The 110,995-nt window shown below is 38.2% G+C and overlaps 2 protein-coding genes across 2 annotated transcripts; one reads left to right on the plus strand and one right to left on the minus strand.

Moving 5' to 3' along the window:
* The first annotated feature begins 2,096 nt into the window (after nt 1–2,096).
* RAD52-2 (cobalt ion-binding protein) lies at nt 2,097–27,577 on the plus strand. Its single transcript, XM_090001680.1, has 4 exons — nt 2,097–2,491; nt 3,530–3,567; nt 24,060–24,151; nt 27,191–27,577. The coding sequence occupies exons 1-4, from the start codon at nt 2,151–2,153 to the stop codon at nt 27,332–27,334; spliced, it is 615 nt and encodes a 204-aa protein (XP_089857806.1). The 5' UTR covers nt 2,097–2,150; the 3' UTR covers nt 27,335–27,577.
* Nucleotides 27,578–29,005: 1,428 nt separating this feature from the next.
* On the minus strand, nt 29,006–73,693 carry LOC149851611 (uncharacterized). The gene is made up of 5 exons (XM_090008873.1): nt 73,453–73,693; nt 72,736–72,823; nt 62,599–62,761; nt 30,632–30,999; nt 29,006–29,349 (listed from the first exon to the last, which is right to left on the minus strand). The coding sequence occupies exons 1-5, from the start codon at nt 73,691–73,693 to the stop codon at nt 29,025–29,027; spliced, it is 1,185 nt and encodes a 394-aa protein (XP_089864999.1). The 3' UTR covers nt 29,006–29,024.
* Nucleotides 73,694–110,995: the final 37,302 nt, after the last annotated feature.

Consider the following 110,995-nt stretch of genomic DNA (forward strand, 5'->3'; position numbering starts at 1 on the left):
CCCATTTCTCCCAATATATATATACTCAGTTTCAATGGAGATTTCTTTGTGTCATAAATAAAAAAACAAAATGTTCTTATCTTTCTATAAAAATATCAAATTATATTAAAAAACTCATAAATATCTACCTTATTCTACAATCTAATGGTATATAAAATCTTCGGTAAATAAAGAAAAACACGTGCATATGAGAAAACATGAGAAACATGTACGGGAGAGGTAAAGAGCCAAGACTTAAAAGGCATGTTTGGAAGCGAGAAAGATATATAAAAAGTGATGCAAAATAAAAATCCCTAAGAATTTGTTGACCCTTCCATATGAGAGAGACTTGTTAGCTGAAAGAGTTTTTTTAAAAAATACACTTTTTGATAGAAGATATTAGGGGTGGAGGAATGTTTAATACCAAGGAAATTTATTTTTACACTCCCCACCACCCATCTCACCGTCACTACCCACCATCACCATCACCCTCCTCCTCCTCTCTCATTTTTTTCACTCTGTTTTTTCGCAATGCTATACAAACAAAGAAAACTAGGCAAAACTTTTTTTTCCTATGAGAGCTTTTCTATCTTTCAAACGTATCCAAAGAATTCAACTCTTTTTCTTTAAACTTGCTTGGGGTATTTTATATATGAAAACCCCTTTTGTGACTTTCCTTTTTATTTTAGAATTGGTTTTTTTTTTTGATATTTCAAGTTGGGGGCATTTAGCTAATCCTAAGCCAATAATTTTTTTCCAGAGGGCAGGGCAGATAAGTTGCAATCGTATTCCATGCTTTTAGGGGTGGCAATTTCTGACACGACCCGCCAACCCAACCCGCCTCTTAGGCGGGTTCGGGTTGGGCTTAAGCCAACCCGTTTAATAAACGGGTCGACCCGCGTAACCCGTTTATTAAACAGGTCGGGTTCGGGTTGGGGGTATGCCAACCCGCCTGACCCGTTTAATAAACGGGTTAGGCGGGTGGGTCAACCTGCCAACCCGACCCACCGACCCGTCTGCCCGACCCGCCAACCCAACCCGACCCGCCAACCCGACCCGCGAACCTGAAAACCCGTTTACCTGACCCAACCCATTTATTAAATGGGTTGGCGGGTCGTGTCGGGTTCGTGTTTGCCACAGCCGACCCGTTTAATAAACGGGTCGGGTTCGGGTTGAGGTATGCTGACACGCCAACCCGCCAACCAGACCCGATTGCCACCTCTACATGCTTTAGTGTGCCGTTGCAGCTGATCGACTCTCCATCTTCTGTTAGGCCCCACTGCTGAGAGGCTGTATGCTGAAGATGGAGAGCGATAAGTGCAGCGGCACATTCAAAGCGTCCAATGTGATTGCACCTGATTCGCCCTAGTTTTTTCCTTATAACTTTTTCTCAAATGACATCTTCGTTTAATCTTTTTGGAATGGATTATAAATATTTGTTGACATTTGTAAATTTCTGTTTTCAGTAAACCACGGCATTGGCTACGTATTTTTAGTACACAATGAACTATGATGAATGCGATTAACCAATGTTGAAAATGCTACTCTCGTACATATTTAGTGTTTACTCAATACATTAATTTGGCAGCCTGTTCATATGGTTCGGTCCCAGCAAATGAATTGATTAGTATTAAAATTTATGTGATCATAACAAATAAATTAATTTAAAAACGATCATACAAATAAATAGCCTTTTTTATCAATGTCACTTGGATGAAGAAAACCATTTAACACCACTTTCTTCAAATTTCATCTATTCTCAAAGAGAGAGAAAAGGATTTTATGCGATGTGATTGCACCTCATCCGATCAATTCCTGAATTCATGCTCTGAATAAACGGCATATTGGAGGTGGAGCACCTTGAATAGATGGCCCAGAACAATTAAAAAAAAAAAAACCCCTATGGTGGTGGTTTGTTGGTTGCCGTTTATCTCATGGATCAACCTGGTCCCCTCTCTCTCGATCGAGAGAGATGGTGGGTGGGGGAGGGGCAGCTCGGTAGGTTGGTTTGATGCGTCAATGTCGAGTATTTTGAACGCTCACCTACCTAACCCCGTCCAAAAATGCCCACGCCGCGCGACACCACGCCAACCCAACGACTTCAAATTTGACACGCCCTCGCCCTTTCTCTTTCCCGAACCGATCCTGATCGACTGGGGAGTGGGGAGGTCATGGAGGCTGCACGAGTCGCTACAGTGAACATGAACATGATGGTGGAGAGTCCGGCGTTCCCGACGATGAGATGGCGTGGTTCAGGCCCAGCCTGCGTCAGCCTCAAGGGGAGGAGGAGGGGAGTGGGTGGTCTCTGGGTGAGCGCTGCGGACGCCAGCAACAAGAGCGGCATGAAGAAGGCCGGTGTTCCCAATTCCAACTACGTGGTTCCGCTCGACAATCCTCCCAATTCCTCATGCATAACTCGCCCCTTGGTTGAGATCCTCAGGGACCTTAACAAGAGGGTCCCCGATAAAATCATCAAGACTGACGCCCTCAAGGGTCAGAACTACATCCCCTGGTAACTAAAACTAACCCCCCTTCTTTCTCTCCCTTCACTTATGTGCTAGATTCAGTTGTATAGCCATGCTAGGTTCGATGGGCCTCGCTGTGCGTGTGTTGGATCTGAAATCTTCTTTCGATTAGCCATCGGGGAAAGCCATCTTTAAGAACGTTGTTTCATTCCAATCACGATGACGCTGCTGCTGGTGCTGCTGCTGCCGCTAATGATGATAAAAACCTGGATTAGTTTCGCCTGACGTCTTCACTGGCTAGCTCACTTTTATCCAGTCCTCCCACCGAAGCCACAATAATGGAAAAGATCATGCAATGAAAACAAAAAACTACACATCTTATTTGGTGTACGGCTCACATATTACTTCTTTTCCTTTATCTGCCGGAGGAGAAATTCAAGGATGTAATTGCCAGGGTTTGATCGGTTCTATCCATCTGTTTTTTCCTTTTCTCCTAAAGACATGGAAGCCAAGCAAAACCACCTATGCATTGTCTGCTGTACCATTCAGTCCCCTAAAATGCCAAAACATGGTTGTTATTCGTCTTGAAGATGACAAGTCCATTGCAAGTTCGCTCAGGCGGGCCAATCCGATCAGCTATCTTTCAATGGGTGTTTTTTACTTCGAATTCAAACATGTGGACGCAAAATGCAGGCAGATAGTCGGAAGCTATACATGTGAAGGAGTTGGGACGGATACAAATAAGTGGATGGATCAAAAGTTCATTTTGATGTTTACTGCGGATGACAAGGACTGCATATGGCATTACTGCATATGTTGTCTTGCAAATAGTTTATGTTTGCTGTTACCAACACGTCAAACACTTTGTAGTTGTTCATAGATCTTGTTTTGCATCTGGTAGAGGTGGATTATACATCATTGTTTGCCTTTTTCTCCATAGGCTGGTTTGATGATGAATTATTTTTGTTCCATTACCACGATTTCTCCTCCCCTCCATTCCTTTCTGCTCCTCCTCCTTTTTCCACAATATGTTGGCTGATAGAATTGATTTTGCCTTTTACAAAATTTGGTTTCTGGTTTTGTAGGTATCATGCGAACCGAATGCTGAGCTTCTTTGCCCCAGGTTATACCATTCCACCTATGCTTCCTAATATTATTTTGTTCCTATTCTAGCTGCTTTCTCATCTAATTGTTTCTATATCTGGATTTCACTTGTTTATGAATCCTATTTACCTAAGCCCATCTAATACAATATCTGGACTCTGGGCATGTCTTGGGCTTTTGGGTTGCCAAATACTTCTGGAATCAGGTTTCTTCTAAGTGAAATAAGTGTTTGAGAAGTTAATTTGACTGGTGAAGAGTTACATCCCAAATGTATGGTGAATGGATGAGCAAAGGCTTGTGTTTTATGTTATATAGGTTTATCTAACATTGAACCTTTTATGTTGACTTAGTAGTGTTCAATTGATTGAAATGACCAAAACACCCTTAGAAACAGTAACATTTTTAAATCACATGATTATTTTTTGGGGGTAAAGTGGGCCTTTTGTGTTATAGAGAAACAAAAAGTCAACATACACAAAGTATGCTTTTTGCTATTTTAAATTTAAAAAAATGAAAGTTGTTTTTTGGCCCTAAAAATTAACTGAACATTTTTAAAACATTTCTTTAAAGGGTGTTTTGGTCATTTTAATTAGCTTATATATATATATATATATATATATATATATATATAGAGAGAGAGAGAGAGAGAGAGAGAGAGAGAGAGAGAGAGAGAGAGAGAGAGAGAGAGAGACCTGTAACTTCAAACAGCTAAAGTGTCCAAAAAATTCAGACACTTGTGCACTGCTGATCTTGCGCACGATCAGCGGCACACCTTTTTTTTAACGCGCCTAGGACATTTAGCGGTGGTCTTGACCGCCGCTAAAGCCCTGGGCGGAAACCCGGGCTTTAGCGGTTTGAACCGCCGCTAAATGTCCTCTTTTCAATTTTTTTGGATGCGCAGCCGCGCGTTCGAACCGCCTTTGAAGAGAAACCCGTTTGAAGATATGGGTTACTCTCTCTCTCTCTCTCTTTATATATATATAGGAAAACTAGAATATGTTTACTAACCAAATATGTTTGTTGGTATGAATCAAGATTTTCCTAGTTTTTTTTACAAATATAACCCTGCAGATGCATTCAACATGGTCCATTTGCCAAGAATCGACTCTTGGATCATTGTAATTGGATCAAGAAATGCGATTTTTTATGCTTGAATATTTATGAAAATTCTAAGCCATTGATTTTCAACCCTTAAAAGATCCTTCTTATACATCGTAATTGGATGATCCAAGAGTCTATTTCTATAAAACCAAGCGTCTAGATCACATCCGTATGGTGAAATTTAAAAAAAAAAATAGTAAAAGAATTTATAAAAATCTTGGTTCATACCAGTCAAGGTTGTATGTATCATATCGTAACCCGTATTGATCGGGCCCATAGTTACCCTGTATCATATCATATTGTAAATTTTAATAAAAATTTTCAAAAAAATAAAAAAAAATAAAAAATAGCAAAAGTTATAAAAAAATCATAACACATGAAACAATGATGAATTTCACAAAATACAACCATAAAATCACGTATGAACCATTTATGTCTTGGTATGAATGACATGCATAAGACCTTGAACCTTAAAAAATCAAAATAATATGCCATAAATGACAATCTCACAAGAAAAATGCAAACTATGAAATAATATGCATCTTAAATAACGAATCTAAGCTAATAAGTTACAAGATTCATAATAATGTGTGTTTACATAAAAAAAAACACATTATTTTTTTAATGCTTAAAAATTTTACATAAATATTTTTTTAAAAAATAAAAAAAATGAATTAGATAACACCAATCATTGAGTTTCATCCTTAGTTGTCATAGGCGCTAGGCGTTGAGCCCCTAAAAAGGCCTAGGCGGTACCCCAAATAAAAAAAATTAAAAAACATACAAAATATGTAAACAAAAAAACATGTATACAACATAAAATCAATCAACAATAAGCAATAGACAAATAATAACATGTCGTCGAACACTGTAAAGCAATTATATTACATAATCTGCTCAAACAAATTAAGAATAAATTAACAATTGAATAAACAAACCATACAACTAACAATGTGAATGAACAATAAAAAAAAATCATGTATACAAAAAAATTAATTAGTAAAAGTCTATGACTTATAAAGAAGTCTGTAATGATGAAACTTTGATCCATAAAGAATCAGAAGATGGTAGGCGCTCTCCCATGATCTACACCAAAAGAATTGAGAATGTGCTTGCTGTAATGAAGTATGCAGAAGAATCAAGAATGCAAATGCATTCACAATGTCCAACAATGGACTTAGCACAAAGGCACACAAAGATGCAATCCACTAAGGGATAATACGAAGAGGCCTTACAAGAAGGCTACACATAAAAAGATACTCTTTTTATTAAAGGAGGAGCTCTCAAGAACATTACAAAACACAAGGGGGAGTACCCCTTTTTATACACACAAGGGACCACAAGGGGGCTCCCAATAGAATCGTTGGTCGCCCCCAACGGTCACATTTGTGACCGTTGGGGGCCCCAATGACTCTATGGTGGCCCCCCCTATGTGGCTTAAAATAAATAAATTTTAAAAAAATACAAAAGAAAAGAAAAGAAGAAAATACATACCCCTATCGGGTATTATGTAAAAAGACCATAATACCCCTATCGGGTGTTATGGTGTACAAGAAGAAATACATATATATCGATACATATGTTAACACCCCCCTCAAACTTTACAGGGAGATTACGAAAAGTTTGCCAAGGAGAAACAAGAAGCGGGGAGCAAGAAGCGCTTTAGTAAAAAAGTCAGCAAGCTAATATTCGGATGTGACATATGACAATGTAACTGTCTCACGAAGATACTCATCACGAACATAGTGACATTCCATTTCTATATGTTTGGTCCGCTCATGGAAGGTGTGATTGCTGACAATATAGATGACACTTTTGTTATCACAACAAAGCTTCGAAGCGCCAAAAATTTCAACTCCTATATCTTGAAGAAGACTTCAAAGCCACACAAGTTCCATTGTAGTAGTTGTCATAGCCCGATACTAAGTCTTAGTAGAAGATAACGAGATTTTCTGTTGTTTCTTGCATCTCCAAGCAATTATAGAATCTTCTAAAAAAAACACAAAAACCAGTAGTTGAGATTTTGTCATTTGGGTTTCAACATAAAGTAAGAGAATTACAATACTATTACTTGCACTTTTAACAAAAAAAGCAGTGTCAATATAACATGAATGAAATCCCAACTTAATCATGATAGCACTAAATCTATCATACCAAGCCTTAGGGGCTTGTTTAAGACCATATAAAGCTTTTAATAGTTTAAGAGTTTGACCTTGTTCAACAGTAATTCCCGATGGAGGATCCATATAAACTTTTTCATTTAATTGGGCATTAAGAAAGACATTTTTGACATCTAATTGGAATATAGGCCATTTTTTAGATGTTGCTACAACAATTAGGGTTCTGACACTAATCATTCGAGCCACTGGGGCAAAAGTCTTCTCATAGTCAATGACATATTCTTTTGAGTATCCCTTAGCTACTAATCTTGCTTTATAGCGTTCTAAGAAACCATCACTTTTTTGTTTTAATTTTGTAAACCCAACGACATCCAATAACTTTTTTATTTGGAGGAAGTTGAACTATTTCTAAAGTTTCAGCCTTTTTTAAAGCATCTAGTTCTACCCTCGTTGCTTCAATCCAATGTGATATATTCTTTGCTTGATTGTAATGCGATGACTCATAGTAAGAATGTAAGGCTATTAGACAAGCTCTATAATTAGGTGAGAGAGATTCATATGAGACAAACCTATTAGGTGGAATCAGTGTTATCAAAAACGCGCCTTGAGGCACACCTCGCCTTGAGGCGCAAGCCTGAGGCACACTTTTTTTTTTAAAACAAGACTTCTGAGACATAATCAAAAATATTTTTGTAGGTTAATCTCATATATTTTTTAGTTATTTCAGTTATGTAATAAGTTTCTTAGTATATTACTATATTTTAACTTTTGTTGGTTAATCTCATATATTTTTTAGTTATTTCAGTCATGTAATTAGTTGCTTAATATATTTTAACTTTTGTTGGTTAATCTCATATATTTTCCAGTTATGTAATCAGTTTTTTAGTTACTTTTATATGTTAATCTCATATTTTTTAGAATAATCTTATATATTTTAACTTTTATAGGTTAATCTCATATATTTTTCAGTTATTTCAGTTATGTAACCAGTTTTTTAGTATATTTTAACTTTTGTTGGTTAATCTCATATATTTTCCAATTATGTAATCAGTTTTTTAGTTACTTTTATATGTTAATCTCATATTTTTAGATTAATCTCATATATTTTAACTCTTGTTGGTTAATCTCATATATTTTCCAGTTATGTAAACGGTTTCTTAGTATATTTTTTCTTTTATTGGTTAATCTCATATATTTTCTAGTTATGTAATCATTTTTTTAGTTACTTTTATATGTTAATCTCATATTTTTTAGAATAATCTCATATATTTTAACTTTTGTAGGTTAATCTCATATATTTTCCAGTTATTTCAGTTATGTAATAAGTTTCTTAGTATATTTTAACTTCTTTTGGTTAATCTCATATATTTTTCAATTATATAATCAGTTTTAGTTACTTTTATATATTAATCTCATATTTTTAGTACTTATTTGAGATTTTCTATTTCTTATTGGTTGTTATTTCATCAATAAAGCATTTCTTTCTTTATTTGTATTTTTAGATATTTTAATAAATATTTTAAAGTTTTCAATTTTTTTGAGGCTTACGCTTTACGCCTCACCTCGGTTTTTGGTGGAGCACCTTGCTACACCTCAATGCTTTTCACAACACTGAGTGGAATTGATTCTCTAGAAGATCGCCTAAGGGAAGTTTCTTCTAGAGGTTCGTTAAGTTGCGAGACTTTTTCTAAAGCACTAATAGGTTTCTCTTGCTCACTTCGGGTGTAAACATGAAGATTGTCACTATGAGTTGGTGGTACTTCAATATTATGTGTATCTTCTAATATTTTTGAATGACTTAAGGAGTCATTATTTATATCTTCTAAAAGTTCATTTAGAAACATATATTCAATTTCATTTTGTTTGTCTAATACTTTAAATCCATTCTCATCTTCTAAAAAGGTCAATCTTTTCAAACATATAACTAATTGTTTTTATAGTCAAAGCATCTATAGCCCTTTTGATTTTCACCATATCCTAAAAATACACATTCAATTGCCTTTGGTGATAATTTATCTCTTTTATGTAAGAGAACAAAGCATTTACATCAAAAAATACGAAGACGATTGAAATCGGGTGTTATTTTAAAAAGTTTTTTATAAAAAGAGATGTTATTTAATTTTGAGGACGACATTCGATTGATTAAGTAAGTGAAAGTTAACACGACTTCGGCCTAAAAATTTTTAGGAATATTTTTAAAAATAAGTAATGATCTAGTGGTTTCTAAAATATGCCTATGTTTTCTTTCCGCTAGACCATTTTGTTGAGGAGTTCTTGGGCTTGATCTTTGATGACAAATGCCATATTGTTTTAAATATGTTTGAAATTCATTTGACAAATATTCTCCACCGGAGTCGAATCTAAGAATGGATATGTGACTTTGAAATTGGTTTTGAATTTTTGCACAAAATTCTTTAAAATAGTTAGACTTCCAATTTAAGATTAAGAAAATAGATCCATACATATCTAGTATAATCATCAATAAACGTCACATAGTATGAATAACCACCTTTAGATAGAACCGAAGATGGTCCCCACACATCCGAATGCACCAATTCAAAAGGTCTTGTTGAAATAAAGGTTCTCGTAGGAAATGGAATAGACTTCATTTTTCCAAAAAAGTAATCTTTGTAATTGATATCTTTTTCTTTACAAAATTTGTTTCTAAAAGGAAAAAGATACATTTTAGAATAATTTAGATGTTCAAGTCTTTTATGCCATGTTTCAATACTTTTATCTTGGACATAAGTACAAAAAAAGTTTGTAGAGAGCGTCAAGTGATTCATATAGTAAAGATATCTCTTTTTATGGCCTTGCCCAATCCGCTTCTCGGACTAGAGATCCTGCACAAAGCACCCTAGATGAGAAAAATATTTCACATCCATGGTCGGCAATTTGGGAAACAGAAAAAAGGTTGAGATTTAGTTTATGAACTATTCTTACTTTTGAAACAAAAAAATTTTGAATTTTTTTAGGATTTAAAGTTCCAATGCCATTTATTTTGAGAAAAGTTTCATCGGCCGTAGAGACACAAGATATTTTTGAATTGATGCATACATTGGTTAACACACTTTTATGGGGAGTCATGTGAAAAGAGGCTTCGGAATCTAAAATCCAAGAATACGTACCGGGAGGTGACAAAGAAGCAATGGCGGCACCAGAGGTAGAGAAAGTAGCCTTTAAGATTTGTTGGAGAGCTATGAATATTTGACCAAGTGTGTCCTTGAGATCCACGCTTTTGCTTTCATCTTCTTTAGTGGAGGATTCCTCAACGAAAACCACCTTAGGCTTGAAAGTCCCATTCAATTTTGGGCATGCGGGTTTGATATGTCTCAGCTCATAACAATGATGACATATAATCATCTTCCTTCCACCATTCCGTTGCTTTCCAAAATGGGAAGGTTTGTAGTTTTTAACATGATTGTTGGGTTTAGATACAACAAAAACTTCATCCGCACTTTTACTCATGCCATGCTGAGTCTCTTCTTGAGTAATTTTGGCAATGACATCCTCTAATGGAGGAAGTATATCTATGAAGGATTGAGGATCTTACTTGTTCAAATTTGGGACAAAGCCCAAATAAAAATTGAAACAATCTATCTTGTTTCATTTGTTTTTGTCTAAGCTCCACATTCTTCATAGCCACCCATTTAGGCTCTAAAAGAGCCAATTCATCCCATAAAGGGTTTAGAGTACTATAGTAATCTTGGATGCTCATATCACCTTGTTTCATAGTTCTAACTTTCTCTTGCAAAAAATAGGCCTTTGCAAGATCTTTTTGGGTATATATACCCTTCATAAAAAACCAAGCTTTATTGGCTCGGTGAAATTTTTCAATATTTGCACATACCTTGAGTTCAACGTTGTTTATAAACTATGTTAGGATTTTTGCATGGTTGCTTTCCCAATCTTCTATTTGTCGTTGATGGTCTTCAATTGCTTTGAGGGGCACATCTCCCTCAAATGCTTTTTCTTGACCTCCTTCATTCTTAGTGAGCTCAAGTTGAGGTTCCGGAGCGGACCCCATTACATAACCCCAAAGTTTTTTTCCTTTGAGGTTATTCTCCATTGCGGATGCCCACATCATGTAATTTTTGCCATTTAGCTTGAATGATTGGTCGATCTTGACCTTTATTGCTTCAATAAGGAAGTATGAGAATAAAGAAGAGAGAGAGTCATGACTTCACCTTACAAGGGTCGAGTGACTCTGATACCATGTAATGAAGTATGCGGAAGAATCAAGAATGCAAATGCATTCACAATGTCCAACAATGGACTTAACACAAAGGCACACAAAGAGGCAATCCACTAAGGGATAATACGAAGAGGCCTTACAGGCTACAAATAAAAAGATACACTCTTTTTATTAAAAGAGGAGCTCTCAAGAACATTACAAAACGCAGGGGGGAATACCCCTTTTTATACACACAAGGGATCACAAGGGGGCTCCCAATAGAGTCGTTGGCCCCCCAACTCTATGGTGCCCCCCCCCTCCTATGTGGCTTAAAATAAATAAATTAAAAAAGAAAAAGAAAAGAAAATACATACCCCTATCGGGTATTATGTGAAAAGACCATAAAACCCCTATCGGGTATTATGGTGTACAAGAAGATATATATATATATATATATATATATATATATATATATACACACACACACACACACGTTATCACTTGCATTATTATGACTTTATCCCCAACAATAGCAGTTTCACCAATGACGACACCTGTTGAATGGTCTAACAAGACTCCTTTCCCAATTTTTGCAGCTGCAAGAATAATTAGGATGAATTTAAAGTAACAAAAAATATTTAATAAAACATGGTTCTTTTAACAAATGAATTAAAGAAAATTGTTCAGCTTCCCAACTCCCCAAGCATGTAAAACATCAGCATGGCCAACGATAAAAGTTAGGTCCAATTTTCCATCAAGTCATGATGATCAAAATAATTCACACACAATCACCAGGTTATGTTGTCATGGTGAAAACTAACATTCATAGCATTAATTTATAGTCTTCATAAAAAACTTGCTTATGTAAGTGATAGGAAGCCAATCAAATGTAGAAACTATTAAAAATTGTAATCTCATATGTAAATATTCCATAATATGTAATCTTTTTTTTCAGTTTAGTTACAATAGCATAGGTTAGTTAGGTTTTTACTATTTAGTTTATTTTTCATTTTTGGACATAATATAGACCTTTTGCTTTTTTACTAAGTCAAAAAGCAAAAGCTGGACATAATATAAACCTTTTGGTTCCTCAGAGAGTTTTTTCGTGAGAAAACATTTGAAGTTTGTTTGAGGATTCCATTTTCTTACATGGTATCAGAGCTTGGTTGAAGCAATCAAGATAAGTTCTTTCGGTGCATTGGAAAATATGTCACAAGTTTCTTGCAAGAAAGTGATCCTTTTTAAAGTGGTGATCGTGTGAAGGCGTAAAAAGTTTGAAGGATATTCGTATTCATCATTTGTGATAGAGTATTCTTCCATTTAGTTTTTTTCTTTCTTCTCTTATCTCTTTTCCTAAATATTGTAAAATGGATGACAATGATAATGTCACCGTTAAGCCCATTAAACTAAATCATTTCAACTATGTCACATGGGCTTCAATTATGAAGCATCTTATATGGGGAAGCATTTATGAGGATTAGTAGATGAAACCGATGAGGAACCTACTCTAATTCTTACGAAGGATGGGACATGCCAAGATCATGTCTTGGCTTATTTCAAGTGTTGATATAAAAAAATGCTCAAGTTTAGCAAACTTTAAGCATGCAAATGAAGCTTAGGACTATCTTAAGAGAATGTATTCTCTTAAAGATATTGCACATGTGTGCAATCTTCAAATTAAAGTAAGAAATATGGTTCAAGGAGACAAGAGCATTAGGGAGTATTATAATGGCTTGTCGGAATTGTGGAAAAAATTAACTCTTCTTGAATAAAAGTGGCATTGTCCATAATATATTAAAATCTGCCAAAACCAAATCAATGCGAAGTACTTTTTTCATTTTATTAGTGGATTAAGATCGGAATTTGAATCCACTTCACTAAGTCTATCCTCCTTCATTGTGGAAAAGTGCCTTCAATAGAAGACACAATAGATGAGTTAAGTATGGAAAAAAATAGACTCAAAAGTAGAATCTCTAAGAATGATGACTCAGTTCTAGTTGTCTCGAAACCCGAAAACTGTCAGAACTTACAAACCTCCTAACTATGGAAGGGGAAATAATGAAAAACAAGGAAATGATTTTGAGAGAAGAAAAATCATTTGCTACTATTGTCGTGAACCGGGACATGTAAAAACCCATTGCCTAAAATTGAAAAGGCCCTATGAGAAAAAGGCCGCCGCCGTCAGACCACCACAAGAATCAAACGAATCTTCCATTGAAAGCATGTCATTGGCACAATTGGTGAAAGCTCTTGGACCTCTACTCAAGGGAGCATCTTCATCTACGGGAGCTGCAGTCTCTTTAGTTAGCACTTCCGATCCTGGTAAAACTCTATGGCTTCTTGACTCAGGTGCTTCTTTCCATATGACTCCGAATATTGAAATACTATCCGAATGTCGTAACTCAAATGGGTCCAATGTTTTTACTGCTAATGGAACATCACTAGAAATTAAAGCAATAAGGAATTTTGAAAAAACTTCTCAAAACTTAAAAGGATTTCATATTCCATAAATTAGATATATTCCAAAATTGAACCTCAATCTCTTATCCGTTTCTCAATTATCTGACCATGGATATAACGTTTCCTTCTCTTCTTATGGCTGCCAAGTGCAGGATCACCACTGTAACGCTCCAAAATTTCAAACTTGCGAACCTTTCAGAAAACAGACAAGAGACTAGAAAAAATCTCTTTCCTTCCGAGTTTGTTTATGAAATCAGCGGAAGATTATTCTTTTGTTAAATTCAGAAAGGCAAGTTGACAACTTTGGGCACGTTAGCTGAAAGAACCAAAACACACAATCCATGTTACTTGCAAAGCACTTGGAAAAGCCATTTTCATTTAAGAAGTTCCCCAAATAGCATAAAATTCAGATATCCAAGGGAAAATCCGTTATAAAACCCAAAATGTCCCGGACGCGAGCTATGAGCAGGAAGAGGAAATCTTGAAGTCATCTTGCCATCGCGCCATCGCCCGTGGTGTACCTAATCATCACCTGTACCCATGGAATGAGTTAGTTTCGCGAAAAACTAGTAGGTGCACAAGAGAAGGTACAAAAAACTGAATTAAGAGTATTTAATTCAATATGCTAAGCAGTTTAAAGCAGATATGCAGTTAAACAGGTAAGCAGTTTAAAGCAGGTAAACATTGCAACTGTCAAAACACAACGTGACGATTCATTTGATCGTAAGCTATGAACTACCACGCAACAAGAAAGTCTCATGATCCATCAACCAGTGTGAACAAACTTTATATTTCGATAATTTCTGGCCTGCGGGTACGCGTAGACAAATTGTAATAACAAATGAGACTAGTTCGAGCGTCTGTTATTCTATATATTTTCAATAACCCGAATAGCTAGTTGAGTCCGCTCCTAAGGGGACGACTTTAGCCGATAGAAGATTCCCCAAAGGCAGATACTTGACAACGGATGCATCCAACTTTTGCAGAAGTCCATGAGATCTACCACATAGGATAATGTCTGGTAGTCCCTTCCCCTAACTCCAATGACTGGGGAGGCCGGATCTTTGCCCGTGGGGTGGTTGTTAACAACCTGTCCATTGAAGTTTTGTACCGATCCATCATCTCCCTTGACAGAAATACAAGGGCGAATGAGTGCGTCAGGGTTAAATTAACTGACGACTCATTCTATATGCTCTGGTCTTTTGACCAAATGAGCATCTTGTTTATGAAGGCGATCCCATTTTTATGTGTTTACAACATTGTGCATTTAACACTGTTCGAGGTCGCATGACCGTCTCATCCGATCATCGCAGTATTAGTGTGTACTGCACGACTACAAGTACTCTATGATGAAAGGGGATAGCTCCTCAATAGGAGCCTCAACAGAAGTGTTTCACAAAGATTTAATGTTTCTCAAACTTTACTTTTGACATTCTTTATCTTTTGAAACAACTAACAACTCGTGCCAACATTTGACATGCGATTTTCAAGAATCTCATCCGCTATTGTGGTATCTACATGCCTTGCATGACCCGATAGACGAGATACAGGTTTCTCAACAGAGCCTTCCGCTAAGAAGTTCGCTCAAGCCCCAATTTAGGGTTACCTGAGATATGTCGGATAGACGAACAAAACCAACCAATCACATCCTTCCAAATACTTCGATTTGGGCAGTCTTTGATGCTTTTGCGCACCTCCCTAAATTCTCTCTACTTTGCAGGATTGCTCACTTGAAAAGCCAGGATCCCTGCTAGGGATCCCTCTCCTTAGACGAGGATGTATCGCTAGCTCCCGACTCAACTCTTGTCGCAAGAGGGAGAGCGGTAAATGCCTTTTGCATCCTCCACAAGGATGCCTTTATAGCACATGCAATGAGCGAAAACTTGAGCGTCATCTGCAATGACAAGGCAATAACGAAACATTTGCAAAAGCATGAGTCTGGGCACAAAGCGCGACGACAAAGTAAAGACTGACAGAAAGTAAAGGACAAGGATCGCGAAATCGCGTCATTGAGTTAAAAAAACGTACTTGTATAAATATATATATGCATATATATTTATTTAATTGTCATTTTTAGTTAATTGAACTTAATTCAATTGTCCAAGTCATCCGTGCAATCTTCCTCTACCTTGAGGAGTTGCAAGCTTGCTGGCGCCTACGGGTGTAAACGATTGACGGCTCGGGTAGCTGAGCACGAGCGAGATCCGTCGTATAAGTTGCAAAAGCGACAGTCTTAGCAAGCTAACACCAAAAACAGAAGGTCGGGGGCACTACCGCTGACCTAACATGAAGGAAGCAGAGGCAGTGCATCGTGCCCTTGCGCACCTGCTATCAGCATAAGAAGCAGGGGCAGGGGCTGCGAGCCCCTACTGACCTACTGTCAACAAACTACGAGGAGGCAAGGGGTTGCACCCCTGCCCTCAGAAAGCGAGAGCAGGCAGGGCTGCACCCCTGCCTGACAAAGTAGAAGAGAGGCAGGGGCTTTGCCCCTGCCTATCAACAACGAAGGGGAGGCAAGGGACTTCACCCCTGTCTGTCAAGCATGCAAGGAGGTAGGGACTTGTCCCGTGCCTGGAGATTATGCGAACAGGCAGGAGCGAAGGATTCCGGGGGGAGAGGAAGGGGGCTTTGCCCCTACCAGCCGAAAAGCAAAGAGGCAGGCCCGTTAGCCACAAAGGGGGAGGCAAGGGGCTTCGCCCCCTGCCTGCCGAAATTAGCGGAGGCAGGGGCGACGCCCTTGCCTACTAGAAGGAGAAGGCGCAGGGAGGGGCTTGGCCCCTCCCCCACCAAACTGAGGGTGCAAGGAGAGGCTCGGTCCCTCCCTTGTAAAACGAGTGCACAGGGAGGGGCTTGGCCCCATCCCTGCCAAAGGGTACGTAGTCGCTGGAAGGTGCAGGGAGGATCACAACCCCTCCCTTGAACAACGAGGGTGTAGGGAGGGGGCTCGACCCCTCCCCTGTCGGAAAAAAGGGAGCAGGGAGGGGCTCTACTCCTCCCCTGCCGTAACAAGGAGCGGGGAGGGGCTCGACCCCCTCCCCTACATATAAGGGTGCAAGGAGGGGCTCGACCCCTCCCCTGCAACCAGAGGGCACAGGGAGGGGGCTCGGCCCCTCCCTTACCAAACACGGTGTAGGGAGGGGCTCAACCCCTCCCTCGCTAAAAGGAGTCACAGGGAGGGGGGCTTTGCCCCTCCCCTGCGATTTAGGGCAGCAGGGAGGCAGCTCGCCCCCCTCCCTGCGCAACCAAAAGGTGAGGGAGAAAGAGAGATGGAAGGAAAAGGAGAAAAATAGGGGAGAAGAGGCGTACCTGGGGGTTGCCTGAGGAGCTTGTCGGAGGGGGTCGCGGGTGGCAGCTACTCGGCAGACGCAAGGAGAGTGGGAGAGGTGGTCGGGGGAGAGAGAGACGAGCGAGCGAGGGGGGAAAGGGGGTTTCAAGAGACCTCCCCCCTTTGCCTTGCTGTCTTTAAAAGGCACGAGAGACAGTGCCTCCATTGAGTCCGGGTCGGGTCCGGATTCGACCCGAATTAAAGTTAAATTTTTTTTTTCGTGTTTTACAACCTGTCAGGGAAGCTGATTGGGGAAGGCCATAGAGAAGGAGGCCTATACTACATGGATTTTTTGGAAATTCTCAAGAATACGTTTTGTTGTAATGTTCAGAAAATGAACTTGATTTATGGCACAGAAGACTTAGTCATCCTAACATATCCAAAATTCATTTTTTTTTTCAAATAAGGAAAACTTTTATAATTCTGAGACATTTAAATGTGAAAAATGTATTCTTGGAAAAATGAAGAAATTATCTTTTCAAGAAAGAAATTTTATCTCATCTCAAGCTCTTGAGTTAGTACATTCGGATGTATGGGGTCTTGCACCTGTCATATCAGAAGGAGGGTTTTCATACTGTCATTTTTGTAGATGATTTTACAAGAAATACCTGGATTTATTTTCTCAAACATAAATCCGAAGTATTTTTACATTTTCAAATATTTCATAAACTGGTTAAGAACCAATTTAAGAATGATGTCTCTATATTTTGCACTGATTCAGGGGGAGAGTATTTATCTAAAGAATTTAGCGATTACTTAAATGTACATGGTATTTTACATCAAAAGTCATGCCCATATGCCCCACAACAAAATGGTTTAGCAGAACGAAAACATAGACACATTATAAAAACAACAAGAACTTTGCTCATTACTTATCAAGTTCCAAATATTTTTGGGGCCGAAGCAACTCTAACCGCCGTATATCTCATTAATAGAATGCCATCATCTTTGTTAAAAAATGTATCATCTATTGAAAACTTTTCAAACAAATTCCAGATTATTCGCGATTAAGAGTATTTTGTTGCAAATGTTTGTTTTCTCCAACAAAAATGACAAGCTTTTCCTTCGGGCCATTCCTTGGTTATGCAAGCAATAAAAAATGCTATAGATGCCTTGATCTCAGAACTAGGAAGTTATGTGTCACGAAATGTATCTTTTTTAGAAAATGATTTTTTTTTTTAAAACTAAAAACCCTAGAGAGGTTGATGAATACTCCTTGTTGGACTTAGTTCCAAAAATTAATGAAGAAGAAGTTGATCTAGAAGATCAAAATAGTATAATCAATGTTCAAACATCTCATCCAGACTACATTCAATACTTCAGGCGAGGAAATCTAGTGCAACCTTGTGCTCTAGAAAAATATATTAAAGCACAGGATCAAATAGAAACCAGAAAATCATCTAGGGTGTCAAAGGTGCCTGAAAAAATTGTATCCTATGAATCTTTTTCACCAAAACATCAAGCATATATTGCCCTATTACACTCCCATATAGAACCTTCAAACTATAATACAACAAAAAACATTCAGAATGGGTCGAAGCTATGACAACTGAGTTAAATGCCTTGGAAAAGGCAAACACATGGACTATTCAAGACATTCCACCTGGGAAAAAGCCCATAGGATGTCGATGGGTATACAAAGTTAAAACTAAGAGCGATGACACTCTTGAACGATTTAAAGCTCGACTAGTTGCCAAAGGCTATTCCCAAGAATATGACATAGAGTACGAAGAAACCTTTGCACCAGTCGCTAGAATGACCATCGTAAGAACTCTAATAGCCCTTGCCTCTATAAAAAAATTGCATATCTTTCAAATGGATGTCAGGAATGCATTTCTCAATGGAAGTCTAGCTGAAGAAGTCTATATGGAACTACCTCCTAGCATTGAAGTTTCTCAAGGAAAAGCTCTTCGGTTACATAAGGCCTTATATGGTTTTAAGCAAGCCCCAAAGGCTTGGTATGATAAATTCAATAACGTTATGCTTGATTTTGGCTTTCAATTTTGTCTTACTAATACAACTTTGTTTATTAAGAAATCTAATGCAGGGATCATCATTCTTCTTCTCTACGTGGACGACATGATCATCACAGGAAGTGATAAACAGAGAGTTGACAATATAAAAAAAAATTCAAAACCAACTTTAAAATGAGTGATTTAGGTTTTTTAAAAAAAATTCTTGGTATTGAAGTAGCTTATTCTCCTTAAGGTTACTTACTAACTCAATCTAAATTTGCTCTTGATATTATTGACAGGTCATGAATCACAAATGACAAACATGTTGATACCCCTGATGTTGTGAACATCAAAATGAAAATTGACGATGGAGAACCTCTTGAGAACCCAACACCTTATAGATAACTTGTTGGGGCGTTGTCTTATCTCTCCATCATAAGACTTGACATTGCACATGCTGTTCACACAACAAGTCAATTTCAGCATGCCCCCACCTCTGTTCATATGGGAGTTGTGTTACGCATTATTAGATATATTAAAACTTTCATTTTTAGAGGACTGTTTTTGTCAGCTTCTTCCACACTAGAATTAACTGCTTATACTGATGCAAATTGAGGAGGTGATTCAAATGATCGATACTCAACTACTGGACTGTGTGTGTTCCTTGGAGAGTCATTGATCTCGTGGAGGTATAAGAAGTAGTGTTGTGAAAAGCGTTGAGGCGTAGCGAGGCACACCACCAAAATCCGAGGCGAGGCATAAGCCTCAATTTTTTTTTAAACTTAAAAAAACTTTAAAAAATATCTAAAATTATAAATAAATAAAAATGCTTTATTGATGAAGCAACAACCAACAAGAAATAAAAAATCTCAAATAAATACTGAAAAAATATGAGATTAACATGTAACAAAATACATATAACAAAATATATATTAACACAAAAAAATAGATTCATATTCAATAAGAATCAACATATATAAATTGAAAACTAATGGAAACACAAACACATGAAGTCAGTGAGAACGAACATGTCTTCACCCTCATAATAACCTATAATGATGCATTAAGAACGTCATGTCATAATTAGAAAATGCATCTTAGCTTTCTTTCTTTCTTTTTTTAAGTGAGTCAACTGAAAAAGTAAAGAAACCATACAATGTCCCAATGTCCCAACATTCAACCGATATGCATGCTTTAATTATTTACTTGAATGTATTTTAGTTTGTTTCCAAATTTAATTTATTATGTATGAGGTGGGCCAACCTTTTTTTTCTTCTTTTTGACAGAAACATATATGTACTGAACATAAAGACGAATGTTACAAAGGTGTGAGTGTGATGAGCTATTGCACTCTAGATCAAAAGTAGAGAAAAACAGAGTGTATTAACAATATTTGCATCCTATGTCACGTAAAGAGAAAACAAGCATAGCCTGTCTATATTCTTGGCAAAAGGATATGAATATCCTTAAATAGATCAACAACTACAACTATAACCAAAACAATAGAGAGCTTAACTATAGCAAACAAATAAATTCTACAAACACTTGACTAAAACTAGATTGCTAAATGGAAAAGAGACACCTTTAATTTTGTCGCTACCTGCAAAAAGTAATCGTTTCCAAATAAGAGACAAACATTGTTATAAAAAGAGAAACTATAATAACTATGATTAAGTAAACAATTTTTTTTACTATTCCTCACCCAAGAGAATAATGCTGACAGTGCTACACCAACTCCAACCCAAACGAGGACTGCGAGAGAGAGAGGTGGGAGAGATCGAGACGAGAGAGAGAGAGAGAGAGAGAGAGAGAGAGAGAGAGAGAGAGATTGCGAGATAAGATAGAAAAATTAGGGCCCCCAACCCTCATTAGGGTCGGGGGCCCTGATTTTATAAAATTTTAGTTTTGGTCAAATGAGGGCTTTGACCCTCAGTTGACCAAACAAATGAGGCGTGAACGCCTCACCTCGAGGCACGCCTTGCCTCGAGGCGTACGCCTCGAGGCTTTATGCTTTATGCCTGCGCTTCAAGACACAAAGGCCCTCACCTTGAGGCGAGGTGCACTTTTTGCACCTTGAGGCGCGTTTTTAATAACACTGGTAAGAAGTAACAGAAGGTTTCTCTTTTTTCTACTGAAGCCGAGTATAGAGCCATGGCTACCACCACCATGGAAGTGGTCTGGTTGAGACGACTACTTCATGATATGGGTGTTACAAGTACAAGTGCATCACGACTATGTTGTAACAATAAAAGTTTCATTTACATTGCCAACAATCGGACATTCCATGAACAAACCATGCATATCGAAATGGACTGCCACTATGTACGTGAGGAATTTTTACAAGGCACCTTTGATTTTACCTATGTCTCCTCAAAACTTCAACTGACAAATTTCTTTACTAAACCGCTTGCTACTTCTCGATTTCACTTTTTCTTGGACAAACTTTCGATTGTTCAACTGCAAGTTTGAAGGGGAGCGTTAAAAATTGTAATCTCATATGTAAATATCCCATAATATGTAAATTTTTTTTTCAGTTTAGTTACAATAGCATAGGTTAGTTAGGTTTTTACTTTTTATTTTATTTTTCATTTTTTGACATAATATAGACCTTTTGCTTTTTTAGTAAGTCAAAAAGCAAAAGCTGTGAGAGTCGTTGTCCAAGAACTCTCCCTTGCCCTCTCTTTTTGTGTATATATATGGGGAGTTACCCCATTGTATTTTATCTTGTGTATGTGGGTTTTGTCCCACTTAATGAAATCAATTCTTCACTTTTTCATTTGGAATCCCTCTTTTGAGTATTCTGTGTGTGAACCCTAGTGGTTCTTAAGTGTTTGCCTTGTGTGTGAACCTTTATGGTTCTTGAGAGAGTTTATTAGTGAGAAAGCATTTGAAGTTTGTTGAAGGATTCCATTTTCTTACATAAACAACTTAACTGATCCAAGAAAATAAAAATACCTGGGTGTATATCCACTGCAAAAACCTGCAATACATTATGAACCGGTGCAACAAAAGTTAAAGGAGAAGCAGATTACTGATCATAGACAATCAAATATTAAATTCTCACTCGCATACATGTCACATGCAAAATATATATATATATATATATATATATATATATATATATATATCGATAGAGAGAGAGAGAGAGAGAGAGAGAGAGAGAGAGAGAGAGAGAGAGAGAGAGAGAGAGAGAGAGAGAGAGGTTCTTCTTCTTTTGCCCTAGCGAGAGAACCGAGCGAGAGGGGTGAAAAAGTGGGAAAAGGTTCCTTTTCCCCCTTTTATAAGCTGAAAAACAGGTCAACGAAAAAAAACAAAGCGGACCGGCCTAGGCTCAAGCCTAGGTTGTAATATAAGGCCCCACCGCCCAAACTTAGTCACCCAGGCGGTGGGGCAGCGTCTAGGTCGCCTAGGCAGCACCTAGGTGCCGCCTTTGACAACTAAGGTATCATCAACATCATCTTTTTGTTTTGTTTTGAAAAAAATCTCTCTAAATCACTCTTAAGCTCTTTAGGGATGAATATGAACTAGCCACAAGGGGCCTTATATATTTTCGATTTTTTTTTTAAATAAGTGCATTTATAGCGTATCTTAAGATATGCCCTGTATCGTTAGTGTATCGTAAGATACAGGGGCATATCATAAGTTACAGGTGTGTATCGTATCATAACACCCTATGGAAACGATACATATTGTGCCAAATTGTACAATACGGTACAATACGGACAACCTTGATACCAGTAAACATATTTCAGTTACCCTATATATATATATAAGTCGTAAACAATCTTATCTCCTAAACCATCTAAATGGTTTAAAAGGCATATGCATAGGTGTTTGCTTAATTTCAACTTACATATGTATTCTATGTAATTTACTTTTAGAAAACATGATTTACATGATGCACTTTTCATGTTTAGAAACATTTTTAGAGCGTTAAAAAATCAACAAGCCATATCACGTTAAAACTTGCTGATAAAAAAAATCAAAATTTCTGATTAAATTGATTTAATCTAAAGCATGGTATTTAGTTAATAAACAATGATGAACACATTTGCAAATTTAAATTAAGCAAAAAATAATTGCATGTTTGGGTGGTTAGAAGATAAAATTGTTTAGGAGCTAAATGCCTCTCTCTCTCTCTCTCTCTCTCTATATATATATATATATATAGAGAGAGAGAGAGAGAGAGAGAGAGAGAGAGAGAGAGAGAGAGAGAGCTATGTGTGTGTGTATAGCATGTAAAGTAAAACATGAAGCACAAAAATTCAATCTAAGGAGAATTGCTTCTTCCACAATGTCCCTATACCTTCTGCAAGGAGTCTGGCAAGCTCTTTCTCTTGCTCTTATCTATGTGTGTGTGTGCCTGTGCATGTGCCCAATGTATGTACTTTGTGTGTGTGTGTGTGTGTCCACGTGCAATGTATATGTATAAAATTTTTAGGAGTTGAACAAAAGTAAATACTGAATTGAAGTGTCAAGACCAGGCTCCTGACCATTTTGGCCAAGGAACTGTTATGGAAGTTGTAACATGGAAAACTATAAGAAAAGAACTTGGCCACTAAACAGATATTTGTAGAAAAAGGTTGTGATCTCCTATATTTAAATATTTGATAAATGTCTTCTGCTTCTTTGATAAAAATTTGAAGTACAAGCATGCATTTATTATGTTTATGTTGATTGTTGTAATGCATAGTAGTTTTTTTCTGGAAGAAACTGCTATCATAACAGAGGAAACTTGCTTTGATACTATAAGTTCCAGAAAATTTGAGATTTATTCCAGCGAATGATGTCATTGACTAAAGGCATATTATGGATTATGTATCGAACGAAGAAGAAGATGGATATACCTGAACAAACAGATGTTAATCACAAATACTTACCCTAAGAACTCAGTTTCCCCTCCCTGTTCCAATACACACAAGAAAAGTATTTGTGTCTGTGTATGTTTTTTTATATTTTAAGTGGGCAGATTCTCCACCAAACACATGCAAATGGTTCAACCACTGATTTGATAAGGGTGCACTTGAATGCACCTGGATTTAAGATCCTAGCATCTGGACCGTAGATTCCTGGTCAAAACCTGACCCTTCCCCAATCAGACTAGATATCCAAGGATTTCCTTTATATTTTGTGGATCTCAGATCTGAGCATCTGAGTAACTCTTGTTTGGGGTAAGGTTGGATCTGACGTGAGGCCCATGCTAAATCTGACTTTGATCTGCATGTTGGCTGATCTCTGGGTGCATCTAACACACCCTTAAAATTCTGCATTTGTTCAAAGCAGGGTGTGTTCTGCGTATTTTTGTCTATATGGAAGTTCATTAACAACATTATCTTCTGGGTGTGTATTTGCATAATTGATTGAGGTTGTTTGCAGGGTGGTGTGGAGAAATACGAAACATTTTATTCTCCGATGATGGGAATGTTACTGTTGTTTACCGGTTGACAATTCGTGGATCTGATGGAGAGGTATTGTTTGAACTCACTTTCTTTTTGGTTACTTCAATAAAAGTGGAAACAATGGGGCATGTCACCTCGCAGCTTTAATCATAAATGATACTGCTGTGGGTATGGTTCTTGTTGTGATGTAGACCATATATGAAATGCCATAATATCAGTTATGCCTATTTTTTCCCCCTCCCAACAAGCTCTTGAGCTCTCAGCCCAAGCTCAGGCCTGAGCTCAACTTGTTTAACTATATTTACTATAAATTGAGGTTGTTGTTGCCTACTCATACTTGACAGACTACCCCCTTATTTTGATGAGTTGAGACTTCAGAACAAGAAAAGAGTCTTTTGTTGCTTATTTTATGTTATAGTTATTTATGTAGGTTTTTCATTTATATTATGCATAAGGCTAATATTATAATGAGACAAGGAGCCTAGTGGCAAATGTTCTCGTTGAATAGGGTGTCTCTTCACCATCATCTTCTTCTTGTCCCAATTTGTCATGATGTTCTGGCCATTCTAGTCCACAATGAACCTGAGTAGTACTCTCAAGTGAAGATAGACACACAATCACTATTATACTCCATGAACCATTGTGCTTTACTTGTTTGAAAATATAGGCGATGGATCCTTTACAGAATCATCGATATGACAATCTCAAGTGCCTTATATGGAGATCAGAACTCCCATGTGAAATAATTCTCATACTTTAATTCAATGTTGACTTTAAGAAAAGTCGGTTGTCCTGCAGGAGGAATAGGTATTAATGGGTGTTTCTTAGTCAGCATGTGAATATTAGGTTGATTGGAGGCATAAAAGGGACTCCCCTTTGAATATATATATATATATATATATATATATATATATATATATATATATATATATATATATATAGCGCGCGAGAGAGAGAGAGTAATGTGTATCTTTGAGACCATTTATCTCCCATATTATCCCAAGACCTCTTTAAAAAACATATTTGTGCAAGTTGTTTTTGTGTAATCCAAACCTGTAGATGTGTTTATCATTACTTATTTCCTAAAAACTATGCTTTAGATTGAATCAATTTAACAAGAATTCTTCATTTGTAGTGAATCAAGTTTTTGATGCAATATATACCGTTGATTTTTTCATTGAGCTAAAAACACATCTAAATATACAAAATGCTTAAACTAGTACATGTTTTCTGCTAAATAAAGCATGGAGATCACATCTATGAGTTTAGATTAAACAAAAAACACATGCAAGTATGTTTTTTAAGGGGGTCTGGTAGATAAATGTCATAAAAATGAATATCCAGCATAAGGAAAACTAGAATATGTAAACTGGTATGAACCGAGATTTTCGTAGTTTTTTTTGTAAATCTAACCCTGAGATGCATTTGGCGCGATCAATTTGCTTGGAATCAACTATTGGATCATCGTAATCAGATCAAGAAATGTGATTTTTTATGCTTGCATATTTACGAAAATTCTGATCCGTTGATTTCAAGCCTTAAAAGATCCTTCTTATACATTGATTCAGATGATCCAAGAGTCTGTTTCTATAAAACCATGCATCTAGATCGCATCCGTATGGTGACATTTTAGAAAAAAAAACTATAAAAATCTCGGTGCATACCAGTTTACATATTTTAGTTACCGTATTCATCAATATCATTATCTAATATGGCACAAGGAGATGGGGAAAAACTTGACATACCTTTGCATTTGACAACAATCATTTGTTGGTAATTTTTCTTCACTTAATTCTTTAGCAACTGATTTGATGATTTTTACTTGATGGGATATTTTTATCTATTTTTCTTAAATAAGAAGATTGCTTCAGTGTTGGGAATAAATTAATTCATTGTATGTAAAGAGGATCCAATGCATATGCTGAAATGTCATTAAGAAATAACAATACCTCATGCTTTCCTAACCAAATGATCATTGTGTATTCACTGGCTCATTTCTCCATTTAGAATTTTAGATATCTTTTTAAAGTAAATTTCCTTTTGCTTTTCTTACTTATGCTTTGGGTTTGGTATGTCCTTAAAATGCAATTAAGTTTTGAAATGTGGAACTCATGGATGGTAAAGTGAAATATTTATTCTTAGGAAACATTTTTCCATTATTCCTTTAGAGGATGTCGCACTTATTGCCTTAGCGTTGTCAGGTAGTTTTCTTTTTCATTGGTAAAGAAATTGTTTAAAATACTGGAATATTATAATGCAACTAGAGCATGCAATACCTTTGTTTTGTTTTTTTATGACAAGGAACCCTCACTGAGAAACGGGTCACTTAATGGGCCTGCCTTCCTGCAAGGTAAACCCCAGGTGAGGTCGCTGACACCCAAGCCCTTACGGAACCCACCAGTTAAAGGCACCTGCACACCCGGTGGGAGTCGAACCTGGGAGGAAGAGGTCAACACCTTCTCCCCAGGTCTGCTGCCACTTGGGCTACCTGGGAGGGTGCGCAATTTCATTGTAATTTTAGAACAGTTGGTGGTGAACATTGTTAAACATGTCTTTCATTGTTAAACCTGTTAACTGCTATGTTTGTTTTTAATTATAATATGCATTTTCAAAATGAAACAAACACAAAATGATCAAAATTATGAAATATTGTTATCTAAAAAGGATATCGATATTTAGCAGGGAAGATCTGGTATGTGGTAACAGCTTTTTCCTTGTTAAATATTTGGTGCTTGCGTTAATTTTTTACAGTTAATTAATGAAAAGGAAAAGTAGTTTTGGCAGGAACCTTTGCAATGAAAAAAGGGGCCTGTGGTAGGCTCAATGTTTTTGAACGTTGAACGTGATATATGGATACTGAATGTTTCATATGATCCAACAACTGGAACTAGCATGGTTCAATCTAATGACAACTATTTCTTTTGGGGCCAAAAGAGAAAGCTGGATGTCTAGAATCCCACTGTCGTATGGCCATCAGAAGGGAAAATTTATTTTTGATTAAGATGTTGAAAATTGCATGTAAAACGTGTAGTTCAGTTGTGAGTCGCGTATGCTCGATGTCCCACTGCTTATGAAACTGATAATGTCCTTGTGGGTTTGGTGAGCCAGGCATTCCGTGAATCTTGTGGCACAGCGTCGACTAATGGTCAGGTGGAGGATGCAGTTGCTGAAGCGGAATCTCTCGCTTTCTGCATGGCATGTGCCCGTTTTGGGCTAGGGTTGTATCTGTATCATGAAGATGAATCCCTATAGGAGCTGAACTTTCGTCTCACATGAGTCCTACGCTTTTGTTGTCACTGGAAAAATGACATTTGGAACGTTGTTGCTTGTCAGAAGGACTTCTCGCATGTATGTTTTTTGTTTTTCTTGTTTCGTTTGCTATAATGGACAGATAATCATGCCTCTTCTTGTTAATGTAAATAGAGCGTCTGGTCTCTTGATGGGATATAAGTTTGTGGATTATTCACCAGAAGAAGATTCACTCAATCGTGACAATTGTTGACTTACCACATTCCGTATGTTGGCCGCTGGAATTTCTGGACGTAACAGAATTAAGCTCGTTTTCTGGATTCAGTAAATGTGATGTGATAAATCCTACTGGTTCATTTGCCACTGTCTATTTATGTGGGGCGGGTAACATCGATTGGTGGAGGGGGCCTTGGCCACAAGACGGGTGGTCAGGGTTATATTTCTATGAGCGTCAGCCCCTTGAATGAGTCCTAGGACCACTATCATCAAAGGAGAGATTGCATTTGCTTACTTGTGAGAGAAGCACCATCATCGTCCATTTAGGGACAATACCTTGAAGCAGCTATAAAGATCTATGCCCGCTGGAGAGGAATTCTCAGATGGTGGAATGATCCATACCTAAGGGAATCAATAAAACTCAACTACTATGATCGGGAAGAAGACCTAAACAAAGCATATTGGTTAAAACCCATTGATAATTGTTGGAAATTCCATATGTGGAAAACACTCTACTGATTGGATACCGATAAAAAAACTTGCAGAGCATGTCATAGCCTTAATAACACCAATAATAGAACCACCTATATCTTGGCTTTACCTGCCTGCATGGGAGCCTCTCAGATCAGACGATGAGCCATGTTTCGCAGACCTCATTGTACCAATCCCTGAACCATTCATACTAATAAGCTCTGAAGGAACAAATGAAGCCAGACCCAGCGTTCGGCTATAACTCAGAATTTTTGCTGCCAACCTGGGTATCACTTAGTGGGAAGATGATCCGGAACAAGAACAAAGGGTCAATCATGACTACGATGAATGGGAGTCCCAGCTAAGAGCACATTGGGTCCTAGGTTGAAAACAAAAAGGATGGCCAGAGTTCTTAGATCAGGCTCTCGCCGATCTCTGCCAAGAAATGCAATGATACAGATCACTAAGATTGTTTCGTCAGGATTTCTATGCCCAGAGAAAATGGATCAGATGTGGCAAAATTTAGGATGATATAGATGACCTCTTCCCTGAAGAACCGTACTCTTGGAGTACAGGTCTATCTAAAGAATATGATGACTGAGATTTTGAAGAGGAAGAAGAGAGCGATGACAAATTTCAAGGGCTTCCCTTTGAGCCTCATCCATTATCCCATGAAGCTAGTATATGGGGGCATCAATCGATATCAATTCTATGGACTCCCTACCTGGATATCCCATGAAGCTTGAGTCACTCGTGGCTCTTTTGCCACGAGTGACTCAAGACTAATCACTTACCACATTTTACAACCAAAACGCCGTCCAACCGATAACCAATTACAGTCCCAACCCTAAGCCCCCTACATTTCTTTTCATGCATTACATGCACCGCATGGACAAAAACCCAAAAGCCGGATGTGACTTTAATATTTAGCAAAAAAACAAACAAACAGGAGCTTATATTCCAATCATGGATGAAATGAGCACAAAATGGCAACCATACGGGATCGCTATGGATGATTGATCTTGTGTAAACCAATGTTAAGATCAGAGGATATGGAAATCAAAATCGGGAAACTCTGGTGCCAGACAGCTTTGAAAACACGTTTCTGATGAGCCTTCACAGATTGAGAAGGGGTACGTGCATTATACCGTATATCAAATAAGTGTATCATGGGGTCTGCAGAACCAGATGTGATGTACAAACCATCAGGAGACCATGCCTGGCCTATTAATGCTGATTGTGAGTCACTGCTTTCTTGTTTCCACCCAAATGAGTGGATCTCCATCTGCCTTACTCTTATGTCAAACAGCCTAAGCTGCTTCTCCGGTGTCCTGCGAACATGTAAAGCTTTATCAGCACATTGATCAACGTGAACGATAGGTTACAACTCCTCTATGCTCTTGAAATGGTTGAAGAAGAAATACATGGCAGTAAAAGGACAGTAAATCCGTAAGGTCTCAAAGCATACCAGTAACCAGTTGACCTAATCCAAACTTAAATATACTTTTGTTTGAGTCAAATGTGAACCCATAAAAATTTTTGAAAACTTCAAAAGCTAAGATTTTTGAAGTACATTCCAGCTACAGCTATGAAGATCCAAAGTCCTGTTTTTCTGGAACAAGCATCTGGTAGATCCAGTCTGCATGAGACAAATTGTATCGATATCCTCATAAAAGAGTAGGGTTATAACTTATAAGATTGCAGTAGTTTTAAGTACTAGATTGATATGAAACCCTAGTTCGCTTTTATAGTGGTAAAAAGAATCACATTCTTGCATTTATAGACTTTCCAGTTAATTCATGATTATTTCATAACTTGATACTATATAAATAAGAATATTAGGAATAGCTCAATGAGATCTAGATTGACACGAAACCCCAGTTTTTGTTTTTATTGTTTTGCTAATTTTTTGTTTACTTTCTTGATTTTTCTAGATTTTAAGTTAATTTATACTTATTCCATGACTTCAGTTTGCATGGTAGAAGAAGGCAACAGGAAGGAAATAAAAAAGAAGTCACAATGGCCTGAGCATACTTGAAAATCACGACATTTAGGGGTTCATGCTATCTCTCCATCAGATGAAGACGGACCAAAAGAGTGATAAGCAGAAGTCTCTAGCAAACAGACACTAAGGAAACATTACAGTGCAATACAACAATAATTTCTGCATCCACTTCAGAAATGGAGTTTGGAGAAAATGTTACCCTAAGGATCTAAGGCTCATCACCTTTTAAATTGAATTAGCACCGCAAGGTCAAAGGATATCTTCATTGCTCATCATCCACAGGCAGGACTGCTTTGATATCCCGTCCTATAGGATACAATCTCTAGTTTACAGACTATATAACTGCAAAGAATCTATACCTGATGGACATGGCCCAAGGGACATTGGATATGGCATTCTTATAAGTTCCTCGATAAGAATCAAATAACATAGCATAGGATACAGTCTCTTAAACCACACTGGATCATAAACATAAGGCATGACATGCATTCAGACTGCATGTCTTTACCATGTTTATTCATAAGACCACAAAACATATTAGAGGAATATTCATGATAGCGTTTAAATAAATATTAGCACTATCCTGATGAACTTATAAGAAGACTCACCCGGTTTGCACCATGAATAGGTTGAAATCAGATGGATTTGGCAATACTCCCATGCATTTGCTGTCAATTTGATGCTTGAAATCAGCTTTTCCTCCCTCCACATCAAATCCAATAATTCGTTTGTCAACGCCAAAAGATATTACCATGCGCTTTTGAGGCAATCCAGCAACTCCCATAACTGCTGAAGAATGAAGAAATCTGTGCAATAAGTTTGGTTTCCAAATATTTCCTCCATCTTTCTCATTCCAGAGAATAACAGCATGGTCACTTCCACCAGTGACAAAACATACAGTACTCCATGGCATGAATGTGATACCATTAATGACACCCTTAAGATGAGGCTTTTCCTCTAAAAATGTGACCCTTGCCTGCAGACAAAAAAACATGGTAAAATCTATTCTTACATTAAACAGGAAAAAAATCCACAGAAGCACTTCCACCTGTCAGAGAATATGAGATTCTCGTAGGGGCACAAGACTGATTAAGATGGACAAACATCAAGTTCAGTGACATCATTTAATTTTAAAATTTCTCTCAAATCAAGATTTAGCATGTGGAGAACACAAATTAACACACCACAATGGCTACTGAACTCTCTTCTATTTAAGGATTAGTAACATTACTAACATATGATAGTAAGGGAAGCAACATAACAATTTTAATAAAGAAAGAAGCTAATAAGGATGCAGAATAGTTCCTGTTTAGTAAAAAATGATGCATATTGTACTACACAGGGAACAATTAGGAGCATAGCGACAGATTCAACAAGGAAAGTTATGAAGGCCAGTGTTATGAATGGCAATAGATGCTGCTTTCTATTAAGTATTGTACTGTTATGCTATAGCTGCTAATCCTTATTGAATACTTACTGCACGTGTTTTCAGTCTATTTTTTTTCATTTGCATCATCATTATTGTCATGCCCAGAGTTACCGGAAGCTTCTTAAATAGGTGGGAAGCCCACTTTCTGGAAACTCGCTTCGGAAGCGCGATGCTCCTCGCTTCCGAAACTTAATGGAAATCTCGATTCTCCCACGCTTCTCCTATGCTTTCTACATGCTTCATCTATTCTTCTTATATGTTTTCTCGTTCTACTTTTCATGTAAAAATTCAATTCTTATACTAAAAAATCATGAAATTTAAAATAGTCACATTTTATTTTAGTTTTTATTTGCATTCCATTTCGATTCTCATTTAATTCTTATATTGTTTTTTTTATTCCTCGTTTTCCGCTTCCTATACATTTTAAAATGCATCGCTTCCGCTTCACGTATCATTTCCCGCATCATAGTCTGGCAACCTTGGTTATGCCTTACCCCATCTAAATGGGTTTGGCCTTATGAGTCCTAGTTCTCCATGTTTTCCTATTCATAGCTAAAGGAGTGATGCCTTCATTTTTCATGTCCCGATTTAATACATACCATAATATTTGTATTGATCTATCCCTTACGTAGTTCCACAAACATGTATTTTGTCATTCCTTTGAATAGGCTCAGTCTCTTCCTAACATGACCACATCATTTCTGCACTAAAGAGGGAACCAAAATAGAAGATAGGGGTAATATCTCTAGGGAGAGGATATAGGACAGAGACTCATATTGAATGAAACTCCTAAACCTTAAGCTGAGGAGACCTTTTTGAGTGGAAAATCCAAAAAAGGCAGACACAAGGACAAGTATATTAGAACAGTCATCTATGACCATAGATTGATTTACCTCACATCCTAGTTTTTGTATAACAGTGCCATCTGTGAAAGATTTGACTGATTGCTACCACAAAAGTTTCAATATCACCATCATTATTATTATTATTGTTATTATTTTTTTCCAGTAAAAGAAGAGGGAGTTGGATTTAAACCAGCAAATGTATATGCAATAATACCCTTGGTGGGTACTCTAAGTACAATTGAGTGCTCCTTAACATGCCCCTGCAAAATTGTATTGTAACGCCCCTAAAATCCCGGACTTGTGTTTTTTACGAAAAGTTTGAAAGCTTTGTAATTGATCATTTTTCAGAGTTTAAAATAGCAGTTCATCGGAAAATAGCATTTGAAATACAAGTCAACGGACCTTAGGCGCATTACAGCGCGAACCTTCCTTTACACAATAGATTTGTAACTCCTTCCATTCATTGAAACCAAATAAATTAAAAAATGTGCAGTTTTAATAATTTATAATTTATACAAAAGAAGAATTTTCAAGGAAACCCTTATGCAAAATTGAAAAAATGTCTTTAAGAGCAAAACGTCAGGAAAAAGGTCTCATCTTGATACCATCATGTTATTGTGTCATCGCTTGTTGTACCGACCTAATCATCACTATACCCATAAGATGGGTCAGTTTCATAAAAAATTGGTAGGTGCACAAGTATAACAATTTAGAAAAAAACTAATACATGCGTAGTTTCATTCGTGATATGCAGTTTAACATAAGTAAAATGAGCATGATAATCTTATTTCTGTATCATTCCAATTTTATCAGATGTCTTCGAAGAGACAGCAAAATGAGCATGCTAACAAAATTTAGAACCCAACTATAACATATATGTTGGTTCTTTTGCAGTGTGCAAGTCAAAATAAGTAAAATAAACATGATTGTTTCGATATTAGTTGTCCTGAAGGTATGCGCATGAGCAAAACATAGAAACAATTGAGACTGTTCAGGGGTTTGTTATGCTATGTATTTTTTATACTCGAAACAATTAGCTGAGTTCGTTTCTAAGGAGATGATCGGTGATCGAGAGAGGATTCTCCAAAGGCATTCGTGGCAAATGATGCATCCAACTTTTGCAGAAGTCCATGGGGTTTAACACCTAAGATAATTTTCGGTAGTCTCGTCCCCTAACTCCGATGACTGAAAACACCGAGTCATTTTCTCGAGGTGGTTGTTAACAACCTGCCCATCAGAGATTTTGTACCATCCCATCCTCTAGCTACATGCTCTGGTCTTTCAAACCAGCTCGAGCATCTTGCATGTGAAGACGATCATCACTATATGTTATTTCAACAATGTACTTTTTGCATGCTTCGAGGTTACTATAAACCTCTCATCTAATCACTGTAGTACTAACATGTCGTGCATGTCTGACAGTACCACTACGATGAAAGGGGTATCGGTTTCTCAAAAGAAACTCCAACTCCAATGTTTCGTGAAAGAAACGATATAACCATTTTAGTTTAATTTGACATGATTTGGTCTTTCTAACAACCTTTATATCATTGTGCAATTTGCACAATATGAGATCGCCACGAATCTCTCATCCAGTTATCATAGTATCAACATACTGTGCATGTCTCGCGATACTGCTTACGATAAAAGTAGGGTATAGGTTTCTCAGAAGAAACCCCAACCAAAAAACATTCTCATGCTCCCAACCGGGGATATCTGGGTCATATTGGATATTAAACCGAAGTTAAAACATTTTCTCCTATCATGCCAGTTTGGGGTTGGGCTGCCAAGAGACATCATATTCAAAAAATGAGTGTAGTTGAGATGCGTATGCTTAGATGGATGTGTGGAAATACAATAAAAGATAAGATTCAAAATGAGGAGATACGTAAGAAGGTAGGCGTTGCACCCATTGAAAATAAGATGAGAGAGAATCGTTTACGGTGGTTTGGACATATTCGGCGAAGGCCTAATGATGCTCCAGTTAGAAGGATGGAGAAATGGGAAAATATATTAGTTAAAAGAGGTCGGGGTAGGCCTAGGAAGACTTGGATGGAAATGATAGGAAAGGATATGAATGGTTTGAACCTCACCGAGGACATGGCATTAAATAGAAATGATTGGAGGAGAAGGATTCATGTGGAAGACCCAGAATGATTTTCTTTGTTGGTTCATATCGCCGACCCCAATTGTTTTGGGACGAAGGCGTAGTTGTTGTTGTTGTATGCCGGTTTGGGAAAAACTTGGTTGCAAGGAGTCAACCTTCAAGTGCTCAAATTTGCTTTTCAAACCAAGCATATTTGAATGCTGGATTCTTGCAAGAAAATCTTTTTATTTAAAGTTTTAGTGCCCATGCGAAAATTCGTGTTTTTTGTAAAAGCACAAGCATGCTACAGGGTAGGAAGGAATACACGATTGCGTATCTTACGAGGTTGCATATAGGTACGAAGAATAAATATATTACATAATGCAGACTTGTGCACATTATAGCGCTATGACAATGCATAAATCAAGACTCGATGTGAGAAACCACACATCGAGCTAAATAAACACGTAAGTAGTGCACGAGGTACAAAACTGTACCTTGGTTAAATAAATGCATAAGCAGTGCATGAGGTACGAAACCATACCTCGGCTAAATAAATGTGTAAGCAGTAGCCTGTGCACGATAGCGCGATGACAAAGTAAATGACATATAACAGTACTTGATGTGCGAAACCGCACATCAAGTTAAATAAATTGCGTAAGAAGTAGCCTGTGCACGTGATTGTGCGCCGGCATAGTAAATGATATAAAGGAAAGAGGACAAGGATCGCAAAACTGTGACGTTGAATTAAATGCGTAATGTATATATATATTTAATTCACAAGTTTTAAGATTTGTCCATCCATTATCTTTTGTGCAACTTTTTCCTACCTCGGGGATTGACGAACTTGCGGACGATTATGAGTGTAGGTCTTTAAAGGTTTATGCCTTGCTGCACGTGCTGCGTTTGTTGCATCAATGGGGTCCGCTAAGAGATATATTATTGCGTTGCGTAAAAGAACAATGCAACAACTCAAAATAATAAAATTGCATCGCAGGGATCAAACCCAACCCCTCGTTCGAGCCAACTGACTAAGCCAGATCCAAAATCGGGGCGAACTGCGTTGGGACCCGGGGTTAGCCGTGCTCGGTTGAGCCCGACTGGCAACAAGCGAGGAGGGGTCAAGTTGGGCTCGGTAAGGGCCGAGCTCAACTCAGTTGAGTGGGCTGGTTAGGCCCCAACAGAGCCGGACTCGGTTGCACCCCCAACCGAGCCGGGCTCGATTCTGACCAAAACAGGAAACAAAGGAAGGGGTGGGCTCGGCTGCCAGGCCTAGCCTGGCCCCATCCTTGGACAGGAACGAGCTTGGGCTCGGTAAGGCTGCTAAGCTAAAGGAGGCAGGGGCATCGCCCCTGCCTGGTGACCAGAAGCAGAGGAGGTAGGGGGTGGCGCCCCTGCCTGCTAGCCGAAAAGGGAGGTAGGGGGCGTCGCCCCCTGCCTGTTGGCCGAAAAAGGGAGAGAGCAGGGAGGGGCAGCGTCCCTCCTCTGCTAAAAGAGGAAAGAGAGAGGGCAGGGAGGGGGCAATGCCCCTCCTCTGCTGAAACGAGGAAGCAAGGAGGGATGGCGCCCCTCCTCTGCTGAAACGAGAAAGGAGAGAGAGGGCAAGGAGGAGGCGGTGCCCCTCCCTTGCAAAACGAGGACAATTTAAGAGACAGGGAGAAGAGGGAGGGTGAGGTCCTCACAGGGAGAACCAAGATAGGGTGAGAGAAGAGAGTGGGGTGCATACCTTAAGGGCACGCGTCTCCGGCGAGGGGTTGCCGACGCGGGGAAGCCCAGACAAGAGGTGAAGGGGGAAAATGTCAGGGAAGAGGGGGAATCAGGAGGTCGTCGGCGCAGAGAGGGCTCCGACGAGGGGCTCCAGTTCCGGTGGGTCGAGGTCGAGAGAGGGGGAGGGAAGAGAGAGATATTGGGTAGAGAGAACGAGAGACAGGGCTCCTGAGCGTAAAAGGGGAACTCCCGCCGCCCACCCCCTGCATGCTTAAATAGAAGCACGGGGGCATTTTGGGTATGGATCTGGGTTGGATCCAGATCCAAACTAGATCCAATTTGTTTTTTTCTGAAAAAGCGAGTGTTACATGTACATCATGTAAGATGTACAAAATTGTCTTTAAGATGGTCTTGCCTTTGATAAACCTTTATGAATATCTCGGTTGTTTGATTCTTTGACCCAAAATTTAACTTCTGTTTTTTCCAATTGGATTCTTTTTCTTATGAAATGAAAGTTGATCTGAAAACATTTTCTCATTAGGAAATACAGGATTAAGAGCCAACATGAAAGCACTTGGACAAACACACTTTCATGCCCAATACATTTATCAAACCTTGTTTCCTATGCTTCTGAGGTAATACCAGCAAGAGCCCTATATGCAGCTGTAGTGTTTGATCTTGCCACACTTTTCTACTTCTGGAAAGGAAATTAAGTTTTTGTTTAAGAATATACAATATCTTGAGATTTAATTTTTCTGATGGTTGGATCTCTAACCCCATCTGCATCACTGCAGCCAATGACTAATTGTATTTTATTTCCTTCCAAATCATTCTTGTTAACACTATCATGTCTAATGATGCCTTTAATATATCACATGCTTTTCTTTATTGCTGCCATGTAAACTGAAGCAGGAAAATGCATAAATTGGCATACTTGATTGACCACATTTGATATATTTAGTCATGTAATGGTAAGATATTGAAAAGTTTAAATCATGTATTTCTAGTTCTCCACACCTCAACAATATTTTATCCATTACGACAGGCAGGTAATTAGGTTGCAGTTCAAAATATTGTCCTCCTGCGCAATAAATGGTTGTGCTTTGTCGTAGTCAATCTGGTCACTCGAATGTTTCGGCCCATGCAGGCATCCCAAGGGGAATTCACCTACTCATGGGAAAACCCTATGCACACCAAATGCTTAGGGGGGTGTCAATGGGTCGGGTTTGACCCATATCAAACCCTATAGGGTCAGGGTTTAGTGATGATTAGAATCCGGGTCTTACCCAAAGGATCCGATTAGTATATGGAGCTGGGTATGGTTTGTGAATTCCATACCAGACTAGGGTCCGACCCGAGTTCCAATTAAGATCTGCAATTAAAAAATTATTATTTTACCAAGTATGGTCCAGGTCTGGTTCATGTAATCCTTATAAAACCTGGGTATAATTTTTCTCATGGTGGGTCTGATTGGACCTGGATCCAGACCTAGTACCAGCACCTCATCAAGGTTTGGACCCACCTAAGTCTGAACTAGATCTGACCCATTGACACCCCTACAAGTGCTACTCATAAGCAGTGTTTTTAAAGGTGTTTAAAGGGGCATTAAAGTCATATACCTAACACCCCTCTAGACATTAGGCCTCAAGGCTTAAGTCTTTTTGCTGAGAATGAGGCCCATGCCTCCTCGGCAAAGAGGCCTTTCATTTTCCTTGAGAAGTGGCCTTCTCAGACTCCCATGCTCTTTTACCTTTTAAAGTGGGTACTTGCCTTAACCCCTACAGTGACTACTTACCTTAAATTCTTAGGTACATCTTTTACTTTTTAGGGTCGTAGGTACTAAAAGAAATACCTTAAATAGTCATAGATTCCTGTTTAAGCCTAGCTACTTTTTTCTTTTGGATATCCAAGGGAAATCCCCCCACCATCACCGGCCGCACATTGGCTGGCCTCCAATTGGTGAAACCCTTGAGGTCCCCCCTGCCGAGTACACCTAGCTTCTATCTTGCGGCAAGGGATGCCACCTGTGGGTTTCAAACTTGTGACACCCCTTCAACTTGGTAACATTCACAAGTCGCCCCAACTAGATGAACATAGTCCTTGTGGGCTAAGCTTAGTTACTTTTTTTATCTTAACCATTTGTTATTTTTCTCAAATAAGCCCATTTTCCAACTCTTTTGGCTATTTTTGAGTCAAATTCAGCTAGCAAATAGTTATTTGTTTGTTGCATAGAAGAGGACCTCTACGCCAAAATATTTTAATTTTTAACCAATAAAACTATTTTTAAATACTTTAACATTAAAAATGTTTTTATTGAAATAATATTAAAAATAATAAAAAATATTCAAATAAGAGCCATACGTATTAGTGTCCGAATCCATGTGTCCGCGAATGTAACCAGTGACATGAAGCCAAAATGACATGTCTTTGCGACATAGCCTCTACATTTCTTAGAAAGAGCAAAAGGGACATGAAAAATTAGTTACAGGTATTTAAGCTTTATTTTTATTTTTGTTTTTGCATAATTGGTGAAAAAAATTCTACTCGACATTATTAGTAGAATTTTTGCATAATGATGTCCCATATTAGTAGATACTTATCTACTCGACATTATTAAAAACTTTTGATTGCTTCTTTAACATGATTTAAGCCTTCATACAAGTAACCTATGGTAGAACCATCCCCATCTACCATCCTCAAAAGTTTTATAAGTAGTTCTGTTGTTGCTACTATTTCTCTTTTGTTTTCTCAAAACTCCGCTTCTTGTATAACATCAATCACATATTTTTTTTCTCCTCTTTTCTTAACCTTTTCAAAATTCCTCCATTCACAAGAAGCAATCAAAAACCTTAACTTATCTTCTATTTTCAATATAAATTACAGACATAAAAAATTAGTAAAACGAGTAGCCCCAGGCCTAGAATGGTTGGCAAGATTTGGCAGACAAATAAGATGCCTAATGAGTGGAGGAAGAGTACTTTGGTGCCTCTATATAAGAATAAGGGTGATATACAAGATTGCACAAACTATCGTGGTATAAAACTCATGAGTCATACTATGAAACTTTGGGAGAGGGTGATTGAGTCTAGGTTGAGGAAAGTTGTCATGATATCGAAGAACCAATTTGGTTTTATGCCTGAAAGATCAACTATGGAAGCTATACATCTTCTTAGACAACTTATTGAGAGAAATAGAGAGAGGAACAAAGATTTGCATATGGTTTTTATTGATTTGGAGAAGGCATACGATAGAGTACCCATGGACGTTCTCTGGTGGACAATGATGAATAAACGTGTTTCTCTCTAAGTACATTAGTATAATTAAGGATATGTATGAAGGAGTAGTAACCAATGTCCGCACTTGTGGAGGGGTGACAACCAATTTTCCTATAACGGTTGAGTTACATCAAGGATTTGCATTAAGCCCTTTCCTATTTGCTATAGTGATGGATGAGCTTACGAGATCAATTCAACAAAATGTGCCGTGGTGTATGTTGTTTGTTGATGATATTGTTTTGATTGATGAGTCTTAGAGCTGGGGTTAATGCTAAGTTAGAATTATGGAGACAAACATTCGAATCAAGAGGTTTTAAGTTGAGTAAGAGTAAGACAAAATATATGAAATGTCGGTTTAGTAAGCAACAAAGTAATGATGGGAGTGTATTGAAGCTTGGTGAGCAAGAAATACCGGTGGATGATTGTTTCAAATATTTGGCATCTATCATTCAAAAGTATGGAGAAATTGATGGAGATATAAATCATAGAATAAAGGTTGGGTGGATGAAATGAAAAAGTACAACTGGAGTGTTGTGCGATCGTAGAATGCCATTGCGGTTGAAGGGAAAGTTTTATAGGACGACTATTAGGCCCGCTTTACTATATGGTACAAAATGTTGGGCTGCCAAGAGCAGAGTTACCAGTCAAGGAAGCGAGAACGGGAAGCAGGAGCGGGAAGCGAGGCACTTTCAAAATTTTAGGAAGCGGGGAAGCGTGGGACCACTTAGAAGAAAATTACGAACCGTCTCGGAAGCGACCTAGGAAGTGAACCAGAAGCGAGGGAGAAGCGAAAAAAATGGAAAAAATGGTGAAGCATGGGGAAGCGCGCTTTCCAATAAATGGGAAGCGCGTTTCCCATAAAAGGAAAGCACACTTCCCATAAAAGGGAAGCGTGCTTCCCCAAAAAGAGGGACGCTTCCCCATGCGTTTCGGAAGCGCGACGTTTCGCGCTTCCGGAGCGCGCTTCCCCTTTTACCTAGGCGCTTCGGATAACTCTGACCAAGAGACATCATATTCAAAAAATGAGTGTAGCTGAGATGCGTATGCTTAGATGGATGTGTAGAAATACAATAAAAGATAAGATTCAGAACGAGGAGATACGTAAGAAGGTAGGTGTTGCACCAATTGAAAATAAGATGAGAGAGAATCGTTTACGGTGGTTTGGACATATCCGACGAAGGCCTAATGATGCTCTAGTTAGAAGGATGGAGAAATGGGAAAATATATTAGTTAAAAGAGGTCGGGGTAGGCCTAGGAAGACTTGGATGGAGATGATAGGAAAGGATATGAATGCTTTGAACCTCACCGAGGACATGGCATTGGATAAAAATGATTGGAGGAGAAGGATTCATGTGGAAGACCCAGAATGATTTTCTTTGTTGGTTCATATCGCCGACCCCAATTGTTGTGGGATGAAGGTGTAGTTGTTGTTGTTGTTGTTGTTGAGTAGCCCCAGGCCTTTGTATCTCTCTACCATTTGTATAATTTATCATAAGTTGCAAAATTGATTGTGATTTGTACATGAAGCTTGTAATCCTTTTTTCATTCAATAATGTACGAGAGAAATTAAGCAATCTATCACAATCTTCAAGCATTAAATCAATAAAGTATGCATCACAAGATGATGTAAAAATCTGAGGGTATCTGACCTCAACTATAGCCATTGCTTTCAAGTAATTTGAGTCATTATCTGTTATAAATTGAACCACTTTGTTTGATGTAATTTCTTCAATAGTAACTGATAGATACTCCTCAATATATTCACCAGTTTTTGACCCTTTCGCACATTTAGATTTAAAAAATATTGTACCTTTAAGGCATGAGGCCAAAATATTTGTGTGAATGATTTTTCTTATATGTCCATATATCAAACATTAAAGTGCATCCTGACTTTTTCACCTCATCAACAAATGTCACAACTTATCCTTTTAGGTTTCGAAGCCATTTTATTCCAATTGTTTCACTACTAGGCTATTCTAATTGTTACACTAGTAAGAGAGGTATAACCAAGTCCACAATTTGCAATGGCATTAACAATCTTCTTAAATATATCATTTCTAGCTAACCCAAATGGCAAATTGTTCATGACAATACATTTCACTACACGCATATCTGCATGTTCTTTCTCCTTTTTTGTAAAAGCATTTATGGTGTTTCGTTGATCTAATGAACTAAAACTTGACATATGAGACATACCTACAATTGAAGAAGTAAAAGAAATGCCTATAGAAGTAGAATCTGAGCCGCTTCTAGTAGGAGACAAATAACTTGTGAGTTTGATTTTTTACCTGATGGCTTGGACTCCAATTCATGAATTGAAGCTAATGCTAGATGTTTCACATCTGACGTTACGTGCCCACATGTAACATCTCTATTTGGTATGCTCGCAAGATGATACTTAAATCGTGTTATTCCACAATTAAATTCTATTTTACAATAGCTGCAACGTAATCAAGATGATACTTAAATCGTGTTATTCCACCATTAAATTCTATTTTACAATAGCTGCAACGTAATCGACCATCTGTTAGTAGTGTAGCATGGTTCCATAATGCATATTTAGGTTTCCCCATCTTTTTTCTTACATATAATGGTAAAAGTAAAATAAATGATATGAATAAATATACAACTAACTAAAGGCTGAATTTAGGAAGGACACCCAAACGACTTGAAATTAAGAGTCTAATGATGGATTAAATAATATTAAATTAAAATAACAATGCTGCAGAAAATTCACTATATTAAAACAACCCTTGTTCACAATCGACCTATCCTAAACATTTAACATCAAATAAAAATGGGGTTTTCTCAATGAACCCTTTTAAAGTTTTTTCCAAACGGTCCTAAACGTTAAACATTTAAAGTTTTATTACAATGAATAACCACGAATAAGGTTCACATTTAACATCAAATAAAAATGGGTTTTTCTCAACAAGTGAAGCTCATAGATGCTTATCATTTAAAAGAATTCAGGTGATACTTATCATTTTCACCTTAATTGTCTGACATAGAAATGGAAACGAAGAGAGCATTCAGCACAGCCCCCTAAAAATTTAAATTGTTGTACCATTGAAACACCTGAAAGAATAGGATTCCAATGTCCAAACTACACCTAGATATCATTTTCAGTAACAACATTTTCACAGTCAGACACCAAAGAATTACATAGTCCTTCATCGTAGCCTGATTATACAAGCATTTTCATAGTCAGACACCAAAGCATACACATCTTCATCGTAAGCCTGATTATACAAAAGAACATGGGAAGCCTGATTTTTTTAGTTTTTTTTTTAAATCATCATAAGCCTGATTATACAAGCATCAAACGAGCCTACTACAACAAATATCAAACACGAATATCAAACATGAATTACATCGAACAGGACATACAAACATCAAACAAAGTCACACATCGAACATCAAACGAGTCACACATTGAACATCAAACAAAACATACAAATATCAAACACGAATTACATTTTGCATGCTTTAAATACCGGAAAAAATGCTAAATGCATCGCCGGAACCCCAAAATCATTGATGCCAGTGGCTAAAACCCCTCTCTGTAAAACTCCTTTTTGCAACATGTGGCAAACAAAAAAAATGGGTAACTAAGTGAGTCATGGAAGAGAGAGAGAGAGAGAGAGAGAGAGAGAGAGAGAGAGAGAGAGAGAGAGAGAGACGAAAATGAGAAGGGAAGCAGGAGAGAGAGAGATGAAAATGAGAAGGGAAGCAGGAGAGAGAGACAAAAATAAGAAGGGAAGAGAGAGAGAGGGACGCACCAGTCCAGTTGGTGGAGTCCGCTCGCTGCTCTCTGAAGAGCACAGTAGGGTTTCGGTAAGGCAAAATGAGTAATACTCGTTTTTTGTTTTTTGAAAGAATCGTGGAAAAAAAAAGACATGAAAAGATATCCAAAAATAACAGCGCTATATCACAAGATTTACTAAATCTCATAGTATTTTCGTGAGATTTTGTCATACATAAAAATCTCGCAAGGATTAGCCATTTTAAACTTTTAAAGTTTTTCTCGCATTTTTTTCACGAGATTTTTGTAAATCCCGCGATATTTTCACCATGGTTGTGGAGTGTAAGGACCAAGGTTGTAAGTAGAGTATTGTTACCCATATCGGTTGGGCCAATAGTAACACTGTATCGTAGTGTATCATATTATAAACGTATCATAAATTTTTAATTAAAATTTTCAAAAAGCTCCAAAAAAATCAAGAAAAACCACAAAAGATAAGTAAAATTTAAAAAAAATATATATCACATGAAATAATAATGAATTGCACAAAATACAACCATAAAGTCACATATAAAGCATTTATGTCTCTATAAGCTGCATAAGACATCATCAAACATCAAATATCTCAAAAGAACAATGCAAAATATTAAATATCTTGCAATTAAGAACATGCCACAAGACTCATAATTTCATACTGCATAAACAAAAATATTATGGCAATAGTTGCACTCAATTTTCAATCGGTTTTCACTCAATACTTGAGTGCCCCATTGCCATGTCAGATCATCTGATGCATTCTTTGTTGGAGGAGTGTGTAGCCTGATTTCTACCTTGATAAATCTTTAATTTTCATGGATGTCGGATCATCTAATGCCATATTTGTTGGAGACAATTTTTTTTTTGGAGAGTACGACAATAAAGAATTTTTACCTTAACCCACTTCTTTGGGTGAAAAAATAGTAGAAATGCACTTCTAATGGCCTCTAGACAAATGGAGAAGTTGGCCCTCAAAAGGTATTCAAAACCCAAAATGAAAAAAAATATTTTAAAGCTTTTTTTAAAATGCACCAAAGGTGTATCGTATGATACGCCCTTTACCGTACGATAAGGCATGATATAGGGGTGTATCATATGATACACTTGATATGGGTACGATACACACTTGTATTGCGATACGAGTGTGTATCATACCCATATCGAGTGTATCATATGATACACTGTTGTATCATACAATACGATACGAGTGTGTATCGTATCGTAAACCCCAAAAGTAACGACATGTATCGTACGACACGATACAGACAACCTTGGTAAGGATAAGATTTTTGATGTGTAATATGATTTAAATATAGGAAGTCTTTAAATTCTTTTGATACAAATTCTCCCCCTGAATTAGTGTGAAAGATAGAAATATCAGTTATGAATTTATTTTTGACCAAATTGTGAAATATTTGAAAATGTAAGAAAAATTCAGATTTGTGTTTAAGGAAATACATCCAAGTATGTTTAGTAAAATCATCAACAAAAATTACATAATACACAAATCCACCCTTAGATATAACAGGTGTTGGGACCCAAAAATCCGAATGTATTAACTTAAGGTAGACATAACAGTCGTTGGGCCGCAAACTTTACAATCTTCACATGTAAAGTTTTCAGAGTTACAAAAGTTTTCCATCATTGGAAAAAACTAAAATTTGGATACATTAGAATGGCCAAGCCTTTTATAACATAAATCCAAATCTAATTTTTGAACATTACACCAAAATGTATTCTTGGGTATTTCTAAAAAATACATATAGTATAAGCTTCTTTCTCTATGAACTTCCCCAACCAGCTTTCCTTATCAACGATCTTGCACCCAACAACTATTTGAGGAGAAGCAAACATTACATCCATGGTCAGATAATTGAGAAACAGACAAAATATTTAAATTTAATTTAAGAATATATCTAATTTTTGAAATATTTTTTTAAAATTTTGAGAAATATTTTTGAAATTCCCTATTCTTTTTATGTTAAGAGATGTCCCATCAACAGTAAACACATTTGACTCGCTTGAGTTACGACATTCGAATAAAATATTACCATTTGGTGTTATATAAAATGAGGCACTTGAGTCAAGAAGCCAAAGAGATTTACCGGGATCAGAGAAGACAAATCAAGAAACGCGGTTGCAGTTGATGAGGATTCTCCTTTGAGTAAAGGTTGAAGAGCGTCTACTAGTTGTGTCAAGGACACATTCCCAATAGATCAATTTTGAGTCGTTTTGACATCACTTGCCTCTTGTGGAGGGTCGTATTGTGCGATACACTTATAATGGCTTCTAGACAAATGGAGAAGTTGGCCCTTAAAAGATATTTAAAACCCAAAATGAAAAAAATAAATTTTGGCCTTTTCAAAATGCTCTGAAGGTGTATTGTATGATACACCCGTATCGTACGATATGATATAGGGGTGTATCGTATGATATACCCTATACGGGTACGATACACACTTGTATCGTGATACGAGTGTGTATCGTATCGCAAACCCCAAAAGTAATGATATGTATCGTACAATATTGTACGATACGATACGATAGAGGCAACCTTGGCAAGGACAAGATTTTTGATGTGTAATATCATTTAAACATAGGTAGTCGTAAAATTCTTTTGATACAAATTCTTCACTTGAATCAGTGCGAAAGATAAAAATATCAGTTTTGACAACAACAACAACAACAACAACTACGCCTTCATCCCAAAACAATTGGGGTCGGCGATATGAACCAAAAAAGAAAATCATTTTGGGTCTTCCACATAAATCCTTCTCCTCCAATCATTTCTATCCAATGCCATGTCCTCGGTGAGGTTCAAAGCATTCATATCCTTTCCTATCATCTCCATCCAAGTCTTCCTAGGCCTACCCCGACCTCTTTTAACTAATATATTTTTCCATTTCTCCATCCTTCTAACTGGAGCATCATTAGGCCTTCGCCGAATATGTCCAAACCACCGTAAATGATTCTCTCACATCTTATTTTCAATGGGTGCAACGCCTACCTTCTTACGTATCTCCTCGTTCCAAATCTTATCTTTTATTGTATTTTCACACATCCATCTAAGCATACGCATCTCAGCTACACTCATTTTTTGAATATGATGTCTCTTGGCAGCCCAACATTCCGTACCATATAGTAAAGCGGGCCTCATTGTCGTCCAATAAAACTTTCCCTTCAACCGCAATGGCATTCTACGATTGCACAACACTCCAGTTGCACTTTTCCATTTCATCCACCTATCCTTCATCCTATGATTTACATCTCCATCAATTTCTCCATACTTTTGAATGATAGATCCCAAATATTTGAAACAATCATCCACCAATATTTCTTGCTCACCAAGCTTCACTACACTCCCACATCACTACTTCGTTGCTTACTGAACCAACATTCCATATATTCTGTCTTACTCTTACTCAACTTAAAACCTCTTACTTCCAATGTCTGTCTCCAGAATTCTAACTTAGCATTAACCCAAGCTCTAGACTCATCAATCAAAACAATATCATCAACAAACAACATATACCACGACACATTTTCTTGAATTGATCTCGTAAGCTCATCCATCACTATAGCAAATAGGAAAAGGCTTAATGCAAACCCTTGATGTAACCCAACCGTTATAGGAAAATTGGTTGTCATCCCTCCACAAGTGCGGACATTGGTTACTACTCCGTACATATCTTTAATTATACTAATGTACTTGAGAGAAATACCTTTCTTCATCATTGTCCACCAGAGAACATCCCTAGGTACTCTATCGTATGCCTTCTCCAAATCAATAAAAATCATATGCAAATCTTTGTTCCTCTCTCTATATCTCTCAATAAGTTGTCTAAGAAGATGTATAGCACCAAAGTACTCTTCCTCCACTCATTAGGCATCTTATTTGTCCGCCAAATCTTGTTAAAAAGATTTGTCAACTATTCTAAACATTTTTCTCCCAAGCATTTCCAAGCCTCGATAGGTATACCATCTGGGCCAACTGCCCTTCTTGATTTCATTTTCTTCAAAGCCTCTGTAATTTTTTCCTTTTGAATCTCGCGCATGAAGTCACGATTCATTTCATGAAAAGGAATGGAGATGTCTCCAAGATCCTGAGCATGACTTCCATTAAATAGCTTATCAAAATAATCTTTCCATCTCTCCTTAATCTCCTCATCTTTGACTAAAACCCTTTGTGTTTCATCTTTGATACATCTAACCATACCCAGATCCCTCGATTTCCTATCTCTCATCTTTGCAAGCCTATAAATATTCTTCTCGCCCTCTTTGGTATCCAACTTGTGATAAACCTCCTTATATACCTTATCCCTCACGTTTCGAATTACTTTTTTAGCTTCCTTCTTTGCTATCATATACTTCTCAAAATTCTCATTATCACGACTCTTAGATTTCTATAACACTCTCTTTTAACCTTAATAGCTAATTTGACATCATCGTTCCACCATGATGTATCCTTACTTAGCGGCGCACCGCCTTTAGACTCACCCAATACCTCCTTAGCCACCCGCTATCTTATTCCACATTGATTCTGAATCATCCTCGAGACACCAATCAGCTTCCTTAACTGCCTGCCCTACAAACATTCCTTGTTTAGCTCCTTTCAATGCCCACCACTTAAGTCTAGGATCTATCCTATGTCTATCCCTTTTGCGGCATTGTCTAATTCTAAGATTTAAAATTAAGACTCTATGTTGTGTAGCTACACTTTCTCCCAGTATAACCTTACAATTGATGCAACAACCCCTATCTTTCTTTCTAAGTAGGAAAAAATCTATCTGACTCGTATTAACCCCACTTTTAAATATTACTAGGTGAGACTCCCTCTTCCTAAACCACGTATTTGCTAAGATCATATCATAGGACAAACCAAAATCTAAAATCCTTTCTCCACTTTCGTTTCTTTCTCCTATACCACAACCTCCATGGATACTCTCAAATCCATCCCTACTAATGCCTACGTGTCCATTAAGGTCGCCGCCGATGAAAAGCTTTTCTCCATAAGATATCCCTTGTACTACTCCATCTAAATCTTCCCAAAATTGATGCTTAATGAAATCATTTAAACCTACTTAAGGTGCATAAACACTAATAATATTAATAATATCCGTACCTAATACTAATTTAATAAGTAAAATCCTATCACCCTTCTTACGGACCCCTCAACTATATTATCTATAAACTCACGACTTATAACAATCCCTACTCCATTCCTATTCTTATTTATTCCTGTATACCAAATCTTATATCCCTAAGGTTCTATCACTTTTGCTTTCTCACCTACCCATTTGGTCTCTTGTAGACATAAAATATCAATCTTTCTCCTACACATAACATCTACTAACTCTACCAACTTACCAGTTAAAGACCCTATGTTCCAAGTGGCTAACCTAATTTTATGGTCTTGGACTAACTTCTTTACCCCCACCCGTCCAACAAAGTGAGGGAACCCTTGCCTATTTGACACCACACCCGGGCGCCGGTGTGACGCGTCGCTTCTGGGCGACGACCTAGCAACCCTTGCCCATTTATCACTGCCTCCGAGCCTATAGAGTACAGTGCGTCGCTCAGTAGGGAACGCCCCAACGAAATTCTCATATTGGTTCATATTCATAGGGTATGACTAAGTTTTTATGCTGGCTATCACTGGCCTACTGCAACCCTCCTCCTTTATCCGGGCTTGGGACCAACAGTGTATAACTAAACAGTTATACACAGGCGGAGTTCAATTTTGACCAAATTGTGAAAATATTTGAAAATGTAAGAAAAATTCAAATTTGTGTTTAAAGAAATAAATCCAAGTATGTCTAGAAAAATCATCAACAAAAATTACATAATACACAAATCCACCCTTAGATATAACGTGTTGGGACCCAAAAATCCAAATGTATTAACTCAAGGTAGACATAACATTCGTTGGGCCACAAACTGTACAATCTTCACATATAAAGTCTTCATAGTTACAAAAGTTTTCTATCGTTGGAAAAAACTGAATTTCGGATACATTAGAATGGCCAAGCCTTTTATAACATAAATCCAAATCTAATTTTTGAACATTACAACAAAAGGTATTCTTGGGTATTTCTAAAAAATACATATACATCAACTTCTCTTACCGACAATCCTGCACCCAACAACCATTTGAGGAGAAGGAAACATTACATCCATGGTCGAGAAACAAACAAAATATTTAAATTTAATTTAAGAATATATCTACTTTTTGAAATATTTTTTTTTTTGAATTTTGAGAAATATTTTTGAAATTCCCTATTCCTTTTATCTTAAGAGATGTCCCATCAACAGTAAACACATTTGACCCGCTTGAGTTACGACCAGTGTTGTTAAAAGCGCGCCTCAAGGCGCAAAAAGCGGAGGTGAAAAGGGGAATGCTGGAGAGTTAGGGGAAAAGGAAAGGTGGGCGACAAATGCTGAATCTCTGCTACAGCTGAAGGATGATGGGCTGAAAGAGATGCGGACGTTGGCTGGGCTGAAAGAAAGTGCATGAATGGACGTCTTGCTGAATGATGTTTCCTTTTGCAGGTGGGCTGGAGAAGATGAAGACTTGGCTGGGCTGCGGCTGAGGATGGACTGAAGGAAAAACCACCAAAACCTGCTGCTTCCTCTGCTGCTGGGAAGAAGCCTCCTGCGAAAACCCAAAAAGACAAGAAAATCACGATTTTTCCTCTCCCTTCAATCGGCCCAGGCCCCCTTTTTAAAGATTTTTCTTCTCTTTCAAAAGATCCAGCTTCCTTTCCCTTTTGAAAATCCGTTACCTTCGTTGAATTTTTTTTTTAAAACCGTAGCATTAAAGGTAGCCGTTTTCAAAAGGGCGCCTCCTGCCTTTTTTTTCAAAAAAATGTGTTTCATTTACCTAAGTTTTGGGTTAAATGATTTTTTTTTTTTTGAAAATATGGCTGTGGCGCCGTTTGGGCCATTTCCTTTTACAATTTTAAGTAAGCAAATTAATAAAAGAAATAAAAAAAATGAATAATGAAATAAATGAGAGGCTTTTATGGAAATGCCACCTCAATCCACTTTTAAAATCCTTTTGAAAATAAAGTTTGGTTTTGTTTTTGCAAGTCTTTTATTTTCAATTGGGGTGCCACATGTGTGTGGGCCCACTAACTAAGATAAATAAATATTGAGGAATTAAAAAGAAAAATTTGCAAATTGGTGCGATCTCCGGGTGGGTCCCGCTTGAGAATAAGAAACTTACCTGGGAGTCTGAGTATGATGCTAGTTCAAAGGCGGGTCCCGCTCCATTTATTTGAAAATAAAAACAGGAGAAATAGCTTCTTTTTTGGAATTTTTATAATACGAAATAAAACTTTGTTTGTTTTCAAAAATTTGGAAAAATTGGTTTTTCAGGGCAGGGATATGGATAAAATAAATGTAAAAAATTTTGTAAAGAGATTTAAAATCTTTTTGCAAAAAGTTTTGAGATAAAATCTTTAAAATCAATATCCAAATATCCAGATTGTTTTTCTTGAGAAAAACTTTTGTAATTCAAAGTCCTGGGGGTAAAATGGGAAAATTGGTAATTTTGAATACCCAGGTTTTTGAAATCAATTTTGAAAAGTTTAAAAATCAAATCTAGATTGACAATTTTGAAAATCAGGAGTGCTGGATCTCAAACTGACATGCTATACAGTGAAATGATGCAATGTTGTGCAAAGACATGTTCTATGAAATGTCACTCTAAGCTCGGACTTGGAAATTCTAGCTTTTTGTCCAGACAAAGGATTTTGAAATTTTGCAATTTGAAGATGTCTCTGAACCTAAATATAGAAATTTTAGGGCTCAAGAATGAAATTTAGGACTTTCTGCAAGGTTCAATCTTGAAAAATGACTATTTTGCCCTTCATTACATCTGAAGAATTGAAATATGATGATTGAGGGCGATGTCAAGAAGGTGAGTGAAAATTTGGGGTGTTTACAGGCTCAGGTTTGTACCCTTAACCTGATCGGGCAGAAAATGGAATACCTCTTCAAAGGAGACTCAGGTTTGTGCCCTTATCCTGATCGAGCGGAAAATGGATGGTATGAAGGAACCTTCAGATTTTGCCTCGACTTGAGGGCCTTTTCGCCTTGAGGCGCACTTAAAAAGCGCAAAACCATAAAAGCGTACACCTCATGCGCCTAAAGGCATATGCCTTGAGGCGAGGCGCACCTCAACGTGAGGCGCGCATTAAAAAATCGGATGGACCAGACCCGAGTTCGACCCGGATCTGGGCCCATATTCTAGAAAGATCGAGAACCTGTGTCTTTAAAAAAGACAGGCGCTTCGGGGCGAGGGAAAGCCCTCGCCCTTTCTCTCTCTACTTTGTCCCCTCTCGTCCCCCGCCACTACTGTCGTCGGCCACCACTCGCCGCTGGCCACCACCCGTCGTCGGTCATCGCCTCTTCCACCTTCTTCTTTCCTCTGCTGAGAAGGCATCGGCGACCCGCCGGCCACCACCGTCTTCTTTTCTTTGTTACGAGGGCGCCAACGACTCACCACCACCGCCGTCCATTCCGACGACCTCTGCGTTTTCAGGTGACAGGTAAACTTCTTTGCTTCTTCTCCGTGATGGGTCGATCGACAGGGGGGCAAAGCCCTCTGTCGTCGCCTCTCTTCGGCAGGGGGTTACCCCCTGCCATACTTTTGGGGTCGACCGACAGGGGGCGGTGCCCCCTGTCGTCGCCTTTCGTGGGCAGCCCCCCCCCCCTAATCTGCTTTTTTCTCTTGGTCGTTGCCTCTCTTGGTCGACCGATAGGGGGCGGAGCCCCTGTCGTCACCTTTGGTGGGCAGGGGGTTCCCCCCCTCTGCTTTTCTCTCTTGGTCGACCGACAAGGGGGCGAAGCCCCCTGTCTCTTTCTTTTTCGGTAGGAGGCTCCGCCCCCTGTCGCTCACCATGTCGTCAGGCAGGGGTTTACCCCCTGCCTTTCTTTTGAGGGGTCGACCGACAGAGAGGCAGAGCCCCCTGTTGCTCACCTTGTCATCAGGCAGGGGGTTACCCCCTGCCTTTCTTTTGAGGGGTCGACCGACAGGGGGGCGGAGCCCCTGTCGTCGCCTTTGGTGGGCAAGGGGTTCCCCCCCTCTACTATTCTCTCTTGGTCGACTGACAAGGGGGCGAAGCCCCCTGTCTCTTTCTTTTTCAGTAGGGCCCCCTGTCGCTCACCTTGTCGTCAGGCAGGGGGTTTACCCCCTGCCTTTCTTTTGAGGGGTCGACCGACAGAGGGGCAAAGTCCCTTGTCGCTCACCTTGTCACCAGGCAGGAGGTTACCCCTTGCGTTTCTTTTGGGGTCGACCGACAAGGGGGCGGTGGCCCCTGTCGTCGCCTTTCGGGGGCAGGGGGTTCCCCCCCTCTGCTTTTCTCTCTTGGTCGACCAACAGGGGGGCGAAGCCCCCTGTCTCTTTCTTTTTCTGTGAAAAAATTTATGCAAATATTTGAATTGATTTGGATTGTAATACATTCCTGTGGATTGTTGAACTTGTATCTTTAGTTTTAGTTGCTAATCTGTGTTTGCATCACTACTAATAGTTCTCTGCATCGGGTGTCTTATTGTTTTGCTTGCATTTACCATCATTTTCTTGTTATATTTTCTTGTTAAGTTTATTTTCAATCTCGGAAATTTTATTTCCTGTATTTAGATTAGAATTTATTTGTTAATTTATTAATTATCGTTTTTAGATACATTAATACTAGTGAAACTAGTTAAAAAAATTACAGTACATTAATACTTATGTTGAAGTTTTAGTGTAATACAGTATGCTGATTTTTAGATTTCTTTAAAAATCTGACTAAACATGATAAGTTTTGAATGTGGTATGTGTTTTCAACTAAAAAAACTAAAGAGATCACAATCATGGGTTTGGTTTACAAAACCTGCAACAGACATGTTGTATATTAGTCTGTTACATTACAGAAGAGTTATGTATACCTATTTGGGATATCATTGATAGACGATGGGACTTGCAACTTCATAAGCCTTTGCATGCAGCTGCCTATTATTTAAATCCACATTTTCATTATGCTGACAACTTCAACCCTGATGGAGAAGTTATGAGTGACTTTTATGATTGTGTTGAAAAATTAGTTTCTGATGCAAATATTCGGTTGAAAATTACAACACAAATCGATGCATTTAAAAAGGCAAAGGGCTTGTTTGGCAAAGAGGCAGCTGTTACAACAAGAAAATTAAAAAGTCCTGGTAAGTTTGCAATTATGTTGTTATTTGTCAATATTTTTTTATGTTTTTGTTAATTACGACATTCTTAATGTTTTTATCAATTTTTTATTATTTTATTTGAATGCAGCTAATTAGTGGAGTTCATTTGGGCACGACAATCCTGAGTTGATGAATTTTGCAATTCGAATTTTAAGTTTGACATGCAGTGCATCGAGCTGTGAGAGGAATTGAAGTACTTTCTCATTAGTTTGTGACTTTGTATTTTATTTTTGAAATACATTTTTATATGTTTAATTATCTTATATTTGATTATCAATGATTTGAAATTATAGGTCCATAGAAAACGAAGGAATAAACTTGAACAAAAGAAGATGAATGCATTGGTTTTTGTAATGTACAATATGAAATTAAGATAGAGAAATATGAAAAGGAGGGCTACCAAAGACCCTATATGTCTAGATCATATAGACTCAGACGATGAGTGGATTGTGGAGAAGGAAGATCCAGTGTTGCCAAGTGATCCCAATTGGTTGGAGGATTCATGGTTGGATCCGAACTTCGACATAAATGCCATTGAGCATGTGCCTATTGAAAAAGTCATTTCACCTCATGTTTCACAAAGTGGTTCTAGGCAAGTCTTCAAGAGATCGAGGTAAAGTTATATTCCTTTTACCTAGCTATGAATATAAATGTATTTTTTAATTACATAACATAAATATTTAATACATGATTTTTTATTGAAGGAAAAAGAAAAGCAAAAGTAATTGAGGACGTGGATGAAGAAAGTGTAGATGATGAAGAGTAAGAGAATGAAGATGAAGAAGAACCTATTTATATGGATTCTTCAGATGATGATATTGAAGACTTAAATATTGATGATGACGAGACACAACAAGAGCTTAGGCCCTAATTCATATCATAGAGCTATTGGTCATTTATATGTTTTTTTGGACTTTCAGTTGTAATTGTGAATGTTAACACTCTCATTTTGAAGAATTCTGGACAAATACATTAACATTTGGTTGTTAATGTTAACATGCATTTTTTAATTATGACATGATGTTGTTAGTGCTAATATGCATTTTGTTGTTAATGTTAGTTTTTTATTGAATGAATGCTCATATTTATGCAATTAGATACTTATATAGATCAAGTTGCTGCATTAGTGTTACTTTTACGTGTTAATCTCATTTTTTTTGTATTTATTAGAGATTTTTTATTTCGTGTTGGTTGGCGCTTCATCAATAAAGCATTTCTTATTTATTTATAATTTTAGATAATTTTTATAGTTTTTTTTAAGTTTAATTATTTTTTTGAGGCTTACGCTTTGCGCCTCGCCTCAGATTTTGGTGGAGCGCCTCGCTACGCCTCAACGCTTTTCACAACACTGGTTACGACATTCAGATAAAATATTACCATTTGGTGTTATATAAAATGAGGCACTTGAGTCAAGAAGCCAAATGAAAAAACGTGGTTCCAGTTAATGAGGATTCTCCTTTGAGTAAAGGTTGAAGAGCCTCCACTAGTTGTGTCAAGGACATGTTCCCAATAAATCAATCTTGAGTCGTTTTGACATCACTTGACTCTTGTGGAGGGCCGTATCGTGCGATACACTTATAATGGCCTCTAGACAAATGGAGAAGTTGGCCCTCAAAAGATATTTAAAACCCAAAATGAAAAAAATAAATTTTGGCCTTTTCAAAATGCTTCGAAGGTGTATTGTATGATACACCCATATCATACGATACAATATAGAGGTGTATCGTACGATACACCCCATACGAGTACGATACACACTTGTATCGCAATATGAGTGTGTAGCATATCATAAACCCCAAAAGTAATTATATGTATCGTACGACACGATACATACAACCTTGGTAAGGACAAGATTTTTGATGTATAATATCATTTAAATATAGGTAGTCTTTAAATTCTTTTGATACAAATTCTCTCCCTGAATCAGTGTGAAAGATAGAAATATCATTTTGAATTTATTTTTGATCAAATTGTGAAATATTTGAAAATGTAAGAAAAAATCAAATTTGTGTTTAAGAAAATAAATCCAAGTACGTCTAGTAAAATAATCAACAAAAATTACATAATACACAAATCCACCCTTAGATATAACAAGTGTGGGGCCCCAAACATCTGGATGTATTAACTCAAGGTAGATATAACAGTCGTTGGGCTGCAAAGTGTAATATCGTATGTTTTCTATAATATTAAATTTCGGAACTTCATAAAATTTGGCTAAGTGTTTCGTAAAGTCTATAGAAATCCTGGATTTTAGGTGGAGTCAGTTGAGTCTGGGCTTGGCCCAGGACCCATTGACAAGACCTAAACGAGCCAATTAAGATTTGGTAAAACATTTTATTTTTTACCTTTAAAATCGAGCAAAATTGGAGTGAAATTCAGGTAATATATCATTAGAGATGTGTCTCAAATTTCTAAAAATAATGATATTTTGTTTTTCTAAATTTGGGCTATAGTTGGCCCGAAAATCATATTTTTTTCAAAAATGACCCAATTCGATGTGGCTGGTTCTAGATTGAATTGGATCGGATCAGATCCAATCTGTTTGACCCAAGTTAATATGGATCTAGACCCAGACCAAGACCCATATTAATTAGGATCTGGGCATGTTTGAGATTCATTTGGATATTGGATTTGGATCTTGGATCCGGATCCAAAATCTAGGTCCAACGAATTTAAAGTTTTAAATTCAATATAAAGGTTAAATTGAATAAAATTCAAAGTTAAAAAGACACCCAGAGGGTTGAGATACCCTCTGAAACTTTTTGAAAATTTATTATTTATAAATAATAATTAATTAATTATTAAAAATAATTAATTCTGAAATTTCTTTTGGACATGACAGCTACCTAATATGTAGGGATTCTAGAAGAGCTCAAATGAAGTTAAAGTAAAATAGTAAAACAAAATAAATACCAAATGGATAAAAAAAAGTAGTTAAAAAGGAAAGAGGCGGTTAGAGATTGAATTCTATATTACAAGAACTCTATCTCATAGCCAAATGGTTGAGAAACTCGAGAAGGTACGTCACCCCTCTCTCTAGAAGACCAAAAAAACAAATAATTTTTTTTTTATAAAAGGGTCTAACTCGCCCCTCTTTAGATTTCGTTATTTAGAGAGAGAGAAGGAAGGAAAAAAAAGAAAAAAAAAGAGAGGAAAATAAAAGGAAAGAAGGAGCGGATCTCCTTCCGTTTAGATCATCAGACGTTTATTTTCAGTCTTTTTCCGTTTTCAAACAAAGGTATAGGTTCTTCTACCAAATCGGGGAGAAATAACCTAAACTAAGTTTATGTAATATTTTTGGTGGAAAAGAAAAAGAAAGAAAAGGGAAAAATCTGATTTAGAATATAAGAATATGTATATATATACATAACATTATGTTGATTATTTATATATATCTATATACATATATATGAGATGATTTCTTTCTTTTTAAGTCGATATATATATACATGTAATCCTAAATCAGCCATTTATTTCCGTCATGGCATGTATTCGATTTTCTGACTCCGTGCTTATAGCTAAACCTATTCTATAGTCCATATGGACAGATCTGTCACACTTTGTGTGTGGATAGATCTGGACAGACCTGTCCATGTGGACAGATCTATTCCACCGCGCGTGTGGACAGATCTGTCACACCGTGTGTATGGACAGATCTAGATAGATCTGCAGATTTTTTTTTTGGGTATGCAGACCTGGTCTAGATCTACCGATTTAGTTTTGTGTGCACGCAAGTAAGCTAGGCCTGCCACGATGCCTTTATATATATATATATTTATATATATATATATAGATAGATAGATAAAGAGAGAGAGAGAGAGAGAGAGAGAGAGAGAGAGAGATGCATGTGAAAAAACGGACAGGGATGTATTCATCATTGTTGTCAAATGTTTATATGACCAAATGCATATACATATATATATCACCCATCGAGGTCTGGTTTGGGATCAAACATGATACAAACCAGCCCCGTCTCATGTCCCAGTATGCTGATTTACTGTGTTTTAAATTTGCCATTAAGGCCTATGTGCATACGCTAAAACCCTTGACTGTTAAAAGAAAGGAAAACCCGATTTTCTGTTAGGATGAATAACAAATTTTTTCAGCATTTTTAACATGTTATATTAAAGTTATTTGAAGGTTGTCATGATTGCTTTTGTATCAGATTTGTATTTGATGTCATTAGGTTAGTTAAAATTGCTTTTAATGCTGCCTTATGACCTGCAGAAATTCGGATTTGTTTAAGCAACTGTCTATATGAATCAAATGAGTTATTCTAATACTGAAAGTGTATTTTCCTTTATGCTGTCATGGCTTGGCTCAATTTTTATTATTTCTTAATGCTGCTAAATGAGTTATTCTAATGTTGTGAGAGGTGTTCTATTTATGATTTTGGTGGGTTGTTATGTGCGGAACATTGTCCGCTGTCCAACACCATTGGTTGCATGTTTATTCAAAAGAAACATGCTACCAATAGCATGCTAGTGTTGTCCTGTATATCGGGGCAACATAGCTTGGGCTCGGTAGTTATGTTCTGTATTCCGAGCATGCCCAAATTGGCAACGGTGTTTATTGGTTATGTATGTTCATGAAATTAAATATCATGTTGGCATAGATGTGCATATCATGAATACGTAAATTCTGAAGTTATTTTAATGTTTCATTAACATGATCATGTATATGTTTGGATGTTATGCATGAGATGAATTATGAAAGCAAAATACATGTTGCAAGCAAATGTTCATACGAATATGCAAATTGTTTTATATGTACATTCTTGTTATGTATGAATGAATGTGTATATGTTCACTGAGAATTTTTACATAAAATGCATCAGTGGTCAGATGTGAACCACTGTGAGCCATGTGGGCCCTCTAAGATATGTGTATGCATTGAAAAATCCATTTTAAAATTATTGGCTTTCTGAATTAATTGCACTGTTAAATATTGTAACGAGCCAAGGTCCCACATTGTGTTTTGCAAAATGATTCTTTTGGTGAAAGAATTTGATTATTGTTAAGAAGATAAAAAAGATAAACAATATAATTAATGTTTTTCTTCTTGGATGTTCCTTCCACAGTGTGGAAATCCTGGATAGCGGTTTTGGAGAAACCGTGAGGATACTAAAACTCTGTGTGCGATTGTACCCCTAAACCCGATATAGTGGTTCACCTCCCGACCACGGTTTTAGGGAGATTCTATCACTTTGCATGTGGGTGATGTGTAGGCACAACTGTTGTTATTGGTATACAAAAAAAGTGACATCAGTGGATGTTGATTTTCCTAGTGTCTCGACATTAGATATTGAATTCTAATGTTCTGATGGATGATGTTGATTTCTGATATCGATCGAGAACCAAGTATGGAACCTAGTAATAAAATACAAATTATGTGTTAAGCTACAACTGAGAACCTAACTTGAACTTCAAAAATTTGTTGTACCCGTTTTGAGTATCCGTGGGTTTTAATAAAAAAATGAAACTAAACTTTGTGTGCATTTAATAAGGACATGTATGCAAAAGAGAACTATGATAATAACTTAATAAATTGTTTATGCATGTGCATTGAGATCATGCATATTTATTGTTCTGCATTAGTTAATGCATTCTTACTTGTTCTGTATCATGTGAGATATTGTTATTGCATGATAATTGCTTTTAAATGCTTCAATGATAATTGAAGTATATGATTGTTGTAGTTATGTTCTTCTGAAAACTTATATGAATTTGATTTATGTTTTTTTTTTCTATTCGGATTTTTAGAGGAATTCGTATAAAGAATCTTTGATTCTTACCCAGTACTCCCTATGTTTTTCACAAGACCTGAAGCTCAGTGATGAAAACGACTGCCACAAGGAGTCTACGAGACTGCGTGACTTACTTCTGTTATTTTTAGACAGTGTAGCTCTATGATTTTAAACTTTAATTTACTTTTGTTCTCAAACTTCTATTATTGATTAATAAAGCTAGTTATTTTAATTAGATGGTTCAACGTAAAGATCCCTTGTGGTTTGGAAGTTAAGTCTGTGAAGCCCCAGATCCTTGGGTTTTAGTTTCTGCAATTGTTTAAAAAAAAATCTATTCAACGGTGATGAGTTGGGGTTGTTACACAAACTTTACAATCTCCACATGTAAAGTTTTCAAAATTAAAAAAGTTTTTCATCTTTGGAAAAAACTGAATTTTGGATATATTAGAATGGCCAAGCCTTTTATGCCATAAATTAAAACCTATTTTTTGAACATTACAACAAAAGGTATTCTTGGGTATTTCCAAAAAATCCATATAGTATAAGCCTCTTTTTTTTATGGCCTTCTCCAATCAACTTTCCTTATGGAAAATCTTCCACCCAACAGAAGAAAACATTACATCTATGGTCAGATAATTGAGAAGCAGATAAAAGATTAAAATTTAATTTAAGAATACATCTAATTTTTGAATTTTGAGAAATATTTTTAAAATTCTTATGTCACATCAACAGTAAACACATTTGACCCGCTTGAGTTATGACATTAAAATAAAATATCACAGTTTGGTGTCGTATGAAATGAAACACCTGAGTCAAGAAGCCAAAGAGATTACCGAGATCAATGAAGCCAACTGAATAAACCATGGCTCCAGTTGATGAGGATTCTCCTTTAAGTAGATGTTGAAGAGCCTCCACTAGTTGTGTCAAGGACATGTTCTCAATATATGAGTCTTAAGTGGTTTTGACATCACTTGACTCTTGCGGAGGACCAACCGAGGCAATCTTCTTCTTATAAGGCCTTTTCAACTTAGGACTAGGTTTTGACGTGTCCCAGTTCATGACAATAATAAAAAAAAAAAATCTTCAGATACTCATTGCCTTGTTTTCCATAATGCTCATCGTTTGACTTTCAATAGTATGGTGATTTGTAGGTACAAACATAGTTTTTTGATCTAGATATGACTAGAACTTAGTCATCATCACTCTTAGAAGGCCTCTTCTTAAGCCTATTTTCCTCCATACTTAATTCCTCTATAGTGTCTTCAATTGAGAGAATTTTTTCTCGATGAAGAATGGATTTGGTGGATTGAAATTCTGACCTCAATCCATTGATGAATTGGTAAAAACGTTTCGCATCTATTTGATTTTGGTGGGGTTCTATATCTTTGAGACAATGTCATTTTGATTCAAGAAGAGCCAACTCTTCCCAAAGCTCTCTAATACTCTTGTCCCCTTGAGTCATATTCTGAATTTTGTCTTGCAAATTGCACACATGTGCAATATCTTTAAGAGAATACATTCTCTTGAGATAATCCCATGCCTTATTTGTATATTCAAATTTAACAAGGCTAGAGTATTTCTTTATATCAACACTACTAATAAACCAAAACATAATTTTGGCATGCGTCATTCTTGATTCCTTCCATTTCTTCTCATAGGTGGCCATGGCCTTGGTTTTAACAATGTCCGTAAGAGGTACTTTTTCGCCTTTTCCTTTGGTAAGAACTAGCTTGGATTCCGAATCAGTCCCATCCACTAGTCCCCACAACCATGATTTTAAAACCCGGTGACTCGTCACTCGGCTCATCCTTGAGTGACTCGTCACTCGGCCGGGTCAACTCGTGACTCAGTCGAGTCATGTTAAGTTATATATAAAAAATATATACACTATGTATATTTTATAGTATATTATCAATATATTATATATAATATGCATTATATGATATTTTTATAATATTTTAATGTATAATATAACCATATATTTATATAATATATATATAATATTTATATAATATATATATATAATATTTATATAATATATATAATATTTATATTATATATGCATGACTCGACTGAGTCATGGGCAATTATATAATATATCATATATGTATATATGCATGACTCGACTGAGTCATGGGCAAACTCGATCGAGTCATGCTAAAACTCGGTTGACTCGACCATGCTGACTCGGCTAAGTTTTGTACACAAGCGAGTTGTATTGGACTTTGACCCAATACTTGGATGATCCGGGCCCAGTTAACCGAGTCACCAGGTCGACCAGGTGAATTTTCAAACTATGCCCACAACCCTTTTTCATATGTAAGGTGCTTCATGATTGAAGCCCATGTTACATAATTGAAATCATTGAGCTTTATGGGCTTTATGGTGACATTTTCATTGTCATCCATTTTTTACAAGGGCTAAAGAAGATAGAACAAAAAGAAAAGATTAGAAAAGAGAAAGAAAGTAAGCAAGGTGAAGGACGTGAGCACTCCACCACCAAGTAAGCACCACCAATCTATCACTTGAAACTTTAACACAATCACGATCTCACAAGCACTTGAATAAGAGTTACAAATGGGCTTCAATACCTTCAAGTTTTGAGTGTCACACTTCGCGATGCACCGAAAAAAATCAGCTTAATCACCAAGCTTTGATACCATGTAAGGACATAAGAGCCTCCAACGATGTTCACCAAATCACCAAAGTGGACACACAAAAGAGCTACAACATGGTCCACCAAAACACCAAAATAAACACTAAAAGAACAACAAATAGGCTCACTCACAAAACCCACTAAAGGGGCACACAAAGAATGCTCACAAATGTAAAAAATATTATTTTATTGATGTTGAATCCATACAAGAAGCATTACATTTTAGAGGGGAGTCATCCCCTATTTGTACACATTTTAAGACTCTCATAGAGACGCCGACGGCTCTATTTAGAGCCGTTGGGCTGGCCCAACGTCTCTTTTAGACTAGTCAACCTTGTGTTGACTAGTTCAAAAGAAACCAAAGAAACATAAAAGAAACTATACTAAACTATCCTAGTTACAATGAAATATATATGTGTATATAGAGAATAGCTAACTCTTCCTAACATTAGAACTGCCACTAACACACGTGTGCCAACAACAATTATAATTGAGCAATAAATAAAAAATCAATAGCAAAGACTAGGTGCCACATAAAGAACCAGACAGAATATGTCAATGTTGCTTCTGTTTTTAACATATGTTTTTTCTGGTGTTCATCTTCTTAATTGATCAACATGTGTTCTTGGTCAAAACTCAAAAGAAGGCAGCAGACATTTTTGTAGTTTTATTCCACCAATCAATATCACAACAAAAAAACCGTTCATAAGCTCTGGTGTAAAACTATTGAATTTTAAATCAAGCAAGTAGGGAAAGCAAGACACAAGGCTTATAAGAAATTTGAAAGAAAAAAGCTAATTCTTGATCAATAACAAATCATATTCCTTACTTCCTTAGATGAATTCAAGCTCAGGATTGAAACTTGAGAATCTCCATCATCTGCACTGTATGCAGCAAATATGCTCCCACCACATGGGTGCCACGTTAAGTCCTCAGGCCACCTCCTCTTTAAAGATACACAGTCTGTTGAACTCAATAATGATACACTGGATCTGTGATGTCATAGATATCACATGAGAGCAGCAATTTATTTCGATAGTTATAACTCCAACCAGAAAAAAGAAAAGGAAAACAAAATAGTAGAGAGGAAAACAGATAATGCCGCTATAGCATAGTTTGACTATGGTTGCATAACATTTTGCTCATCAATCATAATAGATGCTACCATTTGCTAAAGTTAAAAAAACCATTGCTGGTGATGATCCATGACATGGTAATCAAATAAATCAAGTACCAACAAGTTTGTCACTATTTCTGTATGTGTTTGCACATTTATAAAATCAGAAATCATTTTTTTAAATAAGGAATTCAAATTCCTTGTGAAAATGTAACTTCAAGAAGTGGACATCAACATATAGAAATCTCTAAAGTGCATAAACCCTTCTCCTGAAAAAAAAAATATATACCTGAATGGAGAAAACGTGGAATACACAACATGATCAGGAAACATCATGCTACCCTATGTTGTTTGGTCAAAGTACTAATGTAAAACAAATTCAAGGGGAGTCTGGGACAGGTAACAAAATATCAGCAATATGAACATTAATAGAATTCGGATAAAGGGAAAAAATGAGAACAAAATGAGATCTGAGATTTCTCCAGTCACTGGCCTCAAACTTACTCTAACCAATAAAGGAACATGAAGATATAATTACCTGAAACATATGGCTACTTACTTGGTTCAAGAAACGTCTCGGCTCTTTGTCATGGTTGTATCATCAATGGCATGGGAGAAATGTCTAAAATACATATTTATAAAGAGACCAGTTGTAACATCTGAGAATTTTCCGATAAATAAAGATGAAATTTTATGTTCCAAACTTGGTTTGAAATTTAATTTGAATTTGAGTTTGAATCTCAATTTGAGTTGAATTTCATTTGAGATATAATTTCAATTTGGGATTTAATTCCAATTAGGGTTTGAATTCCAATTTGAATTTGGAATTTCAATTTGGAGTGGATTTGAATTTGGAAATTCATTAGATGGAATGTGGAATTAATTTGAATATGAATGTGAATTTCATTTGGAATCGAATTAAATTAAGTTGGAACCATAGGGTGGGATGCCCCCCCTCCCTATATGGGCCGCTCATTATTACCTAGAAGTCTCTACTTAGGCTTAAAGTCAAACTGTCAATTAGTATCCTAATTCTATTAAATGACTTAATTAGCTAAGAGTTTAAAAGTTTCTTTAATCACGTAGAAATCCTAATTATCTAGGATCCTTAAATTGAAATGAAATTTAAGTGGATTTTGGATTAGGTAAGGTATAGAAGGAGTTTCCTTATTCCATAAGAAAACTCATATGAAAACCTATTTAAAGGGGTCCTATCTACCTCCTCCCACACGCCCCCTAAGATTTTATCTTCCTATTCTCTATCTATTTCTCTATCTCTTTCTCTCCCTCTTCCTTCCTTCTTCCTTCCACACACCCCTCTCTTAGGAAGAAGGAGGTGTTGGTGTTGGGAGGTGTGGCTGCACATTGGTGGTGCATACAAAGAAGGACCGATTGGTGAACATGGTTTAGGAGAAGTTTTTCTCATAGATTCTCCGATTTTGAGGTAAGTACACCGTAGCTTTGCACATGTATATGGGGTTTGATACATGATCATGTCGTGGAAATGCTCCCGGGTGCATATCAATATGCATATCAGCCTAGATTCACCTAGGTACTGACATGAGTTTGATCACGAAGGTTTTCATAAACCCAAAATCTTTTTTCGGAAATCAATTTTGAGAAAAATGTAATTTTTTAACTAAAAATGTTGGATCTTGTGTTTGATTCATGAGATGCATGATATCTCTATATTTACAATATGCTTAGATGTGTATATGCGTAAATATGAAGTGTTTTTGATTAAGCAAAATCGTTAGATGCATGTTCTTGATGATTTTGAATGAAAATCGTAAAGTTCTTCATGTATTTTTTTAAAACTGCATGTTGTTCTGTATATTTTTTTATAAGAAAAATCTGGTTCTCCAAAACGGTAAACCCATAAATCTTGTAAAATTATGGGGATGTTTCAGACATATAGAAACAATCTCAGAAAAAAAACTTGGATTCAAATGAGTCATGGTTTGGGAGATACGACATTTGCAAGTCAACACAGGAATCCAGTCTTAATAGGGAGCTTGTGGAGACTGCAAATTTTTGTAAAAATCATAGCTCCCAAAATATTCAGGATTTATTATTGAAATTTGTATGTATGTTAGTTTATATATGGATTGTAGGCTGATTCTTCATAGTTTGAAAATTAAAAATCACAGAAGTTTGGTTCAGAACCTGTAATTTCTGAAAAACAGTCTGTTAAATAACAGAAATAACTTGTATCACAAAATTTTTAACTATTTGTGGGAAACAAATTTAAGTCTGAGTTTTCTGGGACTTGTGTCAGGCATATCAAGCCACTCACAGTAAGAATCTCAAAATTTATTTCATTTTGTTTGATGCATGGCTGAATTTTCATTGGAAAGACCGAACCGGACATGACTGTTTTGAGAACAGAAAGTAGTTGGTGTTCCCAAAATTTTCATTTCCTGATCTAGAATGAGTTTATGTCTGAGTTTTTTCCTTTAGACAGTTAACATGTGTATGAATCTATAGTAAAAATCTTAGAGCCAAAATCATTTTGCATGATTTATGGTAGAATTTTTAATGACTGAGAAATTTTGTTCTAACAATTTCGAACTTGTGGTTGAATGCATGTCATGGTTCCGAAAGTGAGCCAGATAAACATGACTTGGTTCTAGAGATGAACCAGATGGGCACACAACTTGTTGGTGTATCGTATGAGAGCTTAATGAGGTTGTAGGGTTGTGTTCTCACTTGTGAACATATTGTTAATGCTATGTTGTAATTTTTGTCATAATGCTATAATGGTTTCATGATGTGTTAATATGCAACATGATGTGATGATATGCAACATGATGTGATGATATGCAACATGATATTATATGTTGTTATGATGTGCAATAACACATGAAATACATGCATGCACATCTGAGTGCTCATGAATGAGCTTGTGGTTTAAGGAACCAATGTGGTGCCATAAATGCAAGAATTTGTTATGTTGCATGTGATTATGTTATAATGTGTTGTAAAGCATGAAAAACATGCATGCACATGTGAATGCTCATAAATGAGCAAGTAGTTTAAAATAAACAATGTGGTGTCCTAAGTGCATGAATATGATATGTAGCATGCTGGTGAGCAACATGTGGGCATGTGATTGCATTATTTAAATTATTTGTTATGATGCATATGATTAATTGCACATATTGGCACACGAAGAGTACACAGTTGTGTCCGAGCGGGGGTGATTGCCCAATCAGATGATGCATGATGATATGCATGTTCTAAACTGAATAATGATGCATGATGATATGCATATTTTAAACTGAATAATGATACATGATGATGTGCATGTTTTGAACTGGATATTGATGCATGGTGATGTGCATGTTTTGAACTGGATAATGATACTTGGGTGATGATGCTCTTGACTGACTTGGGTGATGATGCCCTTGATTGATTTGGGTGATGATTAGGGGTGTAAACGGGTCGGGTTTACCCGAACCAAACCTAATAGGGTCTGGGTATGGTGATAAATAAGAAGACCAGATTAAGACCCGGGTCTAGACCCGAAGGTCCGATTAATAGATGTACCCGAGTATAGTTTGTGAAATTTTATACCAGACTCGAGCCCGACCCGAGTTCTGATTAAGACCCGCAATTTTTTAATGTAAAAATGATAAAAAAAATTATTTTACTGAGTATGGTTCGGGTCTGGTTCATGTAGTTCTTATCGAGTCTAGGTATGGTTTCTTTTATAGTAGACCCGATTAGACCTTGGTTTGTACCCAAAACCATACCTGAAAATCTGGTCCAAGTTTGGTTCCACTTGGATCAGAACCAAACCCAACCCAACCCATTGACACCCCTAGTGATGATGCCCTTGACTTGGTTAGGGTAAGGATGCTCGATGATACCAAGAATTGTCTAGACTGAGGATAACCGATGTCGCCCTGAGGAACGTATGCAAACCAGGTAATTAAAATGCAAATTGTGTGTAGGTGGAAATACCCTTATTTTTGCCTTGTACTTTGGTTTTTAGCTGAGACAGTACCCACAGAAGGATTCAAGAGAAAACTTAAATTGATTGCAAGTAATATGTTCATGCATTCAAAAGTGAATTATATGAAAGATAAAAGGTACTTCATGCATTGGTCCATGTTCATGTGTGAATGCATGTGTGGAAAAATCTCATAATTTTTTCAGAATTTTTAAGCCCAAAAATATAATTTTAAATTAAATATTTATATTTAATGACAAATTTTTTAAAATATTAAATATGGGCTGACGTCAACCTGGGCCTGGACAAGGTCCAGAGCCCACCAACAAGATCTATATATTTTAAGAAAAATCTATGAATTTATTTATTTTTAACATTTAAATTCGAGTGAAATTCAGAGTAAATTCAAGTTAAATTTAGGCGAAATTCGAGAGCAAAATTTATCTAAGACCATAGTTAGATCTGTTTTGAAACGTAAGACTCGTAGGAGATCCATTTTATCGAGATTGGATATCAGTTGATCGACCTCTATTTTTGGGTTTTTTCGGTTTGGATTGAACTTGAATTGCTCCGTTGGACCGATATCAATATGAATCTAGACTTAGTCCAGGATCCATATTGACTAGGATCTGATCTGGGTTGAGATCCAATTAGATTAGATATAGATTTGGATCATGGGTTCATCCCAGACCCATAATCCATCCATGCCAAATTAAAATTAAAACGAATTTAAAACTTTAAAAATAAAAACATGAATTTAAAGAGTAAGGACACCACTTGGCCATCTAGAAGAGGGGTCGTCCCCCTTAGTATGGAATATTCAATAGGATACGGTTAAAAAAAAAGGTAAACAAAATATAATAAAAATCTAAAAGATAATGTTTGTTAGAGGTAGAGTTCTACGAACACTACCCCTAAGTGTCTAGAAGGGGGTGACACTCCCCTCTAGAGTGTAAGACTCAAGTTTTTCTAAAAAAAAAAAAGTGTTTGGATCCAGGTTGGATCCGACCGGATCCGGGTCACAACCATGCCCCGCGTGGTCTATTTAAACCCCCACAGGGAGGGGTTTCTTTTTACGAAACCAGATCCCCCTCCTGACTCTTCCCTGAGCCACCCTTGCTCACCTCCGAGCCCCCGACACCCCTTGTCGGAGACCCCTGACGCCTTGTCCCTGCACCTCGCCGAAGCCCCTGCTCATCTCTCTCTCCCAGCTGAAACCCTCTGCTCACCTTCCGCTTCTTTTTCCCTGTCTGTCTCCAGCAGACCAGAGCTACCACTGCTGGTGGCTCTGGCTTGCCAAGAGGGAGGGTGTCGAGCACCCTACCCTCTTCTTTTTTCGCTCCTGTCGACCAGGTGGGGCAGCTGAAGTCGCAACTCACCACCCCCCACCCCCTTGCTGTTTTTTTTCTTGTCAGCAACCCAAGCAGGAGAGAGGATGCCAAGCACTCTCTCCTTCCTCCACTCTGACTCACCAGGAGGGAGGGTGTTAAGTACCCTCCCCTCTTCTTTTCCTCCTTTTCGATTCAAACAACAGCCATAGGTTGTTGCTGCTATGGTAGGGACAATCAACAGGGGGTGGTCGAGGCCACTCCCCTATCACCCCTTTCTGTCAGCGCCCCCCCCCCCCCCTTTGTTGAAGGACCGAGCAACTGTCACAAGTTTGGGACCCGGCCGAGCTCGCCCTGACCAGCAAGCCCACCCCTGTCCCATTGTTGTACCTGAGCAGCAGTAGCTACTGTCGTTACCGTCTCGAGTAAGGCCATACCAGGGTTAGCCTAATTCGGCCTCGCTCACCGAGCCAACTCGGTTGCGCCAAGTTTGACTCAATTCTTCCAAGCCCATCTCATTTCGGTCCATTCGAACTGGGTTTAAGTTTGACCACTATGACGCAACCGTCACCGCTTTCGCCAAAATCCAAGAACCTAACACAGTACAATAAAAATCATTTGCAACGTACCACTTCGACACAACGAACGAGACACGTTTATCAAGGCACAAGCCTTTAAGAACTTATGATCAAAATCGTCAGTGAGTCTAACCATTTCAGAGGTAGGGAAAAGTTGCATATGAGGACAAATGATGAAATACTTCTAACTTATATATATATATATATATATATATATATATATATATATATATATATATATATATGCTTTTAACTTAAGAGCGCAGTTTTGTGTATTCTTGTCCATTTAAATTATGTCATTTACTTTGTCGGCGTGTTGTAATGTGCATAGGTTCCTGCTTACGCAATTTATTTAGCTGATGTATGGTTTCGTACATCGTGCATCACTTACGCAATTTATTTAGCCAATGTATGGTTTCGTATATCGTATATCGTATATCGCTTACGCAATTTATTTGGCCGATGTACAATTTCGTACATCGTGCATCGCTTACGCAATTTATTTAGCTTAATGTGTGGTTTCGCACATAGGGCCTTGCCTTGTGTCATTTACTTTGCCGCTGAGCTGCAATGTGTACAGGCTTATGCTATACTATATATGTATTTTATATACATATATACATACATATATATATAACTTTATAAGGTATGTAGTTTCGCATACTCCTGCCTACTTTAGATTACGCGTGCATGTTTTTAAAGACGCAAATTTGAGCATGCTTGCCAAGTCTCTATTTTTAAAAGTTTTTACATGCAAGATTTCAAGCTCGTATTATTCGTTGTCTAGAAAAGCAAAACATGTATTTAGCGTTTGCATTTTCGCAACTGAGTTTTTTCCTCAAACTTACGTAACGGAAAAGCTTTGACTACGTAGCCCTAGGTGGTACTCACGTCTGATCCTTCTCTTTAGTATCCGAAATGACTCAGATATTCTACGGTCTAAAGCATGAAACATTGAAATTTCTAAATAAATGTCAGGGTTTCTTTCTGAGAAACCGATATCTTTCTCATCGTAGTGGTACTATCAGGCATGCACAACATGTTAGTACTACAATTATTAGACTGAAAGTTTATGGTAACCTCATAGCGTGAAAATGCATAATGATTAAAAGACAATCACATAAATGACGATGATCGCCTTCACAGGTAAGATGCTCGATTTAGTTTAAAAGACCAGAGCATGTAGAATAAGTCGTCAGTTAAAATAGAACCTGACATACTCATTTGTCTCTTTGGTTGTGTCAAGAGAGATGGTACAAAAACTCCAATGGACAAGTTGTTAACAACTACGCTCCTTGAGGCACAATGACTTGGTGTCCCCGATCATCGAAGTTAGAGGACGGAGCTACAAAAAATTATCCTAGATGGTAGATCCCATTGGCTTCTGCAGAAGATTGGATGCATCCCTTGCATCAATGCCTTTGGAAAATTCTCTCTTGGTCATTGGTCGTCCCCATAAGAGCGGACTCAGCTAGGTGTCAGGGGTATCAAAATACATAGAATAATAAACCCCCAGATAATCTCAATTGTTTCTACGTTTATCTTGTGCGTTGTAATATCGTGTATTTTTTATACCTAGTTAAATTTTGAGATTTCTGAAATTTGGCTATGTTATAGAAATATAGGAAAACCCTCAATATTAGGATGAAATAATTAAGTTTGGGTGTGGCCAAGGTCTCATTAACAAGAGCGAAATGAGCCAATTAAAAGGTGATAAAAAGCTTTATTTTCAACCTTTAAAATCAAGTGAAATTCATGTTAAATTCAGGCAAATTTTGGAGTTGAAATTTAAATTATATACCGTTAGATGCGCCTCAAAATTTTGAGTTTTACGACATGTTACTTTTCCAAATTTGGGCTACGGTTGCCCCGAAAATCATATTTTTTCAAAAAAAACCTGTCTCGATGGGACCAGGTAGGGATTGGATCGAACCGGGCCTGGATTGGATCAGACCGGATCTGATCCATATGATCCAAATTAATATGGATCTGGACTCAGTACAAGGTCCATATTAATTAGGATACAATCCAACTTAGGATCCAAATGCATTTTGGATTCAGATCCAACAAAAATAAAAGTTTAAATTCAGTATACAAGTTTACATTAAAGAATTTTAAAGTTAAAACGACTCCCAGAGGGACAAGGTGTAACGCCCCAGAAGTCTGACTTGAGACAAGAAGATTTGAATGAAATTGCCTTCGAAAGTCAGTTTGCAACAAAGATTTTTAAAGATACCAAAGGTTTTAAATAAAAGCACAAGTCGAGTTTTCTGAGCACGTTAACAAAAAGATCCAGCACAAACCCATTTCCTAACTAAGCCAAACAGTGAGCAAAAGATAGAAAAGAGTTTATCTATAAAAAGATTTAGTCTGTACAGAAAAGGAGGAGTCATCCACCCTTAATAACAAAAGTATAAAACCCAAAAAAAGTAGCCAGAATGCCGACGAGAGAGGTGAGGCTTTGATCATGTAGCATTGCACCGCCGCCAGTAAGGAGAGCTACCTGTCATCTACACCCAAAAAGAATAAGATGAACAACAACTAATCTAAAGCATGCTCAAATGTAAGCAAATAAAAACTGATGCAACAGGCAGTAAGCAGGTGAATAGCAAAGCTAACCCGGATATCATCATGCGCTCAAGCAGGCTAGTATTACAGTGATAACAATCTAACTGTAAGCAGTCACAACAAGACTTATCATGTATACCTTCTAACTATCGCAAGTAACAAGGTAAAACAGGCAATCAAAAGCAAGAACAAAGAACAGCTGTGAGCAAGCAATAATGTGATCTGATTATTATTTGGACATTGTGGGTACGCACAATGTATAAAACGTAGAAACAACCGAGATCCACTCAAGGGTTCATTATGTTATGTATTTTATTATACCCCGAAGGACTGACTGAGTCTGCTCCTAAAGAAACGACCAGTGGCCAAGAGAGTAAGTCCCCAAAGGCAAAACAGGGTCGAAGGATGCATCCAACTTCTGCAGAAGTGTCGGGCGACTACCACCTAGGATATTTATGGTAACGCCATCTCCCCTACCTCCGATGACTGGGGAAGCCGGACCTTTGCCCGTAATAGCCATTAATAGCCTGTCCATCGGAGATTTTGTACCATCCATTCTCTCTCTTGATGAACCATCCTGAACAAGCATGATGAGGAGTTTTTCTTCATTATCGCCTTGCTCTATATGCTCTGGTCTATTTGACCCACTCGAGCATCTTGCTTGTAAAGGCACATGATTACCATTTAGTGAGATGTCCACAATTATGCTTTTTCGCATACCTCGTGCTACTCATTGTAGCGTCGCATATCGCCAAGAGATGCGGCTAAGCTCATAGCCACAAGCCATAAGAAGGCACTCAAAACAAGCTCAAAAGCTGTCAGCAATCTCTAGAGATACATGAGAAATAGAAACAATAGCATTATCGCAATTTACATGACGCAAGCAAGAAGTGAAGCAGTAAGAGCATAAACAAGTAAGAGCATAAATAAGCAGGTCAAGCACAAGGCCAAGGCGCGGGGCGACAGAAAGTAAAGTGCTGAAACGTAAACAGCCAAGGCGCATAAAGCGCGGGGCGACAGAAAGTAAAGTGCTGAAACGTAAACAGCCAATGTGCATAAAGCGCGGGGCGACAGAAAGCAAAGTGCCGTAAAGTAAGCAGGACAAAGATCGTGAAACCGCGTCCTTGAGTTAAAAGACAGAAAGTAAAGTACTGAGAAATAAACATGACAAGGATCGCGAAACCGCGTCATTGAGTTTAAAAGACAAAAAGTAAAGCCTAGGCACATAAAGCGCAACGACAACAGAAAGTAAATTGCGGAAAAGATAAAGAGGACAAAGATCACGAAACCGCGTCCTTGAGTTAAAGAACGTACATATATAACTTATATGTATACGTATACAATCGTCCTCTTGTTTGATTATCTTTTCTTTAGTTTTAGTTTTGTTTATTCAAAGTCCTTTCACGCAACTTTCCCCTACCTTAGGGGGTTGCGAGTTCCCAACCGCCTGCGGGCGTAAGTACGAACGGTCTCGGGCCACGGGATATGTGTGCGCTCTGTCGTGCAACCTGCAAGCGTAAAAAGTTAGCGTGCAAGACAAAGATGAGACAAGGGCCTGGCCACTAAAGAAGGACAGGCAATAAAACAGGTGGCAGGGGGCTCCGCCCCCTACCGATAAACACATGGACAGGGGGGTGAAGCCCCCTATCAAAGAGGAGAAGTGGCAGGGGGCTCCGATCCCCAAGCTAGCAAACACAAGGACAGAGGGGACAGAACCCCCTGTCAAAGAGGAGAAGTGGCAGGGGGCTCCGATCCCCCTGCCGACAAACACAAGAACAGGGGGCAGAGCCCCCTGTCAAAGAGGAGAAGTGGCAGGGGGGCTCCGCCCCTCTGCCGGCAAAACACAGGGACAGGGGGGCGGAGCCCCTTGTTAGAGAGGAGAAGTGGCAGGGGGGCTCCGCCCCTCTGTCGGCAAAACACAGGGACAGGGGGGCGAAGCCCCCTGTCAGAGAGGAGAAGTGGCAGGGGGGCTCTGCCCCCCCCTACCGGCAAACAAAAGGGACAGGGGTACGGAGCCCCTTATCGACGCAAGAGAAGTGGCAGAGGGCTCCCCCCCCCTGTCGACACGACATATGGCAATGGAACGGAGCCCCCTGCCAACACAACGAGACGAGGGAGAGACCGAGGTTTGTCATACCAGGGATGCCACCGGTGATGACTCTGATGTCGCAGGCGGATGCAGAGAAACAGTATGGTGGAGGCAGTGGGTCGTCGGCGCCCACGCAGTAAGGGAGGACGGTGGTCGGTGGCTTCGGCAGTCGATGCTCGAGCAAAGCGAGAGATAGTCGGCAGCGTCGCTCGCTGGCAACTATGGCCACGAAAAGCGAGAGGAAGGCGGTGGGGAACGCATAGAGGAGAGAGAGAATGGGCGAGGACATTAGATCCTCGCCCGAGGCGCCCGTGCCTTTTTAAAAATCACAGGCTTCTCGAAGAATCGAGAAGCCCTGATCCGGGTGGGGCTTGGATCCGGGTCCAGCATGGATCCTGTGCGGAGGATCAACAATGGCACGTGTCTGACACGTGCCTGATGCGTGTCTGACACGTGTCAGACTTTTTTTTTAAGTAGACTTTACATCCTTCCCTCCTTAAAAGAATTTCGTCCTCGAAATTTTTATTGCAATAGAAGCTAGGAATACAATTTAGGGTATTTCTCCCTGATATCAGCCTCGAGTTCCCAAGTACATTCATTAATGCCATGGTGCTACCATCGAACCTTAACAAAAGGTATCATCCTTGATCTCGTCACTCGCTTGTGACGATCAACAATCTCTATAAGCTTTTCCTCGAAAGTCAGGTCATCGCGAATATCCACGTCGTTAAAACAAATGATGTGGGATGGATCGTGGACGTACTTCCTCAACATGGATACATGAAAAACGTTGTGAATCTATGCATATTGAGGAGGTAACGCCACACAATAGGCTGCCTCACCAATCCGTCCTAAAATCTCAAAAGGCCCAACATATCTGGGACTTAACTTACCCTTCTTTACGAATCTGTGAACACCCCAAATTTTTCAAAGATTTACAAAATGACCCTTTTGCCCCTACCCTCGTTTTCTGAGAAAATCAAGTCATTTCTTCAGATTTTCTGAATTAAAATCCATATTGATATATTCAAATTCAAAATCCGGATCCGAATTCAATACTTTAAATCCATATCTCCTCAAAACCCGGATCCTAATGCATTTTCTGAAGAAATTTCCTCAAAATAGCTTTTAAGTTTCTCAGAAAAATTCCCCTTTGTAAATATTTTTGCAAAAACACAAAAAATTAGTTTTAATCTTTGTTTTCTCGCAAATCTTAGGATTTTTACTTAAAAATGCAAAAAAATGAAAAAATAACACCAAAAACCAAAAATTTGGAAAAAATTTGAGAAAAACGAATGATTTTGAGCCTTTTGAAAAACAATCTTTCGCTAAAGACCTTAGAAGCCCTCTTTTGTAAAAAATTAAAAGTTGGAGGGGGGTCTTTTGCAAAATCTTTTTAGGGTTTTCTTTTCAAGAGGAAAAGCCGCTCCCCTCCATTTCACTTCTTCACTTTCTCTCTCCACCGAAACCCTAAAGCCCTCCTCTATCGGCAAAACCTCTTTCCTTTTCAGCCTCCATCACCCATCGCACTCCTCCTCCTCAAAACCACCCATCTTCGCACAAACTCTTCCATCGCCCTTCATCTTCAACCGTCGACCCATTCCCGAACCTTCGCCCCCTTCCTTAAGAGGGGCACGACAAGGGAACCCTAGGCACCGTCTTCGACCCTACCATCTTCTTCTCCTTCGACGATCGTTCTTCACCCCTCCACTTGCTTTTATTTCCCGATCTTCTTCCTTTCCTCTGGATCTCACCGCTTCCTCCCCACCATTCTGAACCTTCATCACCCCTTCTTCTATATTTTCCTCTTCCCCTTCATTTCGCTAGCTTTTCCCCAATTAGTTGAAGGACATTAGCCATCTCGATAGTTAGGCTGCGAACCAGATTCATTTCCTACCTTCAAAGGAGATATCATCACTCCATCAGCAAAAGCAAAACCGATTTTACAACAAAAGTTCTGTCGAGGAACTTTATCTTGCAGCGGCAATACCTAGAAAAGACGTTCCTCGCCTCCTTCCTTCAGAGCTCCAGCAATTCGGCAGCCGAGGGTACCAAAAGATCATCCATATCCCTCCGTAATCAAATCCTCCATCAAATCACCTACCCAGTGAAGAGGTTCATCAGGAAAGCAGAAGAAGATTTCCCCCCCACAGTTGACCACGGTAAGCCCCCTTTTTCTTTCTAAAATTTTGATATCTTCTGGGTTTTCCCTGTTCATCGCCATATTTTGGAGCACTTCTCGTGGTACCGCTTTGTTCATAGCGATGTTGGACCACCTGCGTGCAAAATCAAAGGGAACAAATCATGTTCCAACATCTTCTTTCTTATTTTACAGATTTTTCTAATTCTGGTTCGTGTCTTTCTTCTTTCCATCTTAATCATAGTTTGTTTGTTTTTTTTTGTATATTGACTGTCTTTTGATTTTCAAATTCCTGTTTTCATTTTCATTCTACATTTGATTTCTTGTCCCTCATCTTGATTGTCTCTTGGTTTTGACCTTGCATTTATATCTTTATTTCTTATTTCCATTTCTCGATCTACATTCAATCACATTTGATTTTCTTTTGGCCTTGTTTCTGTTCATTCCTTTTACTACATTTCATTTATCTTAAATCACATCTTACAACATCATATTTGATCACTAATGGCAGATATTTCTCCATGTTCACAATGCATTCTCATTACATTTTTTTTCTTTTTTTTTCTTTTTCTCTTCTCATCTTAGTTTTATTCCCTCGCGCCATAACAGACTCACGTTGAAAATCCATAATGTAATTTGAATATGCTATGAAAAGGGAGCCTGCAACAATCTGGTTTCCTCTTGGGTTCATGGTTTCACCTATCTGATCTGACATACACCAGGCACAAGTTATTTCTCTATGAAACTGAAAGGTGGAAGTAGGTCCGCACTGTTATATATGGTCAAGCAATATGCTTGTGGCACTGGGTGTCGGTTTCACCGTGTAAACCAACATGAAGAGCTGATTTGATATTGTTCTTGCATGACTCTGAAGTAGTATATCTCGACATTGTGGTAGGAATTTCAGTTAATACTTTATCTCTTGCATACTTTTTTGCTCATTACCTTTATGATTACATTTGTATGTCATGGTTTGCTGAAATTTCCCCATGTAACTACCCCTTGCTTCATCACGTTTTCATGGCATATGATGTCTTCTACTGTTTGGTTTATCATCTCACGTTCCGGATGACTTTAGATGTCCTGTTGAGTAATTATGGAAAGATCAGATGGGGAATAAAGGTAACTTAAGTCTTATGATCAACATTTTAATTCAAATTCAGAGCCAGAGTATCACATAGTGAAAGGGGGGTTACTTGATAAGCCAATATTGTGTAAAACTGGTGGAATAAAGCAAAGGACAGAAGATTTCAGGGTGACCTATGTATCCTCACAGATGCAGGAATCGGTATTAGTCAATGAGTGGAGATAGCCACGATGCTGGAAAAGGTAGGTCTGCCATGCCTTTAGCCAATATTCATTCTCCTACCCTTCTTTATTAATTGGTTCTCTCTGTGATTCTGCTGAATGTCTGCTCATTTATATCTTTTCTTATTATATTTTGTTTTGTTCATTCCATATTTTGTTTGGTTATATTTTTGTTATATTTTGTGATTATGCTGAATGTCTGCTGAATGTAAACTTATTAGCTTCAGAGATTAGTTACCTGATCGCCCATCTGGTTCCCCCTTCACATGCTAAGTGACAGGTTCCAGAAAAATAGGCTTTCCTGTAGACATAGGTTATCTTGGCAGGAAAGGAGGATAAAATCAAAGCATCTTTCATATCTGGGGTCATCGGTAACCCCCAAAGAATCAGGTTCATGTTTCGTTCTTTTATCTTTAAATTCAGATAGGATAGATGTTGTTTGATCTTGATGCATCTTAAGCCGTGTATATTCCAAGCTGATCTAACTATGTCCAATTATGTTCGATTTGTTAAAACAAAAACATGAATATAATTTTCGGTGGCAGGCTTCTAGAGGCCGGAACATGTTTAGTAGCTTTATTTGATAAAACCCAGATTATTCTTCTGCTACTGATGGAATATTATTTGCATAAACAGTGAAAGAACTTGCCTCAAAGGATTATGTATGAAGGTAGACTCGGTTCATGTAGTCACAACTAACCCCAAGATAAAGTTTTTAAATCAGATTTCTGGGAAAATTGGATTCTAGCGTAGTTTTGGGCCATACTGGAATAACTGATGGCGCTGTCCAAGGGGTTATAGAGATCGATTATTATTATTATTATTATTATTTTTTTTTTTTAGAATTTGTTCTTTTCATTAATATCACCGCCTGTTATTCACACTAACCAATATCCATTTCACATCTCTTCACACTATACCCTGCCTTGTTTATCCACTGCTGTCACTAAACTGCAGTAACATTTCATATCTTCACAGTAGTCAGCTCCTTTCATTAGCTACTTCATTGCATGTTATCCTCACTATCTACACTCATCACCCACCTTGCACCTCGCTATTTGTTATCTTTTTCCACCTGCTATAGCCGCTACCAATACCTTACCACACTCTTCATCTATATGTCCCCTTTACAACAGCATACCTCTCACGGCTATAGTGCTGCTTTTTTTTTTTACAGCAGTTTAAGTATAAACATGTTTTTCCATAGAATCCTTCACAGCAGCAGTTTGTCTATAATTTACACTCCTTTCACTGCGTTAATTGCCAAAGCAGGGACATCCTGAATACGACTGCTTCAATTCTTGTTTTGAGCATCCAAGAAGTGTAAAATCCTCAGAATCTGTAAGTTAAGAGACATCCACTGGTAGGATGAACCTCATGAAAAGACTTTCATATGAAAAGGCAGCATTGCCCAGCCTTGTAGAGGGTTGTCCGTCTGAAAGATGAATCGATGTATCTCTGACAATAATGTCATTTTGATGATATCCTGGGCACTGATTGCCAAATATCAAATTACATACATAGCTCTGTTATTGGATGTGGCTGATAACCTGATTGTGGAAAGCAGGAGGGTCGGTTCTGGTCTTAATGCCTTGTGGTGGTATGACTTGTGCTACAAAGTGTCGGTAAAGTTTGGTAAAATTCGCCTCTTTCATATATATATACATTTTCAGTCAGCCTGTACATATATTAATTCCTTGTGTCCTGCATCTTTCATGTATTATGCTGCTACAAAACTTCGTTCATCTCATTGCATACCCGGCTACATATGCACCTTTCATTATACTAACTGCTGTAAAACAATTTGTTACTTAACTCATACTGTTTTCATGTTATGCATGGTTGATACATCTGTGTATATACTCCACAATGCTTTAGATTTATTCATCTTTTTTTTTACTTATGCACAACACCCCTTTATCATCATCATATATACTCATTTCATAAGATATTGTATAGGTCATACATATATATATATATACACACACACATCTATATATATATATATGTATGTATACGTGCCTATAAATATAAATGGGTCATCTCCTATCTTTCCCTCATGCCATCTTAAGCTTTCATTGTAATGTCTTCGTGATATGTTTGTCTCTAGCCTAAGCTAACTCTTGTTTTGCAGGATTTCTTCTTTGAAGTCTTGATATTTCTTAGATTCAATTCAATTTAATATTGTGATAATTTAGATTTTAATGAAAATCTATATCTCCTGCTTTAGGTAGAATGGATGAGCATTGTAGACAACATAAAATTGCTTGTTCTCATGGATTTTGCCTTTGTTTCTCAAAACCTCACCATGGTGAAACACGAATGGCACGCGCACCATTTCGTAAGAGGTAAGTTAATTCTAAGTTGACGATTTACATCAACGGCCATAGTCGGGGTGTGAACAAAACTTAGAATTCTTACCTTTTACGAAATAACATGGGATCCACATTGGATCCACTTTCAAAATCATCATATTTTCTTTAAATATTTTTCTTCTTTTATCAGAATTTAACCTGAAATTAATTCAACATATATACCAATGGCCATAGTCAGGGTATATTGAGAACTAATTTCACTTTAAATTCTATAAAAGCACCAAAATGTATTACATTCTTCACTTGAATTTAAATGTGGTTATTATATAATATATCCAATGACCATAGTCAGGGATATATTATATCTTCAATCTCATTCTTAATTCATTTAAAGAATGAAATAGCTTTTCAAAAGCCAATTTCAAAGGTTTAAACTCATTCATCATATAGGATAGAATTGCATCATATTTTCAAAACTTCATTTTTAAAATCCCAAGTATTTCTTCTTCTTCATCATATCTTATCCAAATCCAATTCTATTTCATTTCAAGATTCAAAAATTCAATTTCAAAGTCCAATTTGACTTTGAAATTCCAAAATCATATTCAAAAACTTCAAAATTCCAACTTAATCCAAAATTCAATTTCAAAGCTCAAATTAAATTTTGAAGTTATCTTCTGATTTCAAAAATCAAATTCACTTCCTTTATCCTCAATCAAAGTTTGGATCCAAATCTCAAGTTTTTGGGTTTCTAAAAACCCAGATCTATCTTTAAAGGTCCTATTTTGACTTCTCAAAATCCAAAGACAAACCCTAGTCTCAACTTGGATCCAAATTTTCAAAGTATAAACTTCGTTCCACTTTGGATCTCCCATCACAGATCCAAATCCCATTTAGGATCCAAATCCTTATTCCACCTTGGATCTCCAATCACAGATCCAAATTTCATTTAGGATCCAGATCCTCATTCTACCTTTGGATCTCAGATTCAGATCCAAATTCCAATCCTTAGGATCCAGAATCCAATTCTACTTTGGATTTCAGACTTCAGATCCAAAATCCATTCTTTAGGATCCAGAATCCAATTCTATTTTGGATATCAGACTTCAGATCCAATTCCATTTAGGATCCAGAGTCCAGTCCTATCTTGGATCTCAGATTTCAGACCCAAATACCTTCATGGATTCCAAATCTTGAATCCAATTCCACCCAAAATTCCAAATCCAAATTTCACTTCAATTCCAGAAGCCAATTCCATTTCATTCCTAAATTCAAATCAAGTTCCCATTTCAGATCCTAAATCCAAAAATCAACTCAAAACTCTATTCAGAATCCAGAATTTGGATTCGGATTTCATCTTGAAATTCCAAATGTTCCAAATCCCATTCCTCAATTCCTTCTAACTTCAAAACTTCAAAATTAGAATTCAATTCCATTCCAAATATTCATCTAAGTTCAAACTTCCAAATTCAAAGTCCATTTATGACTTTGAAATTTTCTTTCTTTCAGTTTCAAAATCATTTTTCAAAAATCCAGATTCATATTCCCAAGCTCTTGATTATTCTAGAAACTTAGAACTTTAATCTTATGTCCTAAGTTAGGAATCATTTCTTCACTTTATCAGATTCACTTGGAAATTCTTCAAAATGTTTTCAAAAGAGCATACATCTTTGCATTTGCACAAGCATGATTCATTGTGCATTTAGACTTAGGATAATTTCCTAGATAATTTCTTAGCAAAGCAAAAGGCATAAAATTCGACCCTTGGTTCGATTACCCCTGGTAAAGGCGCCAGGAACGGTCGAACCTCGTACCGACGAGCGGATCCCGTCTCCCAGTTTTCCCGCAAATATTTCAAAAACGGAGGCGAGTTATTTTCAAAATATTTTCAAAATTAAGGTCAAGTGAGACCCGCAAAAGGGTTCCTCTCCTTTTCTCTTCTTTTCTCTCCTTTCTTTTCTTTCTGTCTTTTATCTTTCTCCCTTCAAAAAGGAGGAAAATAAGAGGTTGGAAAGGAAAAGAGAAGGAAGAGAGAGAATATTACGAGAGGAAAAAATTTGCGATGATCACAGAATTGAAAAACACTTTTTGTCGAAGATACTTTAACAAACACCATATCTCCAACAACGAAAGAAAGTTCGCAACGACGACGATCGGCATAACTCTTCTACCGACTCTGCGTTGTGCGAAGCCGTTCCCAAATCCGATGTATCTGTTGCGTATAGTGCTGAAGCACGATGGGTGAATCAAGCCTTCGCTCACCCACCTCATCCTAGTATACTGGCACTCGACAAGGCCTTCTATACAAGGCTTCGTAAGGAGTCATACTGATGCTAGCATGGTAGCTATTGTTGTACGCAAATTCCGCTAAACTGACGTGGGAATCCCATTCTCCCTTCCAGTCTATCATACAAGCTCGCAGCATGTCTTCAAGAGTCTGGATCGTGCACTGAGATTGTTCATCAGTCTGAGGATGGAAGGCAATGCTAAACTTTAGCTTAGTGCCCAACGCTTGCTGAAGTTGTCTCCAAAATCTTGAGATGAACCTTGGATCACGATCGGATATGATAGAAGCTGACACACCGTGCAATCACACAATCTCGCGGATATACAAATTCGCTAGGTTGTCCACCGACTGACCTAGACGATAAGGCAAAAAATGCACTGATTTGGTGAGTCGAGCAACAATCACCCAAATCGCGTCTTGCTTTCTCTTAGTCCTAGGTAAACCGACAACGAAATCCATAGTAATATCTTCCCACTTCCATAGCGGCAGTACGATCTGCTGCATGACTCCACCCGGTCGTTGGTGCTCAATCTTGACTTGCTGACAAGTCAAACATCTGGAAACAAACTCCGCTACCTCACGCCTCATGTCGCTCCACCAGTAATACCGGTGCAAATCCTTGAACATCTTTGTACCCCCAGGATGTATGGTATATTTGGACCCGTGTGCTTCGGCCAAAATTTCCTTCTTCAAAACAGGGTCGTTAGGGACCCAAAGACGGTCTTTAAACCAAATACTACCATCTTCCCTCAGACCGGAAGGAGTATCATCCTGAGTCGCTCTTGCCCTTAACCCTTCGCAGAGTCGATCAACCCTCTGTCCGGCAATAATCCTGGCAGACAAAACCGGAAAAACCACGAGATTTGACAAACGTAACGAGCTTGCTGAGGAAATGAAAGGTTTCCACGAGACAAAGGCCTCGATCATCTTCCATACAGCAGCTAATGCGCTGACCAAGGCCCCAGAAGACTTGCGGCTAAGAGCATCTGCCACAATATTCACCTTTCTTGGGTGGTAAGAAAGAGAGAAATCGTAGTCTTTAAGGAATTCGAGCCATCGTCGTCGACGCATATTTAGTTCCTTCTGAGAAAAAAGGTATTTGAGACTCTAGTGGTAAGTAAAGGCCTCGAACTGTACTCCGTACAAATAATGTCGCCATATCTTCAACGCGAAGACTATGGCGGCTAACTCCAAATCGTGTGTCGGATAATTCCTCTCGTGCAGTTTGAGCTGACGAGAGGCATATGCGATCACCCGACCATTCTGCATTAGGACACCACTGAAGCCCATACGTGAGGCATCAATGTAAATCACCAATCCTTCCTGACCAGAAGGCAAGGCCAAGATAGGAGCAGTAGTAAGCCGCTCTTTCAAAGACCGAAAACTTGCCTCGCAACTATCATCCCAAACGAACTTGGTCTCTTTTTTCAACAACTTGGTCATAGGCTGAGCAATCTTGGAGAAATCCTGGATAAACCTTCGATAATATTCAGCTAACCCAAGAAAACTTCGAATGTCGCGCACATTTTTTGATTGTTGTCAGTTCAACACAGCATCAACCTTCGCAGGATCTACGGACACCCCTTCCTTTGAAATGACGTGCCCCAGAAACATCACATCTTCGAGCCAAAACTCGCATTTGGAGAACTTGGCAAATAAACGCTCCCTACGCAGTCTCTAAGACAATGCACAAATATTCCTGATGTTGCTCCCAACTTTCTGAATATACCAGAATGTCGTCAATAAATACGATCACAAAAGAATCCAAGAAAGGCCTGAACACTTTGTTCATAAGGTCCATAAAAGCGGCTAGGGCATTAGTGAGTCCAAAAGGCATGACAGTGAACTCATAATGCCCGTACCGAGTACGAAAAGCCATTTTCGAAACGTCGCCCTTCTTGATCCGGAGTTGATGATATCCAGATCTAAGATCGATCTTTGAGAAGACCCTAGCTTTCTGCAGTTGATCGAATAGATCCTCAATACGTGGTAGCGGATATTTATTTTTGATCGTAACCTGGTTGAGTATTCGGTAGTCGATGCACAACCTCAAAGATCCATCCTTTTTCTTGACAAATAAGACAGGGGCTCCCCAAGGTGACACACTAGGGCGAATGAACCCCTGAACCATAAGCTCCTGGAGTTGCTTCTTGAGTTCCTCGAGTTTTGCGGGCGCCATACGATATGGGGCCTTCGAGATAGGTGCAATATCGGGTAACAGATCAATACAAAACTCCACCACACGAGGCGGAGGAAGACCAGGCAACTCCTGGGGGAAAACATCTGAGTAGTCACGTACTACGTTCAACTCGCCAAGGGGAGTCGATGCCGCAACTGATTGAATAAGGCTTACTAGAAAAGCAGAGCATCCCTTTCGTAAGAAACTCTGCGACTTCAGTGCTGAAATCATCTTAGTCTCGCGCACCGATCGCGAAATCCGAAATTCCACCTTCGGAAGACCCGGAGGAGACAAAACAATCCTTCCTTTGCGGCACAAGACCTTGGCATGGTATTTGTGCAACCAATCCATGCCCAGGATAACGTCGAACTCAGACATCTCGAGTAAGATGGCACAAGCAGGTAAGTGTTGCTTTGCCACGATTACGTCTAATTCTGGCAAGTGACACAAACCGTATTCTTCCCAATGGGATTGTATACGTCTAAGGCAGAGTTTAACCGAGATACAGGTAATTGTAATTTTGCAGCAAAACTTGTAAAAATAAACGTATGAGTAGCACCACAATAAAAAAGAACAAAAGTTGCGCGATCAGCAACTAAGATCGTACCTTGCACGAGATCCCCCTTCGTCAGCTGCTCAACGGTGGCAGCATAGACTCGTCCAGGTGCTCTCCTTGCACCGCTAGTCTGCGGTTGCTCCGGTTGTGTCGGTTGCGATGTCTGCTGCTGCAGTTGGTGAGGCTGGGACTCACCACTGGCTTGCCTAAAGTCGTTTGCTGCCTTCTTGCGACAATCTCGGATGTAGTGGCCCATCTTGCCATAATATAAGTAGCCACCTGTCTCGCGAGGACAAAGCTGACCAATATGCGATCCGCCACACCCTCTGCAAGCGGCTCTGGGAGGCTGTCGAGGCGATGGACGGTATTGGTTCCGCTGCCTCTTGGCTGGAGGACCTGACTGCTTCGCTCCCTCGATCTTAACAGGCAAAACTGGTTGCTTCCCTTCCTCGATCTTGACGGGCAGAAGCGATTGCTTAGACTGAACGCGGGGCTGAACCTTCTTTCGCTCGCCACCTGGCGCAGGTGGCCTCCTGGTCTGAGTGCTCTTCGTACGCTCCCAATCATCATTGAGAAAAATTGTTGTTTCAACAGCTGCCGAGAGGGTTGCAGGCATACTAGTAAGAACTCTATGTCTGAGTCCTTCCTTCAGGCCCCTAACGAATTTCCTTGCCCGCTCATGTTCGTCTTCGAAGAGGTTGGGGCAGTGCCGCTCCAACTACTGAAACCTTGCCGCGTACTCGCTCAAAGATAAGCTGCCTTGGCACAATTCCAAGAACTCGATCTTCTTTTTCTCCCTTGCATGAGAAAGAAAATAATTGTCGAGGAACGCCTTCTTGAAGGTCTCCCAAGGCACCACACCCATGCTAAAGAAACGCATCATTCGAGTAGTATCCCACCAAATATGTGCCTTGTCCTTCAAACGGAAGGACCCAAACAAAGTCTTCTTCTCCTTGGGAACTGAGAGGATGTCGAAAACTCGCTCGATCTCACTGACCCAATACTCTGTTGGGTCTGGGTCCACCCCACTGGAGAAAATTGGTGGGTCCAACTTTAAGAATTTCTCAAAAGTGACCCTCTGCTCAGGAGCCTGATTCCTCTGCACAGTACCCTGATTCCGGATTGCCTCGACCAATGCGTTGAGGGAATCCATAATGAATCCCCTGCGTTCGAGCCCATCCTCAGTCAAATCCTCGTTCGACTGTCGCGCCATCCTTAACAAAAAATATATGGTACAAGTCAGAATGCACCAAGATTAATAAGAACAAAAGAGTACTTTATAAATTCGTAAGTCATTACATATATACAAAATCACAGCGGTGCTGGTGTACAAACCAAAAAAGAAAATAAAGAACTTATCCGCACTGGAGTTCGCAGATTCCCTTACAAAAACTGAACAAAATTATACAAACACAACCTTCCTCTAGGGACGGTCGAACTGTCGAAGGTACTCCCTCTTATCGCCCGTGCGCCTAAACCTGCGTCGAGGGACAAAAGAGAGTGGCTCATCGGAGGGAACCTCCACTTCGTACATTGGCGTCGAAGGTGTGTAGTCAAGTGAGATTGAACCGCTCGTGGTCGAATCTGAAATGTTGATTGGAGAATCAACAACAGGAATTGAGAGCACCATACCCTCCGAGATTACCGGGAGCAAAGGTTGCTCGAGGACCGCCAAAGGTAGATCTGGCATATTCAAGTCGGGAATGACGACTTCAGCAGAATCCTGAGCTGCAAAAGCCCTATCGTGCTCCTCCTTAAGGAGACAAAAGTCTAGGGTGTGTCCGAACTCGCCACAGAAGACACACTCAATCGGTACTAAGATGGGACCACCACTCTCTGATGCTGCCCGCGTAGCTGGCCGATTAACCTGGATTTGTGAGGGTATAAGCCCCCCGACCCGAGCATATACTGAAGACCAGGTTGCCGCCAGTGGTATCCGAAATTTTGACGATAGCGGGCTACCCGTCTCATCCGTAACGTCGGTGGGGGTGGGCGGTTAGACCAACAATCCTCCCAGGACACTCTACGTCCTCCCCTTTCTACAAAGAGGCCCTACCCCTTAACGAACGAGTGCGCATTCTACGTGCACCTCTGCCGTGACAGCCACTAGGACCAGTTGACGGGTCCATCACATAACACTAATCAAAGAAAAAGCAATACATTAATTTATCAAATTCAAAAATTAAAAGATAACAAAGGTCTACTTACAGTGCGGTGGAACGCTCGATGATCGAAGCTCAACCTTTCTCATTCTGGCTGTGATACCAAAATTTGTAACGCCCCAGAAGTCCAACTTGAATGAAATTGCCTTCGAAAGTCAGAGTTTGCAACAAAGATTTTTAAAGATACCAAAGGTTTTAGATAAAAGCACAAGTCGAGTCTTCTGAGCACGTTAGCAAAAAGATTCAGCACAAACCCATTTCCTAACTAAGCCAAACAGTGAGCAAAAGATAGAAAAGAGTTTATCTATAAAAAGATTTAGTTTGTACAGAAAAGGGGGTCATCCACCCTTAATAACAAAAGTATAAAACTCAAAAAAAGTAGCCAGAATGCCGACGAGAGAGGTGAGGCTTAGATCATGTAGCATTGCACCGCCGCCAGTAAGGAGAGCTACCTATCACCTACACCCATAAAAATGGGGTCAGTCCTGAAAACTGGTAGGTAAGCAAAAAGAATAAGATGAACAACAACTAATCTAAAGCATGCTCAAATCTAAGCAAATAGAAACTTATGCAACAGGCAGTAAGCAGGTGAATAGCAAAGCTAATCAGGATATCATCATGAGCTCAAGCAGGCTAGTATTACAGTGATAATAATCTAACTGTAAGCAGTCACAACAAGACTTATCATGCATACCTTCTAACTATCGTAAGTAGCAAGGTAAAGCAGAACAACTGTGAGCATGCCATAATGTGATCTGATTATTATCTGGACATTGTGGGTACGCACAATGTATAAAACGTAGAAACAACCGAGATCCACTCAGGGGGACAGGGGGACGGAGCCCCCTGTCGACACCCAAATCGGCAGGGGGCTCCGCCCCCCTGCCGACAAGCAAAAGGGATAGGGGGACGGAGCCCCCAGTCAACGCAAGAGAAGTGGCAGGGGGCTCCCCCCCCTACCGACAAACACAGAGGAAATAAGGGTGCAGAGCCCCCCTGTTGACACGGCAGATGGCAGGGGGACGAAGCCCCCTGCCAACACAACGAGACGAGGGAGAGACCGAGGGGTGTCTTACCAGGGATGCCACCGGCGATGACTCTGATGTCACCGGCGGATGCAGAGAAACAGAAGGGTGGCGGCGGAGGATGTCGGAACGAAAGGTGGAGGCAGTGGGTCGTCGGTGCCCACGCAGCAAGGGAGGACGGTGGTCGGTGGCTTCGGCTGTCGATGCTCGAGCAAAGTGAGAGATAGTCAACGGCGTCCCTCGCCGGCAACCACGGCCACGAAAAGCGAGGGGAAGGCGGTAGGGAACACAGAGAGGAGAGAGAATGGGCGAGGGCATTAACCCCTCGCCCGAGGCACCCATGCCTTTTTAAAAGGCACGGGCTTCTCGAAGAATCGAGAAGCCCTGATCCGGGTGGGGCTTGGATCCGGGTCGAGCATGGATCCGGTGCGGAGGATCAACAATGGCATGTGTCTGACACGTGTCCGACTCTTTTTTTTTAAGTGGACTTTACATAAGGCACTCTATGAAAGTTTCTGGATATTTATTTATTAATAAATAAATAATAAATAAATAAATTAATATTAAAGATTATTTAATTCCGATTTTAAGAAATTGCTAAATGGTGGGGACTCTACAAGAGTCCATAATAGTTATGAGAAAGGAATAAGGTAATGTTTGGAATAGAAGTCAAAAATAGAATTTTATGGAATAAGAAAAGGGGTTTTGGAAAAGTCAAAGAAGAAATTTTAAGGAATAAGGAAAGGGGTGTTGGAGATGGACTCCCATATGGGAAGTCCTATCTCCAGCCCCAATTAGAAGAGACTAGAAAGGGGGGGGGGGGGGCATCACCCCCCTAAACCTCCCTATAAAAGCTCCAAAAAAAAAAGAGGAGGAAAGAGAAAGAGAGAAAGAAAGGAAAATCGTGGGAGAGGAGGATGAAGAAGCCTTCTTCCTCTCTGATCATTTGAGATTTTTCGGTCGTTTTCAAGCTTCGAAAAAGGTACGGATTCCTCTCTCTTCATTCAAATGGAAGGGAATAGTTTAAAATCAGATTTAGGTGAGATTTTTGGAAGGAAACCACGAATCTGATTTTTGTGGTGCATGTTCAATCTATACAAATCGATATATGAGTCTTTCCTCTTGAAACCTAATAGGAAAAGGGTTTAGCCTTAATCGGAACAAGCATGAGTTGAGAAAAGAATCAAATCTGTATGTATATGTACAGATTTTTTTTATTGTTATCAAACCTGAAATTGTTTAGCTGATGCGAATATCAATTTTTTATTTGGTCTTGATGGGCCTGAGCAATAAAAATTTATAGCAGTAATAATGTTAAGTTGCTGTGATTATTTGTGTTGGATCAGATTTATTTAGCTGATCTTGTAAATCTGTGTTTTATTGAATCGAGTTCACGATGGTCTGTTAACCGATACTTAGGTTATGCTTGAGTCCATAAAACTAGTTTCAATACAGGGTTCCAGGGTACATGGGACTGCATATATGCACCCATATTCAAACCTCATAAGAGAAAGGAAAAAAAAATCTGTTTGACTGATGCACATGGTAGGTTTTGATTTCATAAAACTTTGTTAATGGACAATAAAGATCGGTTGAGTTTTGGGGTTCACGGACGTCAACAGATTTGTTTGTCTCTTGTGTTGGTTCTTTTACATAACATTATATATATGCTGTTATGCAAGCCTGTGCAGGTTTTGTTCACGTTACAGACACCTTTTGCATGACCTGCTTGACGTGTTTAGCATGATCAGACTGTCGATTTTGCAAAGTCTAAGCTAGTCTAAAGTCTGGTCTTAAATCTGCGTTTCTTTTTTAATTTAATAAGCTTGAACCAGTTTGGTTTAACTGGGAAAGTTATGAAAATTTTGAAGAAACATGAGCAGATCTTAAAGAGGTTAAGCCCAGCTGACCTGCAGTCGGCTGGGTAGTTTTTGAGACTGCTGAGTCGATTGGGCAGTTTCAAAAAAAAAATACACATTTATATTATATATATACATACATGTTTATATCCCACATGCGGTCCAAAAATTTACATATGTTAAATGTACAAAAAAAAATACATGTTAAATATCCAGATTTTTCACATGATAAATGTTCAAGTATATACATGTCACATATGCTGATTTTTATATGCCAAATGTTCAGATTTTTATATGTTACATGTATCAGATTTTCTTCATACATGTTGATGTGCAGATTTATGCATGTTAGATGCTTAAGCTTATGCATGTCAATGTACAGATTTTTACATGTTCAATGCTTAGGTTTATACATGTTCAAATGTTCAGATTTTTACATGACAAATGCTCAGATTTACGCAAGAGAAATGTTCAATGTCATGTTATGTATATTTCGCATGATTGAGCTGATATGCATACTTTTATATAATTGTCATGCATATTTTTTCATAATTGTTCATGTGCCATAAAATGTCGCAAAAGTCTTTACATGATTAAGTGTCATATAGAGATACCACATACGTGCAGAAAATATGATGGCATAGATGTGCATATTGCGAACACTTGAACTTTTGGAAGTTGCTTATGTTACATCGATATAATCATGTACATACTTGAATGAGAGACATAAGATAAAACATGATGCGTTCACATGCATACGAAATTTGTTATTCATGTACATTCTTATTTTGTATTTATGAATGTGCATGTTGAATGATTGCATAAGTGGCATGCTCATTATTGTTTTTGCATAAAATGTTTTATAGGGTTTTATGGTTTGTTGATTGACAATGGGAAGACACTGCTTGCCTGAAGTATTAGTAACTGAAACTGAAATGAAAACACTTGTGGCTGAAGTAACAAGAAAAGAAAACGACAGAGTAATGCAAGATTAAGTAGAAGAGAATAAAGTAGTCTGACAAAACAGTTTTCAGACCAGCAGTAACGTTGGCGTGATATGGGAATGAAACTGGAAATAAATCTCAGCGAAAGAGAATAGAAGAAACAGAAGATGACGTTGAACCAACAGTATCGTGATGTTCAGAACTGTCAGAAAGGGAAAACAGAAATTAACGACAGCGTGGGAGAAAAAAAAAAGTTGGCGTGATATGGGAATGAAACTGAAAATAAATCTCAGCAAAAGAAAAATAGAAGAAACAACAGATGACGTTGACAGAAATGGAGTATTTCAGCAGTAGAAGAAGAAGAAGCAACAGATGACGTTGACAGAAACGAAGTATTTCAGCAGTAAATAAATCTCAGCAAAAAGAAAAATAGAAGAAACAGCAGATGACGTTGACAGAAATGGAGTATTTCAGCAATAGAAGAAGAAGAAACTCGGTTGTTGTTGAAGAACAAAGGCCTCGACTGAAGTAGAGAGAGAGATAAAAACAGACGTGACCTGTTTGTAAACTTGACTGAAGGTCGGCTCGTCTGCGAACTCGGCTGTCTGAAGAGGAGAAATAGCATGTGCGGTAGGTCGTGGAGCAGGCCCATTCACGATCCCTGATGAAGAAATAGGCTCGACTGAAATAGGCCCCTTTCACGTTCCCAATGAGGAGAAAGACTCGGCAGAAGGCTTGGCAGATCGTCACCAATGGGGCAGACTCTTTCACGATCCCTGACGAAGATACTTTTACGCCCAGATTGATCGATGCTCTGATACCATGTTAAAACTGCTTGTGTTGGTTGTTTTATCGTGAATACCGAGGAGGGGAGAAGAGAGGAGAGAGGAGGGATTTTCCTTTGTAATCGGCAGCCACTCTGAATTTCTGTGTGCTGCACTAAACATCATTAGAATAAAATAGGTTTACAATCACCTTTTTACAATGGCAAGATTGCCCCTGGTTAGTAATGTAAAATACATTATAATGGTAACATACACGTGCATATGTTCTATATGGATATGGATCCAGGATCCATATCCGATCTATATTCTAATAGTGGGGTCATCACACAAATCTCCATTATGAACGCTAAGTTTTTGATGAAGCACACTCGGAGTTCCCAGAGGTTTGCAGTCTTTCATACCTGCCTTGCGGAGAACATCTACGGTGTACTTGTGCTGAGTGAGTGTCAAGCCATGAGCCTGATTATCAACTTCTACACCAAGAAAATAGCGCAGAGCTCCAAGATCTTTCATTTTGAACCTCTGACCTAGTAAGTCTTTTACTTCTTGGATGTGGGCCGCAGAGTTTCCTGTGATAACAATATCATCGACATAAATTAATAACAGAGTGGTCACAGTCTGACTTCTGAAAATAAACAATGAGTGGTCCAACATGGAACGTGAAAATCCATGTTTCTGAATCTCTAGAGAGAAGCTATCAAACCAAGAGCGAGATGTTTGATTCAGACCATAGATAGCTCTCTTTAACCTGCACACATGGGTTTTACAATTTTGTTCTTGATATCCAGGGGGTTGCTCCATATACACTTCCTCCTTCAAGTCCCCATGCAAAAAAGCATTTTTTACATCAAGCTGACTCAACTTCCATCCATGTTCAACAGCCAGAGAGATAATAATCCAAATTATTCTCATTCTTACAACCGGACTAAAAGTTTCATCATAGTCTTGCCCTGCTTCTTGAGTGAATCCTTTTGCCACGAGTCTTGCCTTGTATCGTTCAATGGTTCCATCTGGCTTGTACTTTATCTTGTAGACCCATTTACATCCGACAACAATTTTGTCAGGCGGTCTAGGAACAACTTCCCAAGTTCCACATTCATGCAAAGCTCATTTTATCATTCATGGCTTCTACCCACTTGGCAGAAGTGGTTGCCTGGTAGTACATAGTGGGCTCATCTTCCTTATTGAGAGCAGTTAAAAAAAGTTGAAAATCCAAGGAGAAGTTGTTATAGCTAACCCACCTGTCAATGGGATGTCGTATGCGGCTCGATTTTCTCACCTCAAGAGTGTGAGAAGGAGTCGGATTGTTGACTGAGACATGATGTGAATGGCTTGATGTTGTTGATCACTTTCTAGAATAGACAATGCCTTTGTATCTGCCTGGTACTTTTTCTAAATTTTGTGGCCCCGACGTCTCAGTGTTTTCAGACATCTCTTCTTCTTGTTGCACGCAATCTGATGAACATGCTTCACTGGAGCTAGCAAAAAGTTCTGAACTCAACCAAGGATAGTAAACTTAAGTTGGTATATTCATTGCATCAGCTTTGTCATCAAAATTTTGTTCATCAAAAACAACATTTCTTGAGATTCTGATACGTTTGTTGGTGGGATCATAACACCTATATCATTTGTAGTCATCTGTGTATCCCACAAACCTACACTTTTGGGCCTTGTCTTGAAACTTGTTTCTCAGGGACCGATCAATATGCACATAGCAAACACATCCAAAAACACGCAGATCATGATAACTAGGATGAGCTCCAAAGAGACAGTGATAAGGAGACTTATTTTCCAGAACGACCATCGGCAATCTATTTATCACATGCACGGCAGAATGAAAAGCTTTTGTCCATAGGTTGATGGGAAGATTGTTGTCATGAAGCATACGCATGGCACTTTCAACGATATGTCTATGTTTTCGTTCAGCAATCCCATTTTGTTGAGGAGTGTGAGGGCAGAACACCCTTCTTCCTATTTCGTTATTTCGAAGAAAAGAAATAAAATCACGGGATGAAAATTCCCCACCTCCATCATATTGAAAAAACTTAATAGACTCAGAAAATTGGTTTTTGACCAAGGAAAGGAAATTTTGAAACAAAGAGAAGACTTCTAACTTATTTTTTATGAAATATATCCAAGTGTATCGAGAATAACTATCAACAAAGATTAGATAATATATGCTTCCAGATCCAAAGACAATTGGGGCAGGTCCCCACACATCAAAACACATAATCTCAAAAGGTTTTGAAGCTCTCTTATTAATGGAATGGAAAGGCAATACATGACTCTTGCATAAAAGACAACTGGAACATTTATGACTGCTCTCATCCCCATTAAGACTTTCTTTTGGAATGAGATTATTAGAAACAAGTTTCTCAATAAAATGACTCTCACAATGTCCTAACCTACTATGCCATAAGAATGGCTTATTACATTCAGAGATACTAAAAACACTGGCATAAGAGGATGAACACGACTCTAATGAAAGCTTCGAAATCAGGTGGGAAGGGTGAACATCATGACATAGAGCTTCTTCAAAGACATACATGTTGCCTCGTCTCTTTCCTTCAGCGAATGTTTCCCTCGTGCGTAGGTCCTTGACCTGCACAGAGAAAGGAGTGAATTCAACTGAAGCATTATTATCATCAATAAGTTTGGAGAAGGAGACAATATTTTTCTTAATGTCAGGAGCATGAAGAACGTCAGAAAGAGTAAAAGTGGAATATGACATGGGAATGACAGTCTTTCCAACATGGGAAAGAGGATGGTGGGATCCATCTCCAATGACAATCTTACTTTTTCCAAAATAAGGGATAGGATTAGAAATTTTACCTGCATCGCCTGTCACATGAGTCGCTGCCCCGGAATCGACAAACCAAGTGCCTTCATCACTCTGCTTCAATTTTAACTCTGACAAGGCAGATATCAGCAAATCTTTAATTTCTCCACTGTCTCTGGTATTTGTGAACTTTCTCTTGGTTTCTATCTGTGGACTCTTTCCTTTATTCTATGGATTATGCCAACAATTCGCCTTGATGTGCCCCTTTTTGTTACAAAGGAAGTAAGTAGGGATGGATCTTGTTCCCTGCGCATGAGTAAACATGTTTGGAGTGGGAAGTAGACCACGCCCTCCGTGTCCACTTCGCCCTTGTCCTCCTCATCCCCGTCTTCTACCATAAGTCACTCATGTAGCAAAAACTTCTTGAGAATTTGGATGATTATGAGTTTCTTCAGAGAATCCCTTCAGAGTCATTTCATACTGGATCAATTTGGCTCGTAGCTCATCAAAGGTAGGAAGAACAGGGAGGCACAATAGTGAAGTGACTATCATATTGTAGTCAGATCCCAATCCACTCAGGGTTTGTTGCACCATGTCATTGTCACTAACGGCACACCCTATAACTGCAAGCTGATCTGTGATGACCTTTATCTTGTTCAAATATTCCATGATGGTCATGGAATCTTTTCTTAACAACTGAAATTCTCTTTTTAGAAAAACTACTCTTGCTTGAGAAACCTGCGAATACGTCTGAACCAGTCGTTCTCAGAGTTGTAGAGCTATACAATTGTCAGGAATGGCAAGAAGGATCTCTTGAGACAGGGTTGATATGATGTATGCAACAACTGATTGGTCTTTTCTTTCTCAATTGAGAAACTCAGCATTTTTGACATACACGATTGAACTCGCCCCTTGATCATCTTTTTCTTCTCTCGAAATAAATTCTGGTGGAACTGGAGTGGTTCCATCCAGGTGACCTAAGAGGCCTTGACTCCTGACTCCTTATGAAAGGAATAATTTGCCTCTTCCAGATCAAGAAATTTGAGGTATTCAACTTCTCAGAAACAAGCTGGTTGAGAAAACTTGAAGAAAGATTTGATTGAGAGTGATAGGGATCCATAGAGAATAAGAATCAACAGAAATGTTCAACCCTCGTCCAACCCTTCTTCTTCTTTTCTACGCACCAAAAAGGAGGTTTACGCGGAAAAAAAAAACACACGTTAAGTATTCCTTCCCCCCCCCCTTTTTTTTACCGGTACAATAAAGAATAATCAAGGATTAGAATGCACAACAAAACACAAGGAATCAAGGGAAACACTATAGCATTCGAATATGCAGATATAAACTTTGGAGAAGGTAGAATAAAATGGAATGAAATAAGAATCAAATAATTAATAAAGATAAATTTGATGTTTCACGTGAATCAGTCCACGAGTTCACATGAAATTCTGTCAATCCACAATCTGGGAAAATTTTGAAGCTTCACGTGAACCAGTTCACGTGAAATGATGTCAATCCACGATCTGGGTTCACGTGAATCACAGATTCACAAAGGTAAAACTCACGAGAGGTGTGAGTACACAGGAAGTTTTAGAGAGAGAAACAGAAAAAGAAAAGAAAAGAAAGGGACGAAGGGGAACAGAAAGAGAGAGAGAAACGAAAACCTCAAATTCCTGATCGTTGTCACGTGCCATAAAATTTTTTGCCTCTAGATGGATCTATGCTCTGATACCATGTTAGATTTTCATCTGTACCTGCATTGAGAGAGAAAACAGAGAAAGAGAGGGAGAAAGAGAGAGGCGAGAAGGGGAATCCAGAAGTCGACGGCGGCTGTCACGATTTCTTCATTCAGAAATCATGACCTAATGCCTGTATAAATACACTTAAGTGTGCACAGTGGGTCGGGTCAGGTCGAGTCTGGTGTAATATCTGAACCCGGATACAAATAAAAAAAACAGGCTTATACACTTATACAAGAATGAACTCGGGTCTGGGCTAATGCATGAGTGAATTCGGGTCTAGTACAGGATCCAGACCCGAAACACTATTCACCTTTTTCAGCTATAACCATAAAAAACGATTACTATTGTGAACACCCCAAATTTTCCAAAAAAATCCAAAAATTCCTTCTTTGCCCCTGGGTACATCTTTTGAATAATCAGGTCAATTTTTGATAAAATTTCCATTCATTTCTCGGATTTGTTGGAAACCAAACCCAATTTTCATTTCTAACCCGTTTTCTGAAGGATTTTCCAAAGAACAACTTTAAAACTCTCAAAGAACCCTTCCTTTGTAAATATTTTCAAATTTTACAAAATATTTTAAAAATCCTTTTATTTTATTTTCTCGTAAGTTTCAGAGTTTTATCTTAAAAACACCAAAAAAATATGGAAAATGCCGAAAGAAAATAACAAATCCCAAAAAACAGAAAATATACAGTTTAAACTCTTTTTGAAACTCGTTTTACTAAAAACCTCGTGTGAGAACCATTTTATGAAAAAACACCTTTGAGGGAGCCCTCTTTTTGAAATTTGGGGAAAATTGTAACGGCCCCTTTTTCGTTCGCAGGCTCCATCTCTCTCTCTCCCTCCATCGCACTCTCTTCATCCTCCGCCCTTGATCCCCAACAGATTTCTCCAGAACCTTCTTCCCTCCCTTTAAAAGAATCACGCAGGGCTCTCTCTTCCTCATCCGTCTTCACCCCATCAGATCCTTCTTCCTCTTCACGATTGTCTCTGCAAAATATTTCTTCTTCTTTTTTTACATTCTCCCTGGAGCTTCTCTTCTGGCCGGCGAAGGGATCTTCAGCTCCAGTAAAAATAGCGAAAGAGTTCCCCATAGCTGCAAGTAAGTCACAGTTCTTCTCGATTTCTTGTAAGAGACCTCCCCTCTTTTTACTGTATTATTGTGCGTTTTCTGATTTTATGTGTCTTTTTTTTTTGGTTTTCTGAAGGAATTTCTCCTTTTATAGTTTTATTCTTCTGCATTTCTGTCATCATAAGGCATGGGGGGTATGATCGACCTGCATATAGCAGGATCGATCTACCTTTAGCTATAACAAAGGGATGGATCATTCCAACATTGTTTTTCCTCTTTATTTATGATTTATTGTGGAATTTCATTGATTCATATTTGAATTTGGCATCGATCTATACATTTCCATCTGCGTCTGATCTCGTTTTAATTTCTTCTTTCTTATCTTATTGTTCTTTTCCTCTTTTCTTTCACCTTTGATTTCTATGCTTATATATGTTTTTTCTATTTTACACCGATCATCCGTTTACATTTGATTTCTAGTTTTGATAGCCCCCTTTTTTTTCAAGATCGGTTATTTCTCATGCATGTCATTGATTCAACCATCGTCTGCCTGTTTCTTTTTATGGCAATCTTTAGATTCATACTGTTCCAGTAGCATGGTTTCATCCATACATCGTATTTGTTTTCACCTTCTGCCTTTCTTTTATTTCTAATATGTAGTTTTAATTTTTAGTCCATTTGAAACTCCATGTTCTATCGTTATGATTATGATCCATGGCCGCTGCGTCTTGCAATCCGTTGGGATTGATCCTCCCATTTCTTTGGTTCAGTTCCCCATTTTTTTTATTTTGATTCATTCACTGCTTCCTCCCATTTCTTTATTTTGTTCGGCTATTAGAATATTCACGAGTACTCAGGAATAGCGAATATTCATCGCTTGCTTGGATTATCCCTGAGCTATTCACACATGCTCATGGTCCAAAACACCATGGCTTTATGGATTTCAGAAGCCAATTGCTTCAATTGCCAAAGAATAAGCAAATCCCACCAAGGTCATGGGAGACCATCTTGCGTAGGTTGCATTTATACCCTTATAATCCAAAAGATTTTGCCCTCCTTGAAGTTGGATCCCCTTGTGTTGTGCCTAATAAAATTTGGCATATACTGGACGATTATTACTAGAAGAGATCCTCCATCTTGTCTGGATGGTCGCTCTACTGAGTGAGCTGGGGCGGAACAGGGTCGTAACATGGAATTCAGGGATTGTCTGAGAGGGAATTGACAAGTGACAAATTGCAAAAACCTGTGATATTTTGAGAATGTTACTTTACTTAAGAATTCCACGTGTAATCCTACTGCTCCTGTGTACCCACTGTTCAGCCACCAGCACCTCTTCACATGTAAGTGCACGGCACTTCGGCACATCCGCCTACAATATCCCAGTGTTACCTCTTCAGTACCCTCCATCACAGCACCCTGTGTAACCTTCACTTATTGCAGCAACCACTGTTGTATCACGTTGTATTTTCATCACACAACAACATTTTTATGTACTATTCACTCTCACGTTCACCACACCGCCTTCTGCATGATTGCATATGTTGCTTTTATCAATCTCATATAGAAGGAAAGATCGCAAGCTATATTGGAAAGCCTTGCTGTTAAAAGTTGATCAATGGAGTTAATGGTTGATAAAGATAGGTTGTTGTGAAGATGATCATGTTCTCATCAAAGAGCAAGCTGCCAGCGGCACAAGTAAGTCAATAAGAAATTAGATCCCTGGAGACTGTCCGAAGTTCCTGTAATTCGTCTTAAGAGGCTTTTTCATACAGTTAAAAGGGGTTTGTTGAACAATTAGCAAAAGTAAGTTCCTAGCTACTTTTCTTTTTTCTTTTTTTTACAAGTTCTTTTGGATATATTTAATAATGTCCTTGTATATTTTGGTGTAAATCATCATGCGAAACAGATAAAGTGTATTCTTGAATGTCGGAGCAGTTCATTTTTCTGAGTTTTCAAGATTAGTTTCTTTTTTAAGCACTAGTGAGGTTTTCACAGTTTGTTAGTTTGTACATGGTACATATGTTCTTATACGTGGGTTTGTGAACTACTCAATATAGGGGGCTACTGTTTCATGGGTTGTCCAATGACGTTAACTTAACCACTTTTTCTCTCAGGCATATGGTGATACCAATACTGCTATTAGTTATCGGAAAAGAAGAAAGAGAAAGGTCTTTTGTAAATAAGAGATGATCTTCTGTTTTGGGGAATAAAAGGCTTGCACTTGATCAATCACATAGCGCCAGACGATTGCTCAGAAGGGTTTGCTGTAATGGGTTCACTAGTGCTTCTGTGTATCTACATACTGTGTTCATCAACCTGTCATCATCTATACCTACCGAAATTGCAGCAATATCCAACGACATCTCTATCATCTCTCTCCAATGCAGCCCCTGTACCCAACACTACATTTACTTAATCCCCTGTTGTCCATCACCCACAGCAGCTATACTCAAGCACCTATTGCACCTGCCACAGCATCCATGTAGTTGCCTCACATCATTGCATCCATCTCCATATGTTCGTCTCTAACATCTGCTGAGACCCCCACAGCAGCACTTGCATAGCTTCAGCATCTACACACAGCAATACCCATCGCCATTATCCATTCCCTATCATCCCTTGCACTTGCTTCAGTTTCAGCATTTGCACACCACCGTGCGCACACATATTATTGCACTCTCACACACAACTCCCATAACACCTTCATAATGTCACCTTCATCATTAACTTTTGCACAGCAAACTCACCTCCAGCCCTTCCCTGTTACCATTCTATGTCTTCCCCTTTTATTGCATTAGTATATAATGCATTGATCAGAAGTAGGGTGACAGTTAGGAAAAGTTTTTCCTGTTTTCTGCAAAATCCAAACCTTAGCTTCTGCTGGATTCTTCAAATTCTCTATTATATCTTATCATCACTTCCTGTACATTTTGCTATTCATCTCATCTTGGTTGCACATATGAATGGATGGAGAATGGCTTAACACTGCTGCTGGCAACACAGAAGGTTAATACTGTATGATAGAGGTGTCTCCATTTCTCCAGTTACATTATACCTGCCATTCCTTGTCTTCTGATTCGACTAATATTCATACACTACTGTCACCATAGCATATCCAGCTACTACATTCGTATACTTCCAGCAAACATTCATCTACGTCACATTACTAGCAACATCACTGTCCACTGTACACCTGTGGCTTCTTACACCATCTTCACTCCCAGCATTTACATTCATCCATGTTTCCCACACAAACACCATTTGCAGCACATTTCGATGTAACTTACGTCACTTCATGCCTTCTACATGGTAACCCCTATGAACATTATACTGCCACCTGCATATATCTTCAGCACACCTACTGTCTCACTCACCATTGTTACATTTACTATATTCAGCACAACATTTACCCGCTACACATCCACTTAAGCATTCACACCACTGTCACACATACCTTGTGCCCATACCTTCACATATGCACAACACCTACACTGGGCATCTTAGCACACTCCATCACTCATTAGGTATAAATTCTTCCATTTAAAGAGTATAGGTGTATTTTAACTAACTTAGAACATCATCCATATCTTCTAAACAAGCTTACTTTAGGTCCATTACTGTTTTAAGATATCACATTTAAGATGTTACATATATATTCTAATACTCAACATGTGATCCAAGTATAGAATTTATCATTTATCTCACATTTTTTTTTATATGTGAATGAATATTTCATCGATTGCATCTTAGGTTCAAAATGGTACACATCATGTGCCAACTTGGAATTTTGCAAAGATTAGGTAGAAATTGTTTTTTTCTTTTAGTTTAGGAATTGGATCTCAATTCAATTCAAAATTTGTAATAGCTAGATATAATGAGAATTCTTTACATTTCCTGTAGTAGATTAGAATGTATGAGCATATATATTTTAGAAATGCTTATTTCATATCATTTTCCTCTTTTATTTTAAAAAAAATCACAAATGAGAAACACGAATGACACGTGCACCATTTTTGTAAAAGGTAATTAATCCTAAGTTGATGATTTGCATCAATGGCCATAGTCAGGATGTGAACAAAACTTAAGATTTTTATCTTTTATGGAATAACATTGGATTCACACTGGACCCTTTTCAAAAATCATCATATTCTTTTCTAAATATTTTTCTCTTTTATCAGAGTTTAAGTTTGAAATTAACTCAATATATATATCAATGGTCATAGTCAGGATATATTGAGAGTTAATTTCATTTTAAACTCTATAAAAGCACCAAAATATATTTTATTCTTCGTCTGAATTTAAATATGATTATTATATAATACATTCAATGACCATAGTCAAGGATGTATTATATCTTCAATCTTATTTTAATTCATTTAAAGAATAAAATAAGATTTTTTAATCCAATTTCAAAATTCTTTAAATTCATTCATCATTTAAGATAAAACATCATCATATTTTCAAAATCCAAGTGATCTCAAATATCTTTCTTCAATATCTATTTTAATTCATTCTTCTATCTTACTTCAAAGATTTAAATTTCGATTTCAAAGTCCAATTTGACTTTGAAATTTCAAATTCAATTTTATATTCAAAATTCCATTTCAAAAATTCAAATTCAATTTCAAAGTTCAAGTTAAAATCTCTGATTCGTCTTCTGATTTCAAATTTCAAAATTATTCTTTATCTTCAGATTGAGTCTTGATTCTCAAAACAAAGTTTTGAGATTGATTCTGAATCTCAAAATTCAACTCTTTTCTAAAATTTTAAATTCAAATTTGGGTCTTTAAAACTCAGATCCATCTTCAAAAGTCTCATTTGGACTTTCAAAATCCAAATCCAAAGTTAGAACCCAATCTCTACTTGGATCCAGATTTCCAAATGCAATCTCCACTTTTGGATCTCAGACTTCAGATCCAAAATCCATTTTAAGATCCAGAATTCAATTCCATCTTGGATCTCAGACTTCGGATCCAATTCCATTTTTAGGATTCAGACTTTGGATTCAAAATTCTATCTTCAAATCCAAAAACCAATTCTCATATCCCATATTGATCTCTAAAACCCAATTTTATCTTCAAACTCAATTTGGATTTCTCAAATCTCATTCTTTCAAAAATAGAATTCAATTCCATTCCAAAAATCCAGATTCAAAAGTCCAAATTCTGACCTTGAAACTTCCTTCCTTTCCTTTTATCTCAACTTCAAATCATTCTTTTTTTTTCAAATTCAAAGATTCATCATCCCATCACTCAAGTTGGAAGTGCACAAATTCCTTTGTTTTGTTCTTCTATTAGTCTGGCCAATGTTCTTCTTGCCCCTAACATTAAAAAGAATATTGTCTCTGTATCTAAACTTGCTGATGATACAAATTCTTCTGTCGAATTCACTCCCTCTTTTGTGTATATCAAGGATCTTCGAACGAATGAGACATTCACTAAGAGGGAGCAACAAGAAAGCATTTACGTCTTGAAGGATGATCCCACTACTCATTCATCTTCTGCCTTGAAGTCTTCTTTCTTGGAACCAGTGTCACAAAGTCGAATCCTGTCATACAGATGTCTACAGTCTTTCTCAATGTAATAAGTCAGCTTTGTGGCACAGTCGTTTGGGTCATTGTAGTCGTGGTTTTATTAAGAAACTTGTGTCAGAGAATTTGATTCCAGAGTCTTATCTGTACCCTATTTTGGATGCTAAAAAGTGTTCAAGTTGTCAGTTATGCAGGAGTCGTGAAATTCCTTTTAATCTTGTTAATGAAAGAGCCTCAAGAGCTTTTGAAATTGTGTATTCTGATATATAGGGACCAAGTCCTATTTATTCTTCATCTAGGAGTCGCTATTATGTTTTATTCATAGACAGTTATTCTCGCTTCACCTGGATATATTTTATGAAACATAAGTTCGAAGTTTTTAAACTATTTCAAGACTTCTGTGCACTTGTAAAAACACGTTTCTCTTCTAACATAGTACATTTCCGATGTGATGGTAGAGGTGAATATTCTTCATATGGCTTCATTGATTTTCTTTGAAGTAATGGGATAAGTATATGAGTGTCTTGTTCACATACCCCTCAACAAAATGGAGTGGCTGAACGAAAACACCGCCATATTGTTGAGAGTGCTATGAGCATGCTTCATGATAGTAATGTTACTATTAATTTTAGACAGAAGTCTCTCACACTGCAGTTCATGTAATTAATTTCCTGCCCATGGGAATTCTAGAAGACAAGTCTCCTTATTTTACTCTTTTTGGGCAACATCCTAATTATAATGACTTGCGTATTTTTTTTTGTGTTTGTTATGTTCATGTTGACAATTCTCAGAGAAATAAGTTTCAGGATAAAGCTGTGAAATGCAAGGTTTGTTGGATATGCGAATGATTATAAAAGATACAAATGTTATAACCATATAACTAAATGTATCAAGATTTTCAGAAATGTTATATTTGATGAGCAGAATTTTGAGAGCATGCCATTGTCTCAAGAACAGAACTCACCCTGAAATGTTGAAGTTTATGGTCCCTGGATGAGTGCAGAATTGTTTGCAAGTGAAAGGGAGACTTGTCAGCCATTTTGTGAAGAATCAAGCTCAACTAGAGAAACTCACGAACCTCCACATACTTCAAAAAAAGAAAGGCCTGGAGAAATTCAAAGATTTTATGGCCAAGTTTATGCTCGACGAGAAAGACATCCTGTCTCAGATGATATAGAGCAGAATATGAGTCAACCTCCATTAAGAAGATCAGAAAGGATATGTCATCCCATTCAAAGGTGGGTCAACTATAATAATTTTTTCATGGATTTTCAGTTGTTTATGTCACAAGTTGAGAAGCACAATGAACCTGTCAACTTCTATCATGCCATTAAATCCCATAAATGGATAGAAGCTAATGAAGAGATGGAAGCTCTACATGAATGCCAAACTTAAGAAATTGTTCCTAAACCCAAGGAGAAAAATGTTGTGAGGGTGCAAATGGGTTTATAAGATTAAATATAAACCTGATGGATTTATTGAGAGATATAAGGCAAGACTTGTGGCACGAGATTTTACTTAGGAATATGGATAAGATTATGATGAGACCTTCAGTCATGTGGTTAAGATGGGAACAATACGGATTATTATATCTTTGGCAATTGATTATGGATGGCAGTTGAATCAGTTAGATGTAAAAAATGCATTTTTACATGGTGACCTAAAGGAAGAAGTTTACATGGAACAACTCCCTGGATATGCCGAAGGAGATCCCAAAACTTGTGTGTGCAAATTGAAAAGAGCACTCTATGGATTGAAGCAAGCTTCTCGCTATTGATTTGAGAGTTTCTCTCAAAATTCAAAATTATGGTTTTTGCGGATGCTCTCTTAATTACTCTTTTCATTTTCAAGGATAAAGATGTTATTACCTTGTTGCTTATATAGGTTGATGACATAATTATTACAGGCAGTGTTATTAAAAACGCGCCTTAAGGCGCAAAAAGCGCGCCTCGCCTCAAGGTGAGGGCCTTTGTGCCTTGAGGCGCAAGTATAAAGCGCAACAGGCGCACGACTTGAGGTGAGGCGCGCCTCGGACTGAGGCGTACACGCCTCTTTTTGTTGTAGTTCATGCACAAAAAATGCATTCAACTATTCTAATTTATTCTTTTTGTTTTCAGTTAATGTGGAAAACCATAAGCCCCTTAGTAAAGGTGCTGCATTGCGCAAATTTATACCCTCCCACAACCACGCACCTCAGTTTTTTTAAAGTGCCGCAACCACGCACCCACACCTATGTGACATAGATGATCAACATGGGAACCTGTGGAATTTCTGTTTAGGTCTGTCGACATGGGCTAGGTGACATGTTGAGAGGCCTAAAAGAATGAGATAGTTGGATTGTAAAGTAGCACTGTCACAACAAAGAGTCTCATGTTCAAGACCCGAGAGGCTAACCCCAGCCTGCATATCATAAAAAAAAGGAAAATTAAAAAGAAAGGGCTGGCTGACATTTTGCCTTCCTTCAATGGCTTTTGGATTATCAGCTTTTAACAGTGTGAAGGACTTTGTTCATTTTAGAGCCTCTGCTACTTAAGGGCATAGTCACCAATCAGTCATGATGATGATTGTGGAGTGCCACAGCTCTTCTGCTTCTGATGAGCCTTTTGACATGATTGACTGCAGTCACCTTGGTTGAGGTGCTATTGTTGATCTTGTAGCATGTTTATGCTAAACTTTAACATTTAAGTTAAGGGGATACATAACCTACTGACTAAGATATAATTTTTGAGCTAGTCATGATATCACTATCAATGTTCAGTGAGTCGATTAGATGAGATAACTCAAGCACACCTATTTTCCATGAGAAAAGCTTAGCAATTGTGGATAGAGAGAAAAAATGGAAAAGTCAGGAAACAAAATAGAAATAGGTTGTCTTTCATGCCAAACTATGGAAAATAAAAAAAAGATAATAGATAGAAATAATATGAAATTGAGAAAAAGATGTTAAATCAGAAATCTAGGAAGGGGAAATATCACAATGTTTCATGATAATATCATTGCATGCTTCAAATTTTCATTATTTTGAAAAAATGATGACAAAATACTTTAATAATGTTTCATGAAAATACTGCTAAAACATTGTGATAGTTTGAAAATATTGGAGATATGTGTTGTATTTTCAAGCTTATGAAGAAAAATCCTAAGGCTTAAAGTTTTATTTTTGATGAACTCACTATTCTTGTTTGGGCTTAAATATTGGAGATATGTGTGTTGTATTTTCAAGCTTATGAAGAAAAATCCTAAGGCTTAAATTTTATTTTTGATGAACTCACTCACTATTATTTTTTATGAACTCACCATTTTTTGAGATTTTTTATTTCCTGATGGTTGTTGCTTCATCAATAAAGATTTTTTATTTGTTTATAATTTTAGATATTTTTTTATAGTTTTTAAAAAAAAAACTTTGAGGCTTACGCTTTACGCCTCGAGGCTTACGCCTCGCCTCAGATTTTGGTGGAGCGCCTCGCTACGCCTCAACGCTTTTCACAACACTGATTATAGGCAATTCAGACAGTCATATACAGATAGTAAAGAAATTGTTAATGCAAAATTTCAAGATGAAAGATCTTGGTGATTTAAGATATTTTCTTGGGGTTGAAGTGGATAGAAAATGTGATGTTTTGACTCTTACACAGCATAAATACACTCTTGATCTTTTGAGCAGGGTAGGAATGATAGATTGTAAACCCCTAAACACGCCTAGTGTTTTGCATCAAAGGCTAAGCTCTAATGATGGAGACTTATATAACGATCCAACTAGATATTGGAGCATTGTTGGGATGCTTCATTATCTTACCTTCACCAGTCCAGACATTGTCTATTCTGTTAATCAGGTATCCCAATTTATGCACGAGCCAAGAACGAGTCATGTTAATTATGTAAAGAGAATTTTAAGAATTTTGAAGGGAACCATTGGAGATGGTCTTTTTATCAAAAAAATTGGTCTGACAAAAAGAGGCACAAAATCATCACTTATACAGATGCAGATTGGGCAGAAGATCCAGATGAAAGGAGATCTGTTTCAGGGTATTGTATATTCATTGGAAAAAAATTGGTGTCATGGAGTAACAGGAAGCAAAGAGTCGTTGCTAGATCCAGTACTGAAACTGAATACAGGTCTATGACAGCTAGGACAGCTAAAGCTACATGGGTCAAACATTTTCTTGGTGATCTATGGGAAGGAGTTTCTCAATCTCTTTTGTAGTGCGATAATCAAAGTGCTATTAATATTGCTTATAACCCAATACATCATGGTTGCACAAAATATATTGAGATAGATCAACACTTTGTTAGACAAAAGGTTGAAGACAAAGATATTGAGCCTCATCACATTCAAACATAGAGTCAAGTTGTCGACTTGTTCGCTAGAAGCTTAACAAAGCATCAATTTTGGTTTTTAAAGAACAAGTTGTCCATGATTCAAGACCATGCACAACTTGAGGGAGGGTGATAAAACGTGTTTTAGCGTGATTGGATCTGAATCGGATCCAAATCCGTGCGTCGTCAGATATTATAATTGTATTTTATATTGTTGTAATGGCATACTTGTAATTTATTTGTATTTTAATCCCATAATATATCAAGTCTTACATGAAAGGATTAGGGCACACCCATTGTAGTGCGGCTGCCATTTTGTGCATCTGCATCTCTCTCTTTTTCCTTCTCTCTAATTCCTGCTAAAAGGTGATTGTGGTGGCTTCCAAACATCTGATATACGAATTTATTTCAGACACTAGTAGTACCTTATGTGTGTCAATGCTCTATTGCGGTATGCGATATTAAATTCCATTGGATACTCTTGTTGCACGTTTATATCATCTTGATGTATTCTTACTACTTGAAAATGGAAATGCAGGATTTCGTATGTATCATTTTGGTTTCTATGTGAAATAATATCAGTCACACTGATATCTTGTAGGATGACAATGCAAACACGAAAATGATCATAGCCTAGAAAAGTTGTATACAAGTCTTTTAGAGTTTTCGCTATTTGGGTTTGAACCTTCTTTTTCAGTTTTTTTTTAAGTAGATGGGAAATTCACGATGCAACAAGAAGCGGAAACGCAACTGTGCAGGTTCCATATTGCTGATAACATTTCTACAGAAGACGCCGTTCGCTCGCTCGCTTCAACCTTTCCTGTTTTTTACATCTATGATTTGCCGGCTTCTTTTTGTTAGACTTATGGAAAATACCAACATGATGAACAAACCACGGTTTGCGCACCCAATTTCTGCTTGCAACGTTTGCCTTTTTTTCCTTACCAGTTCCGTTCTTTTTCCTGTTTGATGTTGTGCTGTTACGTGCTCCTCGTGCGATTAGGCATTCTCATATTTATGCGGTTAAGCTTCTCACATTGTGGATGTTTGATTTTCGGAGCCACATGGGGGAAACAAGAAAAGGAGAACAACCACCTAAGGATATAAGAATGACAGGGAAAGGAGGAAGAAAACCAGCTGAGGGACCATCAAGCAAAAACGAATGAAATGCAACCGATTTATGCCAAAATAAAATGGAAAGGAGACGACGATGCTAAAAACAATAAATAAATAAATAAATAAAGACAAACCAAGGCAAGTTCAGATGGGTAAAGCAGCAGACAACCTGTTTGGTGTAGTAGGATACTTTCTGGGCGAGATGTTCCACTTCCTTGTTCCTGTGTTCGATCAAAGCCACCAAAGCTTCTTCTTGTTCCTCTACGTTATGACCGTCTTCCTCGTCATCGGCCACATCGACACCGTCCTCTACTTTTGGTTTCTTCGAGACAGGTTCCATCTTGGCGATGGGAAGAACTGGTAATTGTTATTGTTGGCCTTGGCCCTGAAACTGACAGATGGAGGAGGAGGCGACGAGGGCCCGACGGGAGAGGCGACGAGGGCCCAACGGAGAATAGGGAAACGCCGGACAGAAGGACTGGGCTTAAAAATAATAATAAATGCTCATGAAAAAGAGACCTAAACAATCGTCGCCCTCCACCGGCCTCTTGGCTAATGAACTCAATAAGTGAGTTGTTTTTCTCAAATGATTCAAAACAAAAAAAAAACCTATACTTCTGTTATTCATGTGATTGAAAACCTATGCATTGTTTTTTTTTTATTATTATTATTATTAAAACTTATTCATGTTGGCACACAAGGCCTTCGCTTACCTGGTAGAGGTGACTTGTGAATGTCATCAACTTGATGGGACATCACGAGTTCAGAACCCATGGGTGACATCCCTTACCGCAACTTCAAAGTGGGACATCAACCGTGATTTGAACCTTAGATAAGGGCGATGAATGTCACGGCATTAAGTTAGCGCTGGAGAGGGCTAAAAATGTGTGCAGGCCTAAAATGACTGAAATTGAAATGCTACATGTGAATTCCAAGTAATCTGCAATTGTAGTCTTCATCTTGTTGGCTCTTTACCAATAAGATGAGTGAGCCTCATAATCACCATCTCATCCCAAGTAATATCTTCGATGTAATTCATCAAGAGAAAGTCTTTTCTTAAAAAAAATCAGGCTTGTAATGTCATGTTGGGGTTTATACAAAAAATAGAGGTATTTCAAGAATTATCAAAAAGATGAAGGGGTTTGGGCAAAATTTGTATGTTGTGGATTTAAATGGCTAGGCCAACCTCCTCATATCACTTAAAGGTAGTGCAGCTCGGTTAGCCAAGTCACTTTGGAGTCGAGAGCAGGTTGAAATCTTAGGGTTTAGGGTTTAGGGTTTAGGGTTTAGGGTTTACGGTTTTAGGGTTTAGGGTTTAAGGGTTTAGGGTTTAGGGTTTAAGGGTTTAAGGGTTTAGGGTTTAGGGTTTAGGGTTTAGGGTTTAAGGGTTTAGGGTTTAGGGTTTAAGGGTTTAAGGGTTTAGGGTTTAGGGTTTAGGGTTTAAGGGTTTAAGGGTTTAGGGTTTAGGGTTTTAGGGTTTAAGGGTTTAGGGTTTAGGGTTTAGGGTTTAGGGTTTAGGGTTTAGGGTTTAGGGTTTAGGGTTTAAGGGTTTAAGGGTTTAGGGTTTAGGGTTTAGGGTTTAGGGTTTAGGGTTTAGGGTTTAGGGTTTAGGGTTTAGGGTTTAGGGTTTAGGGTTTAGGGTTTAGGGTTTAGGGTTTAAGGGTTTAGGGTTTAGGGTTTAGGGTTTAGGGTTTAGGGTTTAGGGTTTAGGGTTTAGGGTTTTAGGGTTTAAGGGTTTAAGGGTTAAGAGTTAAGGGTTTAGGGTTTAGGGTTTAGGGTTTAGGGTTTAGGGTTTAGGGTTTAGGGTTTAGGGTTTAGGGTTTAGGGTTTAGGGTTTAGGGTTTAGGGTTTAGGGTTTAGGGTTTAGGGTTTAGGGTTTAGGGTTTAGGGTTTAGGGTTTAGGGTTTTAGGGTTTGGGGTTTGGGGTTTGGGGTTTGGGGTTTGGGGTTTGGGGTTTGGGGTTTAGGGTTTAGGGTTTAGGGTTTAGGGTTTAGGGTTTAGGGTTTAGGGTTTAGGGTTTACGGGTTTACGGGTTTACGGGTTTACGGGTTTACGGGTTTACGGGTTAAGGGTTAAGCGTTAAGGGTTTAAGGGTTTAAGGGTTTAGGGTTAAGGGTTTAAGGTTTAAGGGTTAAGGGTTTAGGGTTTAGGGTTTAGGGTTTAGGGTTTAGGGTTTAGGGTTTAGGGTTTAAGGGTTTAAGGGTTTAAGGGTTTAAGGGTTTAAGGGTTTAGGGTTTAGGGTTTAGGGTTTAGGGTTTAGGGTTTAGGGTTTAGGGTTTAGGGTTTAGGGTTTAGGGTTTAGGGTTTAGGGTTTAGGGTTTAGGGTTTAGGGTTTAAGGGTTTAAGGGTTTAGGGTTTAGGGTTTAGGGTTTAGGGTTTAGGGTTTAGGGTTTAGGGTTTAGGGTTTTAGGGTTTAAGGGTTTAAGGGTTAAGAGTTAAGGGTTTAGGGTTTAGGGTTTAGGGTTTAGGGTTTAGGGTTTAGGGTTTAGGGTTTAGGGTTTAGGGTTTAGGGTTTAGGGTTTAGGGTTTAGGGTTTAGGGTTTAGGGTTTAGGGTTTAGGGTTTAGGGTTTAGGGTTTAGGGTTTAGGGTTTTAGGGTTTGGGGTTTGGGGTTTGGGGTTTGGGGTTTGGGGTTTGGGGTTTGGGGTTTAGGGTTTAGGGTTTAGGGTTTAGGGTTTAGGGTTTAGGGTTTAGGGTTTAGGGTTTACGGGTTTACGGGTTTACGGGTTTACGGGTTTACGGGTTTACGGGTTAAGGGTTAAGCGTTAAGGGTTTAAGGGTTTAAGGGTTTAGGGTTAAGGGTTTAAGGTTTAAGGGTTAAGGGTTTAGGGTTTAGGGTTTAGGGTTTAGGGTTTAGGGTTTAGGGTTTAGGGTTTAAGGGTTTAAGGGTTTAAGGGTTTAAGGGTTTAAGGGTTTAAGGGTTTAAGGGTTTAGGGTTAAGGGTTTAGGGTTTAGGGTTTAAGGGTTTAGGGTTTAGGGTTTAGGGTTTAGGGTTTAGGGTTTAGGGTTTAGGGTTTAGGGTTTAGGGTTTAGGGTTTAGGGTTTAGGGTTTAGGGTTTAGGGTTTAGGGTTTAGGGTTTAGGGTTTAGGGTTTAGGGTTTAGGGTTTAGGGTTTAGGGTTTAGGGTTTAGGGTTTAGGGTTTAGGGTTTAGGGTTTAGGGTTTAGGGTTTAGGGTTTAGGGTTTAGGGTTTAGGGTTTAGGGTTTAGGGTTTAGGGTTTAGGGTTTAGGGTTTAGGGTTTAGGGTTTAGGGTTTAGGGTTTAGGGTTTAGGGTTTAGGGTTTAGGGTTTAGGGTTTAGGGTTTAGGGTTTAGGGTTTAGGGTTTAGGGTTTAGGGTTTAGGGTTTAGGGTTTAGGGTTTAGGGTTTAGGGTTTAGGGTTTAGGGTTTAGGGTTTAGGGTTTAGGGTTTAGGGTTTAGGGTTTAGGGTTTAGGGTTTAGGGTTTAGGGTTTAGGGTTTAGGGTTTAGGGTTTA

The sequence above is a fragment of the Nuphar pumila genome, chromosome 1 (assembly GCF_984573655.1).
Source record: "Nuphar pumila chromosome 1, dmNupPumi1.hap1.1, whole genome shotgun sequence".
In the NCBI taxonomy this organism is placed as follows: Eukaryota; Viridiplantae; Streptophyta; class Magnoliopsida; order Nymphaeales; family Nymphaeaceae; genus Nuphar; species Nuphar pumila.

What these genes read in the sequence shown, in the direction of transcription:
- LOC149851611 (XM_090008873.1), bottom strand. Translation starts at nt 73,693, where the DNA reads ATGTCCTCGCCCATTCTCTCTCTCCTCTATGCGTTCCCCACCGCCTTC. An exon ending in GGAACTCGCAACCCCCTAAG is followed by an intron (nt 62,762 to 72,735) that starts GTAGGGGAAAGT and finishes ATGACATCACAG; the next exon opens with ATCCAGTGTATCATTATTGA. An exon ending in CTATTCATGGTGCAAACCGG is followed by an intron (nt 29,350 to 30,631) that starts GTGAGTCTTCTT and finishes ACATGTTCGCAG; the next exon opens with GACACCGGAGAAGCAGCTTA.
- RAD52-2 (XM_090001680.1), top strand. Translation starts at nt 2,151, where the DNA reads ATGGAGGCTGCACGAGTCGCTACAGTGAACATGAACATGATGGTGGAG. An exon ending in GGTCAGAACTACATCCCCTG is followed by an intron (nt 2,492 to 3,529) that starts GTAACTAAAACT and finishes CTGGTTTTGTAG; the next exon opens with GTATCATGCGAACCGAATGC. An exon ending in GCTGAGCTTCTTTGCCCCAG is followed by an intron (nt 3,568 to 24,059) that starts GTTATACCATTC and finishes GGTTGTTTGCAG; the next exon opens with GGTGGTGTGGAGAAATACGA.